This window comes from Cricetulus griseus, chromosome 3 (assembly GCF_003668045.3).
Source record: "Cricetulus griseus strain 17A/GY chromosome 3, alternate assembly CriGri-PICRH-1.0, whole genome shotgun sequence".
NCBI classification, from domain to species: Eukaryota; Metazoa; Chordata; class Mammalia; order Rodentia; family Cricetidae; genus Cricetulus; species Cricetulus griseus.
In genome coordinates this window covers 60,891,168-60,995,881 of record NC_048596.1, presented here as the reverse complement: position 1 = coordinate 60,995,881, position 104,714 = coordinate 60,891,168, and the positions used below count along the sequence as shown (strand labels likewise).

Genomic DNA, 104,714 nt, shown 5'->3' with positions numbered 1-104,714 from the left:
GGGCACAGGGTCCTTGGTGGCCTGAGAGTTATGCAGGGCTTTGGAGGAGTGTTGGAGGACTTGGCTGCTGCTCGGTGGAGTCCTGCTCCTTGCAACCGGGGCATCCCATTTATGCATGGCTGAGACCTTGGCCACTGCAGTCCCGTGTGGTCAGAGAGCTGTTCTGTGCCAAGGACCCTGTCCCACCCCCGCACGTGCGAGGCCGGGGCACAAAGACCTGCTGTGAGCAAGCAGGTCTTTTGGCAGTGGGGCCCCCAGGGTAGGGGGCTGCTAACCCAGGAACTGGGACAGGGCCAGACCTGGCCAGCTGCCCCTTAACACTTTATCTCTTGCTTGCGTCAGGGGCCTGGGAAATGGATATGGAGAACTACTTGTCCAGGGAGAAGGGCACTCCTCCTCCTGGACCTGCCTAGCTCAGTGATAGCCGTGTCTCTGGGTGCTTCTGCAGCCCTGAGGCTGGACTTTGCTAGATGCCAGGCTTGAGGTCTAAAAGACAGTGTCTCATAATTGTCCTCTACTTAGCTGGGAACTGAGATCCAAAGCCCTACCCATGGGAAATTCCAACCTGGACCTCTCATGGCTTCTGTATAGAGGGGTTAAGTGGGTGCTGACCAGAAGGAACCCAAGGCCCAGGGAAGGTTCTCTGTTACAGAGCTGACCTGAGCCTTGTCCCTTTCCCAGAACCCCCAGGGGCATTTGGGGAACATGGCTACAAGATTTTAGGAGCAAGAAAGCATGGTTACATAGAGAGGGTGCTTCAGAGACAGCAAAGACCCAAGGACACCCACACAGAGACCTCACAAAATGCCATGCCTAGGTTCGAAGGGACTAGCCTTGGTCAGGCATCACTCAGGATATGGGCAGTCAGAGGCTGCTAAGAAGCAAAGCTGAGGTCTCTAGGCCTGTGCTGGCTTCAAGCTCCAATCCTGATCTGCAGAATCAGAGCCCAAGTACAGCAGGCATCCAGATATACACAGCACTCCATACCCAAGCTGTCCAGCTCAGTTCTCACAGTATGTGAGCACTAATTGGTCACTGCTAGCCAGAGCTGGGGATAGCCAAGTCCACTTGGCCAGTGTCTATAATATTCAGAGGGAGGCCACATTGTCTTGCCTGAGGTTGGCCAAGGCTGCATCTGTAACCATGAGTCAGATGTACCTCCCAAGAGCCCTGAGGTAGTCCTCATTCACCTGGAAAGAGAGCAGGGTCAGACCTAGATCCTGAGAGCAGTGGACAAGGACAGAACTCCTGATAATGGGCACATGCATGGACAGGACTCCCGGTAATGGGCACATGCAAGAAAATTCAGGGAGAACCAATAGCCCAGAGCCTTCCCGACAATGCCCTCAGACCCCTGCATGGTAGACAGGGTAGAGTACTTGAGAACTGCAGGCACTGGGCTATCAAAGGGGCTGGGGCTTAAGGAGTTCTCAGGACTCTGGGAGATAACAGGATCCTTAGACCATACTCTGAGAGCCATCTCCTGCCTAATGCCCTTGGACCTGGACTTTTGGCCACGAGAGTGGTCAGTGGTGGCTGAGAGGCAGTACAGAGAGGAATGGTTGAAACACAGGGTGCTGCTGGAGGCCTGCCATGCCTGGCAGACTGGACCCCATGAGGCCCAGGCTGAAAAAGACCTGTGGACTCTGTCCTGGTGGAAAGCTATTCCACAGAGAAGTGGGTACAGCCCTAAGAGTTCAGACATGCTCACCTTCACACACACACAATGTATACCGACACATGGTTTTGTTTTCCTCTCTCTATGTAGCCCTGGGTGTCCCAGGTCTCACTATGTAGAACAGGCAGGCCTCAGACTCAAAGAGATCTACCCGCCTCTCCCTCCCGAGTGCTGGGATTAAAGGCCTGTGCCACCATGCCTGGCCTCAGACACATTTTTGAGTCCCCTGGGTTGGAGGAAGTGTTCTCAGGGGCACTTGTAGGTAAGAGCCCCACTTTCAAGTGGAAACCTGCCTAACTTCTGGTTCCGTAAGAGATCATCTCCACGGAATGAGGCAGAGAGTGAAACAGGAAGATACCCAACATCCTCATGGGTGTCCATAGGTGCAGGTGTGTGTGGGCACACTCACAAGCATAGGACACATTTGGGAGCCATGGTCGGATCTGAATCTCAGAAAACACAATTTTTTCGGGGGAGGTTGTTTGTTTGTTTTGTTTTCGAGACAAGGTTTCTCTGTATTGCTTTGGAGGTTGTCCTGCCTCCATTTATCATAACCTCATGAAAGCTGCCTCCTTTTTGCAGCTGCAGCTACCGTGTTGTCCCCAACCTTGGACTGTGGCCTCGGCCTCACATTTGGGATGGAAAAAGAGAAGAAAAGGAGAGATGTTGTGGGAGGCGGGGGGTTGGTGTTGGCTGAGACTCTGAGTGACAGAGACTGAGAGAGGATGAGAAACAGACAAGGTAACCAACAGGTGAGGCATGTCCTGGACCACCCTCTCTCTAACGCTGCTGTGTGATTTGCTTGTCTCCATCTTCTTCCCTCTTCCACATTAGAAAACCAAGACTTGCTAATAACAAGACAATGTAAAAGGCCTGAGGACCTCACAAGAGGAGAGCTGGACTGTGGCCCACAGCTGTCCCTCTAAAAGTATATGAGGCACTATCCTTCTCCTGGCCTGGTCTTGAAGCCAGACTTGGGAAGGAAGGGGCTAGCTAGGCAGTTGACCCGCTATGTTTCCTATAGGCCCCAGGGAGTTACAAACATTGTGGGGACTAAGTGACCCATGTTTCAGAAGCCTCTCTCAGGCCCGCTGTGCTGATTTCACGGGGAGCTAGGAGGTGAAGGGCGAAGATTTTAGTGTGAGTCTGGCCTTCCTGGCCATAACTTACAGAAGATCTTGTGACCCCCGGGGTCTCTGCCCCTTCCAAGGACTGACTATCTGATAGGTTTACCCACAGGCACCCCTTTGCCAATTCCTCCATGGCACTCCAATATTTGAGTGAAGCCTAAACCTATGAATAGGATACCAGGACCCCCTAGGACATCTGCAGAGCCCAGCTGCCATCTGCTGTGGGCCCCAGCCTGAGATCTGCAGTGACAGGGAGAAAGGGCCTGAAGGCAGAAGGGGCCACTCTAGACATGGACCTTCTCCCCATCCCTCATGGTGAGTCCCCCTGGGCATCTTTTCAACACCTGGCAACACCTGGCAAGGCTGGGGGACTGCAGCCAGATACCATCCCCAGGAAGACCCCAGTGCTCACATCAGAAGATCCCTGCTGCCAAGGGCACCATGTATCCCCCCAGCAAAGGCCCCTGTGCTAGCACACATGAGGTTGCCTCCCTCTGCTTAGGAGACAGAAAGTATCCTTGTGGATCAGGAGGACGTGCTTGGCACGGAACTCCGACGATAAGCAATGGCCTTCAGGCCGGCTCACTCACTCCTTCCGTCCTGTGCCCTTCAGAGCTGGGGAGGGGGGTAGAGGGGAGTTCCAGCTGTCTTCACGTAGTACCAGGCTGCAGTCTCCAAGGCAGTCTACCCTTAAACTTATTGGACTCCCGGGCAGCAGATCCCAAGGAAAGGGTCTGCCAGCCTGCCTCATTGGAGACATCTGTCCCTATACTGGCCACAGTGCAAGGTTGAGTTCCTCCAGCAGTCTGTCCTGTACTCCAACATGCCTTGCACATTAGCTTGTCTGGCAAACCAACATGACCCCTAACCCAGTTTGCCCCATGGCTCAACAAGTCCCATACCCCAGCATACCGCACATCCCAACAGTGCCCAAATTCAAGTATGACTCATGGCCCAACAAGCCCCATAGCCCTACATGTACCACAGCCCAACAGGCACCACAGTCTAACATGTCTCACATACCAGTATGTGAGACACCCAAGTACGTCTCACACTGTATGTAGCATGTCCTATGGCCCAGTATTCCCTGCACCCCAACATAACCACATACCAGTATGCCCTGCACCCCCAACACACCTCTGCTCCCTCCTTGGGACTAATATCCTGAGAATGACCGCACTGTACCCTGAGGACAGACTAGGCTGGCTGCCAGCTGTACTACACAACAGTAGCTCACCACAGCCATGTTGCTCAGCCATCTCTTCTGGCCTCAGTGACCCACCCATAAGTGCTGGAAATGACACAACTCCCTGGGAGTCTTATAAACTTGCTGCACCCAATGGCTTGGCAATTTTACCCAAGATGTGTGCCCAAGAGCACTTGAAGTCACTGGCCTTCCCAAGACTTGAGCAAGGATGATCACAAGCTAGAGACCACTCCCCAGACCACAGGAAGGGTGAGAGCCATGAAGAGAGGAGAGCCATGAAGCCATTGGCATCATGATGAAGACAGACTGCCCAGGAAGCCTCGTCCCAGGTGGTCCTGCTCACAGCTGCATGCCTGTCAAATCCCAGGATAGTGAACTTGAGAGGCGTCTCTGTTTTGGCATTATAGGGGATTGAACCAGCACACATTCTCGGCAAACATCCTACCACAGAACTCCAGCCATGGGGTGGGGGGACGTTGTGGGTCCACACTGTCTGTGAACGGGTCTCAAAGTAAAGTGGCAACACAATGGAAGCTGCTCAGCAAGGTGGGGGAGGTGTCCCCATTCTGAGACAGTTTAACAGCTCATCCCATAAGGCCTTACCAAACAAACATGAGCCAGCTTAGGGAGAAGGCTCTGTGGGTAAAACACCTGCTGTGAAAGCAAGAGGACCGGAGTTCAAATCCTCAGGACCTGATGAAAAAAAGCCTGGCGTGGGTGTATTCTCTTGCAATCCCAGCACTGGCAGAGACAGGCAGATCCTGAGAACTCTCTGGCCAGCCAGCCTAGTGGAAACCTGCCTAACTTCTGGTTCCGTAAGAGATCATCTCCACGGAATGAGGCAGAGAGTGAAACAGGAAGATACCCAACATCCTCATGGGTGTCCATAGGTGCAGGTGTGTGTGGGCACACTCACAAGCATAGGACACATTTGGGAGCCATGGTCGGATCTGAATCTCAGAAAACACAATTTTTTCGGGGGAGGTTGTTTGTTTGTTTTGTTTTCGAGACAAGGTTTCTCTGTATTGCTTTGGAGGTTGTCCTGGAACTTTCTCTGTAGACCAGGTTGGCCTTGAACTCACAGAGATCCGCCTGCCTCTGCCTCCTGAGTGCTGGGATTAAAGGCGTGCGCCACCAATGCCCAGCTTCTTTTTCTTTTTCTTTTTTTTAATTTCATGAATTGGCCCATTTATTGCAGACTAGGGGTGTGTCAAATGTTAGCACTTCTCTGGTCCTTAGATTTTTTAAAAACATTTTTTAGTGTTTTATTTATTTTTATTTTATATGAATTGGTGTTTTGCCTGTGTGTCTGTGTGAGGGTGTCAGATCCCCTGGAACCGGAGTTACAGTTGTGAGCTGCCACGTGGGTGCTGGAAATTGAACCCTAGTCCTCTAGAAGAGCAGCTGGTGCTCTTAACCACTGAGCCATCTCTCCAGCCCTGGTCTTTCGATTCTTTCAGTCTTCTGCCCATAAACTGGACTGTGACAGCAGAAGTGGCGTAGGCTCAAGCCTCATAGTTGATCATTCTGGAACCACAGTGCCAGGTGCCAACTTTCTATCTCTTCATCTCAGTTTTGTCACACAAGAAGCAAGTGTCCTTGCTGTGCTCGCTGATTTCAATCCACCAGTTCCCAAAGGAATACACCATAACTGGTCCCCCCCTTTTTTTCCGGGATTATAGCAATTTATTGAATTTGTTTTTTTATATATTTGAATTACAAACAAGATTAAATTACATGACGATCCCATGTAATTCTCCTCTACCACCCCACACTAAAATCCTACCTATCACATATCCTTTCTTCTAATCTACACCTGACTCAGCCTTTCTGCTCCCTCATGACCTCTGCATCCTTCCTTTTCTTCCCTTCTCATTCTCGTAGCTTCCTTCCCCCTCTTCCCATGCTCTCAATTTGCTCAGGGGATCGTGACCCTTTCCCCTTCTCCAGGGGACCATGTATGTGTCTTTTAGGGTCCTCCTTGTTTACTAGTTTCTCTGGCAGTGTGGGTTGTAGGCTGGTAATCCCTTACTCTATGTCTAAAATCCACATATGAGTGAGTACTTATCATGTTTGTCTTTTTATGATTGGGTTACCTCGCTCAGAATGGTTTCTTCGAGTTCCATCGATTTTCCTGCAAATTTCAAGATTTCATTTTTTTTCTGCTGAGTAGTACTCCATTGTGTAAATGTACCACATTTTCTCTACCCATTCTTCAGTTGAGGGGCATCTAGGCTGGTGTCCTTAGTGCACCATCAGTGGAAACTGGTCCCTTTTTAAAAAGCTCTATTTATTTTCTTTGTGCATCACATGCATTCCTGGTGCCCATGGAGGTCAGAAAAGGGTGTTGGATTCTCCTGGAACTAGAGTTTCAGATGGTTGTGAATCACCATATAGGTGCTGGGAGTCAAACCTGGGTCCACTACAAGAGCAGGAGGTACTCTTAACTGAACCCCTTTAGCCCCAGATGTTCCTGTATTTACTAATAAGCCTGACCTTCTTGGTTCACTTAGCCATGCCATCATGGCCTAATCAGTATGGGCAGTTTCTTTCTTTCTTTTTCTGTTTTTTTTTTTTTTTTTTTTTTTTGGTTTTTTGAGACAGGGTTTCTCTGTGGCTTTGGAGAATGTCCTGGAACTAGCTCTTGTAGACCAGGCTGGTCTCGAACTCACAGAGATCCGCCTGCCTCTGCCTCCCGAGTGCAGGGACTAAAGGCATATTCCACCACCGCCCAACTGGGCAGTTTCTTAATATAAGTACTTCCCATTCCAGGATACCCAAACCAAAAATTACCCTTTCGTCTGAAATTTGAATTCAACTGGATGCTCTGGATTTTCACCTGCTGAATGTAGTGGCCTCAATTAAGTTTACAGAGAGAATATGGGTTTAAGGCCAGGCACTAGATCTGGATCTACACTCTCAGCTGGGAAAAGCAGGGGGCACTGTGGGAAGTCCTCAGGATTTGGGGGGGTTTCGAGGCTAGTGATTCCCAGGCTTCTTCTGGCCCTGGAGGTGGGGGTGGGGGTAGCACAGATGGCCCTGGGCTTTGGGTAGAGCTGCCCCCTATCCTGGGGCTTCATTTCAAGGCTGAGCCTGTCACTCCCTACAGGGAAATAATCTCAGCTTCTTGATGTTTCTTTCCCTCTCCCCTGCCCACACCAACAAATCGGGAACACTCAGGCCGTGGGAACTCCTGCTGGCCCTCCAAGGCCACGAAGCAAACAGATCTCCAAGTTCTACCCTGTGGAACTGTGATTGCTTTATCCAGCGTTCACCTGACTGCCCACTGCAGGGGACCCTGGTGCATCTAGCTGGAAGCCAGAGCCTGCACCTGAGCTGGGTATCATGAACACAAATGCGCGTGCATGTCACCCACAAGAAGGGACATCATACACGTACCTGGGAATACATCACATTTATGTGCAAGCCCCTCACATGTGCACACATCACACATACATGCTTATGTATACACATGTCAGCCTGCATGTTTGGCTGACTTATTTTCTGTCCATGTGGTTCTGGACACCAAGCTCAAAGCATATCCAGTGCCAGGGCTCCAGCCCAGCAGGGTCACTTCCATCGATTCCTGGAACCTAGGCATGTCTTGGAAACGAGCTAAGCTTCTCCAGGGTTGAGAGAGGTCACCACTTTAGGTCCCACAAATTCCTGCTTTTGTCTCCTTAACCAGCTGGACAGGGAGGGTCTCTAGGCTGACTATGGCAGGTTCACTCGTCCTTGGCTCTTGGCTCAGGCCTGGGTCCCTCTGTTGTTCTTTTGATTCAGTTACGCACAGGTAGAGTAGATGGAATAAGAACAGGAAACCATGCTTCAGTTACAGGTAGATGAAAACACGAACCACGAGACTCAACAAACCCGTGTGGTTTATTGAAGGGAAAGTGAAGAAAAGGGGGAAGCAGGGGAGAGAGAGAGAGCATGCGAAAATGTGGTGGAGGTGCTTGCTTAAAAGGGGAAGCTTGCACAAGCATACTGAGTCCTTACACAGCCCCGTAACGCATGGTGTAGCCATGATGTGGCCCTTTGGCTGCCTAAGTATCTGCCTGAATGTCGATAAGCATGTCCCACCCATTATCAGGGGGCAGGGTCAGCATAATGCTGAGGTTCCAATACTCTCAGCATTGCCTGTGCCTGTGGACCCTAGTCTTGACCCCTTACCCATTTTCTGAAAGGAAATGGAGGCACAGTCAGGTGCCAGTACCATAGTCAGCACCCATGTCTCCTGGCTTCAGCATCTAGATCAAGGGAGAGGCCACTTGGCTTAACCTGGCTGGGCTGAGGGCTGTTATCTGTCCAGGGAGCTCCCAAGCTGTGCAGCCAATGGGACTCATACCCTGGGCCTCAGTATGGCTGCAAAGGCTGCATGCTTCCTGAATCTGGAACAGTCTAGTCTCTGGGTCCTCTGTTGTTGGACTCAGAGACGCTGTCCTTAAACAAGGAAGGGCAGCCACAGACCTCAGCAGACAGGTCCTCTATCTCCAGGTCAGGTTCAGGTTGACCCCAGCTCCAGAATCACATACTGTTCAGAGGGTCAGAGAGAGCAGTGGGCATGTAGGGTTATGCTGCGTACATATGGGTGAACTTGCCTGACGGGAGACTGCATAGCTGTGAGTGAGTAGAGACTCAGGCTTAAATTTGGGGTGTGGGAAATGACAAGAAACCCAGACATGGGCAGCTTCAGACTGGGTGGTGGTGGAGGGTGAAGGGTGTTTCCAAGGTCTCAGTGGCCCTCAGCCCTCCTCAGCTGAGTCTGGGAGGCCTGGCAGAAAGACCAAGCTCATGATATACTACACCTGGATGAGTTGAGGACTACACCTGGATGAGTTGAGGGGTGGCTGGGGCAGGTGCCCAAGGTTGGGGGAACCACTGGAAACCACTGGAACAATGGAATGAAAGGGAGTCATTAAGTGTTTTTTTTTTTTTTTAAGATTTTATTTATTATGTATACAGTCTTCTGCCTGCATGCCAGCAAAGGGCACCAGATTTCATTCAAGGTGGTTGTGAGCCACTATGTGGTTGGTGGGAATTGAACTCAGGACCTCTGGAAGAGCAGTCAGTGCTCTTAACCACTGAGCCATCTTTCCAGCCCCAGGTGTTTGGTTTTTTGAGACAGGGTTTTATTAAGGAACAAAAGGAGCTTAATCCCAGCTCCCTCTCCCTCCCCTCCTCCCCCACCAACCCCCAAGCCCCCTATCCCACCCTCCCTCTGCTCCCCAGGGAGGGTGAGACCCTCCATGGGGGATCTCCAAAGTCTGTCATATCATCCCAGGCAGGGCCTAGGCCCTCCCCTGTGGGTCCAGGCTGAGAGAGCATCCCTCCATGTGGAATGGGCTCCCAAAGTCTATTTGTGTGCCAGGGATAAATACTGGTCTACTACCCGAGGCCCCATAGATTGCCGAGGCCTCCTAACTGACACCCACATTCAGGGGGTCTGGATCAGTCCCATGCTGGCCTCTCAGCCATCAGTCTGGGGTCCCTGAGCAGCCCGGTCTTGACCCCATTGCTCATCACTCCTCCCTCTCTGCAACTGGGTTCCAGGAGTTCAGTTCAGTGTTTAGCTGTGGGTGTCTGGACACAAGTTATTTTTTGAGAACGGATTTCTCTCTGGCCTGGAGCTTGCCAATTAGGCCAGCAAGTTCCAGAAATCCTTTGTGGTCCTCCAACCCCCATCCCTACTCCACCTGCAAGAGCTAAGATTACAGGCATGTACTACTACACTGGGCTTTTACTGACTTCAGGGCCTTGTGCTGGTGTGGCACACACTTTACTGTTTAAGCCATCTCTTCAGCCCCCTTTCACTTACTTTCTATATGTGTGACCTGCCTTTCAAGGATGCCCACCGGGGAGGAGTCCTGATAGGTCCTGCTGGCAATTGCTTTGAGGGAGGGGGAGGGGCCACAGGGTCATCCCCAGACACTTTGAGCATCCAATTCCACCCATGGGTATTCTGGGTCATGGACCCTGCCAGAGTACACACTCGTAGGCATCTTTCACTCCAAACAAGCTGTCCACTACCACAGAGGATCCTCTTCTATTTGTCTCTAACATTTGCTTCTGATCCCCTTCCATCTGGGTTTATTAAGTCTTCTGGCGTAATCTCTGGCTTGACCTAAAGCAGTTGAGGTGAAAATTTCAGGTTCTAAATGATGTTTTGTGCTTAATGTGATACCACATCCAGATCTAAGTGAATTTAAAAGTTTTCAATTTTAATTATGTTCTTGGGAAGTCTAGAAGAGTGTGTTAGATCTCCTGGAGTTGAGGGTTAAAATTTTCATTTTTAATTACGTACTTGGAAAGTCTAGAAGAGTGTGTTAGATCTCCTGGAGTTAGAGGCAGTGGTGGATCATAGAAATTAAACTTGGTCCTCTACAAGTGTAGTTTGAGCACTTAACTGCTAAGCCATCTCTCCAGTTCCTTAAAGTGAGCTTTTTGTTGTTTTGTTTTTCAAGACAGGCTTTCTCGGTGTACCTTTGGAGTCTGTCTTGGAACTCACAGAGATTCGCCTGCCTCTGCCTCCCAAGAGCTGGGACTGAAGGTGTGGACCACCGCCGCCCGGGCTCTAGGTGAGTTTTAAAGGAAATGTTGTGATAGCAGATTGTTTCAGCAATGGCTGTCAGTTCCCACTTTACAGCTTTTGTGCAGTTATTTTCTCTAAAAGATGTTTGTTGAAGAGTAGTTAACCCATGCAGAACCTTATACCCAGTGATTAAAGAGTACGGTCATGCCATACCTACCCCGCTCAGTGTCTGCACCCAGTATCTGCTGCCCCCACTGCCAGTCAGTCCCACCCTTTTAAGGTTTCCCATCTTCAGTCAGGGCTCAATCTGAGGCTTCTCGTTTCCTGGCCAAGCAGCTCATCATCTTTCTTAAGCTCATGACTCTCCCTCTTCAGGGGCAGGGGCGCTCCAGGGTGCTGAGAGGGCCCTTCACACCCATCTAGGGTTGAGGAAAGCACTGGATTCCTTGATTGCTCCACTGGAGGGGGCTTCTCTTCTTACAAAGCAGCAGAGACACCTCATGAGCCGGCTGACACTGTAACTTTGTACACATTGGAGGAGCTCTGCTTCCCAGGTGCTCTCTCCAGGGGGCCTTGCAAATGGTTCATGTGACCATCAACTCAAGTCCCTCAAGCCTTTATAGACAAAAAGGGGAGGAAAGTAAAAGGGAAAATGAAGAAAATGAGACTTTCTCACTGTGCACATCAAACTTTGTGGAAGGAAGAGAGATGCCCAGACTGGCCACATGGGGTCATCCTGAGACTGAAAGCAGTTGATTCCTGCTGAACAGCCAACAGCAGACATCTTAGCTACTTTCAACCACTCAGCCTAAGCCACACCCTGCTGGTATCACCCTGGGGAGCTAGGGACTTAGGGAGCTGGTGTTTCTCATTTGTGAATGAGGAAACTGCTCAGCTGGGCTCCCAGGTCTCTGCAGTCATGCCCAGGCACAGAAGTGCCTAACAGCAGTTCATTTACATCCATGTGTGTCCTTGAATATTAATAGAGTCATGACAAAAGCAACCTGGGACAGGCTCAGCTACTCCCCCAAGATGCCAATCAAAGAAATCAGTAGCTGAAAGATAAAGGGGGTTTCCTCAGCATGGGCACATTGGGAAGAGGAGATAAAGGGGTTCAGTGACCAAGTGGAACCTAAGATGTTACAGAGAAGGGGAAAAAAAAGAGGGGTTAGGTGTGCATAGCTGATGGAGCATGTGGCCCTGGTCAGTGGTCCTGCAGAAGCCATCACTCATCATCACTCCAGGGAAATGGTTCCCGGGTGCTCACTCCTTTTCTGGGTGTTGCCCTGCTGTCATGAAAACCATTCTCTTTGGGGGGAGAGTAGATTCCACAGTGTTAGCTCTGTTCTTTTTCTGAAGGGTGTTTAGTGAGCGCTGACACCCCTAGAATGCAAAGTAACTGAAGGAAAGATGGAGGAAAATGTTAAAGAGGTGACAACAGCCAAGAAGGGACAAAGGAGTTAGTGGCACAGTGAGGTGTTCTTCCTAAAGCTCCTGAAAATGTCCTCCAAGACAGGCATGGAGGCTCATTAGTGTAATCTCAACCCCTGAGGGGCTGAGCAGGAGGACTGTTGAGGTCAAGGCCATACGATTGCTTCAAGTTTGAGGCCAGTCTGGGTAATATAACAAGATCCTCTCAAAAAAACAAAAACAAACCAAAAAACCCCACAAAAAACAAAAATAGAACAAAAACAAAAATAAATGCCTTTAATCCTAGAATTTGGGAGGCAGAGGCAGGTAGATCTCCGTGAGTTTGAGACCAGCCTGGTCTACATAGTAAATTCCAGAGCAGTTAGAACTATTACACAGAGGAACCTTGTCTTGAAAAACAAGAACAAAACAAACAAAAAACCCAGCTTGGTGTTGTGGGCTATGCCTTTAATTCTAGCACTCAGGGGCAGAGGTGGGGTAGGTCTCTATAAGTTCAAGACCAGCCTGGTTTACATAAGACCATAATTTTTTAAAAAAGAAGAACTAGGATTACAAGTGTGTACCACCACATTTGGAATGAATCCTTTCCTATGGGCACTTAATTAGTTCTGGAATTTTTAATATTTCTTTTATTGCATAGCAGGAAAAACTATAAAATGAATTTTAAAAAGCAAACACAGCAAGGACTGGGTCCTGTGGCTCCACTTAGCTCCTGTCTACACCCAGGTTTTCATGGGCTTAGCTCTGCTCCTAAATTCATGGGAGAGATTGCCACTAAATGGAAATGAAACTAGCTAGTTCCTTGTACCTCACCAGAAAGTCTCTAGTTTCTCTGAACTGGGGCTGAAGCTGGGTATTTCCATGAGCAGCCACTGAGAGCAAAGATAACCTAGCCACAGCATCAGTCTTTATTCACTTCCTCGGGGGTTGGAGACAGCACCGCAGGCTGGCCTTTAGCAAGCACCTCTGCTTAGTTTTGAGGAAATCAGGTATCTCTGACCCAGGTATGGGAGGAGAAGGCCCCAGCTGCTCTTCAAGGATTTCTTTGTTTGGATCTAGAAGAACATCCCTAATGACCCGTAGGCTCTAAAGATCTCAGGGTCCGGTTGCATGCCTTTAATCTAAGCTCTTGGGAGGCAAAGGCAAGTAGATCTCAATGAATTTGAGGACAGTTTGGTCTACATAATGAGTTCCAGAACAGCTAGGGCTACATAGAAAGGCCCTGTCTCAAAACAAACAAACGACAACTCAGGGTCAAGCTGTTTTAACATCCTATGTCAGGTCCCTAAGGGAAGAAACCCTAAGACCAAAGTAGAGAATGTCAATTAGATTATGAAAGGTAGAGCCCTCTCCAGAGAATGCTCCTGGAGCCTTCTTGGAATCATGCCAGGTCTTGTAACAACTTTTCTATCCAAAGATACTGGTTACTGGTAAATCTGGGCTAGGGAGGCTGTGCCAGGGGCCTCCATTCTTCATTTGTCCTCAACTTACTTTTTAGACAGGGTCTCTTTATTATGTAACTCAGGCTGTTCTGAGTGCTGGGATTAAAAGTGTACACTATCAAGGTAGGTTATCCTTGCTTAGGTAAAGGCCTCGGGAGACTTCCAGCTTCGTAGCCTGGGTTACTCCTGTACTTGCAGCCCCATAAATCTCCTCTAGGTGGTACCCTAGGTTCTCAGTTTCTCTCTCTCTCTCCTCTCTCTCTCTTCTCTCTCTCTCTTCTCTCTCTCTCTTCTCTGCCGGACTTCCTCTCCACTCCCATCAGTTTACAGAAACCAGGTGCCCCTAGCCAGGACAAGCATTGTCCCTGAAGCAAGCAGCCTGGTGTATTCAAGTGGCTCCAGCCACCCTATCCCAAAGTTGCAGCTTGTAATTGTTAATTTTGACATCTTAAATCTAGAATTACTTGGGAAGGGTTTCAGTGAAGGACTGTCTAGATCAGGTAGGCCTGTGAGTGTGTCTATGGGGATTACCTTGATTACACTGACTGAGGTGGGAGGATCTGCCCACCGTGGGCAGGACCATTCCCTGGGTTTGGGTCCTGGACTGTACAATAATAAAGCAAGCAAGAAGAGCATAAGCAAGTGTGCGTTCCTTTCTGTTTCTGATTATGGTACCAGCACCCTCAAGCTTCTGCTATGGTGACTTTTCCACTATTGAAACAAGCCCTTTTTTTTCCCACAAGCTGTCTTGGCAGGGTATTTTGTCACAGTAACTGGAAATTAAACAAAGACACGGTCCCTTGTGGAGATTCTAGACAGACCGAGAGCATGTGTGGTGCTCCCAAGAGGACACTGGCTAAGAAGAGAAGGTCAAATGACATCATTGTCAGGGAGGGAAAAGAGGAAGCCTGGAGCTGTGGGCACAGGGAGTCACCAGGATTGAGTTCTCATTTCTGGTCTTTGCTGGTCCAAGGCAAAGCCAGCCCAAGTAAGAAGTAGTGGATTGCCAGCACGTCCCAGATCCGCCGGCACAGTAGCCAAGGGTTCAGTATCTTGTGGGGTTGTTACCACTAAGCCACCACTGTGGTCCTGATTCCTGCTCTAGCATGACTATGTGGCTTCTTTCAGGTCACCTCAGAGTGGGTGTCCTAGTTCCTCATGCCTGGGGAACTCCAGCTCAAGTCAGGCTCCTGCCCCACTCCAGGTGCTTCCTGGGGTGCTGGTTTTGGGTGAGCAAGCCATGGCTTGCCTATGGAACACCTGAGGTAACAGTTACCTAAGCCTCACTTGTTTATCTCTGTTTGTCCTTGGCACCACACACACTCCAGTATTGAGTGAGTCCCACCCCAGAGTGACACGATCACCCTGAAGCCTTGTTTTCTGTTTTCCCCGGTTACACTTTCTGCCCTAAAGCCCATCAGCTGGCCCAGGCCCAGCCTACGAGGCCCTGTAGGAGGTGTTGGACCAGGGAGGAACAGCCAGTGCAGGGCATATTGCTTGTCTTGCCAGCTTGGGAGCCACAGCCTCTCAGCCCCCCTGGACTGCATCTCTGCCATCCATCTTGAGGCGACCATCGTGGCACTTCTATTGGTCATCACATTGTACATATTGTCACATATATAGTCTACGTGCATAATGACACGGTGTCTCAGTCGCAAAGTATCGCGTAGTCAAATACACCGCCACACACCACCACCGCCACATACACTCTCAATGCCACACAGTTGTATGCGATCACACTTTGTCACTGCGCCAGGTACATAGTCACACAGTGTTACCTAATAATCATATACAGTATCACACTGTCACATACAGAGTCATACACATTGTCACACGGATAGTCACACAAAGCCCACAACACTAGCCTCCACTTCCTAAGGGCCCTAATGCTGCCAGGGGTAGTCTTCCTACTCTTCAAAGAGGCAGCCTCCAAATGGGTGCAAAAGTGTTTTTGTGTGCTACATGCCTGTTCATGCAAGCATGTCCACATGTCCATGCTCCTGGCCCAGAGAAGCTGGCTTGTACTATGACCACATAGAGGGGACCTGGAGGCCTGGCCCGGGTCTAGAGCTGACTGAGCATCTTGGCCCCTCTCCATTCTTCCTGCCTCCATGAGGTACAAGCATGGCGGGAGCCCCATCTGGGAGGTTCTATGGTAATTTAGGGAAGATTTCCCTGCTTGGACACTAGGAACCTAAACATGCCAAATGCAACAGAGGTGTCCTCTCCACAGTGTACTTTGGCTGGGACTATGGGAAGACATTAGGGACTACTCTCCTGGATCTCCCCTGCCTCAGCTTGGAACAAGGCTCCGAGCGCCAAGCTTCCCCAGTCAGCTGACCAGAAGTGACCGGTGCTGACAGAGCCACCAGTCATTAGGATGCTTTTCTGACTAGTGTTCTGAAAAGTGACTCAGACTAGAGGGGGTGATGGGACCTGTGGCTAGTGACATCCTCTGACTCAGGACGGAAGAAACCCGTGCCTGGATCTCTGGAGGCAGTTGTAAAACCATGACCTCAGTCTGAGGCTTCTGCTACTACTTCCTGAGATCCTTCAGGGGCCAGCCATGGCCTAAAGGCACCAGGGAGAGTGGTGGCTGTGAGGGAACAGAGGAGGTCCTAGTCAAGACCCACTGTGGATATAGGAACAAGGTAGCTATGTAGCAGCCAGATATGCCCAGCCACCTGGGATGTGGTTGGTGTCTAGGAAGGTGAGGATGTCCCAGAGGCTAGAGATAGTAGCCAGGTCTTGAAACCAAAGAGCTGTACAGCTTGCCATAGCCGTCTAAGCCCAGGGTTCAGGTCCACTTGGTTCCCCAAACCTTCAGGGCAAAGTAGGTAACCAGCCCACTTTAGAAGAGGTATAGCATCCTTCTCCTGCCTATAGCTCCTTCTCCTACCATGCTCTGCGACTTTCCCCTTTGTGTCCCCCTGCAGTGGAAAAGCTCACCAGGCTCAGGCATGCAAAATCTTCCAGGGGTCCCATCCATAGAGTCTCCAGAAAACTCTAGTTGTGGCTGTCACTTGGGCAACATGGTTAACAACCCACACCCACTCTGGAAGGTGACCCTAGACGCTGCACATCCCAGGACCTTGTGAGCTCACAAATGCAGCAATCAATAATGACAACAAGACACTGAGGAATTGGGAGAACCAAACTCAAATCTGTCCAAATTTGTCTCCAGGATGCTCTGGCCTCTACACCTGTTCTTACATTCACATATCTCACTCTGAAGCTGCCTGGTCAGTGAAAGGCTCAAGTTGGCTCAGGATCAAGGTCTGAATGACTCTGGATGGGGGCCCCTCCACATCTGACGCTCGTCGGGTCCAGGTCTCATCAGCTCCCAGATCCGTTGGTCCTTCAGCTGTACAAGATACTCCAACCTCATCACCTTCATCTGCAAAATCTTCAGAAAGCATACAAGACTGAATGTATCCAAAGACACCCTGTACCTGCCAGTTAGGCCATGGGCAGTTCCATCCTCTAGGAATGAATGTCCAACCCCAGGTTTCATGGCAGGGGCTGGACCAAAGGCTCTTTGTGGGGGCACTGAGAAAGATGAACACCAAGATTCTTGAGGAAGATTCTATAGTCAATGAGCCTGAGGAGTTTAGGGAGCTGGCAGGGCATGGAGGGCTGGGTTTTCCTTCTCCTGCTCCCTGAGGGGATTTCCCTGACCTCTCTTCCTGCCCCCCCCTGCGCCCCCCCCCCGAAATCAGTCAGAAGGGTTAGATGAATGGCAGGGCAGGGTAGGGTAAGGCAGGGTAGGGCAGGGCAGGGTAGGGCGAGGCAGGCCTGGGCTGGGAAGGCACTGAACCTTCTTTGCTGAGAGCCCAGTGCCTAGTTGGGAAGATACTCGGCACACATGACAAACCAGCAATGGACTGATAGGTATGTAGTTGTTGGACTGTGTTCAACGTATACTTCCAAAAGTTGATGACTCAAGAATAAGTGAAGGAGGGCTGGAGATAGCTCAGTGGTTAAGGTCAAGCTTGCATATTCTTGCTGGATTTAGTGGTGCATGCCTTTAATCCCAGTACTTGGCAGGGGTGGGGGGTGGGGTGGCGGGCAAAGGCAGGTGGATCTTTGTGAGTTTGAGGCCAGCCTAGTCTACAAAGAAAGGTCAAGGACAGTCAGAGCTATATAGAGAGACCCTGTCCAAAAAAAAAAAAAAAAAAAAAAAAGAGTGTGTACATACCGGTAACCTCTTGAGAGGATCAGAGTTCAATCCCTACCACCCACCTCAGCAGCTCACAAGCACCTACAGCTTCAGCTGCAGGAGGATTTGATGTATCTGGCCTCCATGCACATGTACACAAATATTTTAAATGTTTTTGAGACCATATATTTTTCCTATGACTTCTGGTGTCTCTTCAACTCCAAAGTTGTGTATCTCACTTAGTGACAATTTACAAGTGGTACTCAACCCTTAAATGGCAAGTTGAGCATCAAATCAACCCTTAGATGGCAAGTTGGTCTGTTTCCTCTCTGAGTCTCCAATGAAGAGTTACAGTTCCCCCTGGTCAGCATATGAGCCAGGGCGGCAGTGGGGAGGGCTGGGCTGGGAACAAGCAGGGCATACGGAGGCAGCAGCTTCAGTTCTCCTTACTCTGCTTCCTCTCTACTTTTGCTCTGCAATTTCAAAGCCACAGTGATATCACATCACTTTCCTGTTTTCACAAGAAGATCACTCATCAAGATTTGGGTACATAAGCAGGAACTGAGAAGGTATGGCAATTTCCGATAGCCTCTGTGACTCTGAGGTCCAAAGGCCCAGGCTGTCTACTCTCCCCTATTGTCTTAGCTCTTGTGCTCCTGGGACACCAGGAGAGATAAGGAATAGTAGGGGGACACTGGAAGTTCTTGATGAAACGGTAGCAGAACATATGTGTGCCTGCAGAACCAAATGTACATCAGAGAGCTAGGCATGCATCACACAACCAGGAATATACTGCAGGATTAGGTGGGTGCTCACAGAGCCAGGAATACACCCACAGAACAGGATGTGCATCCTCAGGACCGGGCATTAGCCCACACAACCAGGCACCCACCACAAAACCAGGTGTGCGCTGCAGAACAAGATCTGCACTGCAGAATAAACTTGTGTATCATATAGCCAGATGTGTACTGCAGAGCAAAGTGTGTTCCATAGAACCAGATGTCCACCGAAGCCAGGTGTGCATTGCACATCTAAATGCTCACAAGGATCCCCAGGTGGGTTTTTTCCAGGGCCCTGGACTTTGGAGATGGGGAGAAAGGTGAGGCCCAGTTCAGGCTAGTGGGGAGGGGGGCAGGCAGGAGTCTCTCCAGTCAGCATCCCACCCTCACTGCTTTCCAGATGTTCACCCAGCACCTGCTTCCCGAGATGGGCCTTGGTCTATACAGCCACCCTGTACCCTTGTGCTGCACTTGGGTGTGGTGTGGATAAATCGGGTGATGAGTACATTAGGGAGCCACCATATATTTCCTGCCTCTGAGAAGGACTGAAACATTCCATAGACTGTTTTCTAAACAATCTGAAGAATGTTGGTTCTCTCTGGTCAGGGTCCTGCACACCGAACATGCCCTTCACTGGGTCAGTGCCAGCTCTGCAGAAACTCAGCCAAGGAATCTGAAACTGGGGTAATGGATCCCTCTGCATCCTTGACATGCAGCTCAGATTGTCCAGGCAGCAAGGGATGCCCAACAGGCCCATACCTTGACTGTCTCCTGCAGAATGGCTAGTGCTTGCTCCTTATCCTCCAGCTGCTGCTGGATGCTGGCCAGGTGATCCCAGAGCCCTTCAACTGGGTCCCTGAAAGGTAAACACTGACCTTTAATCCAGGATAGGGAATCATAAGGAGGTGGGCAGGGAGAATTTGAGAGATAAGGGTCCACCCTCTGCAAGAACAGCAGCCCATTTTCTCCAGATCCCTTTGATTCTGAAGGGTCTTCATGCTGAAGGGGGCTGTAGGGCTCTGTTGGCCTGTATGACAAATAGATACCATCAGCTCAGGACCTTGTTTTTGACACACACACACTAGTGATAGTAAACATGGATAAGGGGAGGGGACATGGTCCATATTGGGTAAAGCAAACTCAGAAGTAAGTCATCACGGAAGAACTTGGTCCTAGCTTGGCATCAGGGCCCTTTGCATAGCCCCAGAAAGATCAGAAATGGCTTCCCTGCATGGCTCACAGGCTCCCCCTTGGATGGTTGCTCTCTGGGCATTGATGGAGCTGGGACCTTAAGTATTCTGCCTGTACAAGTGAGGGTGCCTTCCTCAGAAGCCAACTAGCCCCTCTGGACCCAGGATGCACCTGAGCATACCTGCCCTTTTATGAAGGTTTGTGAGCTCGTGATTGTCGTGTGTCCAGCTTTCAGGAATGTAGTGACGTTCTCCATGGGAGTCCCAGAGGGGCTCTGACAGGCTGCAATTATCCACATTAAGATCTTGAGTCCTAGTGGTATGTGGGTGGGTGGTATGCCCTGCCCAAGGTCGGACAGCATCTACACTGGAGAGTCCTGGATCCTGCAGAGTACAGAAGTTGGGAGGTGAGGTATAGCAGGGATGAACATGTCTAGTCTCCACACTGGGTGGGGTCAGTGGGTAAACTGCAGAAGAAGAGTGAGAAGGGCTTGGGGTGGTTGTAATTGGAAAACTCTTAAGTCTTTTCATTGCCTCAGGGTAGGTGGTTCTGGCTGGGAAGGAGATGGGGGCCTGGGAAGATCCCAGCCAGCAGGAAAGTCAGGAATGAGCTTAAGTGGGTACTGTAACCTCATGTGTGGACATTATTTCATTCTGGACCACAGGGACATTCATTTCTCTGTTTTATTCTCACACACACACAGGTTATCTGACTGTGCACAAAGGTCAGCAGACTCGGCCGACTTGCAGAGTCTGATTTGGGGTGCAGACACTTACAGCTGCACCAGCTGAGCCTACATGAACAGTGCTGGCCTCCATTTTCTCCCTCAGCGCACACAGGACTGACTCGATAACCCCGGGCCTGTTTGACACCACCTTTTGGATATCAGCCTCTGAGATACAGAAGTGCAGCTTTCGAAAGACTTTCCTGCAGAGAAAGTGGGGGCACACTCTCAAAGCAGTGCCACCACGGCTGGGAGCTGAGCCTTCCCTGTAGTCCTGTCCTCGTGGGCCATGCCTTCTAGCCACTGGACAACAACTAGCTTCTTGAGAGAGGAGAGGCTAGCAAGGTCTGCATTTTGTTCTGCAGCCTAGGGTCCTATGTCTATTTCCCTCCTGGCCTTGTGGGCCTACATCTCAGGAGACCACAGAACACTTGCCGCACTCGGCTACAACAGGCCAGGTCCTTTGTGCTCATCCTTGTCTTCCTGACTGCCTGCCCTCTGCCCTGAAAACCCTGTTGATACAGCTAAACAGTCCCTGAATTCTGCAGCTGGGTCCTCTCAGGCAAGATGGCCTACCTCCCTTGAGATTTCCTTCCAACTCCATCCCCTCAAACATAAGCTCATGAGACTGTGCCCAGGTCTGAGTCCTACAATGCCCCTAATCCAATCTTAGTCAGTCCTGAGGGCTCTGACTTCCCCTGCACCCACACGTGTTCCCCACCTTGCTCTGTTCAGTCACTTCCTTGGGGCTCTCTTGATTTGACTACATCTGACATGTCTGTCTTACTCTGGTGGTTCTTGGTGCCACTTATCACAACAAACATACAAGCAGGGGCTTGTCTGAGGACAATTTGGGAGGTGGAGTGAAATGTGCCATCACTAATCCGTAAGAGGAACAGGCTAGTTGGTGGGCTGTCCTAGCAGGGAGTCCGCAGGAAACCTGGTTGTGGTACAGTTCTGTAGCCAAGGACCCACAGTAATGTCAGAGACCCGCAGCTAGAAACTTGTCCCAAAGGGGCATTAGAGACTGTCTTTGGGTCAACCTAGGTGGGCTGAGCCCCCAAACCTTGCCTGTTGAGAAGGCTCCAGTTGCTTAGCTTCTGGTCTGTACTGCAGGCTGGGACGTAGCTGTGCAAGTCCACCAGCCGAGGGTGGAAGTACTTCACAATCTCGGCCACCAGCACTGTGGGAATGCAAGGTGAGCTTGGCTTGCCTGGCTAAGACCCTGGGGTGCAGCTGCAATCCCTGACCACACGAGATGCACAGAGTGAAGGGGAAAGGGCAAGAGCTTGTCCTGGGGAGCCCGTGATTGTCCCTGAGAGTCCCTCGGTACCGCACCTAGACTCCAGGACAGACCAGGTGGTAGGATGGTCTGGGGAGCTACCACAGCGTGAGAGCCCAGGAAGAGCTGGAAGAGCCACAGGAGGCCATGTCTGCCTCCCCCCCCACCCCCCGCCCCTCCACGGCCCGGTACTATGGGGCTGGACTCAAGGGCAGCCCTCAGCTCTGAGTCCTCTTGATCATCCTCCCCATTGCGCCTCGCCCTCACTCGCACCACCATCACTGAAGTCCCGAGCTAGATGGCGCTTGGGGCGGCTAAGTGGGAGCCGGTCCAGCCAGGCGCAGAGGTTGTGAATATCCTCAGGCGTTGGCAGGAACTCGGCAGAGCTCTGCTTGGAAGTACTGAACATAGTAGAGGAGTGGGGCTGCAGCAGAGAAAAGTAGCGGAAGAAATCGGGAGGCTTCGGACCGTTGCTGGGAGACGAGACACAGCCGGAAGGGGCGGGGCCCGCACCGCACCCGACCCTCCCTCGATCCCAGGTAGCATTGGTTCTCCTACATGTCAGGCAGGGGACCGGACTAAATTATGGCGGGTGATTAAAATTAAGGGAGAAGGTAGGTGAAATAGTTTGATCTGGTACAATAAAATCAGAACGTGGTTTGTAATCTACTGATAAAATAAAATCTTTATTAATGAATAGTGTTTAGCAGTAAGTTAGACAACCATTCTGTCCCAACTCCGAAATGACGGCGACTCCTGTCCCATTACTCCCTCCTTCCCCCCAGAAGGTGGCTTTTCCTCCCTAAGTCTAGTACATGAGTAGGATGTAGTAGATACAGGAATTGTGCAAAGCTGCCCCGGCCTTGGAGAGGGGTCGCTGGGTAAGGGCGGGTGCAGACGTTTCTGGGAGGGGGGGGTCCTGGCATCCTGTCCACACCAGAAGACAGGTACAGTCGCTCACTGAGGGTGACGCCACCCCAGCCTAGCAACTTCAGACATGTGGCCTAAGCTGTCTAAAGCCAGTGAGAGGACACTGGTTCGAGTGGGCAGCTGGACAGCAAGAGCCGCATAGAGATTACTCCTGAGGTAGGAACAGTGACTGCAGGTCCAGCCTGAGTGGGGGCTGTTGCCGAAGGAGCACTGGTAACTCCAAACTTCCACAAGCCTACGATGGCCCCTGGGTGCCCTAGCTGGTCACCTCTTCTGGAAAGGAACCTTCAGAGCATCCGTTGGACCACCAGCTCTCTGCCAGGAAAAAAAAAAAAAAAAAAAGGAAAATTGATGTTAGGAGAATCTTGTCTGCTCTAAGAGGTACAATTCTTTAAATTTAGATTCTCCCTTCCCCTAACAGCAGGATCAATAACTCCATCCACACAAGATAACTTCATATATGGTATAGATTTCTCACTGCCACATGAAAAGGAAAAATTGACAGCCTCTGAGAGCAGCAAGCACTGAAAAGTTCTGGCAGATTATAAGGCAAGCATCAAGCCTGTTACTGAGGATTTTTCCCCTTTTCTTTTCATATGTCAACAAAACTTTTAACAACAATACCCCCCCCAAAAAAACCATCCAAGCCTCCAGAGCAATGCCATAGTCAGCAGGATGGTTCCAGCAAGATAGACTCCTTTCCTACCGGGGCTCACCTGAGTCACTCCAGGCACGGTCCCTCCAGACCCAGGCTTAACCGGTGGTGTCGGGGGTGCAAAATTTGGCTTGACCTGGGAGGAACCAGACACAGATGATGGAGGGCATCTCCCAAGTAGGCCAAGTACTGTACTCAGCTTTATCCTACCAAGGCTGTTCTGCTCATCTCCAACCTAGTCCTGAGGTTTCTGTCTTCACACAGCTCTGTAGAAAACCCCTCTGGATCACACCACTCAGAAGATAAAATCTGAAGCTGGCAGAGATCCTCTTCTTGGCTAACTGTGCTAACACATCTTACAGTCTCAACAGTACATTACAATGGTATCAGAAGCTCAAAAGGAAAGAATTAACTACTAAAACACATTTCTTTGCATTTCCACATTCCTAGAGAGGATGGTAACCCAGCATTGCTAGGTTTCAGCATATCTTGAAGGCTCTGCCAAGCTTTCCTCCTGGGTGAGGCATATTTTGGCCTTCTTTCTCATCCAGTTTCTCTTAATCCTTGCTCAGAAATCCCTGTGCACTGCCCCCATTTTGCCTTTTGGATGGCTCCTAGGGTTTTCCCTCCCTCCCTGCCTGCCTCTCTCCCCCTCCTTCCCTCCCTTCCTTCCTCCTCTTTCTTCTTGTCTTTCTTTCGTTGTTGTTTTGGGGTTAATTTTTGTTGTTTTATTTATTTTTTTTTTTTGAGGCAGGGATTCTCTGTGTAGCCCTGGCTGTCCTGAACTCACTCTGCTTACCAGACTGGCCTTGAACTCAGAGATCTGCCTGTCTCTGCCTCCTGAGTGCTGGGATTAAAGATGTGCACACCCACTTGGCTAGAGTTTTTCGGCTCTTATGTAAGTCTAAACAGTCCCTGGCCAGGCACAGTGATGCACATTTTTAATCCTAGCACTCAAGAGGCTGAGGCAGGTGGATCTCTGTTTGAGGCCAGCCTGGTCTACAAAGAGAGTTTCAGGCTAGTCAAGACTACGTAGTGAGATCTTAACTCAAAAGTAAATAAATAAATAAATAAATAAATAAACCCCCTTCTCCCCCCAAAACGTAAAAAGAAAAGCAGAAAATCACACCTATTTATTCTCAAGAGGCTGAAGCAGGAGGACTGCCGAGAGTTTAAGGGCCAGCCTGGACTACATAGTGAGTTCTACGTCAACCTGAGCTACAGTGTGAGACCCAATTTAAAAAACAAAACAAAGCAAACAAACAAAAACCAGGGACCAGTAAGATGGCTCACTAGGTAAAGGCACTTGCTGTGCACACATGGCAATTTGAGTTAAATCTCTGCAACATATGTGAAAGTAGAAGGAATGAACCAGTTCCACAAAGTTGTTCTCTGACCCTGCTAGCACACTGTAGCATGCAAGCACCACACACACACATAGTCATCAGCAGCAGCAGCAGCAGCAAGGGCCACTGAGGCTGATCATCCAGGAAAGGTGATTGTAGCACTAGCCTGACAACATGAGCTTGATCCCCAGAACCAAGTAAAGGTCAACTTCACAGAGCAGTCCTTGGGCCTCCACATGTGGACCATGCTATTCATGCTCACACACAATAATAAATAAATAAAAGGAAGAAAACACAATCACTGTAGCAAGACATTGTGACAATTGTTAAAAGGCAAGTGTCAAAGTTTCCAGAGATGTGGTATTTTAAGCATCTGCCAATGATCTCCCAGGCGTGCATTCATTTCTTTCTCTAGGCATCAGTTCATTAACACAAAGATAGCTCCCAGTGGAGAACTCATTGGCATTCAGACCCCCATGCCATCTTGGTTACTTTCCATGCTCTTCCTGCTAACAGTGTATCACCCACATCCACTTACAATAAGAAGTTAAGAAGTGGACAGAGGGACACTCAGAAAACTGTCAACTAGCACTTTCAACATGAGAAATGTGGACTGAAAGCCACTTGAGAGTTCACAAGTGCCCAGAAGAGCAGATAAAGTTCTCAGTAAGACCTCAGGCAGAGCAAGGAACCCACTCTTCAGGTCCCACAGGTCATGTGGGCAGCTGAGCTGTGCAGTTAAGGCCTGTGTCAGAACTCAGGAGCCAGTGGGCTTCTGTCCTGCTGCTACCTTACATTTGCTTCCTGGGACAGGCAAACCTATGTGCCACATGCACACACAGGTTCACTATCAGCCCAGCCATGACCCTACGGTAGCCATCTAGGGCTGGGACTCAGGCAGTGTCCCATGGGTTCTTAGAAATAGGAGATGTCAGGAGGAATGCCCAGGAGTCCTGGATTCTTTACCTGGAAGTGACTACACCATTGTCTTATCTTTTTTTCTCCCTAGGAGTGTGGCACCCAAGCCCACCACAGGGCTCTCCAATCCCCTATTCTACATGGTAGACAACAGCCTGCCAGATAAGAGCAGACCTCCAGGCCCTCATGAGGTGGTTTCTACCAACAAGTCCCGGAGACCCACAGTGATACCAAATAGGCCACCCGTTTTAGGTCTGAGAAAAGGGGTTCCCTTTGTCTAGAGGTGAAGAGCTCTGCTGGGAATGACTCCAACAATGTGGGAGGAAAGAACTAGAATGAATCTCTAGTTTCAAAGCTTTAAATCAGTGTCATTTGGAGACCTTCTAAATCCCTATAGTTTCCTCCCAAGAGAAAGCGTAGGACGGCTTGTACCAAAGGGCCACAGGCTTGCAGTAGTGTGTGTGTGTGTGTGGGGGGGGGGTTGTATCCTCAGAATTAAGGCTGTCTGTCCCCTTACCTGCTTGGGGTTCAGTTTTTGGAGGGGCTTGTTGGGTGGAACAGGTCTAAGCTGTTGGGGAAAAAAGACAGAATCAGAACCCACAGACTGGACCAGTTCAGGGCTGGGGGGATAGAACAGTACCTCCTCCTTTTCAGGTTTCCTGAATCTACCCAGGTTCAATTTAATACCCTGACTAGGCAGGGCTAATTTACTTTGCCCACACAGCAGTTGTTTCCCTAGGGCCCCAGGCCCACAGAGTCAGCCACCAGATACCACTCCCAGGGGGTTTCCAAGTCCTCAGAACTCATATGGCTGTTTCCCAAGGCTTACCAGATTTGGTACCTGCTGGGTATAAACTGGAACAGGGAGTGGTGGGCTGGATGTAGCAGCTGTAGGCTTCAGGGAACAGAAATGTAAGCCTGGGCCTAAGAAGCAGTGCTAAGCCCCCAACCCATGCCCACCAGGTCCCCTGCTTTAGGACCCAAGGCTCTTACACTCCCCAAATGATATTTCCCCTTTCCTGCTCACCCAGGCTAGGTGCATGGCCCATCCCACTCCCTAGCTATGTTATCACTTAGGGAGCAGCAAGGACATTCTTCTCTTAGCTCAGGTCTGAGAGTCTAAACCCCAAATAGAGATCTTTAGAAGACAGGTCTTAACTTAGTTCCTCTCCCTCAACTGAAATGCTTCTCAAGGCTCCAGGCTATTGCATGGCTCATGAGTTAATTTGCACAAAAAGGCTTCACTATGTAGATCCCTTCACTATCCCTAATGGGCCAAACCCTGAGGCAGAGGGATAGAGAGCCCGAGTTCCCCTCATCCCAATTCCAAGAACCTGTCAGAGGACAGTACTTACTGCAGGGGGTGGCCTCTTTGGTGTCACTGTGGGTCTTGGGGGCTTGTTGGTAGAAACCACTTCTGGAGGGCCTGGAAGTCTGTTCTTATCTGTCAGGCTGTTGTCCCCCATGTAGAATAAGGGGTTGGAGAGTCCTGTGGTAGGCTTGGGTGCCACACTCCTGGGGAGAAAAAGAGACAAATAAAAGTATAGTTACTTCCAGGCAGAGAATTCAGGGCTCCTGGGCATGCCCTCCTCCCAGTCACTCAGGCTGGCATCTCTGCCCTGGGATACTCTACACAGGACAAGCTATAGTCACGGGACATGTGTGAGTCCAGGAAGCCAAGGAGCAAGTCTCTCAGCAGCTATGCTAGAAAGTGCTTAGAGGACCCGGGTAAACTGTCCTTTGGCAGTCAGCTTAGGGGTCAAGGTCTTGGTACAGGGTAAAGTGGGAGCCTGGTGGGGCATATTGGCCATGGCTAGGGGTGGGGAGGTTATCTCAACTCTGGACGTAGTGTACCCCTCTGTGTTGCACACACTGTGCCTTTACAGCCTCTAAGAAGAAGAAACAAAGATCTTGGGATTCTCCTGAGCTTCCCACCCAGGCCTGTTCAACACCCAGAGAACCCCAAGACCCCTTGAATGCCTCTGCCTGGGCCTGCGGACAGAAGCAATGGTTCTCCTTTCTTAAGTAACAGCAAAGCCATTTCCCAAGTGCAGAGCGCAGGAAATATGTGTCTCATATGTAGGTATGTCACAACCGCCACAGCCTCACCTCCTCTGGATGCGCCTTGGGGCCTTTCGGTAGATGATGACACCTGCCAGAATGATCATCGCAGCTACCAGGATCACCAAAACCACCACCACACCGACTGGAAGGCTCCCAGTCGCTGTGGGACACATGGCCACATGATCACCCAAGACTGAAACCAACTTAATCAAGAGCTGTGGAGGGCCCTTGGGAGACACTGGCCCAAGAATCAGTCCCCCTTGACCACATCCTAGGTCCCACACCCCACATGTGGTCAAACGCTTGGGAACTCCAGCAGATGGCCCAGTACATTACACCAGCTCTTCCGGCTCTCTCTCGGGCAATGGGTTAGAAGACGAAGTAGTAGTGAGTCCCAGCCCCACAGTGCCACCATTGAGACCTAGTCAGTCCCAGGAGGCTGTGGTGTTGTGGACAGCTGCAGGCTCAGTGACCACTGGGGAGGAACACACTGTAGGGGTTGTGGGGAGTGGCCCTGGGTGCCTGGGCCAAGGCTATCTAGCCTTGTTTTAAATAGGACAAAGTGTTACCTTTGAGAAGTAGACTTATGGGATCCCCCCTGACCACCCTTAAGGCCCCCACAAATACCACCAGCTCCTGTCATCCTCAGGACCGTACCTGCTCGCTTATCTGGTACATTTGCTAGCCGCTGTGCACAGTGGGGTGGGGCCCAGCCTGCATGGCACTGGCACTTATCCTTGTGATTGCATACCTGAAGGGAAAGCTGGGTCTCAAGGACAGACACCTTACAGGGCAGCAGGGCAGGTTGCAGCACACATAGGGTCCTCCTCCACATGTGTCAGTCAGTTTTGGCTTATAAGGAGTCTCCCTAGTGACCACACTGTCCATTGGCCACAAGCTCAGTGGAGAGCACCTGTCCCACCTCAGCCTTAGAGAGGCCTTGTTGATGCCTCCATTAGAAGGATATAGGCTAGTTTGAGCCCACATTGCTATATCAACAGCTATTTCTGCCACAAGTTCCATCAGAAAAGTAAGTGGTGGCAGCCACTTAGCTTGAGGACACCAGACAGTAGGTATATTGCTTTCTGAGGTTCAAGGTCACACGTACCCCATGGTTGTTGCACTTAGCAGAGCAGTTCTCAGATCTATACACACGGAGGTCCTGGCAGTATCCATTCATGCAAACCTGGAAGGTGGAAGGGGTCTTGGGCAGCTGGCCTAGACCCAACCCCCACCCCACAATCCTCAAACCCAAAGGTTAGTCCAGGACAGCTAGTATGTTCACACTCCAAGATAACAAGTATGGCCTCATACTTGTATGTGTGTGCATGTATGTGTGTGGGGGTGGGGGGTTGAGGGCTCAGCCGTGAGGGTGGTACTGGATAAGCTAGGTGACCCTGGGGACACTTTGGGTATGGTGGTCTCCAGACAGGTATCTCCACTTGACCTGCTTGCTACCTGTTCAGTTTTGACTAGGGCATAATAGAGGCTCCACACACATGCCTCCACCAGCCAACACTGTCTGTATAGGACATCATCAGAGACTCATATGGGCACATTTGGTCATCAGCAGCCCTGGACAGATTTCAAGTGTTTCTCAGCTTACCTTCCCCTCCTCGCACTTGGTACCCTGGAGTACCATCTCATAGGCACCATTGTTGCTGTCTGTGTTGAGAGCTTGGCAGACTCCGTAGTAGGAGGAGAAAGTGCAGGAGGAACGTTCAAGGGGCTTCTGGCCTCCCTCACAGTACAGTATCCCACATCGGTTCATCCTGCAGACATAGGGCAGGCTGTGGTCACAGGTGTCCTGGGCATATGCTCAGGGGCCTGGATGCTGCAGGAGATGGTTCCAGGACCTCTCCTTCCTCAAGGAAGACAGGTTCAGGCTGATGACTTGAAACAGGGAAGACTCCAGGAAAGCCACCTGCCTTACAGAGCAGGCCTCCTCTATGGGGGATTTTCTGTGGACTAGCCTTGCCATTGAAGACATACCACATCCAGCAACAACAGTTTGGCCTTGATACTTACCTGCCAGGATACATCTTGCCACTGCAGCCCCGAGGGATGCTAAAGGTAAAGCAAGAGTCTGATGCAACCCGAGCACCTATAGGGCCAGGAGAAAATAGACTGGTTTAGGTCATAGATATGCCACAAGCTGGCCCCCATCCTATGCTCATTCCTGCCTCACCTGGCCCCCACAGCCTCTGGCACTGCTGCGCCAGTGTGGGGCAGCTCCCATCAAAGCAGTAGCCCCCTGGGCAGGGTGTGCCATTCTGTTGGAAAGCATCTTCAGGACATGTTGGCTTCTGGCCATCACAGAACTCCTCCAGGTCACATCCGTCCTTTCTGGGGCGACACAGCTCACCAGCTTGCTTCACCTGGTCCCACAGAGAAGTTTACTGTGGGACAGGCCCATATGATGCCTTCACAGGTATCCTGTTGTCCTGGGTTTGACTGGGGAATTTTCTGGGTGGAGTCCAACTTACCTTGCACCTATGACAGCAGGCACCATAGGCACATTCTGCCCCCTTGACCAGCTGGCAGGTGGTGGCATTGCAGCAGGGGTTCGTGCAGTCCTAGGGGGACAATGGTTTGAGCAGCTACAACCTAGCCAGACCTTGTTCCAGAGTGGATTAGCCTTTGGTGATCACTGGGTAAGCGGCTGCAGCCAATTTATCTCCAACTCCCTTATAGGTTATTAGGGGCTCAAAGGGAAATGTGGTAATTGGTGATCCCAAGGGCCAAATGTGGTGTGGGCACATAACATCAGGGCCTGAGAGGCTAACCTAAGCAAAAGGACCTTGAGTTGAGCCCCCTACACTAATGCTGGGGCTGACCAGCAAGGGGCAGAGATGGGGTGAGACAGACCTGAGGTGTACCGCAGTCACACTGCTCTCCACGCTCTACAAATTTGTTTCCACACACAGGGCCACCCACGAACCGGTTGACATCTGGGAAATTGGTCAGGCAGTCTGTATGGGGCTTCACCACGAATGCCTCTAGGTCGACCTGGCTACATCTGCTGAATTTCTTGGGGAACGCAGAGCTAAGGGCAAGGGATGTCACCATTAGGAAATTCGACATGCCAATCTGTCTCTTCCTATCCAATATGTCCCAAGGACCTCACCCCAAGCTTTGCGTCATGATGCAGCCGCCATTCTCACGTGGGACAGGACAGTAGCATCCTTGGATATTCTCATCATGGCTCATGCCCAGGTTGTGGCCCAGCTCATGGGCCATGGTGGATGCTACACCAATGGGGCTTCTAGTGTGGTCCTATGAGGATATGTTCATTAGTACTGTCTTGTTACCATCTACCCACATGCCCTCTGCCACCCTAGGTGGCATGATACTGCTTCCTGCTAATACCCTAAAAAAAAGAAGGGTTCCAAATCCATCCCCAGAGCAGGTGACTGCTTCATGGTGTCTTAGGGACCTGAACGGACACTTCTACCCCGCAACTCTGGCTCTGTGTTTGACTGTTCAGTTACCAGACAGCTTGAAAAACTTGGGTGAGAATTCCTTTTACCTGGTTCACAGCTCCTGAGTGCCGGGAACACAGGGCAGACACCTTAGCCAGTCCAACAGTGGTCCCAATGAAATCGACCCCCCTAGAAACAGACATGACATGGAATGGTTCCTGGCCCCTCTTCATCCCTGCACATCTCTGCTCGGGTGTCCTGCCCTCGAGGCTAGGCTGTCCCCAAAGAGGCCAAATCTCTGTCTCACTGTGGTGGATGGGTGCGCATCCCCACTCACGTGATAAGTTGCACGTTGTCATGTGGGTGCCGGCCTAGCAAGTTCTGTTCCCTCCAGTTCAATAAGTTCTCCAGTGTAACATTGGCATAGCGGCTGATGTAGAACTTGTCCCTGTTCCAGATCTCCAGGCCCACCAGGACCACACGGAAATTGAGTTCCTGATAAAGCTGCAGAGGATGAGAAGTGCCCCTGGGGTTAGGCCAGGGGTGGGGATGGACAGGGCATTACATCCATTTCACCACTGGGAGATACTGAGTCTAGGCGCTGGCTGGTCAGGTACTGAGCTCAGTACAGAGCCCTGAACTAGTTTCCCTCTTGATTGGCTATCTTGGCCTTTCCACCCTAAACAGCTGCACGTTCTCTAAGTGTCAGCACCCCTGGGCAACCCACCTTGTCCACGTGGTTTACTATCTCCAGTACACGCTGGCGTACAGCCTCTCTGCTCCCAAACTCCCGGAACTGGAAACACAGGATCCTTAGGCTGAGGCCTGGCAACCTCATCCCAGCTCATCCAGCCCCCTCAGCCCCTGCATCCCATACCTCTTGGCTATCAGTGACCACATACAACTCCACATAGCGGGTTTCTCTGCCTAGTAGCCAGTTCTAGGGAAAGAATCCAGTTAGCATTCTTGGCCCTGGCCCCAACTTACCCCAGAGCCCAATTTTACGTTGGGAGGCAGTCTAGACATCTCCGGCGCAGTGGACTTTCTCTGTAGCGGCAGGGTTGAGCCAGGCCCAACCACTGGGCACCGGGCCTGTTTCAGGGCTACAGACAGCTATGCCTAGGCCCATGCATAGTGTCTGTGGCTGGACTGGCCAGCGGGGGATGCTGCTGCTCACCCGGGGCTGAGACCTGTAGATTTCTAAGGCCCGAGGCCCTAGGTCATCCAGGCTGGTGTCGCTGACCCCACAGGTCCCAGCCTTCTGAAGCAGGTGGTCCGCCTGGTACATTGCATGCTGGCCCTCTTCATCACCATCCAGAGGTTCAATCAGGTGGACAGTGGACCCGACTCGGAAAAAGCCCCTGAGGAAGAGCCAGGTGAACAGAGGGTATGGTCAGCTTGTTCCTACCTGCCTATCTGGGAGGACAAGTGGTCCATGCCTACTGCCCACAACAGCCACCTCCCGCCCTTGTGGGAGATGCCCAGACTTGTGGACACTGGAGGCAAGAAGGGTTTTTGCCTGGCTGGCAATTCCTAATGGAGTCTAAGTAAGAGCCCCAAACACAGAAAAAGAAAGATTTTTTTTTTCAAAGTCTCATGCCAAGGTCCTTTTTTTCACTGCTTCAGTTTACCCTTCTGTAGAATAGGACTTCCTGCTTGGGTCTGCAATACATACCTGAGGCCAGCACAGGTGCTAAAGCTGGCAGCTGAGCCTTCGTACCCTTCCACATGGCCCTGGTAGAGGCAGTGGTCCTGAAGAAGTGAGAGAGGGGCATAGGTCTTGCTGCCATGGTCTCACTGGCCCAGGGAATGCTTGCTGGTCCTGGCACCATACCTGCCCATGCAGCTGCTCTGTCACCTCAGAGCCATTGGCAGCTGAGTAGGTCTCTTTGTAGCTTGAGCCCAGCAGGTCCCTGGAAGAGAACCATCGAAGTTCCTTAGTTCTACTTCACCCTGAGTGGCCCCTATAGGGAGCCTGGGCCAGGATTCTGGCACACGGGAGCCCCTACTTCCCACTGGTCTCAGGGACTGACCCAAGAACCAGAATCTGCTTACTTGTTCTTCTTAAGGTGCAGGGTGAAATTGTTCCCTTTGGTCCCAAGAGCATAGCTCAAATTCTCTGGGTACAGGCCCTGGATGGGGAGTCAGGGTGAATGGCCTTTAGCTGAAGGCTAGGGTTTTCATAGCAGAGAGCTCCCAGAAGAGCCTGCCCAGGAGACCCTGGCAATTCATTAGTTTCAGGCAAGGAAGTAGGTGGCTGGGGCCAGGTTGAGCTGTTTGGGAAGGACAGGAAAGCAGGTCTCCCAGATAAATCAGAAAAACATAGAAGTCTTTGGTCCCTTGAGCCATTTCCCCATTTGTTCACAAGGGTGATGATGATGATGGTGGTGGTGGTGGTGGTGGTGGTGACATTTCTTCCCAGAGGAAGCAGGGTAGGGAGGGGTACATGGCCTTAGCCAGATAGGCACTGAATCCAGGGCAACTTGGAGGTGGGCAAGGTAAACAGACCCCCCTCAGTGCCACTATTGCACAGCTGGCTATGGTGTCCATCCTGAGGTTCAGGGCAGGTGTGTGCTATACACTCCATGACCCTTCACTCATACACCATGTGTACAACCAGCTAGGCCTAGGGACAGAACACACCAGGAAAGAGGAAAGCCCCAGGCAGAGACAGACATTTCCTGGAGATCCAAACAAGGACAGGGCCAGGAATCTTCCTGTAGGTCTTCAGGCAATTCTCAGTTCCCAGCCCCAGGAAATCCCAGGCTGAGAGGTGTTCAAGGTATTTACATAGCTTTAGGGTGAGCAGCTGCTAGCTAATCTGACAACCGCTGCCAACTGAAACTGGGGAGTGGCCTGGGGCTGCTGTACCTTTTCTTGGTGACAGGTCTCTCCAGGCTGAGCCAATTGTCTCCAAAGGAGCAAGGCAGTGGGTCCTAGTGCCTACCTTGGAGACCCTAGACTGACTCAGGGTGGTGGAAGGAGGAAGGAAGTGGTGAGACCAGGAGGGAGGGACCACAGCCATGCCCAGAAGCACAGACAGATTTAGGTCCTAGAGCTGTGCAGGGCAGCCCCCAGAGGCTGCTGGTTCTTTTACAGAAATAGGTTGTAGGGCCAAGCTAAAGGACTTACCCGGTGGGAGGGCAGGTCTCTGCGGGGGCGGGATGCAGCCAGTCGCTGAGGCCATACCACCTCATACTGTTTCACATGGGGCAAAGGAGGTCCAGCGGCTATGACTACAGGAGAAAGAGGGTCAGAAGGCATGGCACGGACTATCCTACCTCAAGAAGTCTGGTCAGTGTTATCCCCCTTGTCTGGGGAATCGCCACATGGCTAGGTGCCAGCAATAGGATCTGGCCCCATGGTTCAGATAATAGCTTTGTGTCTAAACTATCACCAGATCTATCACATTAGAGTCAGTCTGAACCCGTGCACAGTGCTCCCACCCTTCCCCAGTGCCTATCTGGACTTACCCGGAGAGAATCCATATAGGCCCTTTGGTCTGCCTGCCAGACATCTAGAGTTGACCTGATCTCATCTTTAGTTACATGATCATATCTAATTGATGAAGAAAGTACCCCTCCCTCAGGCTTTTCTCTTCCTAGCAGAAAACTTCAGTATCCAACAAATGATGAGTGGCCCTCTGTAGGCAGGTTCAGTTTTAGACACCACCTTTTCCAGTGTCCTCTTTTGCATGGACAAAGGCTGCAGCTTTTTAACCCTAAACTTCCAGGACTGAAAGTATAAGGCCACTTCAGCCAGAGGCCTCCCAGGACAAAGGTAAACCAAGTTTCCAGTGGGAGACAGGACCCCGTGTTGCTAGGGAGCTGGGACCACTGCATCATTGAGTTGTCCTTGCCCAGCTAGAGGGTTCAGCATCCTTCATGATCCCACAGGTAAACCTTGCTGCTTGGGACTCCTACAGCAGCCAGGGAAGCTGCCCTGTGGGTACCACACCTAGTGGTGTCACTGTTTCTGTAGTCAGCTTAAGGGGAAAGTCCTAGGAAGCAACTTCTCTTACACTTCACTTTCGAAAAAATCCCAATTCTGATCTTTTCTGTATCTACCTATTTTCTCCATACCCAAGGACCAATTCTAGGGAGACAAGGTGACCTGACCATGGTAACTGGCCACTAGGCAGACCACCAAACCCTGAATGGGTTCCTTAAAATCAAATAATCATCACTCACCGGTTGTCCATAGGGTGCTGAGTAGCCAGAGGCCGAGCATGATGGCGTCTTGGGCACACTGACCCTAGAGGGTCCATAAAATACTGTCTTGAGCACTGGGGTGGTTACTTCTTTCTGAAAGCCCTTCCCAGAGATCAGGACTGGCCAATCACTAGGTCATGGGGTGGGGCTAGGCGTGGCGAGATGTGTACACCTCTGTACCAGTACCCTACTGGCAGCCTCCAGGGCATTCTGGGTTTACAGAGGCTCTTCTCCAATGGCTTCTGGATAGCTTTGCTTCTCCTACTGGTCTCCCATAATTTTGGACCAACATGGCCAACTCTACAATTCTACAAGCTCCCAGTCCTAATGAAGAAACCAAGGCCTAGCCTTCCAGCCCTGCCAGAGCTTGGTTTTGCTAATTGGGTGGAGTCTAGCTAGAAGAAGATGACTTTTGAAGGGGAAGTGACTTGTGAGCCTACATTTCAGAAGGTGGGGACTCTGACTTCTTGGGCAACTGAAAGTCTTAGGGAGAGGCAAGGAGGGGCAGTGTGGGCCCAGGACCACCCTGTGGGAGCTGATATTTCCCAAAGTTCCTGCCCAGCTTATTCAGGCTTTTGAGGCCTCACTGGAGAGGAAAAGGCAGGTAGGAACCAGATAGGTGGGTCTAGGCCCAGATGACCAAGTGACAGCAAGCAAGAAGCTTACATGACTGACCCTTTGGGGTCCTATCCTAGCCCCACTGTAGGGGGTCCTGATGCACTGTTCTCCTTGTGCAGGCCCAAATTCTGTCCTTATGTCCTAAGGGAAGAGCTGTCCTAGAACCTGAGCTCTCAGCACCCCTACCATGGCCTGGTTCCCAGCTTCTCCAGGTGGGTCTGTTACTGTGGGAACCCAGGACTGTTGGGGATGTGGTCAAGCCTGTTTATTATTTGTGGCCATGTCTTCCACTGTGATCCAGCCTTGTGGGCACAGATGTGGTTAGACCTCGCAGACCCACCCCACCAGGGCAATGTAACCTAAGGGGTAAGAGGAGACACCCAGACTATCAACAGAGCCTGGCAGTTCAGCAAGAAGGGAAAACTAGGGCAGACTGGGCTGGAGTCTTCGACCATATCCCAAGGACTGTACCTAAGAATTTAAGCTGAGGCACAAATGATACTGTCACTTCACTGCTCTTGTGAATGAGATAAGGTCAGAAATGCAGCCATGGGTCAGGAATTTCACCGGCAACTCACTGCCTGAAACATCAGCTCACAGTGCTTAGGGCTAGAGCGGACATACCAGACTACAGGAAGCACCAGGCAGAGCTCTTGGGTAAGGCTGACTTCCACATACGCAGGACCTTAACTACTCCTACATTGCAAGTTAGGTGACAGTGAAGGTTCAAGGTAATTTTCTCTAATCAAATCAGAGGCAAAATCAAGAGCTGTTATCAGTATGCACCATTGTCTTGAAAGTCCAACCATCCATACTGAAGGTAAAGGAACAAGGTATAATCAAAAGCCAGGACCAGGTGGGGCAAACCTTGTCTTGCACTGGCAGAAATACATTGGAAATGATGGATACTCACTCCACCACTCAAGACAGCCTTAACTCATTGCCAACATCACCCAGCAGGTACCCTGGAGGGTTTGGAGTTGGGCCCCATGCAAACCTGGGAACTGTAGATTAAGACCAGAAACATGGGTTTCTGGGCTCCTGGAAACAGGCCGCTAAGCTCTGCTCAGTCTGGCATTGATTCTGACAACACTGGGTTGGCCAATGGACATTTACTCGGGCAAGCCTGCACATGCTGCAGACCGGAAGAAACTGTGTGGCTGAAAAAGCTAAGCACTCCAGGGGGGCTCTGCTTAACTAGCCAGTCTTGACCGGGCCATCCACCAGTCTTATCATCTGCATAGGGCCAAGAGATCTGCCTCTGGTTCTCACTCCTCCTGAGCACTTCCTCACTCCCCAAGCCCATGGAAGCAGGGTGTGTGTGTGTGGGTGGGGGGTGGGGTGGGGGTGGTGGTGGTGCACAGATATTTAAAACTGGATTCTGCAAAGGACACACCTATTCATAGGAAGGGCAGCTTAGCTAAAGCAGACCACCTTAGAGCAGAGGAGTATCATCATATCAAGGGCATGTTGTCCACTCCAGGACTAAAACAGAAAGCCATTGAGATAAGCAGCCACAACACAACTTGTTAGGTACTTTGCTGAGTAATTCCCTAAAGGCAAGGCTTGCATCAAATGGATAAATGGCATCCAGACCCTGGTTGGGGCAGGAGCTTCCAGCTTGAAGCTTAGCCTACCTCCAAGGATATGACTCAGAGAGTACACCTTAAGGGTCCTTGGTGAAGAGCTGTGCAATCACTGACCAAGAAAGGCTACCTTCAGTCAGGAATAATGCTGCCCCCTAGTGTTCACCAAGGCAGATCCAAAACATGTAGAGAACAGTCCCAACCCCAGGCTCACCTCTCCTACATGGCATTTTCTAATTATATTGTTCCTTGCACAAACAATGTACTTTTACTGTCTGAGGTGGCTAAAAGCTCACGCCGCCCCCCCCCCAGACTGGATTTTAAAGGCAAACAGTTAAGTCTGGGGACATCTTACTCTGGTACAGGCAGCTTCCATTTTTATTTATTTATTGAGTACATGTGTGTGCGCTTGTGGACATGGAAGTGAGAGACTGATTCCAGTTTACTTCCTCTATTATTCTCCATCCTATTTTTAATTTTTACTTATTTATTTAGAGATGGGTATCTTGAGCTCATGATTCAGCTAGACTGGCTGGCCAGTAAGCCCCAGGAATCCTCCTACCTTTATCCCCCAGCTCTGGGAATACAGTGTTCCATTACACTCAACTTTTTATGTAGGTGGTATAATGGGTGAAACTTACATAAATTTCATACTTTAGAAGAGGGGACCTCAACTGAGAAAATGCCCCATAAGGTTGTCCTGTGGTGCATTTCCTTGATTGATGCTTGATATAGGAGGGGCCAGCTCACCCTGGGTAGTGCTGCCTTTGAGCTGGTCCTGGTCCTGGGTGTGATGAAAAAGCAGGCTGAGTAAGCCATGGGAGAAAGTCAGTAAGCAGTACTCCTCCATGGTCTCTGTATCAGTTCCTGTCTCTAGGTTCCTGCCCTGATTGTCTTGTATAATAGACTAGATCATAAGCTGTAGGATGAAACAAACCTTACCCTCTTGGAGTTGCTTTTGCTTATGGTGTCTCATCACAGCAATCAAAGCCCTAAACAAGATGGTAAGGATTTGAACTCATCCTAATACTTGTACAGAAAGTACTTTAGTGACCAAGCCATCTCTTCAGCCCCCCTGGAAAGCCTCTAAAAGGAAATCTAGCCCTTGAAAAAGGGACTCATTGAGCCACAATGGAAACTCAAACCATATTTAACCAGTAATAACACACAACACACATATTCCAGGAAGATGATATTTAAGAAGTGAGCTCATTGTGCAGGGATGGCCACCCTAGGTGTTGGTGCTGGGGGCCCCCTTGGGACAGGCACTTGGGGCGCAGCCTTCTGACTCCTTTCTGCAGACAGACGTTCCAGGCGTTCGGCATAGAAACCATTGAAATCCAGCCTTTAGAGGAGGGAAAGGAGAGTTAGGAAAGCTCTAGGGTAGGGCGGAGTCCAGTCCAAGCTGAGAAGATACACAGGATCTGCCATGGGTTGTCCATGTGGTAACCCCTCTTCTCCCAGTCATGCGACAGACACAACTCAGAGCCTCTTCCAGGCAGAGAGAAGAGCATGCTCCATTTGCCAGTGCATGGGTACACCAGCAGGTTTCAACCCAACACCATGGGTTAGGGGTCCCATCACCTAGCATCTCCTGGCAATGGGAGTCTGAGGGTGCCTAGCAGTGACTTTCAGTGGTAATGACCCTAGAAACTAGGGCATTGTAGGGTGGCACAGGGTACTAGATGGCCCCAATGTACAAACTAGCACTTTTCAAAGGGCAATTCAGGGATAGTACCCAATTCTGAATGAAGTCAGAACCCCTTCTTATCCCATCGATAACCCCATCACCAGATTATTCACAGCTGGCCCCTTCCTTCTTTGGCCTTTGCCCAGAGTAGGGTGTCTGCTGCTGGAGGCTATAGGGAGCAGGGCTACAGTGAAAGCAGATGGCAGGGCTAGGCTTCAAAGTCAGGAAGGGCGTTACTTACCTGGAGATGACGCTGGCCATGCCATGTTCACAGTCACTTGTGCTGTAGACACTTAGTCGGGCCAGCAAATCAAGAAGATGGGCAGAAAAGTTTTTGTCAAAGTTATTGATGGTGGCCTCAAAACCAGAGGCCAGCTGAGGAGTATCCACATACTCAGACAGGTGCTGCAGACAAACCCAAGGGAGCTCAGTATTGGTTACCAGGTGGGCACTTAGCCTCTCTGCCAGCTACAAGGATGCGCTTCCCTTTTTTGTTACTTTGGTTTTTTAGTTTTGAGATGGACTGTTGCTAACATAGCTCAGGCTAACTTGTGATTCCCCTACCACAGCCTCCTGGTGCTGAGATTACAGACATGTACCACCACTTCTGGCTCTCTTTTTTTTGGAGACAGTCTCATGTTGTCCAGACTGGTCTAAAACTCACCCTGAATGCCTGATCCTCTTGTATCTACCCTCCAAATGTTGGGACTGCAGGCACATACAACCATACTCAGTCTCCCTAGTCTTTGAATGAAAGAAGTTGCGATGTTCCCACGTTATGTAAGATGGAAAGTTGGGGCATCAGAACACAGCAAATGGGGAAATACGTAGGGCAGCAGACCCAGCACACTGGGGCTTCTCCAGGCTCACAGCATCGAGAATCAACAGTGATTGATTCAACGGTGAAATCAGAGCTCATTTTAGAGCTGATTTCAGAACTAGTGTGCTTTGCTCCTGGCCATTAAGAAGCAAGGGTAGACCTTATTTCCTTTTGTCCTTGGCTTCTGACCCTCAATTGCTCCCAGACCATCTTCCATTTGCCCACTCATGACCATGAATCCTAAAGGCTGCATAGATCATCTACACCAACTGACTGTTCTAACCAGGGATAAACATTAAGCACCGACTCCAGCCAAGCAAAGCTCTGTGCCCTAGGGTAGCCAGGCACTCCACCCGATACTGTTGTATAAACGGCTTTGTCACACTCTGGAGGCCAGATGTCTGGAGGTTCAGTGTTGAGAAAAGGGAAGACTCTAGTGGCTGTGTTTCAAACCTAACTGCAGGACCCACCTTTTCCCAATCACATGGGTGACAGCCAGAAAAGGGTGATAAATGATTTCTGGTGTGATTGTTTGAAATAGGTGTAGTCTCAAACTTGTTATGGAGCTGGAGCTGGTTCTGACTGACAGATCCTCCTGCCTCCACATCCCAAGAGCTGGGAGTCCAGGGATACGCCACCACACCTGGCTTTATAGTCATCCTGGTTAAGGTTTTCTTTTTTTTTTTTTATACAAATTTATTTATTCTCATTTTATTTACATTGGTGTTTTGCCTGCATGTACATCTGTATGAGGGTGTCAGATCTTGGTGTTAGAGACAGTTGTTAGCTGTCATGTGGGGTGCTGGGAACTGAACCCAGGTCCTCTGGAAGAACAGCCAATGCTCTTAACAGTGAGCCATCTCTCTAGCCCTTGTTTTATTTTCTTAGTTGCAATGCTAATACGTCACAGCTGACTAGGAAGAGGGTCTTTCTGGATAAGACCCAAGGCCACATACCTTCCTGGTAGGCTCCTTCCGGGGACGATCCTCAATCCGCTCAGTCTCCGTGGGTTGTCCTTGCACACTACCCTGCTCCAGTGTCAGTCGGCCTAACTCACTGTCCAGTTTCATGCTCTGTGTAAATTTCTAAGGGTGGGTCACGAGGAAAGGTTATGCTTAGTTCCAGATACTATCCTCCACAGAAGACAGGAAGTACCTACAAGTGCACACTACCCAACCCAGAGACACAGGGACACAAAGCTATAGACAGGATATTAGTGGTCAGCATTTGCAAATCTACATTTCTCAATGATTACCAACTGATTTTCACAAAATCACAGTTGGTTCATGTTTTCCTATATGGGAATTAACATGGCCCCTAAACATCTCAGCAATGGGTTTCACAGCCCTGTCTCTTCTATAAACCATCACCACCTACATCCCCTACCTCCTGTCTGCTCCAAAGTGCTACCTGAAGAGCAGCTGGCTCCTAGCATCCTCCAGCCCACAGACCCCAGGCTACCCTCTGTCCTCTGATATTCTCGGCATTATTTTGGACAAGTTTAACCAAACTTAACATTCAGTTTTGACAAATGAATGCAAGGCATTCAGAAGATGCCTAAGACAGAGACCAGTACCAGGAATACTATGAGAAATAAGGCAGGGCCCCTAGGAAGCTCCACAGCCAGAATGGGAAGGACTGTCCACAAAGACCAGGAGCTCTGCAAGGGCAGAAAGCTGTGGGACAGAGCAGCATGTGGCAATAGCCAAGATAGTAAACATTCCTGTGTTGCTTTCTTGTCCTTACCTGCATACAATTGGTAAACATGACGCACACAGACATGAGCTTGGAGAAAACCTTCAGCAGCTCAGGGTTGGTCAGCATGCAATCCTTCAAGCAGTTGTCAAGGAAACTTGTGTGGTGGCCAAGGACATCGTCAATGTTGGAAGCCTGCAAACAAAGGCCTGAGATTCCCTGAAGATACCTGGCTTTCAGTGCTGGCTTAGCACTCTACTGCCTGGACATTTCCACTGTCTCAATGGGCCCGTGATCTCTTAGAGACCATGTCTCTACCCCTTCCTTCTCTCTCTCCTCTCTCATGCACCATGTTGGAAGGAAGCCCTGTCTGCACATGAGCAGGAAGCAGGCAGATGTGAGACTGTGGACATTTCTGTGGCCACTGACACCTGGCTAGCACATGACAGTGCTATGAAATGCACTTTGGCTGGCAAAGAGCCTTTCAGATGCTATGTATATTTCTGTAGAGCAGAAACTCACAGATTTCAGGTTTTTCTCAAGGATGTGCCAGGTCGGTTCCATCACTTCAAACATCATGTAGTACTGAATATTCTGGACGAAGTTGAGCATTCGCTGCCGCAAAGTGAAAGCACCAGCAAACCTGAGTGCATAAACAACAGTTACTGAGGATTTAATGCAGAATCATCACAGAGCACATGCAGTACACAGAGATGGCTTCTGTTCCCAATCCCACTGCAGAGCAGACTCTCATGATGCCAGCGCTCATGTGCTGATGGTTCAGACACAGGGATAAATGACATTAACAAGGAAGATGCCTCAGTGCCAAAGTCTGAGGACACTCACTTCTGGCTTCATCGGGGTGTTAAGTAAACGTCCTACTCAGCACAACTCTTAATGTCCTGAATCCTGAAAAGACAGTGCCAACTAGCCATACCATGGGGACACACAGCAGGAGTAGAGGTTTAGATGACATGTTCCCAGTAGTGCTGTCTGAGGAGGCTTAGGATGTGCGGCCTTGTTGGAAGAAGTATGCTACTGCGGGTGGTTTTTGAGGTTTCAAAGGAGACTTCTCATCTCCTGCTTTCAATTCAAGCTGTGAGTGCTCAGCTGTTATTCCAGCTGCCATTTCGGCCTGTTTGCTGCCACACTCCCCACCACAGTGGTGGTTGACTCTTATCCCTCTGGAACCATAAGCCCAAAACAGACTTTCTTTTTATAAACTGCTTTGGTCATGGTTTGATCACAGCAGTAGAAAAGTAGCTAAGATATCAGGTAAGTGGTTATACTAAGAACTACCACCATGGCTGCCTCCACACACTTGGTTTTACCAGGGCAATTTTTTTTTTTCCAGATTTCTTTTATTTTTTTATTTTTAAAGATTTTATTTATTTATTTATTATGCATACAGTCTTCTGCCTGCATGCCAGCAGAGGGCACCAGATCTCATTCAAGGTGGTTGTGAGCCACTATGTGGTTGCCGGGAATTGAACTCAGGGCCTCTGGAAGAATAGTCAGTGCTCTTAACTGCTGAGCCATCACTCCAGCTCACAGATTTCTTTTAAATTATGTTTATGTGTGATAAGTTATGTGATAGCCCTACATAAGTGTAAATGCCCACAGAGGCCAGAAGAGGATCCCTTGGAGCTGGAGTTAACAGGCACTAATGAGCTGTTCAATGTGGGTTCTGGGAACAGAACGCTAGTCCTCAGTAAGAGTCAGTAAGAGCATTATATGTTCTTAACTCCTGAGCCACTGCTCCAGCTCCTTGAGGCAAATTTTGTTTTGTTATGTCTTTTCAAGACAAGGTTTCTCTGTGTAGCTCTGGCTGTTCTGGAACTCACTCTATAGACCAGACTAGCCTCAAACTCCAAGATCCACCTGCCTCTGCCTCCTGAGGGCTGGGAATAAAGGTGTGCACACCACTGCCCATCATCCTGAGGCAGATTCTTAAGAAATTTTACCCTCAATCTTTCCTTCAAACATCAGCTAGCTCCATACTCTAGTGTATAAAAGTACTTCCCAGCACTTACTGCTCTATGTACTCAAGAAGAAGGACACAGGGAGGGGCTGTGTGATGCAGACATCTGGAGTCAGCTCTATGAGGATACAGACAGTGAGTTTGCAGCTAGTGTGAAAGTCAGGAAAACAGGTAAGCTACAAGTGACTTTCAAATAATGTTTTCAAAGACCTAAAAAGCAGAGCCACTTTTTTAAGAATGACAGGGAGGGCAAAACAGGACACACCACTTCGCAGAGTGCAGCGCATGCTGCTTGGCAGTCTTGTTGCTGATCCAGACACTGCAGAGCTGTCGCTCCACGTGCTTGCAGTAGAACATGTGGCGGAAGAGCATCTGGTAGCGGGTAAGCGCCTTCCTGCAAAGAGCAGTATGTCAGCAGCCTGGGCAAGGCAGCCTGCGCTGCTGACTGTCTGCAGGGTGGCACCAACAGACAGCAACAACAACCCAGTATCCTCAGCGTGAGGCTGCCCAAGCAGGCAGTTCTGACTTCTACCCAACCCTGCACTGAGCTGGAAAAGCAACTAAGTTTCTTAAATACCATTAAAGGTTAAACACCAACCGAAAAGCCTTAACTAAAAAGTTAGGTCAAGGAATTGCTCAGTGGTGAGCACTTTCTTGACCATAAATGGCCTGGGTCACATAGTCCTCACCTATTGATAATCAGTGACAGGGGCCACTTGACCATGTAGTCAAAGGAGAAGGCCTCCAGACCACTCAGTGTGAGCTCCGTGGGGTCAGCGTGAGTCATTGCCTTCTCCTGCTTGGTCTCAATGGCCAGAACCCGCAAAAGCTGAGTGATGAGGTCATGAGGCATCAGGTCAATCTGGGGAAAAGAGAAGAAATGATGCATACAGAATCGCCTTAACCCTTAGCTTCCCCTGAATGGAGGTGGAAAGCAAGCAAGTTTCTTAAATACTATCAGAAACTAACCAGCCACTGATAACCCTTAATTAATAAGTTATCTTAGAACCAGGAACTCTGAGGCCTACATCTTTAATCCCAGCAATACCAGCACTTGGGAGGCAGAGACAGACTTCTGTGAGTTCAACACTAACCTGGTCTACATAACAAAATTGCAAGACAGCTATGGCTATGTAGAGGCCCTGTCTCCAAAAGAAAAAGTAGCTGGGCAGTGGTGGCACAGGCCTTTAATCGTAGCCCTCGGGAGGCAGAGGCAGGCGGATCTCTGTGAGTTTGAGACCAGCCTGGTCCACAAGGGCTAGTTCCAGGACAGCCTCCAAAGCCACAGAGAAACCCTGTCTCGAAAAACCAACTAACCAACCAACCAACCAAACAAACAAACAAAACAAAAGAAAAAGTAAGGTTGGGATTTATGTATTACACTGGTGAGCACATGTGTGAAGTCCTAGGTTCTGTCTATACCACCACACAGGAAAAAATTACATCAAAACACCTTCCATTAAAATGGAAGAGAAAATACAGGAAGCTTACCTTATTATTATTATTATTATTATTATTATTATTATTATTATTATTATTATTTTTAATGGTTTTTTGAGACAGGGTTTCTTTGTGTAGCTTTGGAGCCTATCCTGGCACTGGCTCTGGAGAGCAGGCTGGCCTTGAACTCACAGAGATCCGCCTGCCTCTGCCTCCCGAGTGCTGGGATTAAAGGCATGCACCACCAATACCCAGCAGAAGCTTACTTTTTAAGGACTTATTTTTATATTATGTGTATATGTGAGCATATGTTTGTATGTATGTATGCATGCATGCATGTATGCATGTATGTACATATGTATAACCTGTGAACATCTGGTGCCTGTGGAGTGAGAAAAGGGCATCAGGTCCACTGGAACTAAAGACACAGGCTGCCCAGTGTGGGTGCTGGGAACCAAACTCAGGTTCTCTACAAAAGCAGCAAACACTTTTGTGCTGGCTAGTTTTCTGTCCAATTTATACAAACTTGAGTCATGTGGAAAAAGGGAATCTCAATTAAGAAAATGCCTCTAATTGGCCTATGTATGGAGGGTCTGTAGTGCATTTTATTAGTGATTGATGTGCCCATTGTGGGGTGATGCTATCCTTGGGTTGGTGATCCTGGGTTTTAAAAGAAAGCAGGCTGATAAGCCATGAGGCACAAGGCAGTAATCAGCACTCCTCTGTGGCCTGTTCATCAACTCCTACCTCCAGGGTTCTCCCAGTTTATAGAGTTCTTGCTCTGACTTCCCTCAGTGATGGAAGTGATGTAGTAAATAAATCTGTCCCCGCAAGCTGCTTTTGGTCATGGTATTTATCACAGCAGTAGAAACCTAAGATAACTCCAAACCACTGAACCATCTCTCTATGCCTAAAATAACATTTTATTTTTTAAATAATCTTAAAATTTTTATTTACTTATTTTAATTAAATATACGGACTCTGCCTGTATATTTGCCTGCATACCAGAAGAGGGCACCAGATCTCACGATAGATGGTCGTAAGCCACCATGTGGTTGCTGGGAATTGAATTCAAGACCTCTGGAAGAGCAGTCCAGTGCTCTTAACCTCTGAGCCTTCTCTCCAGCCCCCTAAAATAACATTTTAAATGTTTCTGCTGCTGTTGTTATAAGTGAGAAACCATAAGGGGAAACTCAGTAAATCTTAGGAGTGAGGACCTTTTATTTTACCTGTGAAGATGAAGCATACTTGGTGAGATGACAGTAATTTTTATGGACAAACAGTACTGTCTACAATATTGATTATTAAAATACTTATTAAGAGCCAACCACATGTCAGTGTGACATGGGTTCCTATAAGACATAAATGACACAGAATATAAAAGACAAGAAAAAAATAAAGTGCAAAAAATAAAGGAAGAAAAAACACAAACAGTCCATGAACAAATCAAATGCTCACCATCTCCTAACAGTCATTAAAATGTAGATCACTCTAATCCTGCTTGTCAAAGTAACACAGATGGGGACATCAGGTGAGCAGACATAACTTTCATGTGCCTCATAGACAGCACCTGAGATGGCTCTTGTGTGGTCCACCTGGATGATCAGGCCACAGACTGTCACTAAGAATGTATCCCATAAAGTTACTCCTGTACCAACAAGAGATCCAGAAATATATGAGATAAAGAAGAGCAGAACTGCAATGAAAAATGAAGTTCTATGAGAACAACGGAGACTAAGGCCCACTCTCGGTAGTAGATGGAAGCCTCCTGAACTGCACTAAGAACCATCCAAGACTTGCAAAGAGAGGAAGAACCTGTGGAATCCCAGGACACACTGTGATACTTTACAACTGATACTACACAAAGCATACTCTGCAAGCCTGGCAACTGAAGTTAAAACTAAGTAACAGTCTGGAAATATGGCTCAATAATCAATGATTAAAAGCACGAACTGTTCTTCCAGAAGGCCTAGGTTCATTTCCCAGCACGCACACAGTGGCTCACAACTTTCTGTAACTCCAGTTCCAGGGGACTGGATGCTCTCTTCTGGCCTCTAAAGGCACATGTGGTGCACATACACACTTGCAGGCAAAATACACACATAAAATAAAATAAACAAAATTAAAAAAAAAACAAACAAACCAAAAGATCCTAAGTAAAAGGAGAAAACCCTGAAAATTAAACAAATCACTAGAGAAGAAATCATGAGAAAATTACAGAATCTCTTGAAACAAATGAAAACAGCATGCTAAAATAGTCTTAACTTCAAAACTCAAGAAAATAAAAAGAGAAACCAAGTTAACAGAAACAATAGAAACAAAGAATAAATAGAAAGGGAGAAAAGTAAAAAACAAAACAAAAAACCCCAAGACTGAATTCTTAAAAACATCAATGGAACTGACAAGCTTTCGTTACGTGAGGGAGGAAAAAAGACTCGGACTACCGGCCACAGAGAGATGGAAGTGAAGCTCTTCCTGCCAGCTTTCTAAACCATAATAGCTCTCTGCACTGCACGAAACAGCAAACACACACCCTGTTGATGGTGACAGAAACACACAGGTATGCAGGATGAACTCTGGACACCCAAGTTATGAAAGTCGTTGACCTGCATGAGATAGAGCCTTGATGCAGTATCTCCCAGAAAAAAGAGCCCAGTGACAGTAACTCACCCACTCCCCAAACCTAAGAACATACAAAGGAAGGAAGGATCTCCACACACTCTGTGAGGTGAGGCGAACATCATCTGGCACAGGTATGGACCAAACCCACAAGAAAAGTACACACCAGTATCCCTTGTGAGGCCAGACTCAAGGACAAAATGCTTACAAGCATATTTCAGAATGCTCTCTGAAATAAGGACGAACACACGGTGGGGCACCTTGACTGGCCCTGTTATGTGCGCACTCCAGTGTCTCAGAAGCCATGTGCCCTGATGGCGAACACTACACTTACCTTGAGGTCATCTTTGAAGGGGTCAGTGTTGGCAGTGCTCATTCGCAGGGCCAGCTCCAGCAGAGCCTCCAGGCGTGTGGGTGTGATGTCCTCTACTGGCTTCCTGAGCTCCTCCTCAGTGAGGTCCATGAAGTGCACGAAGAAATCCCCCTGGTCCATCAGGAAGTAGCGCTTGATGGACCTGTGCGGGGGTGGGGGGTGGGAATGGATGTGTGTGTGTGTGCTGTTGAGCATACAGCCTGACCCTAGCCTTCAACATATAAATCAGGGGCCTGTCAGCTCTCAGTGGGACATGGAGCTACTGCTCGGGCATGGCAGGGGAGAGGCTGACAGTAAGGAGCTGTGAGACTTGTTGGCTTGGACAGTATAGAGAACTAAGACCCTCACACTGGGGCTGCAGAGCCTTGCAGAGTCACCCCCCCTGCCACTCCCCAACCCCCTCCCACCCACTCCTGCTACAAAAGTTACTAAAAGGAACATTCTACTCTCAGCCACATGGCTACAAAGTGAAGTCCAACCTTAGATGGGCCACCAGCTCCTTCTCCTCCATGAGGAAGTCGAGCAGCACCTTGCTGGCATAGTTGAATGCCTTCTCAATCTGTTCCACATATGCCCGCTCTTTGAGTGTGTAGATGATCTCTTTGGCTACAGGACATGTGACATCATGACCACATTCTCTGACCACATTTAGATATTTTCCTGAAAAAAAATAAAAAGAGGAAAGTGGATTTAGTATCACTGTCTCAGGCCTGGACCTTTATGACGCCAATCAAACATAAGGTAGTGGGCTAAACATGAGGTGCAATCTGTTTCCTATCCCTGAAAAGATTGTGCAATAGTGACCTGCAATGGTTCTTCAGCACTGTACTTCATGGGAAGGATTTTGAAAAAGCCCCAGGTTGCTAAATCATCTCCTAGCCCTTTCTCATTCTGCTCAGCTCTCAGAGCACAGCACACATGCCAAGGCCCCAAGGACTTGCCCAAGTATCTACATCAGGCCCTAACCTGTGCAATGAAACTAAAAGATGCAGCTGGTCTGGGAGGTGTGGGTTCCTCATGGCTTTACTTGATATGTGATGAAGTTTTAGATATTAAAACCTAAGATAGAAAGCTATGCCTAAGGCAGACAGCTTCCTAATCGGGGGAAGAATGAAGCCATGGAGAGCTAGGAACTACCAGTGGCTAGCAGCTCAGGGTAATAGGCCATTCCCAGATAGTCTTCTCCAGGTGCAGAGGGGATAGAAGGCTGTGAAGAGGCCACTCACCTCCCTAGAGAGAGGTCCAAACAGTAGTTACCTGTGCTGAGGATCTTGCCTGCCACCTTCTGCAGGAAGGATGGGATCTGCTGTGGCAGCACAGTATAGCGCTGGTCCCAGTACTTGTCGTTGTAATCCTCCTGGATCTTCTCCTTCCGCAGCTCGTGCTCCTCCACCATGAACTCACTGGAAGTTACACAGTGTCTTAGGGCACTACAGGGCAAGCCTGGCCAACTTTGAGGTGGTCATATACTTCCAGAAACATTCTGCATAACCACTGTGAGTTGATTAACTCTAGCCTCACTTGGGAGCAGGTGTCTACTTTGAGGAAGAGCTAGGTGGCTTCTTCCCTACTCTTCCATTATGGTCAAAGGACAGACACAGAATGACTTGTCCTGGGTATGTGATCCTATCACCAACCGAATCAGACCCTTCCCACTGAGGTTCAAGAACCACTGTAGTTAGATGGAAACTGCATTTCTTTCTTTCTTTTTTTTTTTTTTCCTAAAGATTTATTTATTGTATGTAGAGTGTTCGGCCTGCATATATGCCTGCAGGCCAGAAGAGGGCACCAAATCTCATTACAGATGGTCATGAGCCACCATGTGGTTGCTGGAAGAGCAGGCAGTGCTCTTAACCACTGAGCCATCTCTCCAGCCCTGGAAACTGCATTTCTTACTAGGCTCACCACACTAGATTCTTTAATGTGGCCCCTCAGTAAAAAAATACAAAGACTTATGGAAACAATAAAAAAGAAAAAGCTACAAAGAAGAAAACAAAACAAAACAAAAAAACCACAAGACCCACTCTGTGATAGAGCACATGCAAGGCCTGGGTTTCATCCCTAGTACAACAGAACAGAGCTCTCTGTGAACAGTTATTTGCTTTATATGTTCGAAGGCATCAAGCTGAAGTGGCACACACCATCACAGGGAGGGCTCCAGACTGAGACACTGATGTTCCTCATTCAATAGGATGAAGAAGCCACTGAAAGGCAGTTGAGTGAGTGACACACTACCTCAGCTCTTAGCCAACTATTGTGCTGAGGACTTGTGTCTGGCATGTCCCTTCTCAGAGGTTATCACACAGTGGAGAGTCCAGGAGAAAGGTGCCTGGCACCCGTAGGCCCTACCTGTATGGGTCATGAATGATGCCCCTGTAGATCCACTTCTCCAGGATCTCAAAGTAGGGTGCACTGGCTGCCTTGGTCAGGTAGAGACACAGCTCTTGTGCCTGGCTGTCCCCGGTGTAGTTGAAGCTCCTATCATGGAGAAGGCTCAGTGTTGATCCGCCTACACACTCGCCTTTATCCACTGAGGTAGCTGTGGGTAGAAAGGGGTGGCTCACTACCCAGGTGTCCATGCACCCCTGGGAGGCAGGCATGACTCCTCCCAAGACGCCATGCTCAAATGCTGAAACTACAGCTGCTAATGAGGCCTATCAAGAAAAGCTTCCAGACTTGATATGGCGGCACACACCCAAATCTCAGCACTTGGGAAGCTGAAGCAAGACAACTATGAGTTAGAGGCCAGTGTGGACTACATAGTTGAGTTTGCTACCAACCTAGAATATATAATGAGACCCTGACTCAAAAAAACAAGAAAAATACTCTGGAGCCTTCCTTCTACAGTTCACTAAAACAAGATGTGACAAGAGCTTTGCCTTGTCACCACCCTGTCACCAGAGAGTGAAATATGAATGGCCTGCCATACACTGCCTTAGGGAGCCCCAACTGCAGTCCCTCCACCAGCAGTCCGCACCAAGAGAGGCCAGGATGTCGATGGTCCGCATGGCTGGCTGGATATAGAACCAGAGCTTCTGCAGTGACAGAAGGCCCTGCCTGTGCAGCTGTTCCAGTTGTGTGACCAGGATCAGGTATTCCTTTACTAGGGTCTTCATGGCAGCAGCCAAGGCATGGTTCACCTGCCCATATTCGAATGAAGACTTCTCCTCAATGAACCTATAGCAAAGATACATGGAACGTCCTGGGGAAGAGCTAAATTTCCAAACAGAAGTCAAGCCCATTAAGAGTTAAACTGAGTCAGGATAGGGATCGGTGACTCACAGACTCTTCAAAACTTGTTAGGAAGGAGGAAGAATCTCAAGCTAGGGAAGGACCTGTTTCATTAGGGAGGCAGCTGGTCATACTAGGGACCCACCTGGTTACAGTAGAATAGCTGGCAGCCACAGGGAGGATTCTGTTTACCAGCTCTCGGATGGACAGGTCCAGGTTGGGGTCCACAAGGAAGGTACGGTTCTGCCTCCCAGCCAAGGGCTGAGCAGTGATATACCTGCCATCCACACCCACAAGCACATAGAGCAGATCTTCCACCACTGCTGATTCCTGGGAGGTCAAGGGCAGGGTACCTGCAAGGCAGAGGCAACACTAGAGTATGGCTCCCATGCCGCTGGCTTCTTAACCTTACTTATCAACCTTCTCTGTAATGCCTTGTACACAGATGGATGGAGAGAGGAAGTGACTCCCTGGTATGCTTTGAATATAAACATATTCCACATGTCATGTTGAATGTTTGATCTCCAGTTGGTAGCTCTAGAAACCTCAGGACACAGGACTTAGTTATAGGAAGTAGGACACTGGGGGTATACCTTTGAAGGTTATACAGGATCCCCAGCTCTATCTTTTGTTTTGTTTTTTTGTTTTGTTAAGACAGGGTTTCTCTGTGGCTTTGGAGGCTGTCCTGGAACTTGCCCTTGTAGACCAGGCTGGTCTCAAACTCACAGAGATCCGCCTGGCTCTGCCTTCCGAGTGCTGGGATTAAAGGTGTGCACCAGCACTGCCTGGCTCCCCAGCTCTATCTTTAATCAGTTTCCTGTCCACAAAATGAGCAGCCTTTCCACCACACACTCCTGATATGGTGCCTCATCTGAAGGCCCAGAATCAACAGAGCAAAGGGCATTAGCTAAAATATCTGAAACAGGGGGATGGAGAGATGGCTCTGCGGTTAAGAGCACTGCCTGCTCTTCCAAAGGTCCTGAGTTCAATTCCCAGCAACCACAGGGTAGCTCACAACCATCTGTAATGAGATTTGGTGCCCTCTTCTGGCCTGCAGGCATGTATGCTGGCAGAATACTTTACACATTAATAAATAAATCTTAAAAAAAAAAAAATCTCTGAAACAGTGGGCCTTCCCACCCCCACCTCTGCAAAACCCTTCCAAGTTTAAGTTATTCTGATCACTGAAAAAGTCACTAATATAGAAAGTTGGTACCAACAAGTTCTGTTGTTGCTGTGACTAAATAAACCTGGCCAAGTGGTTGTAGTTTGTGGGAAGAAAGCAGAAATGTTTAGAAATGCAGGCTGGAGGAGCTAGAATTCAAGCAAACTTAATGGGCAAGTCTTATGAGCTCCAATGACCAGAATGCATTAGGAACACAGAGTGAAAGGCAGGTTTAACTGGTGTCAGATAGTAACACAGACTGGAGACCACTTGTGCTACATTTTAGTCAAGAATTTGTCTTCATACTATTTGTGCCCTGAAAATTTTTTGAATCTGAGTCTAAAGGTAATACACTAATTAATCATGATGAGGTAATTTTGAGGCGGTCATTCATTCAAGAAATGACATGTTTATTCCAGGACCCTCCCTTTTAAAAAAGATTTATTTCTTATATATATAGTGTTTTGCCTGCATGCCAGAAGAGGGCACCATATCTCATAATGAGATGGTTGTGAGCCACCATGCGGCTGCTGGGAATTGAACTCAGGACCTCTGGAAGAGCAGTCAATGTTCTCTGAGCCATCTCTCCAGCCCTCAGGCTCCTTTTAGATGAGTTTTACAATGAGAATTGGGTGCAAAAAATAAAAGGAAACAACAAAACACTCACAGAGCACAAACACTTGAAAAACCTGCAGTTTGATCAGAAAAGCCCATGTAAGATTGGAGCTAAGGCAGGCATGGTTTCTGAAGAAATCATCATCATTAAAAAGAAGTCAACTAAACAGTGTCTAAAAGACACAAAAGGACTGATGCACAAATGAACTCTGCACAGAGACTGTGGCAACACACACAAGATCTGCACAGTTTTAAACAAGACAGGATCCCAGCAATGAGAGGGAAATGAGCACAAAATCCCACCCCTAACATAAAGTTGGGTGGGTAGGAAGGTGAGAGGATTTGGAAGGAGTTTGGGGAGAGGTAACATAATCAAAATATATTGCATGAAACAAAAGGCTCTATGTGTAGCTGCCTTCCAGCCCCAAGACAACATAGTTTAGCTTAGATCCATGCCTTTGAATTCTAAGTTCCATTTCTCACTTTACTCCATTGGCTTTCTCATGACCAGTAAAGGCACACTGTTAATTTACATGGCTCGTGACGGTTTGGCTGCGTTTGGATCCTCTAAGAACAGCTGACCCTCTGTATAGACTACTTCTCATCTTCCCATCCTTGCTTCCCTGGCAGCATGGAGTCCTCAGTGGTGGGTGCAAGTAGCAGGTGGTGGGACGAAGGGCCCTCCCATGCCTCAGTGTTTATAGGCTGAGCAGCACACCATGCTTACTCAAATGACTACCTGTAGCTCTTCAATGCCAAGCATGAGTCAGGTAGATACTCTGCTGCTTCTAATCAACACATGTGGACAACAAATTTGCCAGCCATGTCCTCCTATCAACATGTCTGTATGGAGAAAAAGTGCCAAACAAAATCGAACCAGCATCATACACTGTATTAGGGATGACAAGGAAGGACAAAGAACAATGGACAAATAAATATTGCCAGCTTCAGGCTGAGCTCTGAAGGAGCTGGGGAATACAATGTGCAAACACCGAGGTAGCAGACCTGGCTTATCTGACTGGTATTCAGGGCCTGGTAAAGAATGGAGCTCTAGGGCCAGAAGGGGCTGGGCTGGCCAAACTGTCAGAGTTTCTGTGAGGGGTTCTAGGGCTGTCACTAGACAAGAATACCCAAGATTCAGACCTTGTACTGAAAGTGGGCTCTAGTTATGCCTATATATACAGGAATTATAGAAAGGGAAGGAAGATGTGAGGTTGTCAGATCCATGTTCCTCCATGATGCCCTTGTCACTGGGATTAAGGTAATAAAACAGAGAATTGGTTCCTTGGCCATACTTACTGAATTTCAATGTTCAACAGCTATAGATATGAGTAAACCACTGGGGAGGTGGCAGGTACAGCAGCAGAGTGGCAAAAGGTGTCATAAAGTTTGCCCAGCCACTTGGAAGGGGAGATGGAGGAGGTGGGTCTGGGATTAATCCCCAAGGAACAGAGGCAATGAGAGAAGACAGGGAAGCTTGCTGGAAAGAGTGGCCGGAAGGTCACAGAGCTGGGACAACTGGAGAAATGTTGATTTATGATGCTAAGTATTGCTGAAGACAGTGAAATCGAATAGGAATGAGTCCTGAGGGACATACACTATGCAGAATACCAGTTATACCCACAGGCTGCAGAAAGGTAAGGTCTAAGGTTGAGACTCTGCCAAGGACTATGCTGACCACAGGGCAGACAGGAGAGCAGAAGGGAAGAAGATACCACTACCAGGTGATAGAGCAGGTGACAAGAAGTCCAAGACATAAAGCCAGCTGTCCCTACCTTCACACTAATTTGCAACAGAATATGTCTGCTTGGGGACAGGAGAAAACACTGAATTTGTCTTTTTTGTTGTTGTTGTTGGTTTTTTTTTTTTTTTTTTTTTTTTTCTGAGACAGGCTTTCTCTGTGAAACAGTTTTGGTTGTCCTGGAACTCTGCAGACCAGGCTGCCCTTGAACTAACAGGTATCCGCCTGCCTCTGCCTCCTGAATGCTGGGATTAAAGGTGTGCACCACCACCATGAGACGAAAACAATGAATTTCTATAACAGCCCTATAAGATATTTCTAAAGGTGACAGCAGACCTCTGTACCAACACCACACAGAACTTACGAGCTGTGTCAAGGCACACTATTCCACTTTCCTCTTCAACTGGAGCTGCCATCAAAGGGGCAGGATACCATATGTATGCTAGCCCAATGCACAAAGTTTCATATTTTGATCTGAAAAAGACTGTGGGGTTGCCTGCAACCCACCGTATGCTAACACACACATCTCAGATGCCCAAGAACCTGCCCTGAAACAGCAGTGCTGTTAAGTAGACACAACTTTTAAGGCCTTTGTAAGCACAGTATTAATATTTGATGGGATCCATGGTAATCATTTCAGAAAAATGTGTCCTCCAGGTCCTTGTGTCAGCACATTTGTGCACAGCCTGTGAGGCCAGCTTCGGACTGTCCCAAAGGTCTGGCAGGAGGAATGCAGAAGTCCCCTGGGCTTCAGTGTGACACAGTTTCCCAGCCTGCTGAAGCATATGCAAGCAGGGAGAAATGCTCAGGTGTCAGAAAGAAATCCATCACATACCTATAGGCAAAGCTGTGTCTGAGCTTAAGCCCGAACCAATCAGGAAATCTCCAGCCAGTGTTGGCCTCTCATATACCCACGCTGGGAAGACCGGGAGGGGCTGGCCTGAGTTTTTTTTGTTCTGTTTGTCTCGAAGCATCTTTCTTGTAAGTTCCAGAGACTAGTAAGGACATTTTAAAAAACAAAACAAAAATATACCATAGTGCAAACAAAACTTAAGATATCTATGGAAATTAACACATCTTTGGCAGAGAAAATGTCCATTGTTTTAGCACATAGGACATTTCTATCTGCCCATCACAACATCTGGGCCTAGGAACAAAAGAGTCAGGCCCCCTGAACGTCTGTCTCTGTCCAGCAAGGAGCCCACAGGTGTCAGGGAACCATGGGAGCCATGGGAGAGTATCTGCATTTTACCTAAGAGCTGTTTCAGATCAGGACACAAAGCAGGAAGAGGCACAGTCAGTTTTGATTTTCTTAGCAGTGACTATGTCTAACGTCACTTGCTAAGACAAGAGTTAGCAACTGACATACATCCTTGCCATATAGAGAAAGCTTACCACCAAGGCCATGCACTGAGTACCAGCCTTCCTGGGAGGCTAACAACCAGAGGCTGACAATGCTGGGCAGCTTTTGGAAGCAAGGATATAGCTCTGCATACTTGTAGGTCACACAGAGGGAGCGGTATGAGGGCAGTGTGACAACTGGCACAGAGACACACCTAAAAGACTTGGCTGTGTCCTCTGTGCTCAGCACACAGAGGGGAGGCTAGGGCACTCCCCAGAGCTGAGGCTGTGGAAAGGGGTCTGAGGGCTTCAGAGGTGGGCATGAGGTGGCTCTGAGATGACACTCAAAACTCACAAAAAGACCAGGGTGAGGCAGAATAAATCCAAGCATCAGCAAGAACAGTGGAAAAAAATAACCTAGAGGAAATAACTGTTTTTTTTTTGTTTGTTTTTTTGGTTTTTCGAGACAGGGTTTCTCTGTAGCTGTGGAGCCTGACCTGGAACTCACTCTGTAGACCAGGCTGACCTCAAACTCACTGAGATCCAACTGCCTCTGCCTCCCAAGTGCTGGGATTAAAGGCGTGCGCCACCACCACCACCGGCATAACTGGTAATTTAAAAAGTACTATCTTGTTAGAAATTGTCACAAATTCCAGTAGGGAACCATGACTGGTACTGGCTCAGATGCACTGCAGATAGACTTGGTCTGACCCCCACTGAAATGTTTACTTGTATGGGTTAGAATTGACTAGAACACAATCCAGCCTTAGCCTCATTTACGGCAGATTTTTTTTTTTTTTTTTTTTTTTTAACTATGAGAAATATCTGCATAGCTAGTACCCAGTGTTCCTGCAAACAGTGGGGGGACCTGTGGACCACGGTAGATCTGGTACCTGCTGCAGTGTGGAGCCTGTGGCCACACTGCCAAGCTGCTTCCTCAGTTCTTCTAGCTCCTGTGTGGACATCTTAGAGGTGGCAACAGGGATGTTAAAGCTGGTAGTGCTGCTTGAAGCAGCATTAGCTGCAAGCTCAGCTCTTTCCTTTGCATTCTGTTGCAAATACTGTAGTGTCTGAAAACACACAAAACCAAACATTCACACTGAGTCTCAAAAGTTCACTGTGTTCTACCACCTGTCACATCACCAAAACACCAGGGGAAGCAAAGCCTACAGCCTTCTTTGATAGTCAATCCCTCATTTTGTCCCCAGTGGACAAATGTTCCTCGACATTCTCTCTGCATCGCCCAGACTGTAGTACCACTTCCCTTTTCTGTACTTGTGCCTGGTATGCACCTCTACACTGATGGAAAGTAGGGCTCAATACACTATTCACTGGCTCCACACTGACATATGACACACGTAATAGGTGTGAACCAGGACAGCATCCGAGAAAAGCAGATGTAACCACCCCATGCTACTTTTTCCACATTTCCTGGTTTGTGTCCATCCTGAGTTATTATGATTCGCTGCTATGGTTTGGGTATGAAATGTCTTCCCAAAAGATTCACATGTTAAAGGCTCAGTCTGGTGATGGTATTCAAAGGGGACTGGATCATGAAGATGCCAATCTTATCAATGGATTAACTGAAGGCTTCATTCGTGTTAGTCCATCTCTTTCTACCTTCCAGTTGCCCGAGGTAAGCAGCTCTGACGCTTTTCTACCAGGCTATTCCCTGATGTTCTGCCTCAACTTGGGCCCCAAAATAATGGGGATGCAACCATAAACCAGTACAACCACTTCCCTTTAAGTTTACAGGAAAGTATGGAAAGGCTAACATTTCCCCAAACACATGCCTTCAAAGTGCTGCCTTCGTGAGGCACAGCTGCCAGTCAGCGAAAGCAGGGCAAGGATGTGCAGAAGAAAACGCATGTAAGGGATAACATGCACCTCTTGTGAGGACCACAAGTCAGGGCTCTGTGGAGACACTGGAGGGTGTCTTCAATGTCCCCAAAGCAGGTGTGGTGATGCAGATAAGGCAGGAAGCTTACCTCTTTGTCTTCTGTGAGCTTTGACAACAGGTATACCAGTGGGTCAAGGTTCCTTGTATTTTTAGACTTCAGTTCCTCATATTTCTTTAAAAACTCCTCAGGAGTACGAGAAAATTCTGCAATTTTAACCTCAAATCACAAGCATAAGCAACTTAATGACAATAACAAATCAAATACTTTAAAAAAAAAAAACCTTGGGGGCTGGAGAGATGGCTCAGAGGTTAAGAGCACTGACTGCTCTTCCAGGGGTCCTGAGTTCAATTCCCAGCAACCACATGGTGGCTCACAACCATCCGTTATGAGATCTGGTGCCCTCTTCTGGTGTGCAGATATACATGGAAGCAGAATGTTGTATACATAATAAATAAATAAAATCTTTAAAAAAAAAAAAAAAAAAAAAAAAAAACCTTAAACAACCACAAATAAACAAACCAGAGTTGAATTAGGTGAGCTAAACAATCACATCTCTGAAATAAACAGAAAATTAATGTCACTGGTCCACCAAACCCAGCCACCCTTCTTTTATGATTTCTCATATCTCATGCGTCAGTCACAGGCCCAGGAACGTTCACAACTGTCCTACAAGTTCATACATTCTTTCACACTTGTTGCCTCTCAAGCTTCCTGCCTGTACCAACTCAGGGATGTTTCACTCAGCAATTTTAACGATCTGCCAACAAAATGAATGAATGTGTGCTTCCTGAGTCATGCTCCACTCAATTCGTTGACTGTAATGATGCCACCACTATACTATTTAAATAGGTGAAGCTTCATAGTGTCTAACTTTCAAAAGGTTTCCTTTTATTTATGTGTCTGAGTATTTTGTTTACATGTATATCTGTGCACCATGTTCATGCAGTGTCCATGGAGACCCTGGAACAGGAGTTACAGGTGGTTATGAGCCACCATGTGGGGAACTGGAAACTGAACCAGGTTCTCTGCAATAGCTGCAAGTGTTCTTAACCACTGAGCATCTATGTTTTTAGGTTTAAAAACACCTATATTTTTAGAAGTAGATTTCAAATTCAAAGGTATCTGAAAGATGCATAGTTGAATTATGAATTCTTTAATAAAGAAAGAATAATTGGTGTGGTGTAGCACAAACCTTTAATCCCAGACAGATCTCTCTAAATTCAAGGCCAGCCTGTTCTACATATCTACACAGTGAATTGCAGACCAGACAAGGTTACACAAAGAAAGAGATAAAAATAAAAAAACAAACAAAAATACAAAAAAAAAAAAACCCTGAAAGTGTGATTAATAACAATAGCTTTTCTTTTCCCACCCAGTAACTTTTACATATATTAAGTCTCTTCCTCAGAAACAAAGGAGGGCTGTGTGAGAGTTCAAGGCTTCTCTCTCTCTCTCTCTGGATATCTACTGACTCATCTATATAATGGGGTAAATAATAGTAGCTATTGCCAGAAACCAGAAGACTAGCAGAGCACAGCGAATGCCAGGGTCAAAGGAAGCATCCACCAGGAGCTGCTGGTCCAGTACTAGCCATGCTGTAGCTATCAGGGACAGGTTCTCATCCCCACAGCCCTAAGATGAGTGTCCACATCGGCGGCTGCATCTTCAGGCCCCCATTCCTATGGCTCTGTATCAGGGATAGGTGCTCACCTTGGCACTGTGGGCAGAGACTGTGGTTGTAACATATGGAGTCCGGTTTTTCTGCAGCAGGTCAATGTAGACCTCAGCCCCATCTCCACCATGGGTGCGTAGCAGGCTGAGTAGTTCATTGACATCATGGTGAATCCGAAATTCACTCATAGTTTAGCTCTGGGACACCAACATAGCAATAGTCTCCTGAAGGCAGAAAGAAAGCTGTTCATAAGATTAAAACCTAAAATATCTTTTGACTGATTCAAACCTTCAACATAAAAATCATCACTAAGATTATGTCAACCACGAGTCTCTCCCCATCCCTGGCAGTATGATCTATCAAAATGCTGAGACCTGCCAGCCACTGTTCACTGCATTCACCTCTACCATGCACCTGTTGACAGAGCTTTCGGTTGTTTTCAGTTGACACCATCACTCCAGGAGTCAACTGTACCGGGTAAATCACTGAAATGAGCCCCACAAGCCTGGTTCTCACTCCCTGGTCCAGCCTATCTTCATGTGACCATGGGTTAGCAGGAGGCAGATCTGCTCTTCTGTCTCAGCTTTCTTGACCTTGGCTGGGCAGACACAATGATCCTGCCCTTTGAGGGAGCTTGCATAGACCTAGGCTACTATCTCTGTCTTGCTATATTAAAACTTCCCACTCATGAGGCCATACCCAGTTTTCAAACCCTAAAGTGTAAGGTGGTACTTCCATCTACACACCTATCTGGCATTCTTTCTTGCATTCTAAAACCCTTCAATGTTTCTTCCTCTGGTCCAGGCCTGGCTACATACAAAGATATTTTAGGTAGGTAAGATTTCTACATATTCCAACTTTGCTGATGCTCTAGGACCAACTGCACTAGGGTCTAGACATTGGTCACAAATGGTGGAAATCAAAACAACTTCCGAGGCTGTAACCCAAGAACTCGAGAGGCTGGGCAGGAATATCACAGTCCAAGCCAGTCTAGGATGCACAACAAGAACCTGTCTCAAAATCAAACAGCAGAAGACAGCATGTGAATTTCTAAACTAATGTTCCACTGGTTAGGAGAGGCATGGTGACCTGTACCCCACCATCCCAGTGGAAAGTGCTCAACCATGTGGGGACTGTATATAATGTCCTAGTGGTAACAGATGTACCAACATCCTGGTACTAAAAGCTGACAACATGGGGTCTTCCACTCTTCCATTGATGGCTGAGCTAGTAATGAGTATCAGAAGTGCTAATAAAGAGCATTAAGGAAAAACAGACACTACCTACAGATTCAAAATTAAACCTGATAAGCTTCATGGATGTTATGGGAACATGGTAATAAACCTATATTAGGATCTTAATTTGAGATCCACAAACATTAGTAAAGTTATACCTGGATATAAGACTTTACTATTCATATCTATAAATTTTCTGAGCATTCTTGTAAATTCTCAAAAGTGTTGTAACTCAGAAATTAAGAACCGTTATGCTAACATGTCCAATTGAGTCAAGCCTTGAGTTAAACAGTGCCAAGGGCAGGAGACTCAGCACACAACCTCACAGTATGCTAATGTACAAAGTAGTACCATCTTGGAACTTTATCTTGAGAGTTCCACACTGTAAACCCACGTAACGGAAAAGCAGTTTCTTAGTTTAGCAACCTCCACCAATGTTCAAAATAGGTGACTCCAAGGACCAAAACAAAATGGAAAGCCAAAAGCTGGAATCAAATCCCTAGCACACATACTTTCAAATTGAGGGGTATTCAGCGTAACCACAGTAAAAAGCACAAAACAGCAGAGTGTGGGCTGTGGAGCCCCTCACAGTAGGAACATGATTCTTTCACCCGTGGGGTGTGGACACCAGGCAAAATGCTAGCTAGCCACCTGCATGCTTCACATGAAAAGAGGGAGTAACAGAGCTACAGAGAGTTGCTATGGCAATGAAAGAAAACAAATGTCTTGCCATGCTCACTTTAATATCTGGGATCTGGGTATGCTCACTAAGTAATGTGGGAATTGCTTGGTTTCAGAGAGACACTAAGACACTGACAGTCCCTTAAATGACATGTACCTTGGGGCTGGATACATGGCTTAGCAGTTAACATCATCTGGCTGCTCTTGCAGAGGACCTGGGTTCAGTTCCCAGCTCCCACATGGTAGCTCAAAACCCTCTGTAATTCTAATCCCAGGAGATCTGATACCTCTTTCTAGATTCCACTGGCACTGTATGCACACCGTGCACAGTCGAAAATGCAGACAAAACACCCCTACACACAAAAATAAAATGTTCAAGTAATATTTTTTTTAAATATTCGTAGGTCTCACAAGAGGCACTTTAAGCTACCCCGTAAGCAGAAAACAAAATCCCAAACTTCCCCCACATCTCTTCAACTTCAGCAGTAACCATGACGTTTTGCAAGGCCATGAAGGCTGTCCTGCAACACGCTAGATGGCAAAGGTGTGAACCACTAACACAAAGTCCTGAACATCAGACACAGAGGGCAGAGCTACTCCCATGAAAAAAATCACCTACACGGATACTTGTTTAAAAATCATACCCCAGAAACTGAGTAAATCCTCAGATATCACTACTTCCCATGCATTAATGCAAGGAACCTGCTGTGCTTCCTGATTTGTAGGTAATTCCAGGGCGGGGGTGGAGGGGGGGTGAGGCTTCTCTTATCTCTAAACAGTAGCTTTCTTTAAGCCTTTAGACATATCCTAGGGTGCAGAAACAGCCAGAGACTGTCGCACTGTGGAGCTACGGAGCAGGCCCGGGCTGGCAGTCCGAACCGCCGGCCGCGGATGCCCAAGAGAATCAATCAGACTCCTTACCGCTGCAGGACCGTCGGGGGTCCCGTATCCCGACCCCGCGACCGGCTCCAGCCCCGCCCCTCCTTGACCGGTTCCCGCCACAAGCCAGACCCAGCCCTCGCTCACCTCCGCGGGCCGCGTTCCGCCCCGCAGGGTTGCCGCAGGAAGTTAATAGACGTCATGTCCGTCCCCGCCCCGCCGACGGTGGCCGAAGGGCTGCGGCAGCCCTGGAGATGTTGCTCCCCACTGCGCTATATTCGCGCCTGGCCGGGGCGCCCGGGGCAGCCGAACCGCTGCCCGTGGAGCGAAACCCTGCAGCTGGGGCGGCGCCCTTCCTGTTCACACCGCGCCTCGTCCGCTTCCCACGGGATCACGAGTTCTTTGAGGTGCGTGAAAACCCGGAGCACCCCTACAGGGCGGGGCTGAGGGGCAGGACCGTCGCTGTGGGCGGGGCCAGGCTGGGTGGGGCTTTCCGTATGGGCGGGACCTGCGGACAGAGCTGGGGGCTGGACGTATATCTCTGTAGGTTGGGGCAGGTTCAAAACTGTAGGGCGGGGCTTCGAGACTAGGGGTCCACTCACGGCTCTTGGCGCGTGTCTTCTGTAGGATGGGGATGTGCAGCGGCACCTCTACTTGCAGGACATGCTCACGCAAGTGTCCGAGACGCCGGAGAAGTCCATGTGAGCAGCTTGGCCTTTCTCTGCTTGCTAGCGCTACCCTGGCTCCCCCTCTCCCGTCCGCATACAGGCTAGGATTTAGACCCCTCCCAGATGACACCCTGAGTAGCATCGCCCTACTCATGCATGGCTTGGCTGGCTCCTCCCTCCCCTAGTCTGTTAGTGAGACTTGGGGTGGCATAGGAACTCTGGACTTGTTTCAGGCTCACCAACAGGAATCTGGGTAGGAAATCCCCCTTGAATTCTTGCCTGGGGTGGGGGCCTCCCTCCAAGTGACTTGCCTCCTTTCCCAGGGTGCCTGAGTTCACCTGCCAGGTGGCTGGCTGCTGCCAAGTGTTCGCTGCCTTAGAAGACTACCAGCACCACTACCACATGTCTCATGGAAACACCTGCTCCCTCTGCAGCCGTGCCTTCCCCTCTGGGCATTTGTTGGATGTGCACATCCTGGAATGGCACGACTCTCTATTCCAGATCCTGGCCCAGAGGCAAGATATGGTAGGTGTTGTCTACACCAAGCACATTTGCAATGGTGACTGGGATCGGGGATTGGGGGGGGGGGTGAGAGGTGACACCTTGTTCTTTGTAGTACCAGTGCTTGGTTGAAGGCTGCCCAGAGAAGTTCAGGACCAGCCAAGACCGGAAGGATCACATGGTGAGGCTCCACTTGTACCCTGCGGATTTCCGATTTGATAAGCCCAAGACAAACAGAGGGTACGTAGGGATGGAAGTCTTAAGCCTGGGAACAGACACTGTAGTCAAACCTGACTTAGTTTTTATACGAGGTTAGCTGAAACTCTGAGGACAGTGAGTTAGTTTGCTTGGGTTGTATGTCTGCGGAGACAGGAGGGCACTTCCTGGCTGGGAGCAGAGGGAGTGATGATAGCAGGTACTTGTGCTGATTTGTGGCCCAGCAGGGGCATTCGGGGACTGTCCCAGTGCATGCACTCTTCACACCTCTCCCACGGGACCTCCTAGTTAGTTAGTTTGTTGTTTGTTTCCCTCTGCTTACTTATACAAACTTGTCAACAAAGCTGTCTATTAACATGACTGTTTATATTACCTTAGGAAAATTAGCTCCTGGAATAACTCTTAGTGTACTGCTTCTTTGCTTCCTTTAAAAATAGTTCCTTTGAGTGTGCTGTCATAATCATTAGATATTGCATTGATTGGGGTTGGGGAGACAGCTCATTCGGTGAAGTGTGTAAGCTTGAGGTTCAATCCCTATCACCTACCTAAAACAGCCAAGTATGGTGGTATGCACATATAATGCTAGCCCCAGAGAAGTGGAGACAAAGGTCTCTGGGCTTAGGTCAGCCAGCCTAGCCCTAAGCTGTGAGCTCCAGGTCCCAGTGAAAGACCCTATCTCAAAAAATAAGGTAGATGGCTACTGAGTAATGATACCTGAGGTTGGCCTCTATCCACCACACACACACCACACACAAGCACACATAATAAGTAAGTAAATAAATAAGAATTGTGAATTGAGGTCTGTTTTCTTCAAATAGCTCAACTTTCTGTATGAAGTAATTAAGAGGATCCATTGCATTGTGGAATGTTTCATGGGAATCTGAATCTTCAATACTTCTCCACTTCTACAGTGCTGGGTTAGCTCGTTGATAGTAGGGGCAAGAACTATATTATCTAGTTAATTTTAGTAAATCTCTCTCTCATGGAAAGACATTTGTGGGCTGGGAATACAACACAGTAGTAGAATTCTGTCCACAATACCCATATCAGATGGCTCACAACTGTTTGTAATTTCAGCTCCAAGGGATCCAGTGCCCTTTTCTGGCCTCTAGGCAGCCACACATGTATGGCACTGAGAACAACACTTACATATACATAAATACAAAAATAAAAAATCTTAAAGAAAAATACTGGTGGGGACTGACCATGGTGGTACATGCCCTTAATCCCAGAACTTGGAAAACAGAGGCAGGCAGATCTCTGCATTTGAGGCCAGGCTGGTCTACATATCAAGTTCCTGGCCAGCTGTCTTTTTTTCTTTTCTTTTTTGCAGGGGTTGGGTCGATGTCTCACTGTGTATACTGTGTAGCTCTGGTTCTCCTGGAACTCACTTTGTAGAGCTGTCTAGCCTCTAGAAATCACAAAGATCACCTGTATCTACCTTCCAAGTATTGGGATTAAAGGATTCACTACTGTACCTGGCCCCAGCTGTTTTTAAAAGGGGGAAGAATGAAGAAAAATTATATTTAAATTTACAAATTATCAGACTTACCCATATGAATGCATGACTATGCCATTGAGCAGTCTTCCTTTTCCAATAGCCTGGAAATTTCATTGTAACATTAGATTGTGCCAAAATAGTAGTTTGGTGGGAGGGAATTTTTGCAGGAAAAAAAAAAAGTGTCTTCCTTGAAAGTTTACTACTGAGGAACCAGGTATAAATGCTGCTTACTGCTTTGTCTTCTACAGCCCAGCCATGCCAGCAGCAGCAGACCCACCAGCCAGAGCCCTGAAAGATGACAGTGATGCTATGGAAATCTGCTCTGAACCTGCTGCCCCACCTCCCTGCAGGCGGACCTACAGTCACAGGTCAGTGTGTACATCTTTCTGTGTTAATGACCCTCGACTTGAGAGTGGGTAACACTGGGAAAGAACATGGGCTTTGTTGGTAGGCGACAACCTGAATATTCTAGTTTCCATCCTTTTCTGTGCTTTAGACCCTGGAGCCCAGCATGCAACCACACACACACACACACACACACACACACACATGCACGCATCCATCACTGTCATCTCTGCTGGGTGGAAAGGACCATCTGTGTTTGCCTGGCAGACTGTCTTTCTCAGACTGCGCTCGCATCAACTTCAACTATTAGTTTGGGGAAATGTTTGAACAGTGGGGGTGGTGGGGCAGCAAGATAGAAATGTATGTCCCTCAGTTGCCTTCCAGGAGCCATCTTCCATAGTTGTTTGGACATTGGCCTGTGAGTACCCCGCCTACCTGTGGTGATTAGGTTTCAGCAATGGAGACAACAGGAAACCAATGCCATAGGGGCCTCCCCAGGAGCTGACCTTGCTGGCTAAGTTCTTCTAAGCAAATGCACATTGGTACCAGGAAGATATCCCACAGGAAGCAGGCCTGAGAACGAGGAGCTGATCCTAGGACCCAAGAGGGCATACTCCGTTTCCTGAGTATTCCACAGAGCAAAAGGAGAACATTCCAGAATACAAATGTGAAGAAAGTACAGACAAACTGTGTGTTGCTAAAGATAATGCCATTGTTTGACATGACTGTTTTTTTTTCTGTTTCAGAATACCTTCTACTGTCTGTTTTGGCCAGGGTGCAGCTAGAGGCTTTAAAAGCACTAAGAAAAGAAACAAACACCCCTGATGGATCCTGGTGAGGAAAGCCAGACAGACTTTCAAGGAGTGGTGTGCCAGGGCCTTTCTCTTGCTTCTGGATAGCTGCCCTGAGCTGGACCCTTGCCACCTTCTTATTTCCATATCTGATCACATGAAGCAGCCAGTGTGTAGAAACCCAGAATCTGCAGATTCCAGAAATAACCAGGACACACTGAAGGAATGAGATGGAGAAACCACCTACCTGCTTCGTGGGAGCTGCTCTAAGAATGTCACTATTAAACATATGAAATAACATTTTTCACTAATGATCTCTATTCTTCTTCCTATATTCTTGACAGAAAAGGGAATGATTATGGACTATGACTATTTTGTTTTCAACACAAAGTTTTAGGGAGACTTGTAGTTCCTGCATCCCACAGAAGCTGTGAGGTAGGGGTTCAGAACAGCCACAGGTGAATCCAGGATTCTTATGCTCTAAGAGACATCCTTGTTGTCCCTGTGCCCTGCTCAGGCAGTTAAACCCCACTGAGACATGGTATCTGGAAGAGTGCAGGAAGAAACCCTAGGAGGGATATTGACACACACTGCAGGGCTGTTGAGGGAGTTGTGGAGTAGATAAAGAGAGAGCTCATGGGTACAGGTCCTACCAAAAATGTAAAATAAAACAAAAAACCTAGCTCAGGTCTTTGACCAATAAAATCCATCTTTCCTGGGAAACCACAAGCTTGGGAAAGCTAAACACAGGAGGGCCATCCTTACCAAAACCATGATCTATCTACCCACAAACACACCAGTAACAAGCCCCAGAGTTGTTCTTAAATCAACTAGTTGTTACTAATGTCAAATTTAAACAACACCAATGAGAGGTCTGAGAAGAAACAAGGTACAGCCCACCTCCTAAAATTGTTCACAAAACTAAGGAAGGTGGGAATGTGGCACCTCACAGAAACCTCCAATAAAGAAAGATGCTTTGGGTTTGTTTTTTGAGATTTATTTCCAGTGTGTGTGTGTGTGTGTGTGTGTGTGTGTGTGTGTGTGCACATGACAGCAGGTGCCCACGGAGGCTCTGGCCTGGAGCTAGAATGGCAGACATCTGATGTGGTTGATGGGAATCCAACTTGGGTCCTCTAGTGGAGCAGTGAGTGCTCTTAACTTCTGAGTCATGTCTCAGCTTTTTAAAGGAGCCAGATGGGATTTTTGGAGTTGAAAGTACAGTGCTTGTACTTTAAGATCTCACTAAAAGACTCACAAGGGAGAGCTGCGATGGCAGGGAAAAGACTAAGTGGGCTGGACAGATCAATTGGATAATGCCAGTCAAGGAACTGAGAAAAGTGAAAAGACTAGGTTCTATGACGCTCATCTATAATCCCAACACTGAAGAGTGAGAGTTCAAAGCCAGCCCTGGGGTACAGAGTAAGTCCCAGATTTGATGAAAGAGAGGAACAAACTTCACAGAAATAGAAACGGTAAACTTAAAATTCATACAGACACACAAGAGTAATGCTAGAGATATCACCATACCCGATTGCAAGTTAGAAAACAGAGATAGAGACAGCATGGTAAAGACCCAAAACAGTTACATAGATTAATGAGAATAAAGTGACCAGAAATAAGCTCATGCAGTTATAGTCACCTAATCTTGAAAACAGTGTCAAAAACATGCATCTTTTGGGAAAAGTTAGACTCTTTCACATATGGTGCTGGGAAAGACTGGGTTCTACATGCAGAAGAATGAAGCCAGGTCCTTGGCTCTTATCTGCACAAAACTCCACCTGGATCAGAGGTCTTAATGTAAAACTTGGAATTCTGGAGAAAACAGGGAAGACATGTTAAGATAAAGGCATAGGCAAGGGCTTTCTGTTAAACACCTAAGCAGCTCAGGAAATCCAAGAACTGACAAGTGATATTTACAAGAAATAGAGAGAGGCTGCACTATGAAGAATGTATGAAGCTCCTTGTTAGTTGTCTGATAAGGTATTACTATTTAGACCAGTGGCTCTCAACCTGTGGGTCATGACCCCCCTCCCAGGGTCACATACCAGATATCCTGCATATCAGATGTTTACATTATGATTCATAACAGAAGCAAAATTACAGTGCCAATGAAATAACTTTATGGGGGGTCACCACAACATGAAGTACTGTATTAAAGGGTCACAGTATTAGGAAGGTTGAAAACCATTGCTCTAAAGTATTGAAAGAACTCAAGACATCAGACACCAAAAGAATATACTGTCAACAAATAGACAACTGAATCGAACAGTTGTTAGAAGTGGCCAATAAATATATGAAAAAAAAGTGTTCAACATTGAGAGATTCAACTTGACCTGTTAGAATTATAATCATCAATTAAATGAGAACAAAGGCTTAGTACTAGAGGGCATGGACTGCACTGGGAAGGGACCAGAATTTGGTTCCCAGCACTGATATCAGGCAGCTCACAACTGCCTGTAACTCCAACTCCAGAATTCTCAATACTTTCTTCTGGTCTCCATGGGCACCTACATTCATGTGCATATAACCCTACACTGACACACACATGTAATTTTAAAAAATAGTACTTTGAAACAAGGTCTCACTATGTAGTCTGGTTGTGCTGGAATTTGCTACAGAGACCAGGCTGGCCTTGATCTTACAGACATCTGCCTGCCTCTATCTCCTGAATTGTGGGATTAAAGGCATTCACTATTACACCTGCTAATAAAATCAATTAAAAAAAAACAATCAGTGAGTGGCTAGAGAGATAACTGAGAGGTTAAGAGCACTGGCTGCTCTTCCAGAGGTCCTGGGTTCAGTTCCCAGCATCCACATGGTGGTTTTCAAGCATCCCAGGGGATTCAATGCCCTCTTCTGACCAAGAACTACACTCACATAGTGCACAGACATACATAGGCAAAGTACCAATACATGTAAAATAAAAATAAAGTCTCAAAAATTTAAATGTAGGCAAAGTTTGTAGAAGATGTTGGAAAAAGAAACTTTTAACACTGCTGGTGCAATGTAAACAAAATGGAGATGACTCAAAAACTAACAACATAAGCCATATCTCAGGACACACACACACACACACACACACACACACAGAGAGAGAGAGAGAGAGAGAGAGAGAGAGACAGACAGACAGACAGACAGACAGACACAGACACAGACACAGACACAGACACAGACACAGACACAGACACAGACACAGACACAGACACAGACACAGACACAGACACAGACACAGACACAGAGAGACACAGAGAGGACAGATGATTGAAGTACCTTAGATACAGTCATGATCTGACCCAGCACGCCACTCCAGGTATATACACCAAGAGAAATTATAACACATTCACACAGAAAACATACACATAAATGTTCATATCACAATAATTTACAATAGGCAAAAGATAAAAGCAACTCAAATATTGATCAACCATCAAATGGATAGACAAATGGGTTATATACATAAGACTGGAATATTTTTCAGCCATAAAAAGAATGAGTAACTGATCAACATACTGTAAATACAGAGAAACACTGAAAACTAAATAAATGAGAATACACACACACACACACACACACACACACACACACACACACACACACACACACCTTACTGCATAATTTCACTTCTAGTGCAAGTCCTGAATAGTAAAAACAACACAGGTAGAATGTTGGTTTGTATTAGGTTAGTGCTGGGCAGTGGGGAGGAACAGTGGGATGATGGCTAAAGGAGAGTGTTTGTTTCTGTGATGATGAAAATGTTGTAATGTTGACTATGGAAATGGTGAATTACAGACTGAATGGGGAAGCCAGAAGACTTGTGACTTGTATCTCAACATAGCTCTTTAACAGAACAAGCAAACTGAACAGCCATGATAATCTGGAAAACCCCCATGCTGCTGCTGTCTTGTAACCTGGATTGTAACATGAATACCACATGGGAATTGAGAATCATAGCCAGGTCCTGTTACAATAAATCTTTCTGCCAAAAGCCACCTGAGCCCCACTGCCATGTGTGAGCTTTATGCCAGCTGCCCGCCCGAGTTAGGCCCAAATGAATACACAGAAACTGTATTAGGTTCAAAGCTGCTTGGCCAATGACTAGGATTCTTCATCTGCTAGCTCAGTCTCAATTATCATAAATCTATATATTTTATAAGACTTATCTTATTGGAAGCCTTGTTGGTGTCCTCCCTTGCCGGTGGATCACATCCTGCCGCTGGAGCAAGAGCAGAGGGGAAAAAGGGACCCTTCCTGTTTCTCCTTCTTTAAATATGAGTCTCCTTGCTATGTCACTTCATGCCTGGATCACCACTTCTCTATTACATTTCCCAGAATCCTCTTTGACTCATAGTCCCATCTAACTTGCTGTCCCATTGGCCAAACAGTATTTTATTTAGCAATCAATAAGATAAACATACACAGTACATTCCCCATCAAGGTCCTGCCTTCTTTTAATTTTTTTTTCAAATTTTAGCCCTAAGATCATTTTTAATTGCTTTAAAAAATCTGGTGAGTATAGTGATGGATGTGGGAAGAAGGGGCTGCAGTTTATAGGCCGAACATATCTGAAGATTCTTTAGTTAGGGAAAGGGGAAAATACCAAGGGCAAGAATGTATTACATCTGGGCAGTGGTGGTGCACACCTTTAATCCCAGCTCTTGAGAAACAGAGGCAGGCTAACCTCTGAGAGTTAGAGGTTACCCTGGTCTATGGAGCTAGTTCCAGGACAGTCGAGGCTAGACAAAGAAACACTGTCTCAAAAACAAAACAAAACAAAAAGAAAAACGAAAAAGGAATGTAAAGAATGTATTATAAATAAGAAAATAAGAGTCTTTCCTCAAAATGGACAGCGCTGGTTTGAGTTGCACCTGTGGGAGAAGTCTCTCACAAATGGCTTGTTTATAATGTCTTTTGTAAAATAGAGTCAACAGCGTCCAATGAGTCTTCTTTTATTAAAACAATATCATGAGAGTTCATGTATTTTTCTCAAAACTTGTCTAGTCTGTCATTCAGAATACCCGATTTTCAGAATGTGTTCAATGTTGTCTATGCCATCTGCCATCCTTAAGTCTACTTGGGAGTCTCCCAGCAGAATGATGTTGCTGTTGTTTTCGGTTGGCTAAAATAGTCTGTGTTCTTCAAGGCACCATCATGTTTGTTGAATACATGCATTAGTTCTCCTTTGGATCCTTTCAGCACTCCATTTTCAACAAAATCCACGCAGTTGAATATTACTTTGCTATATAATTGATAAACTTCAGCCTGGTTGATAACTCCTTCAAGCATGTCACCAATACTAGCTGAAAAGATGAACATAGGGACACTGTGCTGCTGAAGTTTACCAGAGAAATCCTTATAGCCTTCCTTGAGCATACATCAGAGTCTTCCACAATCTCTTTTAAGTTTGGCTTCTGGTATGCCTTGTTCAACAAGCAAACCATGTGATTTAGTATGTCACTACCATGTAATGGAGATTCTCTTCCACAGAGGAAAGGATCAACCACAACAATGTAATACCGCTCCTTTGACTCCAGTAACTTTCTTTGACATTCGTCTGTATCAAGTCTACAGATGTCAATGATACATTGGCCATCTTTTCCCACTGTAGGAAAACCTACTTAGTGTAATGTAAAAGTCTGTTATTATCTGAAGTTTGACAGCTCCTTCTTTAATAAGACCACAGATAATTTCTTCTACTCTTGTAGGGCTCTTGGTACAATCCAAGAATTTCTGAAATTCTGGCATCATCTCAATGACCTTGGTCTTGTGGTCTGTCTTTCTCTTCAAGGGGACTATATACTGGGCCAGCACCATGCCAGCCAACACTGAGTGCACACAGGAACTCACTACTGTGCTCATCCATGTAAACAGCCACATGGTCCATGGACAGGCCCACAATTGTGCCCTGCAAATCCCTTTTGGTACATGCCCAGGAGTGCAGCCACTTTTTTGTTTCTGTTGTTGTTGTTCTCTCTGTAATAGTGCCTTCTGCTTCTGCCTCCAGAGTTCTGAGATTAAAGGTGTGCAAATACCACTTACCCAGCCTCTTTCAATTGTTTTTTAAATTTCGTTTTATTTAATGTGTATGGGTATTTTGCCTGCACGTATGCCTGTGTACCACATGCATGCCTGGTGCCAGAAACCGGAAGAGGATGTTGGATCATCTAAGAGTGGAGTTACAGATGCTTGTAAGCCAACATAAGGATGCCGGGGATTGAACCCTGGTCTTCTGGAAGGGCAGACAGTGTTCTTAATCACTGGTCCATTTCTCCAGCCCACAAGCCACTTTAAAGAAAAAGAGATAGCCAGGCTGTGGTGGTGCTCACCTTTAATCCCAGACTTTGGGAGGCAGAGGCAGGCAGATCTCTGTGAGTTTCCAGGCCAGCATGGTCTATAGAATGAGTTCCAGGACAGGTTCCAAAGCTAAACACAGAGAAACCCTGTCTCTCAACACACACACACACACACACACACACACACACACAGAGAGAGAGAGAGAGAGAGAGAGAGAGAGAGAGAGAGAGAGAGAGAGAGAGAGACTTATTTTTAATTATATCTAGATGTGAATCTGCATTTGGGTATGTGCTCATGAGTGCAGTGGAAGGCATTAGATTGCCAGGAGCTAGACAGTTATGAGATGCTTGATGTGGGTGTTGGGAACCAAACTCAGGCCCTCTGGAAAAGTAAGTAAGTGCTCTTAGCCATTTAGCCATCTCTCCAGCCCCAGGTACTGTTTTTTTTTTCTTTAGATTTATTTATTTATTTATTATGTATACAACAATCTGTCCCCCTATATGCCTACACACCAGAAGAGGGCACCAGATCTCATTATAGATGGCTATGAGCCACCATGTGGTTACTGGGACTTGAACTCAGGACCTCTGGAAGAGCAATCAGTGCTCTTAACCACTGAGCCATCTCTCCATCCCGGTCCTCTTTTTTTTTTTTTTTTTTTTTAAGCAGTATTTCAAAAACATATTCTGAAGCACTTGTGCAGGAAATCACATGACTTCTAAAACATGTATCAAAGTAACCTGATGGAGAGGCCCTTTTGGGATTTGAGGGCCTTGCACTGGTAACTGCTGAGACTGGGAAGTGGGCTGTGGAAGTTCATAGCCTATCAGCCTATCATACCCCGCTCTTTTCTTCCCTTCCTCCATACCCCATCAAATGTCAAATGTGTGTGAGTGCATGTGTGCCCATGAGATTTTCTCTGTATGAGCTTGCATTTTCCACACTAGAAGAAAAAGCTATTTGGATGCCAATGTGGTGGCTGGGACCAGCAAAGTGAGCAGACTCCTCTGGGACAAGCAAAGACATCATGCTTTCAGACTTTCTTTGAGTACAGGAATGTATGGTCAGATAGGAAGCTCATACTGAACCAAACTTTGTCCTCAGGCACACAGAAGGGGCAGGTGACATACACCACTCTATCGTCACAGTACTTCCTGGGACTCAAGTCACGGCCTTCAACAGGCCCTCTCCTTTAAGTGGCCCAAGAGACCTAATGTCACCAGATGCTTTCTGTAGCAGTAGGAAACAGGCCAATGCTTACGGAACCCTGTGCCTACCTAAGAGCCTACCTCAGAGCCCACCTCACTGTGATACTTTCTGTAAACTTGGAGCTTACCAGCATGGGTCTTCATGGGGCATGCTGTTTCAGGAGTCCACCTGCTGCACAGTCTCTGAACAGCTCCTGATTGGTCCTCTTCTTCTACCAGCAAAAGTTACCCTTGCTCCCACTAATGGCTGCTGACCTTTATTGCCATCATGCTTTGTTGTACCCAAGCTTAAAACTGTTGTTCATCCTTTTGATCCCTCCATTCCTGAAATTAGGCTTATTTCAGGAACTCACAACTGATTTAACAACAGAAAACTTCATTCTTGTTTAGTTTTTGTTTGTTTTGACACAGGTTCTCACTATGTAGCCAGAACTTTCTTTGTAGACCAGGCTGGTCTCAAACTCACAGAGATCCACCTGCCTCTGCCTCTGCCTCTGTAATGCTGGGATTAAAAGTGTGTGCCACCATGTTCAACAAAGGAAAATCTTATGACTTTTTATTCCACAGGCTAAGGGAAGAAGTCATTTGATTATCTTAATATATTCAGAAAAAAAAGCATATGATAAAACTTCTTAGTAACCACCTCCAGAAAGGATTCTTAATAATCTGGAAAAGGTGGCTGCAAACTTACTGCCAATACCCCTTTGGTTGGAAGCATCTTCTTCAGGAGCCTAAAATGGGCCAATGACACCTGGGTGTTCATATACACCCCAAGTAGCCCAGAAAGTTAGGAGTTGGAGATAGACTGCTGTGCAAGTTCAGTCCTGAACCTCTGTCCCCAAAAGCTGCTAACAAAGTAAGTGCTGGGGGTGGGGGGGGTTGGAGAGATGGCTCAGAGGTTAAGGGCACTGGCTGCTCTTCCAGAGGTCATGAGTTCAATTCCCAGCAACCACATGGTGGCTCACAACCATCTATAATGAGATCTGGTTCTCTCTTCTCCCATGCAGGCAAACATTTAGGTAGAACACTGTATACATAATAAATAAAATCTTTAAAAAAAGTAAGTACTGGATTAGACCCAGACTCATCTGCTAGAGCAGGTGTCCCTATTGTATAAAAGCAGGTATGTTCAGAGTGGAGATGAGCCTGTGGCTCTTCTCATAAAGTTTCAAAGATAACACCCCTAGAATGTATAGGGGAATATGTTATAGTTGTGTGGTTTGGCTTTCTAAAGCACACGTATCATAAATGTGAAGATATTTCTTTCCCTCCTCTGACCATCTCTGGAACTTAGCTTTTCTCTCTTATCAACCATCTCTGTTTAACACATGATGTTTTTCTTTTTTAAAATAATTTATTTATTCTTATTTTATGCACATTGGTGTTTTGCCTACATGTATGTCTGTGTGACAGTGTCAGATCTTAGAGTTACAGACAGCTGTGAGCTGCCTTGTGGTTGCTGGGAATTGAACTGGGGTCCTCTGAAAGAGCAGTTAGTGCTCTTAACTGCTGAGCCATCTCTCCAGCCCCGATTTTTTTTCTTAATAATACAATCAAACACAATGTAGAATGCAATGTGACCATCAGGAACACAATACTTGTGTATATTTAGACAATACTTCTTCATAGTAAAAAAAAATGAGATTATCAGATTGTAGCAACAACTGCATGGCAGTATTCACAATGTTTAGGGAAACAGTGGCCCACTTAGACAAAAAGCTTCCCAAGAACACCACCAGATTGGGAGCTGGAGAAGACTGGAAGCACAAGGAGGCCAGGAGGTAGCTGCTCTCCCTTGGCACCTGGCTTCGGGTACTCAGCTGAAGTATGCTCACCATTCCTTAAGAAAGGAAGAGATGACATTGTCCTTAAATGGCTGACCTATGTGTATCAGCTGTGCAGAACTCCCAAGGAGGAGGTGCTGCCCTCCAGATCTCTTAGGTCACCAGGGTCTGCTAGGCAGATTTGAAGAGTCCCTTCTAGAAACATGAGCGGGACTGACCAGGCTCCACTTTCTGAGTGGTCCAGAGCACAGTACCCATGCCCTCAGGTCACTATACTGGAGGCCTTAGACCAGCCCCCCTAGACCCAGAGGGGACAGAGCAGATATGGGTGGCCATCCCCAGCTGTGTTTGGAAGCTAGTGGGTGCATGAGCCCTGGCTCCTTCCCTGAAGGCAATCCTGACTTTAAAGGCCTCAGGGCTGTTTCCCAGAGCTCTCAGGTGATACTCTGACCATCCAAACCCATCCAACATATCAGGTCACACTTGATGGGTAAATCATGGTTCAGTCCCCTGTACTTATTCTCTGTCCAAGGTTACTCACAGTCCACACCATTTCACTACTTCTCTATTTCTTGTTCTGCCTATTTCAAGCCCAGAATGGCGTGGTCCACCCTGATCAGCTTTTAGGTCACTATGTCCAGTGGCTTCCCTGACACAAGTTTCCAGGGGCAGAGCAGGGTCTCCAAGTCCATCCTCAGTGGTCCAGGAATGGCAGCTGAAAGGGCTTAGACTGGAAGTCAGGACTCTGGCATTCAGAAGTCCATCCATCAGATGCTGAATGGCAGAGGCCCAGAGATCTGCATTGTCACAATAAGGAAATCCATTCACAACTGGCTCTGGGCCACTTCTGGCCTTTAAAGACCTTGAACTCAAAGACATACTATCTGAATTCAGGACTTGATCTGGGGGTGTGTACAGCTTCAGGCCCTGGCTGAGATTAGAAGGGGTCTGAGTTTTGTAAGAAGGCTGGTAGGCAGCTCCCTCCAGAAAAGTGTCAGTGTTCCTCAGCCTTGTCACAAAAGCAAACACTGCCAGGCAACAGGAAGAGCTAGTATGATGGGAAGGTATCAATACATCCTACCTGTTAGACTACCAGAGCCACGCCCACCCTCAGGGGGAGGATGCTGGGAACCAGGAGCATAATTGGACTGGCTCAGTGAAAGGATGTGAGGAGAATATTCCTGGCTGGGTATTTTGGGTCAGAGAGACAAACTAGCAAGCTGGCCACTCAGCTGACCAGAAGTTTCTGCTGAGCCTTTGGTGGCCCATGCTCTTGGCCAGCAGATATAGGTCTACCACACAGATATAGATCCACTAGGAAGTGATAGGGTGGCACACACTCTGCCTTCCTGAAATGTACATTTGATTTTCATTTCCTGTGGTTTCAGCATCGTCAATGCCCTGGCTGTGGTTGAACATGCTTGTAATTTGCCCACTGCCATTCAGTACCTGGGATTTAACTTTTTAAAAAATCACATAGCTGGGCATGGTGGTGCACCTTTAATCCCAGCACTTGGGAGGCAGAGGCAACTGGACCTTTGGAAGTCTAAGGCCATCCTTGGAGAACAAGCAAGCTCCATGCCAGTTAAGGCTACATGGTAAGATTCTGTCTCAAGACAAAACAAACACCTATCTGGTTTCCATTTTCCAAGAGACACAGAGCTAAGGAATGTCAATGTTATTAATAGACAATTCCGTGCAATATCATCTCTTGTGTTTTATTTGGAGCAGATGGAGCAGTGAAGGTCACAGGACAGCAGTTTTCCTGGAGCAGTTGTCCTGGCTTCGGCTGCTGAGCGCAGCCCAGTCTTTCCCCTGCTCCCAACCAGAATATCCTAACCCAGGGCCATCACTTTGAAGTTCCTGGTCCTCAAGAACACAAAACCAGCACACCTCTGCAACCCAGTTTTTCCTCTCCAGTTCCAAGGCAGCATCTGGAAGAAGGGGGCTTGTCTGTGGCCGGGCTGTGACTCGGGGCGGGGGTCGTTGTGAACCCTCAGCACACTCCAGACTCTCGAGATTGTGGTAGAAACTTACTGTAGACAGCCACAGGTTTTACCAGTGCCATCGGCAGGTACGCAAAGGGCCTCAGTATTTCGTGACAGGATTGAGAATCCTACAGGAGCAATGAATGGGACAGGATAGCTCGGATGGTCTGTTTTCCCTCCTCAAGTAAAAGTAGAGGTCAAGTCCACCGTTTTTCTAAGGCACACCGAAATTACAGGGGCTTCTGGCACTCACAGCAAGTCCTTTGGGACCTTCGCAAGCCCCGCCTCCTACTGCGCCCACAGCAAGGCTCTCAACCCTCAGTGTCTTCTCTTTATTGGATGGGCACCTGCTGGCAAGAGGGTAAGGCTTGGTCTCTGAGGGCCTGCTGCCTTCAGCGTGACAGCCGCACCCCCGCCCCAGTCTCCCAGCAGGCGCTGCCCAGCTGCCACCCTTATTTTGGTGCTTGGTGCCAGGGGCACCCCCATGCTCCCACCCATGCAGCATTTGCCTCTGGCTTCTTGAACGGTGTATACGCTTAAAAAAAATAATAATGGGGTAAAATCTAAAACAACTGCAAAAGTTTCCATTTGGTCACAACGTACCACATTTAGTTAAAGTGATAATAGTTTCAAAGTTTCTTCCTAGTAGTCCTACTGTATCATTTTTATTTTAACTTCTTTTAATGGAATGTTTATGCCAGCCCAGAAGAGCCTCTCTAAAGTCCTCGGTGTTGTTTCATACGAAGTAGAAAGATCTACTTTTGTCCATTTCAAGGACGGTATGAAGCTCTGTTCACTGTCTTTCAGAAAACAGATCGGTGTGAACATGGTTTTAGGAAGGTTTAAAATATTTCTAAGATGCCTACAAATAGGCTTCCAGTCATCAAATATAACACAGTATGAACAGTAAAAAACTAATGACTAAAATGAAAGGAATACTTAAAGGTCAGAAATTACCAAGAGCATCAGCGGCGGGCGGAGGTGTGGCGCAAGCCTGAGCCCAAGAGGCTAGGACTTGGTTCCATGGGCTAAGACAGGTAGTACATGCCATAAGCCGCGACCGGCCCAGCTAGGATCCCAGGAACCGCGCCGCCGCCGAACGCGGCCGCGGAGCTGTGCAGCTGCGTGCCCAGCGGAAACGGCAGGGCAAACGCCGGCATTAGTGGCTTGGCTGCCAGCTTCAGCTTCTCCAGCTCAGCCTCCTGCAGCCGCTTGGCCTTGGCTCGGCGGTTCTGAAACCAGATCTTGACCTGAGTCTCAGTGAGGCTCAAGCTGCTGGAGAACTCGGCGCGCTCAGCAATGGACAAGTACTGCTTCTGGTGAAACTTGCGCTCAAGCGCCAGCAGCTGAGCGGTGGTGAAGGGCGTCCGTGGCTTGCGGTTGTTTTTGTGTTTGCGGAGAGTGCAGGGTGGAGGGCTGGGGGCACCTGAAAGTAAAGAGAAGCACAGGGCGAGCGCTCAAACCTTGGTTGCACACCCCTATCCTGACACTGTCCCACCCCCTACAAAGGAAGGTTGGTGCTCTGTGACCACTTCGCTCAGAGTAGCTCCGAGTAACGAGGTTTCCAAAGCCACGTGGATAAGCAAAGCAAGGGGGCAGGGAAGTGGGGGGGGGGCGCTCTACACTCAGGTCTACTTTCCCAACCCTGGACCTCGCACCTCAAGGAAATTGCGGATATGCAGACTAGTTAGCTGTCGCAAGCATATACAAAGTGGGTAAGGGGGGCAGAAGCCCGAGCGTCCGGGACTGGGAAAGCATTAGGGGTGTCTATCATGGACTGAGGGCCTCGCCCAGGAAGAGACGTGGACGTGGCTGTTGGGCCTGTGCACATTGTCGGGCTCCCATCACCAGTTATCCCATCACCAGTTTGCACTAGGTCTGGGAGGGCTAGTGGCTAGTAATTAAGTTTGGAACCACAGCGCGCATCGTCCCCTGGAATCCTAACCTTGAATATGCGCGCGCTTTTCAGGGCCTGGGACCCGGACACTGAGCACTTACGTGGGGGGCATGTGTGCGTGACCGGTGGGGGCCAGGCCCCGGGCTTCGAGGAACCTGGCGGCCTCTCCTCCCCTAGTTGCCCAGGCTCGGAGCCACGTACGCGCTCAGCCTCCAGCAGTGACTCGACGCTGAAGGGGAGTGGTCCGTGCCCTACGTGGCCCCCTCCGCGTGCTCCGAGCCCCTCCGCGTTCATGTCGAGTGTCGCCCGGGCCATGCATGGGATGGCGGGTGTAGGGCTAGCCGCCCGGCTGGTATTCGCGGGGCGCAGCGGCGGCTTGTTTTGCTAGGACCCTGGGCTCGATGGCTCTCGGGCCCCTCTGCACCCTATAAAAAGGTGGCGGCGCTTTCATGCGCTGCTACCCAATGGTCGTTTCAGCCGATGTGCGGGCCTCTGTGCGGGTTGGATTCACTGCTTTCGGGGGCGGTACTGATGAAGAGGGGCGGGACCACTGCCTGGGAACTGAGTGCCCCAAGACCTGGGGTGGCATTGTCGCACCCACATCAGGCTTTCTGGACCTACTGAGGTCTGTGGGCAAGCTCCTCCTGCGGGAAAGACTGAGAGGGAACACAGGCACCGATGAAGAGATGGCCTCAGCCTCCTGGAACCGAGGACTGGACAGAGCGCGGTGTTAGCCACCGTCTAGCATCAGTTCTTGACGGTGCTCGGATCTCCAGCCTAAGGGCTTAGGCAGAACGCAGTTATGGGCTCGCACCTCCTACAGAGGTGTGGGGTGTAATCGGGATGACCCGCTGCTTTTCTTGCTGAGAAACTGGCTCACTACTATTTTAGTCATGGCGTTCTCTCTGCACCCTGGGATTTGAATGTGACCAACACGATTTTTCTTTCTGGTCCCTTGAGGCCGAGTTGTGGTGTCTTTAGTCTCGGGTCTCTCTTTGGACTTCTGGAGCCTCCAAACATTTTCAGGGCCATTAGAAACTTCTAGGGCTGCTCTTGCGTCCCAGCTTGGACCAGTTGCCGGCTGGAGAGATGTGTCTCAGATCCCAAAAGCAGAGGCCAAGGGAAGGTGGCAGAGGCAGACCTCTTACTAGCCTTAGATGCAGCTAAAATGCAGCTTAGGATGCAAGCGCTTCAGGCTGCTCAAAGCCGGGAATTCTCAACTGGATGCTGGGTGCATTGTCATCTTCTGGTGCCCTGTATTTGCCAGGCGGAATGGCTGATGCAGATTCACGAAAGGCCCCCAGAGAGGGTCTCCAGTTATGCAACTTTCTTTCCCCTGACCGAGACAAGCAGGGTGGTAACCTCCCAATCGCTCTAGCTCTCGAAGACTGAGGATTCGCTCCGGAAGGATGGGGCTGAGGCCAGATAGAGTCCCTCGCTCTTGGTGATTCTTGTCCCTAAACCTAACAGCTCTTCTGGTTTAAAAATACGTTCTCCCATGCTGCAGAGCAAACTGGCGCTGCAGCCTCTTTCTGAAGGAAGAAAACCGGAACTGGAATTTAGAATATATTGAAGATTGATTTAGGAAATCAAGTCTGATTAACGTTCTAGAACACAAAAGCAACATTTACTATTTATATTTATTTGTTATTATTTATTTTATATATATTATATATATTATATTATTTATTATTTAATTCCTATTTTCCATATAATGCATTTGATCATATTCTCCCCCAACTCCTCCTTGGATCCTCCCAATCTCCTTACCCACCTAACTTCATGTTCCCAATCTCTCTCTCTCAAAAAAAACAAAACAAAAACAAAAAAAACCCAGAAAAAACAACAAAGTAACAAGACCAAAAATTCAAAATAAATTAAAAAAAAAACAACAGAAAACCAGTAAGAGAAAAAAAATGCCAAAACAAAACAAAAATTAGCACAGAAACCATGGAGTTCATTTTGTGTTGGCCAACTACTCTTGGGCCTGCTCTGGAGTATAGTAGATTACCCACTTACCTATATTCCACTGGAGAAAGCTAACATTCCTTTTCCCCAACAGTTTTCGATTGCAAACAGCTTCTTTGCTAGACATAGGACTTTGTGTTCACTTCCCCTTTTCAGTGCTGGGATTTTGGTTTGAATCTGTACAAGTCTTGTGCATGCTGTCAGAGTCTTTGTGAGTTCATATGCATATCAGTCTGGGTGTGTCTGGAAGACACTGTATCCTTGAAATCATCCACCATTTCTGGCTCGTATGGTCTTTCTGCCTCCTGTTCTGTAAAGTTCCCTGAGCCTTGAGAGGATGGATTTGGTAAAGACATCCAATCTAAAGCTGACGGCTCCAAAAGCTCTCCGCACATTGTCTAATTTTAGATATCCTTGTTAATTAATATCTACTGGAAGAAGAAGCTGCTCTGATGTGGGCTGGGTAATGCTCTGCTCTATGGATGTAGCATGGTGTCATAAAGAGTCGTTTTGTTGTATGCAACTTTTTAAAATTTTTATTTTATGTGCATGGGTGTTTTGCCTGCTTGTATGTCTGTGTGAGGGTGTCAGATCTTGCAATGGAGTTACAGACAGATGTGAGCTGCCATGTGGGTCCTGGGAACTAAACCCGGGTCCTCTGGAAAAAGCTCTTAATCACTGAGCCATCACACCAGGCCCTGTTATATGTTCCTTTAGCAGAATAATAATAGTAGGCTTCCCTCTAGGCATATGACTTATCCAGTCTCAGGTTCTTGGACACTTTAGCAGTATCATGTGTATATTCATTCCAGCTGATGGAGTATGTCTTGGATCCAATCAAAAAGTGTTTGATTAATTTCCTTCTTTTTTCTTTCTTTCTTTTGTTTGTTTGTTTGTTTGTTTGTTTGTTTGAGATAGGGTTTCTCTGTGTAGCTTTCAAGCCTGTCCTGGAACTAGCTCTTGTAGACCAGAATGGTCTCGAACTCACAGAGAGTTCTGTGAGTTCTGCCTCTACATCCCAAGTACTGGGATTAAAGGTGTGTGCCACCACCACCTGGCCATGTTTGATTATTTCTATTACAACTGGGCAACCATTGCATATTTATTTTTTGAGATAATCTCTCTTTATGTTGACTATGCTGGCCTTAAACTCATAGAGATCTACTTGCCTTTGCCTCCCAAGTTCTTGGATTAAAGATATGAACCACCATGTCCAGTTTCTCATTTACTTAAAAAATTAGTTTACTACTATTGTATGTGTGATTGATGACATGCATTTGCCAGGGCATAGGGGTGGAGGTCAAAGGACAACTTTGTGGAGTCAGTTCTTTCCTCCTTTACATACATTCCAGGGATCAAATTTTGGTTGTCAGGCTTTTGAGGTAAGTGCCTTTACCATCTGAGACATCTTGCCAGCCCCCACAATTCTTTTTCTTCCTTTAAAAAATTTTCACAGTTTGTTTTATAAATTTTTTTTAATATTAAGTTTTTTGTGGTTTAAGCACATTCTATAGGGGACAAATAGATGCACATAGTAAATTTTACAGTCTGCAGCATCACTCTTTACACTGTACTCTTAGGTCTGGTCTGTATTCTTTTGTTGCTGTTTATTTTTTTTGAGATAAAATTCTCTCTGTGTAGCCTTTGCTGGTGTCTTAGTCACTGTTCTATTGCTGTGAAGAGACACCAAGATGAAGGGAACTCATACAGGTAAACACTTAATTGAGGGTTTGTTTACAGTTTCAGGAGCTTTATAATCCATTATCATCACAGCAGGGAGCACGGCAGTAGGCAGGCTGAAGAAGCTAAGAGCTACATCTTGAACTGTAGGCAGAGAGAGAGAGAAAGAAAAAGATGGGGAGAGACTCAGCCTGGGCCTGGGGCCTGGGCCTGGCATGGGTTTTTTGAAACCTCAAAACCCACCCCCCCTGACATATTTCCTCCAACAAGGCCACACCCCCTATCCTTCTCAAGTAGTCCCACCCCTGATGACTAAGCATTCAAATATATGAACCTATGGGGGCCATTCTTATTCAAACCACTTCAGCTGGCTGGAACTTGCTATGAAGATGAGCCTGGTCTTGAACAGCCAAACCTGTCATGTCCCCCCACCCCACCCCTACCCCCACCCCACCACCCCTGCCACCTCCACCACCCCATTTCTCCCTGTGTTGGAATCAGATGTGTGTGATACCACAAACAGCTCTGTATTCTTGAGTTCTGTTCTGGGGCAGTCACATCTCTTGGAAGCATGTTGGTCCTTTCAGGTCTGCCTTTTAAGATTTCTCGGGCAGCCAGGCGTTGGTGGTGCACGCCTTTAATCCCAGCACTAGGGAGGCAGAGGCAGGCGGATCTCTATGAGTTCTGATTTCTGTGAGTTCGAGACTAGCCTGCTCTACAAGAGCTAGTTCCAGGACAGCGTCCAAAGCCACAGAGAAACCCTGTTTCGGAAAAAAAAAAAAAAAAAAAAAAAAAAAAAAAAGATTTCTCAGGCATGCTTGGCCAGAGTCAGTTCTCTGTGCATTCTGCCCATAACCCCTTGACCCCAGCTAGACTTGGGCAGTATTGTGGGAAGACCTGTTTCTGCACTGGACAAAATACCTATGCTAGGGCTTCCAAAGTTCCAGTCCATGGCCACTTAGCCCTGTTGTTTCTGAGTCTGTCAGAACATTACAGTGGGGAGCAATGTGGTGGAGCAAAGCTGCTCACTTCATGGCAGCAGAGTCAAGATGTCTTCTTCAAGGCACACCTCCACCCATCTCCTACAAAGAGTATACAACCTCCCAGTAGTGCCACAGATTTGGGAAATGAGCCTTTTAGGGTAAAATCTAGCTCTGGAAGCCCCAGAAAACTAGACTATCATTTATCTCCAAAAAGAGACAAGTAATAGTGAAAAGCAGGGAAGGGATTTATTCAGTGTGGCCACTTCCTCATGGTCATATTAACAGCAATAATTGTTGGGGAGAGGAAACTCTTCAAGGTCAGAGCTGCCTGCAAGCTGTGCAGAGAGCTCCAGAAATGCAACTTTTGTGAGTTCTCATCTATGCTGGGGTAGGCTTTTCAGTGATGCAGCTCCCTTTGATTCACCACACTCCTGTAAATAACCCCTTACACCCATACTCTTGTAACTCTAGATTGGAATAGTTCTTTTGGTCTGCCTGTGACCCCTTTTTTGGTGCAAATAGATATTTGTTTCTATCTTCCTGGTTGGGGGTGGGGGCTGATCACACAATACCAGCTCAGCAGGTGTGATGAGTTCCCAGAGACTTTGGATGAGAAACTAGACCTCCCCAGATATCTAGTGCTTGGAGCCAGCTAATGGCCTCAGCTTGGGCAGTTTTTCTTGTGCCCTGTAGCTCTACCTTCTCTGAAGCCAGGTCTGTGTGTCCATCTGCCCTGCCTCCCCTATTCCACCATGGGCCAGTGTAGCAGGCTTTTTCTTTTAGGCCAGCAACCAGCTCCCAAATCATGACACAGAGACTTAATATTAGTTTTGAATGCTTGGTTTTATCTTATGCTTGTTTCTTGCTATCTTTTATAACTTAACCTGTTTCTGTTCATCTACGTTTTGCCTTGGGGCTTTCTATCTATCTATCTATCTATCTATCTATCTATCTATCTATCTATCTATCCTGCTGTCTCCATAGCTGGCTGTGGATGCCTGCCTTCTGGCCTTGGTTGCGTCCCTCTCTTTCTCCCTTGTTCTCTCCTCCTTCTCTTCTTTCTTCTACTATTTATTCTCTCTGCCCAGCAGTCATGCCTATCCCTCATCTGCCTAGCTATTAGCCATTCAGCCTTTTATTAGACCAATCAAGTGCTTTAGACAGGCAAGGTGAAACAGCAACACATTTTTACATAATTAAACAAATGCAGCATAAACAAATATAAGACATCTTTACATAGTTAAAATAATATTTCATGACAGGCCAGGTAGGCTCCATTGTCTACTCTGGGTATCTTCAGATTGTTTAACTCTTGCTGGCCAGTCCCTGACACAGGCGATATAAAAAAATTACCAGGATTATTCTTGGGTCTTCGAGCCCAAAGAGAAGTGTTTTTTGTTTGTTTGTTTTTGAAGCATTGCAAACAAAAATTGTGATCGGTGCTTGAAAAATGGAAGAACGTATTTGTGGTGATAATAGGTGACAATCATGCATCCCTAACCTCTGGAGAGGCTGGGCTTAGAGCAACAGGCTAGGACATTCTGGAGAATGGTCCCAAGAGGAGATTCCCTCATCTGGAGAGAAGCAGTGCTACCTTTCAGAGTGATGGGAAGGAGGAGCATACACCCCGTCATGCAACAGACAGCACAGCTCCTCCCATTCCTGGACCCCCAAAGTTCTCGTAGCCAATAGCACCCCCCCCCAAGCTGTTTTTAAATCGACCCTACTTCTGACTCCTTGACTCTCAGGAGCAAGATTATGAGGACCACAGTGAACTATCTCAAACCTTCCACCAGTACACAGAAACAGTACTGTGCGTTCAGGTGTGCTGGGCATCAAAACCTGTAGCCAGAGGCCACGGGAGGCGCAGTTGTCCACAGAAATGCTTGTAGCATCCCGGTAGGGGTTGGTTGGTCCTGTGGGTAAAGGGTGCTGGTGGTCGGCCAGGTATCTTGAGAAGTGAGGGTGGGAGCAGACCTCTTGGATTGGAGATATCCTGGTCTCCTCATTTTCTAGGTTCTGTGGGTCCTTCCCTTGCCTCTCCAACATGTGGGTGAGAGGTGCCCTTAAGTCAACTCAGAATGAGGTGAGAAGTTAGAGAACACCCTCCCACCATTCACTGTCAAGGGAACTCCTCAGCCCATCCTGTCTTCATGAGCCTGGCCCCACCAATCCCTAGCTCCGCTGTTACTCGGTGGTGGTATCGGGGTGGACAGTGCTAGTCTTTCCCCACAGGCAGCTCCACCAGCCAGCACGCCCCAAGATCCCGGCTCCACTTCCAGCCGTGTAGAGAGAGTCCCTGGAGCCACTGCACCCTGCCATCTCGTTGGCGTCTGCAACCGAGTTTTTGTCGGGAGGTGCTGACGCCCGCGCCCCCAGCGGCGGCCAGATGTTGTGAGCGTCCGGCCCCTTTAATCATTGCCCGGAGGCTGCGGGCGCATTGTTCCGGGTCCTGTAGGATTCTCCCAGGCGGCCCCGCCGTGCAGGGCAGTGTTCAAAGGGCCTGGATAAACAGGCGGTACACTGCATGGACAAAGCACGGCCCTCTTAGGCGGGGTGGGACCTGGGGAATCCGAGCCGCCGGCCGCCAGGCTCTTTGTGCGCCGCTTAATGAGCTGGAAAATACAATTGGCTTTCCCGGCTGTGAAAATCGTTTCAAGGACCGCGGCGTCACTTGGCTGCTGGGAGACCCCGGAATTGATCTCTTTTGTCCCCAGGGCCCCAGCATATCCTTGCAGGGATGGCGACCAGGCTTGCCTCTAGCAGAAAGACCCCAAGCGGACTCTTAAATGGGAGGGGACCCAGGATTCCAAGCTTGAAACTCAAGTCAGACCTCAGCGCAGTTCTCCGGCCTGCCCCGTTTGGTGCTGGCCTTACTTTAGCTCCTTGGGTGCTGATACCCAGAGGTGACATCTGCTTGTTCAGCCTTGCCCAAAGGCTCGGAAGACTCTGGCCACCCTAATTCAACATGCCCCCTACAACTTTCAGACTCAGAAGCAGATAGATGGCTTTGCCCCACCACAAATGTTTCTAAACCACGGTCAGGTTAGAGGATGAAGTAGGTTGACAGATTGCTGAGTTAGAAAATAAATCGTCCAACATTTTTGTGTTTGTTTTTCAGGCTGGCTCATTTTGCTGTATATACCAATAAAGAGACCAGAGCAGTCAACCCCAAGCCCCAAGCAGTCATGGAGGAAGTGAAGTGACCCTTCTCACCTCCATCTCCTGCCCACCCACCTGTGCTCAGCAACTCTTGGGGACTTGGTACGGGGGAGCTACGAAAGTGCGGGGGATCTTCATGTAGCACAGAGTGTCGCTTATTTTCTCCTAGGACCTGAAGTTCAGAGTTAAAACACTAGAATCACATTTCTGGAGTTCCTAAAGCCCAGGGAAACTGGAATCAGTAATGAAGAGGCCTGCAAACCCAGGGAAAGGCCTCAGGACTGAGATGTTGAGTGGTATGGGCCTTAGGAAAACTGGACTAAGTGTGGTGCTTGTGCCAAGCCTCTCCTCTGGGTCTCACATACCCCTGCCCCCCTCAGGATGAGAGTACAGCCTCTTCAAAGGTATTTAACTGTGGGAAGAAAAGGATGTCACCCAAGTGCAGGGGTATTCCTTCTAGCTAGGTTCTAACACGGGTACACTGATGCTTCAGACCCATAGTTGAAACAAAAACAAACTTCACTCTGGTCATTTTCATTCCCTGTAGAGTGGACTCTGTTTCCTTCTCCATTCTGAGGAAAGAGTGTTTTCTTCTCTAATAGACAGCCTCAAGTGGATATTATATGTTAAGAAGTTGGGGCTGTCTGGAAACTCAGAACAGAATGAATGTCCATCTACGTTTAGGCCTGGAGCAAGATAGGCAGAAAACAAGCCCCCTTCCTCAGGCCTTGAGCAAGATAGGTAGGAAACAAGGCCCCTCTCTCAGGCTTTGAGCAAGATAGGCAGGAAATAAATCCTCTCCTTCAGGGAAGGTTCAGGTTCAGCCCAGCCTACATCTGTAACTGGAGTTGGAAGACATGCCGATGTTTGGACCCCCTGCCACCCTGGGCCTCTGTGTCCCAAGCCCTGTACTGGCTTGGTCACAGGCAAACCTCAGGCCCAGCACGAGCTGAGGTTCAATCCAAATGTCAGTTATGTCAGGATTTAAGTGGTAGGGTGAGAATCATGGATGTTACACAGTTTTCCCCTGTGACGGTACTGGGCTATGTAATAGAGAGGAACATGTCTTGGCTTGTTTGCTATTTTGAGACAGTCTTGCTATATAGCCCACACTGGCCTTGACCAAGTGCCAGCATTTCAGGTGTACACTACCATGCTTAGCTGTGGAATGCACTTTATAAGTAGAAGGCTAACAAAGAAGGCTGAATGTGATCCTTGCCAATGATCCCAACACTCAAGATCAGGAGTTGTAGGCCAACCTGAACTACAAATCGAGACCCTAAGTGGAAAGGGACAAAGAAAAAGTACAATCAGATATGATGTGGCCATTAAGGCCCTGCCCACCTCTCTGTTTCTTGGATCTGGGCAGGGTGTGCAGAAAAGCAAGGGCCACTAGGTAAATACACAGTCACCTTCGCCTTCTTCTTACACTCCAGACCTCAGCAGTCGGCCAAAGCAGTCAGCCCACAGGACATGTAATCCGGCTTAATCCTGTCAGCAGCCCAGCCCCATCTCTGCAGGCACTGAGAGGCCACACACAGTGAATTTAGCTGCTCAGAACCTGACTTTTGATCTACACAGACCCTAGGTCCCATGAGACCTGGGGCTCCAGCACCCAGGTTTGATGCACAGTATGCCTGCTGACCGGCAAATGTGTCACCTTGCCTACTTCATCTGGAGTAGGATTGAATACAAAAGGCAACACTAGCTTGGCTGAGGCTGAGCCCAAATAAAGCAGAGGCTTCTCTAGTTCTCTTTAATTGAGCAGTCAGCATCAACAGGATGACCAAATTGAACACAAGTCTTGTCTTGAAAACAAGGATATCAGTAGGCATGATGACATATTCTTTTAATCCCAGCATTTGGGAGGCAGAGGCAGGCAGATCTCTGAGTTCCAGGATAGCCTGGTCTACACAGAGAAACACTGTCTTGAAAAACAAAAAAGAAGACAAGGATATGGTGGCCTCTAGGGCCACAGCCTGTACTTCTAGGAATGGCCAACTCAGAGTCATTCAGTCCCTGTAGCCAGATCAACAGTAAAGGTGATTGTGTGACCAGGTGAGGCCCATCTGCTCTCTACAGAGGCCTCAGGAGGGCCCAATATATAGTGAGGTCAGTCACAAGTGGAAGAAACAGCAGGGTGGGAGACCTCCTTCAAAAGCTGTTTAGTAGTGATAGCAAATAACTCCAGGAAAGATGTTTGGTGATTACCTGAGGAGAGATTCTAGCTAGAACTACCTGGGGATAGATGAGGCCAGTGAGTGGACACAATGGTCAGGGATGGAAGCAGGGGCCTGTCCTGGGTGAAAACAAAGTTTTACTTTGTACTGAAGTAGTAGCACGAAACTTTGGGTGGCCATGGCAGATGCCTATCGGAGTTGGGCTATAGCAGCTATATGGCCCCTGGCCCGGCCCAAAAGACTAACCCAAACCTGAAAACATTGGTCCTTTAGATGTCGCCAACTCGGAGGGTCAGACCCAGGGCTGGCTCAGGGCTCAGGGCTCAGGGCTGAGGTTCTTTCCGGCTTTCCTACCAGGGTATGGAGGCCCAGGGTGAAGGGAAGGGAGCGCCTAGGATACCGACGCCTGCAGTAGAGCCCCGCGGGCTCGCGATTGCCCGGCTCTCGCGCTGGCGCTTTTGTCATGCACATGAGGGCGCAGCGGCTGAGAAAGGGTCCCCTTCACTGCTGAGACACACGAAGGGCACTTTTCTTTCCTAGTCTGAGGCTTGGCACATGCCTGCTGCTTCCAAGTGGCCTCTCATTCAAAGGGCCCGGCCCCCATTCTTTGTCCCCCTAGGTGCCCGGCCCGCGGCCCCTGGCAGCTGCTGCGCGTTCAGAGGCTCTATAGAGTCGGCTCTGCAGGTGAGCTGCCGGTCAAAGGAGCTTTCAGGCGTCACCAGGGAGCGGACTTCGAGCGTGTCGCCACTCGCAGCGCTGGCACAATGGCAGCTCCACTCAATGGCCACCGCCCCGCCCCTCACGCGCGTGCTGAAGGGCTGAGCCAGAGACCGGGAGGAACGCGCGCCAGCCGGCTGGGTCTCCCGGCCTCTCCTACTTATCTCCCCCCCCCACTCCCTTCCCATCTCCTCCCCCTTACCCCTTCATTTCCCTAGAAGGCCTCCCATTCATCTTCCCTCCTCCGCCTCTTCTCTTTTCTCCCTCCCTCCTCTACCCCCTAATTGCCCCTTGGAGGCGGCACCCTCCGCGCCCCACCCCGCCCCGCTTAGGGCTGCAGTGGTTTCACCTGCTTTTCGCCCGCTCCTTTCAACTTGGTTGAGTTCAGTTCAGTTAGTAAATATGCCGCATGGGGCAGACGGTTGGAGGTGGGGGACTCAAGGCTAGAGAAAGACCCCTGCACAGTTCCCCGCTAGCCCATCGGTGACCCTAGAATATGTTGTCCTCTTTACAGTTTTGGGATGTAAAACTTGTTGGACTAATTAGAAGATCCAGATCCTAATGTGACCTCAGACGTTGGGAGCTGTGCTGGGAACCTTAGGGGTGGGAGTCCAAAAAGTCCTGTCTGAAGAGTAGAGGCAGTGGCTCAGGAAGGGGCCCTTGGGGGTCAGGGTCTCTTCTCCAGCTGGTCCTTTTCACCATTCACTCCACTGGAGTGCCTCTGAAGAGGGCAGAAGTGAAAGTATGTACCCTACATACCAGGAGGTCCCAGGCATGAAACAGTGTGACAGGTAGACAGGGTTTGGTAAATGTCAAAGTTGCTGTGGACAGTGCAGGCTCAGTGCATGCTAGCCTGAGATCCCTGCTCCCCGTCCAGGCTTCTAGGAAAAAGATTGGCAGAGATGGCCAGAAAGGACAGCACTAATCACGACTAGTGTCCAGATGTCTATGTACCTGGGGCTGGGTGGGAACCAGGCAGGCATGTGATGCCTGTCCTGTGTATATGGTCCACCAAGGATGGAGCCTCTTAGGAAAGTGTGTGTGTTGTGGTTTGCTGACCTCTTGAGACTAGTCACTGTGTTTGGACTCTTGTGGAGAAGCCTCAGTACTGCAAGCACTTTTGGGGATGGAGGGGCTTGCTAACCCTCCTGTCCTCTTCAGATACAGTAGGCAGCAAATCCCTTCAACCCCCCTTTCCCTGTTCTGGGGTCCATTATACTTGATAGTTCCAGGTTCCTTCTCAGGATACCTCCAAGTCCTGACCATTGGACTTGTCCCAAAGCACAAATGGCCCATTTCCTCTGTAACCCTTCCTCTTTTATTTTCTTTTTAAAAAGATTCTTATTTATTATGTATACAACATTCTGCTTCCATGTATATCTGCACACCAGTAGAGGGCACCAGATCTCATAACGGATGGTTGTGAGCCACCATATGGTTTCTGGGAATTGAACTCAGGTCCTTTGGAAGAGCAGCTGGCGTTCTTAACCTCTGAGCCATCTCTCCAGCCCATAACCCTTCCTCTTATGTCTCCTCTCCAGTTCCACCTTCAGGAAAAAGTGGGTAGGTTCTGGGTTCACCTCCCACAGTTAGAGGGCTGTGACACAGCAATTAGGATGCCCACATGAGATTTGCCTTTTGAATATGCTAAGTTTACTCACAGAAACATTTATCACGATACCATGCTGTTCCCAAGGTTACAGTAACCTCATGGAAATAGACATCTCACTGAGCTGGAGCAAGTGGGCACTATGCAACTTGTAACTCTAAGTGGGTATGGCATATCCCCCAGAAGACTGCAGAGTAAATAGGATTTGCTATATGCAAGTAGGAAAGGGGGGAAGTGGTGGTCTGCCTCCCAAGCATGTGGATGAAGTCAGGAGACCAGGCTGCCCCACTGTGCCTATTCTATCTCCATCTTGCAAGGTTGGTATTAACCTGCCACCCTGTGCCCTGCCCTTGCTCCTCATGTAAGCGTCCAGCTTAGTTAGGCATCTTGAGGCTCCCATTCCTAGCATTAAGTGATTAAGCACTTTCTCAGCCCTAGGCTGGTGTCCACCCATAGCGCTCAGGCTGTCTGAACAGGGTATCTTGGCCATGGGTCTGAGCTAGTATCTACAGAGAGCCCTGCTGATTCAAGAGCTGTGGGGACGCCTGTTGACCAGTGTCTGCATGAGCTACTTCAGAAAAGAAAAGCTTAGAAAGTACAATCTCCACATGCTCCCCTTTTAACTCAAGGCTCTCAAAGATGCCTCATGGCCTTGCTTGCCCTGGAAACCACAGGGCCAGCTGCAGGGTGCTGGAGGATGATACAAGCATGATAATTTAAGGTCTTTGTTCTGGGAGGCAGGACAAGAAAGCCAGGATCTATGGGGGTCTATGATTCCTCAGGTTGGTCCCAAGTTGGAAATGGAGATAGAAATTAGGGAAGCTGTCAGTTCTGGATGAGGTCCTATTGCCCCTGGGAAGGTTTCTGTGCAACCATGGGTGCTTCTTTAAGAATGCTTTCTCTCAGGAAGCAAGAAGCAGACTGAAGGCAGTTCCCACAGCCACACAGGCAGACAGGTTAACTCTGCCCACCATTACTGAGGGCATGGAAAGTCCTGTTCATGAGTTACAGCAATGTGAACCCCAAGTGGACCTGCCAGCTCACCAGAGCTAGATGTTGACCAAGGGGACTGAGACTGGCTTTGTGACCTTCTCCTTCAGTAGTATCCCAGCATCCTAATCTCTGCATCTCCTCAGAGTCTCACAGGGCAGGAAGTCCATCACTTTCTGGTCTAGCTAATGCAAGTCTCCTGCACATTAGCGCCTGAGGGTGGTCTACCTTGCTTCCCTGCAAGATGGTACATGTCCTCAGCAACCCAAACACATTTGTGCCTCTGATCTTTATTGACAGGGACATCTGACCCTGTGGAAAGTGGTTTCTATAGCACCCTAGATGTCTAGGCTTCTGGGAGTATATATTAGTATCCCAGTGTTCAGAAGTACCCTGTACTCTGAGTGGATCCCTGCCTCCAATCTTGAGAATGTACTTATTGTTTCTCCTTGCTGTTCCTTTCTGTAATTGGGAAGCTTTGGGAACACTGAGCTTGGCAGATCTCTGCTGTTGCCGTCAGTGTTTCTCTGCCCTTTACAATGGTCTTGAGAAGTGACATCCTGTGCTGGCTCTGAAGATTTCCTAGGAAGAAACTTCAGAAACTGGTCATCAAGGGGTCCAGCAGGAAAGTGTGTGTGTGTGTGTGTGTGTGTGTGTGTGTGTGTCCTGCATCTTCTCACTGAGACCACGAGCAAGCTCTCCATGTATAGCTAGCTGCGTTTAAAGGAAAGTGGGCAGGCTGTAAGTGGCCAGTTAAGTTCTCCATCTGGCTTGGCTCAAAAGTACCTCCCCCATATTCAGCGCTGCCAAGTAATGCCTGTGCTTCTCTTCACAGGCCTGTGACTGAAGACATGGTGGCTGAGAGACAGTGAAGAGGTCACAGGAGCAGCCTCTTGCTCTGGCCCTGCCTTCTGTTGACTTCCGTGTGTCTGAGGCTAGCCTTTGGTTAAAGATATAGGTGAAGTCAGAATGGTGAGCACCTACCTCTCTATTCTGCTTAAACCTGTGTTCCTGTCATGAGTTGACTCCTGGACTCTGCCATAGGCTCTAGCCTTGTGCATTGTAACATTGAGAGTATGCATAGAGCTGGCCACAGCCATCCATTCTTTGAAGAATGAGGGCATTTGAGGGAGGCCTGGATTTGTTCTCAGCTGAGTACTCCCATTGGGTCAGACATGTCAGGCTTCCTCACACAGAAGCAAGTGTTTCCAGTGTTGTCATTCGCTGCCCAGGACCCCTCACTTCTCAACTCTCATAGTCCTGCTATTGAGACCTCAGTAGAGTTATCATCACTTCCTGGAGGCCTGACTGCAGTGCCACCCCCTGGATGCGGATGAAATTGCATCTCTTCAGTGGGACGCTTCTGTCAATGCTGTCTGTGGAATGTACCTAAACATTGTTTTGTTTTGCCTCTGTGTGTGTGTGTTTATAACCTGGAGCCTCATACAAGAGAGTACTCTATCACTGATCTACACTCCCCTTGAATTATGTCTTTTCAGGGTGCAGGCAACATAGTATCCATCTGTCCAAGGCAAGTTTAATTTCCTGGTCTCTCAGGGGAGGAGTGGGACAAGATAGGGAAGGAGGAAGGTTGAGTATTCTTCCAGCTCCTGCTGGCGTCATTAGAGATGTACTTGACTCCATCCCTAACCCCCACCAAGGCAGGACTTTTTAAAAATCATCATATTTATTTTATGTGCATGGATGTTTTGTCTGCATCTATGTGTATGCCTGGTGCCCACATCGGCCAGATGAGGGAATGAGATCCCCTGGGACTGGAGCCACAGATGGTTGTGAACGGCCATTTCAGCACTGGGAATTGAACTCTGATCCTCTGGGAGAGCAGCAGCTAGAACGCTTAACCACTGAACTGTCTCTCCAGCACCTTCAAATAAGGAACTTTGATGTCAATGGTAGCCTGGATGCTTCTTCTCTGGGTCTCCATTTTGCACATCTTTAAGAACAGTTGAAAGGTGACTTCCAAAGAGAAGCAAATGCTGTTGCTTTGTGACACTGGGCAGGGAACCCAGAGCCTTGTGCATGCTAGGCAAGCCCTCTACCACTGGGCTGGACCCCTAGCCTAAAGATCAGCCAAATTTGAAGTCCAACACTGGACTGATATTCTCAGCACATCAGGCTGCAGCAAAACTGTGATCCTGTTGGAGCTGGTAAGGGGGCTCAATGGCATCAGCATCCTGGGTTAAGACTACACAGGAAGGTACTGGACAAGGGTGTGAGGAGCAGAAGGAGAGGGATACTTTGTGTTAGGCAACAGCTGTGGCCTGGCATGCTCCCTGGCATGCTCTCGCAAGTAAGTGGAGCTCCTGTAACTTAAGCGCTGGGGCTGACTGGCTGACTGAGATCAGCATGGCCAGGAGCTGACGATGGGCACTGATGCTCCCCCTTTGACAAGTTGAGCTTTTCCAGGCACTCCAGTCCCTGGGCTCTGAGATGTCCAATACAAGTCCTCCTTCCAAATGCCCACCCAGAGGGACCTCCAAGGAGCTATGAGGTATCTTCCAACTTCACAGACTTCTAGGGCATACTAGACTCCTCTGGGCTCCACCTGGTCCTCAGGCCTGCCTCCCTCTCCAATAGTCATAGCTTGTGGCAAGGACCTCAGAGGCCACATACTTGAGTGTTGGGCCCTCCACAGAGCTGGCCTTCCATCTACACCAGGGCCAGACAGGGACAGCAGAACAGGCACCCAGGACACTGAGGGGTAGGTCCCATACTGTGTGGGCAGCATCTGCCATGGCCACAGTTCCACTCCAGATTATAGATAAGTCAGAATACAGGAGTTCCATGGCTTTCTGGAACTCTGATTCTGAGGCTCAGCACCAAGATATATGGTGCCTGAAGGAAGAGGTTTGGCTGCCTTTGTACTCCATACACAAGCATAGGCATACTCTAACATACATACACACTTAGGGAGGAACACACCTGCATGCACATACATATATGTGCACACAGACAAACATGCCCACACATGCCTCTGCAACTCCTCTGGAAAGTCAGGGACTACAATGACATTCCTGTCCCTGCAGCCAAAGCCTTGTAACTAGGAGACAGGGCAGACAGACAAAAAGAACACAACAAAGGTCTGTCACCTCAAAGGACCAAGACTTTTTTTTTAAGTCATGAAATAACACATTTGTACACACAATAAAAGGGAAACATGTAAAACGATCCATTTTATGCTGCCATTGATCTTTCATATGGGCTGTGAGAAGCTCCAGGAGGCACTGCCTCTTTCTGCTGGTGACAAGGACAGCAATGTGCCCTATTTCTGCATCCCCAAGTCCTGCCTGGCTCTTCCTCTACTCTAACTAGCACCTTCTCCCAGGGCTGTGTGCTGTAGGTCTGCATCTCCAGAACCTTGGAGTCATGGATCCACTGTACAGCCCTGGACTCTCCCATGTGATTCTGGGCGCACCACACCAGGAGCTTGTGGGAAGGAGGCTGAGGAAGGGACATGGGCTTCTCAGATCCCCGAGGAGTCCCATCACACCAAGTCTCTGGAGAGTATCTCTTGCTGCTGGACCTATGGACTCTGGAGTGCTGGGACAAATGAAAATATCTTGCTAGGCTGCTAGCCACCAGGCTCTCCTGCATGGTTAAGGCCAGCTAACCAGTCATGATTCCACTGTTCTGGTAAGGTGAGTGCCAAGGCCTCCAAGTGACTCCTCCCTTGTCCAGTTTTTTCCATAAGACAGAGAGGAAGGTACTCTAGACTGAGACTCCTGTGTCATGATGACGCTCTCATTACTAGACGACAGGCCTGACTATGATAGAGTGATCTGAAGCCAGTGTACAGGATCCAAGGCCTTATTGGATGTCCCAGCGCTCCCCAGCTACAGGACCTCCAAGCTCTGTCTATCTGGCTAGGCCTTGCTCTGCCTCTATGATTAACTGGAGTCTCGCTGTGATGGGAGGGATAAGCTAGGGGCTTCCTAGTCACACTCTTCCCTGAGGACAGCAGGGCACCATCTTAAACTTGTCCAGGCAGTGGGTCTAAGCTGCAGGACTCATGGGGCCCTTCACTGGGTCAGAAAGAGCTTGGAACTCTGTAAGAAGCCCTAGAAGGGCTGCAGACAGTTCCACCCTCTAATCAATCAGGTGACAGGGGCTACAAAGTATGTACCCTTAGTGGAAAGAGCCCAAGTGACATTAAGGGCTAAACAGAATTGTTCTGTGGCAAGTGACTCACAAGAAGGTCCCAGGCCTGGTGCCTGCTTCTGCAGCCACCAGTTCACAAAGAAATGGGGTCTCCAGGTCAGGCCCTGAGGGACCATACAGTTCCTATATATAGCACAGCTGGCCAAGTCTGTCCCTGTCTATCTGGTCCCCAACTGATACCAACTAGTGAGACCCACACTGCTGGCTTCGGAGATCCTCCTGGTCTAGCTCCATGGAAACCAGGAATGTTTACTATGCAGGATTGCTTTTTCAGTGGAAAATATGTAAAAACCTGTTCTTCCATCCAGAAAGCTTAGAATTGGAGGTGGTTAATAGCTTGATGATCTTCAGTATCTGTTGGGTCAGGTCATATCAATCTTCTATAACCAGGACAAGAGGTGGCTAGTAATCTAAATGACCATTATTATATTACCTGTATAGCCATAGGCTTCTCCAAGCTTCCACAACCAGGACCAGAGGTGACCAATAGTCCAAATGACCTCTTTGCTATCTGTATGACTGAAACCAGTCTAGATCCTTCTTTAGACCCCTAAGCTAGCACAGGTAGCCTGTCTCTAGAACTCATCTTCTTGGAAGAAATGACGGGTACCCTGAGTTGAGTTTAGATGTAATTATGCTTCCTTGTGCACCAGGTGTTCTATTACACCCAGAACTCCCCCCCCCAATTATACTGCATTTAAGTTAGTTGGTAATAAATTGCCTGGCATCAGACTTCCTGAGATTTGATCCAGGTTGATGAAGTCAATTGAACCAAGTTTTCATTCTCAACTCTTGGAGGATCACTGCTGGCCTTGACACCTGCAGGGACCCCTCACACAAGGAATCCCATCCAAGTGCCACAGGCCGTTGAAAGTTCACAGTGTAGTTGCTAAAATTAATGAGGCCTTGTGTTGTGACCTGGGAGGGTCATGCCTGGGTCACATTCTCCCTAAAATATCCCATCTGGAGGAAGCTGCTATGCTTTCACTATAATATGGCACCCAAAGTGTGAAAATACCAAGTTTACAGGTGCTACAGATGTGTGAGACTCTGAGCTGTATGTGGGTAGAGACAAGTGTAGGGTCCTGAGCCTGACTCTCATTAAGGGGTGCCCAACTGCAGGGGCTACTTGCAGCCTGAGGTTCCACCTGCCCTGGCTGTTTTACTTACCCAGATGGGGTCTGTGCCAAGGTTAAGTATGAGGGCCTGAACTGTTTGCTAGGAGAAGCATGAGAAGCTTTTGAGCAAACATAGATCCTCAACTAGCCTTGACCAAAATAACCTTCAATTTTGTCTCATAAGCTTTTCCTTTAAATTCTGTGTTCTAGTATGAATGACAATAGGAACTGGTTTTTCCTCAATGGTGAAAGGAGTTACAAATATGGGAAAGGAGACTGGAATAACTCAGAGGTTCTGCATTGAATTGGAGGTGTCATTATGAACCTATGAAGATCTGGGGGAGGTTTTTTGTGTGCATGAGTTTGTGTGTGTATCCCAGACACAGAAGTTGGGTATCATCCTTAATTGGCCTCCACATACATACATACGTAATACATAATACATGCATACATACATACATACATACATTCATACATACGTACAAATAATTTTCAAAATAGAATCTCACTGAACATGGAGCTCATCAATTGGCTAGACTGGATGTCCAGCAAGCACCAGGGATCCTCTTGTCCCTGTCTCAAATGCTGCTGAGTCTCCCCTCCATCTTTGTGAGGATTGGGGAATCAAAGTTAGGATCTCATGCTTGTGTAGCAGTCACTTTAACTAACTGAGCTGTCTCCCCAGGCCCATGGAGATTTTTAGGTGTGCATGTGCCTATGTATGCACAGAAGCAAGGAGACACAGGGTGTGTGTTTTCTCACTGAGCTCCTTGAAGCAACAGGCCCAATGCCCAGATCTCCCAGCATCCAAATCTTTGAGAACTCCCAATGTCATGGATGTAGCTCCAGTTTTCATCCAAGTCTCTGGGTTCCACATTGGAATAGAAGGGCTCTTCCTCCATCCCTGGTCCTGATTTGGGTGCATACCACTAAAGGCTAAGAACCTTTATGCTTCATGCAGACAGCACTGGACCTTCTGCTTAGAGAGCTTCTCTGGCCTCTGAAAAACCCAAGCTCTGTCATGACTCTCATGCTCCAGTGATCCCCAGGTCTGAGCTCATCTTTCATTAGGTGAGGTGTCAAAGCCCAAGGCAGAAGTCATCAGAAAAAACATGCTAGGGTGAGTGACAGAGTCAGAGTCATGTAGAACCAAGGGCTAGTTGTGGTGGGGAGAAGAGGGGACAAGGGATCCAGGACAGCTCCCCTGGGACCTTTAGACAATCATCTCCTGTCTCTTAAAGGGAAATGGCAATACTAGGGAAGGGATTGGGGGGGGGTGGCTCCAACTCACAGGAGGCCAAGCACACAGTCCCTACAAGGTCTCACCCCCAATTCAGGTCAGTATTCACTCCCTTCTTAAATCATTCTTGCTGTGGGTGACTTATCTAGGGAAAGAACTCATTGTGGGTGCTGCTAAAATCCAGGAGCCCCTCCCAGAGGAGCAGGACAATCCTACTGCATGGAGAGGATCCAGAATCAGATCCAACACCAGGCAGATGATAGCTAGGTGCCGCAGAATGTAGACCTTGGGGCAGCCAGGGGCCACCCCAATTCCTCCGAGTGGTTTATTCCATTGTGGCCAGTGGCCCCTAGGCTGGGCTGGAGTCGGAAAGGGCAAGGCCTATTCCTCTTCCTTAGAAGTAGGCACCCTTAGGTGTCCTCCTAGGTTCAGGGGTTAATGAAAATGCTCACACAAGGCTGTGACCGAAAGAGAAACCAAGAACCAGGTAGATGTGAATCTTTACTTACAGAAAAGCAACAGAGCCAGAGGCCCACCAGGGGCAGGGGTTTCAGCGGGGTGCTTTGGGTCAGGAGCACAATTACTGGGTGGAGAAGCATCGGGAAGTACGCAGGTCAAAGTAGCTGGTGGGGGATGCTGTGAAGACAGAAGGGACAGGCTGAAAAGGACCGAGGGCTGGTGTGCTGGACAGGAAGACAAGCCCTGTGCACAGACCTGGAGGTAGCCCCAAGAGAGGGTGCACATCCGAGTAGGTTTCTGGGCCTGGTGGGAAATGAGGGATGTGGGGAAATGGGATGGGGCGAGAGGGAGGGAAAGGGTGAGAAAGATGGGCAGGGTAGGGCAGGGCAGGTCAAGCCTGTGACACTGCTAGCTAGACAGCGCCTGTTTAGGATGGACACACTTACCCCAGTCACTGGGGGCATGGGGGGGGGAGGACGACAGTCACTGGGGGGCCTGGGACGGCATGCCCTCCGCCTTCTGCGGGTCTTCTTTCTCTCTCATAGCCAAAGGCCTCCCTGAAGGCTCTGTGCCTGCTGCCGAAGCCGCTGTCGCTGCAGTGGACACCACCACCGCCGCTGGGGTGGGGCCCTTATGCTCCTCTTTGGAGGCCCGGAAGCTGTTCCCCCAGACGGCGGGCATCTCGGTAACATGCTTGCGGTTCAGCGGGTAGGCCCCGGCCCCGATGGCTGTCAGGATGCTGCGGTGGCGCTCGGGGTCCATTTCCGTGTAGTACATCTCCAAGGTCAGCGGGGTGCAGATCTTGTGCTGCAGCAGAGGTATATTCCGGACCAGCAGGGGGACCGGGGATCATGGTGGAAGAAGAGGAGGAGAAAGGGTCATAATTGAAAACCTACAAAGGCAGCTTTGGCTTCGGGTCAGGGGGTCAGAGGGTCAGAGCCCGAGGCTCCTTGGAAAAGGGGGTGGTGTGGGGTGGGGCCTCTGCCTATGAGGAGTCTCTCAGAACCATGCTGTGTGGGAAAGGCAGAAAGCACAGACTGCTGTGAGGGACCATGCTTGTAATTCCGGCACTGGAAAGGCTGAGGCAGGAGGATTGATGTGAGTTGGAGGCTAGTATGGGCTACATAGTGAAATCCAGAACAGCCAAAGCTAAAAATGTCTCCCCTCCCCACAAAAAGGCAGTCAGACTTCAGTGCCTCTGTTCACTCCACCCCAGCGACCAGAGGATTAAGGGGAAAAGAGGAGACATTACTTCTAAAATATGAAGCGCTTTAAAAATATTAAAAATTATAGCCATCATTAATGGAGTTGAGATTTTAAAGTAGAAGGAAATATTTGCTAAATATGCAGAAAGCATAAACACCCATAATACATTTAAAAGTCTCTCTCATGGGTGGTGATAGATGACTATAATCCCAGCACTTGGGAGGCAAGAGGCACTGGCCAACCAGGGCTACACAGTGAGACCCTGCCTCAGGAAAAACAAAAACAAAAACAAAAAAACAAAGAAACAAACCTCTTGAAGTCTAGGGAAAAACAACTAAAGAGCTCAGTAGAGAAACCTGCCAAACTCCAGTGAGGTAGGGCTCCTCCCAAGAAGTTGGAGAGCACTAGGGGTCCTTCAGTTCTGCTAGCATCTCCTACTTCAGTTTAGATGAAACAAACAAAAGCCTGCTCCTCTTTTTTGTCCGTTTTTAAATGTCATTTTGTGTGTCTAATTGTGCTTGAGTTGGCCAGAGGAGGTCTCCTTGAGACAGGGTCTCTCACTGAACCTGGAGCAAGCCTTAGCAACTGTCCTGTCTCTGTCACCCCACAGTGCTGGGGTTACAGGCAGTCACATCTGGCCTTTTACATGGGTTCTGGAATTTGAACCCAGGTCCTTATGCTTATACAGCACATGCTTTTCCCTACTGAGCCATTTCTGTAGCCCTAACACAACATTTTCTTGGGAATTTTCAAAAGATGTGATCCCAGTATGTTCTAGGAAGTAGGGGATACAGGGACAGCCTTGTCATATAGAAGGAAACCCAGGGGTGGGAGATGGAAGCATCTGTCCTTGATGCTGCTACAGGAAGCCCTCCACATCTTGGCATTGACTAGAGACCACAGGAGGACTGTGGTAGTCTCTACTGCCCCTGCCCTGGTCCTTGGTTCTTCAGGCTTACCCGAAGCAGGAAGCCATCTGGGCAGGAGAACTGGTCATACCAAATGGCCTTGTACATGATCAGCACACAGCCCATGAGTGCCATGGCAAAGGCGATCATCCTTGCAGTGGGCATCTGGCAGAAGGAAAGGAGCGGAACTTAGTGCAGGTGAACTATGGCAGGGCCAGCCTCCCGGAGGGGATGGCCCCTTAGAACTGGGTGGGGCTGGACACAATATCACTGCCCCTACATCTGTCTTCTGCCTTGAGGTCAGCTCCAGGACCAAAGGTCTAGGAACCATTTTTTTTTTTTTTTTTTTTTTTTTTTTTTTTTTTTTTTTTTTTGTGGGCCCAGCTTTGCTGGAATTCTGGAAACATCCTTGATCAGGTAAATTGCTTTGGCCAGTTAAGTTGCATGCAGCCAATTGACCCAGAAGGTACTATTAGGAGCTGGCTTTCTCTGCTCATGTGACCTACAAAAGTTGGTAGTCATCACAGAAGGAGTAGTGGGTGCAGGAAGCAGTGTGTGTGTGTGTGTGTGTGTGTGTGACATCTAGTGAGTCAGGTACATCAGTACTACCCTGAGTGGATCCAAACAAAGAGCAGCAAGGCCTCAGCACTTTTAATAGGCTCTTCCACTGAAGAAACTATGGGAAAGGGCAGGCGTTGCTTCTGAAAGTGGAAAAGCATTAGAAATAGTCAGCTAAAAGTGACTATTAAAACCATCACTGTTGTGGTTAAAAGAAGTCAAAGAGGAGACATTTACCGGACAAAAGGCAAAGCTCTTATCTGTTTCACAGAAAGCCTGCAAGGAGGTAGACAATGATGGGCTGGGAAACAGGTACTTCCTATGGGGAGTGTCTCCCAGGAGCTCAGGCTGCTCAGAAGAAGGTTGGATAAGGACGGCCAGCCAGCACTAGAGGTGACATCTGAGTAGGATTGATCCCTCTTGTCCCTAAGAGACCCAAGTGGGACTCAACCAGGCAAACAAGGCCTGAATTGCTCGTCTAGCCTCTCCCCTGCTCTAACTTCCCCCCAGTGAGGAGTGTTATACTTACTTTGCGCCCTTCTTCTGCGTTGCCGCAGGCCAGCCTTTGACCCTCCAAATCTGCAAACTTCTTTGGCTGGTCTGAGGAGGTAAGCTGATATTCTGTTTGTGTTTTGATGACCACCTAAGGGAAGAGATGGCCATGGCATTACTGGACAGCTGGCAAGGACCCAGGAGAGCCCTGAACTGAGGGGGCTGGGAGCTGAGGTAGCAGTGCTACCATCTGTCTGTATTGTTTGGTGGTCAGTAGAGCTGTAGCATCTCAAAGCTGAAGCCAAAGGAAGGTGGACACCGAGAGTCTGATGGGGACCACAGCTGTTCAAGGCCTAGCTGGGCCATGGTTAGAGTTCCTCATTCTACAGCTGCCAACCATTCAGGGTGCTGGCTCTCTGGCATGAACTTCCCCATCTACTACTCCATAATCTGGCTCCTCTCCTTTAGGAGGTCTGACCCAACTTATCTGACAGCTTCCAGAGTCTTGAGCCTCTAACTACATGGGGCTCTGATGTGGGCATTTCTAGGCTGTTTGTAATCTTCAGGGGCAAAGGATAGATCTATCATCAGCATCCACTGTTATAGTAAATGTAGCTGAAGCCCACTCAGGTCACTGGAGAGCTGCCCTGGGCTCCTGATGGGTCAGGCTAGGCCAGCCTTGTGCTGCTCTTTGCTTCTCACTGACTTCTGCTGAAGGTCACCAATGCCCCTCAGTCACCTGCCTAAGAAGCCCTATTTTGTGCCCTAACCTAGAGTCCTGCCCAGAAAAGAAAGAATGGTGTCCTAGTCAGGGTTACTATTGCTGTGATGAAACACCATGACCAAAAACAAGACAAGGAGAAAAGAGTTTATTTAAACTTCCACATCATTATCCATCATTGAAGGAAGTCAGGACAGGAACTTAAATAGGGCCGGAACCTGGAGGCAGGAACTGATGCAGAGGTCATGGAGGGGTGATGCTTACTGGTTTGCTCCTCATGGCTTGCTCATCATGCTTTCTTACAGAACCCAGGATCACCAGTGCTGGGATGGTACCACCCATAATGGGCTTGGCCTACCCCATCAATCGCTAATTAAGAAAATGCTCTGTAGGCTTGCCTGCAGCCAGATCTCATGGAGGCCTTTTCTCAATTGAGGTTTTCTCCTCTCCAGTGACTATAGCTGGTGCCAAGTTGACATAAAACTAGCCAGCACAAGTGGTAACTGCAACTTGCTGGTCCCTTTAGATTACATCCCAGTCTGGGTGCTTAAATTCTGAGGAATCCAGTGGTCAATTTACCCTGTTTCAGATGGGGTGGGGATTCTGGATGTGAGAGAGCTAACCAGGAAGCCACACTGGCCTGTGGTCAGTTTGGATTTCTACCCAGCCTAGCCTCTCCTCAGCACACTTTGGAGGAGGCAGCATCTACATAAACCTTACCCACACCTCTTTGTCGCTAGGCAAACTGAGAAGCCTCCCACACTGTCTCAGGCTACTCACCTGGTCAGAGAATGATGGCTGAAGCTGGCTGACATCCAGGGGGCTGATCAGAGGAACACTGTCCATGGCGGTCCCCTCCTGGCCTCCTGTTTCCTTGCCTGACTTCCCAGAGAAGCTGCAACTCAGCTTCACCATGGTGGAGAGTGGTCCTTGACCCAGCCTAGAAACAGATTTAGAGTCACCACTTACA

At 48.4% G+C, this 104,714-nt stretch overlaps 6 protein-coding genes and 1 pseudogene across 11 annotated transcripts; 1 reads left to right on the top strand and 6 right to left on the bottom strand.

Annotated features, from left to right (window-relative positions):
• Window positions 1-16,592: 16,592 nt before the first annotated feature.
• LOC100770663 (sperm flagellar protein 1-like) lies at window positions 16,593-22,034 on the bottom strand. The gene is made up of 7 exons (XM_035442128.1): window positions 21,829-22,034; window positions 21,340-21,456; window positions 20,326-20,471; window positions 19,731-19,932; window positions 19,298-19,385; window positions 19,118-19,214; window positions 16,593-16,826 (listed from the first exon to the last, which is right to left on the bottom strand). The coding sequence occupies exons 1-7, from the start codon at window positions 21,962-21,964 to the stop codon at window positions 16,692-16,694; spliced, it is 921 nt and encodes a 306-aa protein (XP_035298019.1). The 5' UTR covers window positions 21,965-22,034; the 3' UTR covers window positions 16,593-16,691.
• A 179-nt stretch (window positions 22,035-22,213) lies between these two features.
• Adam8 (ADAM metallopeptidase domain 8) lies at window positions 22,214-35,806 on the bottom strand. 2 transcript variants are annotated; one of them, XM_027409059.2, is made up of 24 exons: window positions 35,081-35,806; window positions 34,023-34,126; window positions 32,946-33,022; window positions 32,725-32,803; window positions 32,566-32,642; window positions 32,068-32,251; window positions 31,768-31,830; window positions 31,618-31,686; window positions 31,228-31,394; window positions 30,998-31,079; window positions 30,596-30,744; window positions 30,337-30,514; window positions 29,955-30,044; window positions 29,657-29,846; window positions 29,497-29,572; window positions 29,075-29,240; window positions 28,577-28,654; window positions 28,126-28,219; window positions 27,514-27,628; window positions 26,760-26,919; window positions 26,234-26,299; window positions 25,922-25,972; window positions 23,202-23,276; window positions 22,214-22,800 (listed from the first exon to the last, which is right to left on the bottom strand). In XM_027409059.2, exons 1-24 carry the CDS (start codon window positions 35,118-35,120, stop codon window positions 22,750-22,752), a joined length of 2,481 nt encoding a protein of 826 aa, XP_027264860.1. In that variant the 5' UTR covers window positions 35,121-35,806; the 3' UTR covers window positions 22,214-22,749. The 2 variants fall into 2 exon arrangements, with proteins under 2 accessions (XP_027264860.1, XP_027264861.1); XM_027409060.2 differs by having other exon boundaries at window positions 27,514-27,556; window positions 35,081-35,800.
• A 2,633-nt stretch (window positions 35,807-38,439) lies between these two features.
• On the bottom strand, window positions 38,440-62,666 carry Tubgcp2 (tubulin gamma complex associated protein 2). Of its 3 annotated transcripts, none has more exons than XM_027409057.2 (18): window positions 62,532-62,666; window positions 59,628-59,813; window positions 58,005-58,133; window positions 56,910-57,086; window positions 55,511-55,670; window positions 51,300-51,507; window positions 50,901-51,100; window positions 50,273-50,462; window positions 49,181-49,326; window positions 48,403-48,583; window positions 47,885-48,065; window positions 44,181-44,353; window positions 43,757-43,885; window positions 42,033-42,153; window positions 41,562-41,705; window positions 40,772-40,900; window positions 39,237-39,400; window positions 38,440-38,650 (listed from the first exon to the last, which is right to left on the bottom strand). In XM_027409057.2, exons 2-18 carry the CDS (start codon window positions 59,775-59,777, stop codon window positions 38,515-38,517), a joined length of 2,718 nt encoding a protein of 905 aa, XP_027264858.1. In that variant the 5' UTR covers window positions 59,778-59,813; window positions 62,532-62,666; the 3' UTR covers window positions 38,440-38,514. The 3 variants fall into 3 exon arrangements, with proteins under 3 accessions (XP_027264858.1, XP_035298016.1, XP_027264859.1); XM_035442125.1 differs by having other exon boundaries at window positions 59,628-59,831; window positions 62,532-62,664; XM_027409058.2 differs by having other exon boundaries at window positions 62,427-62,594.
• Window positions 62,604-67,389, top strand: Znf511 (zinc finger protein 511). 2 transcript variants are annotated; one of them, XM_027409062.2, is made up of 6 exons: window positions 62,604-62,791; window positions 63,012-63,085; window positions 63,376-63,577; window positions 63,669-63,793; window positions 65,519-65,638; window positions 66,362-67,389. In XM_027409062.2, exons 1-6 carry the CDS (start codon window positions 62,639-62,641, stop codon window positions 66,438-66,440), a joined length of 753 nt encoding a protein of 250 aa, XP_027264863.1. In that variant the 5' UTR covers window positions 62,604-62,638; the 3' UTR covers window positions 66,441-67,389. The 2 variants fall into 2 exon arrangements, with proteins under 2 accessions (XP_027264863.1, XP_035298018.1); XM_035442127.1 differs by lacking the exon at window positions 66,362-67,389 and adding an exon at window positions 65,989-66,319.
• Window positions 67,390-71,302: 3,913 nt separating this feature from the next.
• LOC103159355 lies at window positions 71,303-72,241 on the bottom strand (annotated as a pseudogene).
• A 6,464-nt stretch (window positions 72,242-78,705) lies between these two features.
• Ventx (VENT homeobox) lies at window positions 78,706-79,919 on the bottom strand. 2 transcript variants are annotated; one of them, XM_027409224.1, is made up of 2 exons: window positions 79,676-79,919; window positions 78,706-79,103 (listed from the first exon to the last, which is right to left on the bottom strand). In XM_027409224.1, the coding sequence occupies exons 1-2, from the start codon at window positions 79,887-79,889 to the stop codon at window positions 78,706-78,708; spliced, it is 612 nt and encodes a 203-aa protein (XP_027265025.1). In that variant the 5' UTR covers window positions 79,890-79,919. The 2 variants fall into 2 exon arrangements, with proteins under 2 accessions (XP_027265025.1, XP_027265024.1); XM_027409223.1 differs by having other exon boundaries at window positions 78,945-79,160; window positions 79,638-79,889.
• A 20,402-nt stretch (window positions 79,920-100,321) lies between these two features.
• On the bottom strand, window positions 100,322-104,659 carry Caly (calcyon neuron specific vesicular protein). Its single transcript, XM_035441408.1, has 4 exons — window positions 104,525-104,659; window positions 103,061-103,174; window positions 102,025-102,138; window positions 100,322-100,666 (listed from the first exon to the last, which is right to left on the bottom strand). Exons 1-4 carry the CDS (start codon window positions 104,657-104,659, stop codon window positions 100,343-100,345), a joined length of 687 nt encoding a protein of 228 aa, XP_035297299.1. The 3' UTR covers window positions 100,322-100,342.
• Window positions 104,660-104,714: the final 55 nt, after the last annotated feature.

Bases quoted from the DNA above. Each gene is read 5' to 3' on its own strand.
- LOC100770663 (XM_035442128.1), bottom strand. From the start codon at position 21,964: ATGTTCAGTACTTCCAAGCAGAGCTCTGCCGAGTTCCTGCCAACGCCT. The intron at 19,933-20,325 runs GTAAGTGTCTGC...TGTACTCTGCAG, and splicing joins TAGGCTCAGCTGGTGCAGCT to GATCCAGGACTCTCCAGTGT. The intron at 19,215-19,297 runs GTGGACCCTTAT...TTTACCTTTCAG, and splicing joins GGCTGCTGTTCTTGCAGAGG to GGACCCAGTTGAAGGGCTCT.
- Ventx (XM_027409224.1), bottom strand. From the start codon at position 79,889: ATGGCCCGGGCGACACTCGACATGAACGCGGAGGGGCTCGGAGCACGC. The intron at 79,104-79,675 runs GTAAGTGCTCAG...CTTTACTTTCAG, and splicing joins CACGCACACATGCCCCCCAC to GTGCCCCCAGCCCTCCACCC.
- Caly (XM_035441408.1), bottom strand. From the start codon at position 104,659: ATGGTGAAGCTGAGTTGCAGCTTCTCTGGGAAGTCAGGCAAGGAAACA. The intron at 102,139-103,060 runs GTAAGTATAACA...TCCTTCTGCCAG, and splicing joins ACGCAGAAGAAGGGCGCAAA to ATGCCCACTGCAAGGATGAT. The intron at 100,667-102,024 runs GTAAGCCTGAAG...CCTCTGCTGCAG, and splicing joins CAGATGGCTTCCTGCTTCGG to CACAAGATCTGCACCCCGCT.
- Adam8 (XM_027409059.2), bottom strand. From the start codon at position 35,120: ATGCTCGGCCTCTGGCTACTCAGCACCCTATGGACAACCG. The intron at 32,643-32,724 runs GTATGGTGCCAG...TCACTTCTTCAG, and splicing joins CAGAGCAGCTGCATGGGCAG to GACCACTGCCTCTACCAGGG. The intron at 31,831-32,067 runs GTGAGCAGCAGC...TTCTTTCCCTAG, and splicing joins TCTACAGGTCTCAGCCCCGG to AACTGGCTACTAGGCAGAGA.
- Tubgcp2 (XM_027409057.2), bottom strand. From the start codon at position 59,777: ATGAGTGAATTTCGGATTCACCATGATGTCAATGAACTACTCAGCCTG. The intron at 49,327-50,272 runs GTAGGGCCTACG...TGTAACTTCCAG, and splicing joins ATCATTCATGACCCATACAG to TGAGTTCATGGTGGAGGAGC. The intron at 48,066-48,402 runs GTTGGACTTCAC...ACCCCCGCACAG, and splicing joins GAGCTGGTGGCCCATCTAAG to GTCCATCAAGCGCTACTTCC.
- Znf511 (XM_027409062.2), top strand. From the start codon at position 62,639: ATGTTGCTCCCCACTGCGCTATATTCGCGCCTGGCCGGGGCGCCCGGG. The intron at 62,792-63,011 runs GTGCGTGAAAAC...TGTCTTCTGTAG, and splicing joins GGGATCACGAGTTCTTTGAG to GATGGGGATGTGCAGCGGCA. The intron at 63,794-65,518 runs GTACGTAGGGAT...TGTCTTCTACAG, and splicing joins AAGCCCAAGACAAACAGAGG to CCCAGCCATGCCAGCAGCAG.